We start from the raw sequence: 144,179 nt of genomic DNA on the forward strand, positions 1-144,179 counted from the left end.
CTAGCACAAACTGTGGGTACCTTTACTATGAGGAGAAGCATATGCTAAAAAAGCACACTGCCTGGCAATTGCATGCTCCTCTAGGGTGGTATCTGTGAAGTTCTGAGGTTTTCACTGCAGAAGCAGAAATTGGACACTGCTTGGGATCGCCCATTGTCAGGATACAATTTCATGTTTAAGGCAGCATTCTTTAGCCTTAGCATGGGTTAGGAAGGAATGAATTATGTGCGGAATGTGGTGGTAGTCTGGTGGTTACATGTTCATACTCTTCTCTGCTATACATGTGGTAAAAAACTACACAAAAGAAGTTAGAAAATGATCTCATAGATTCTTCTAGCCATAATAATAACTACAAAGGTAGAAGAAAGCATAGAAACAGTAAAAATACCCAGGACGCAATGGTAGCTGGGCTGGGTTTTATCAGCCAATACCTGATGACTAAAAAATGGTTTTCTTTTGTCTAGTTTATACTTGTCTGTCCTTTAAGATGGATGCTTTTAAAAAGGCGGCACAGAACATGGTTAGAGAGAGACAAAACAATTAGAGGACCCTTTTAAAAATGAAGAATCAGATTCTATAAAAGATTAGTGAGGATATGTGCAGTTAAAGGAAATTCTTGAGTATCATGAAGCTAATGAAGAGGGTAGTTGATTAAGAATTGCATTGCAGGTATGTGCTTGACCTTTGAGCAGGTACATCATCCAGGAGGGATGCCCCAAAGTGGGAAGGGCAGGTGGAGGTACCAGTTCCTCCCTTTGGCTGACTTGGGCACCTGAATACCAGCTAAAAATGCCCCTGAGCTACAGAAGTACAGCCCCCTCAGACTCACTCACCTCAGTAGGAATGCAAGACTTGTGCCCACAGTTTGAAAAGAAAATGGGATTTCAGGACACAGAAGTAACTAAAAAAAACACTACACAGATTTAGAATCACAGAATTGCAGAATCATAGAATGGTTTGGGTTGGAAGAGACCTTAAAGATCATCTCGTTCCAGCCTGCCCTGCTATGGGCAGGGACACCTTCCACTACACCAGGTTGCTCCAAGTCCCATCAAGCCTGGCCTCGAACACTCCCAGGGACTGGGCATTCACAGCTTTTCTGGGCAACCTGTTCCAGTGCCTCACTACCCTCACATGAAGAATTTCTTCCGCATATCCAACCTAAACCTGCCCTCTTTCAGTTTAAAGCTTGCTATGGGTAGGGACACCTTTCATTAGACCAGGTTGTTCAGAGCCCCATCCATTTACCTAAGCTAGACCGCGCACGGCTTCGTCGATATAGTTTAATTGAAAATCCCTCTGCCACTGTAGGAGAGGCGATACGAGCAACTTGTGGACGGAGGAGGAGGGCGGTACGGGAAGCCCGTCCGCAGGAACCGCTCCCGGCGCCGCCACCACCACATCACCTCAGCGCCGGGCGGAGCGGCGCCGCAGCCCTGGACAGGACTCCGCGATTCCAGAAGGAATCGCCAGGCTGGCGAGCTGGAGAAGCCGCAGGCAGCCCTGCCGGTAGGGATAAACAACCCTCTGTACCCTCCTCCGCTTCCTGCCGTTCCCGCGGGCGCAGCCCCGGCATCGGGGCAGGGGATCGGGGCAGTTCCCGCCGCGGCTCCGCAGGGGGCGCTCCAGCGCCGCGCCCGCCGCGGCAGCCGCGCCTGCGCAGCGCGGTGGGGTGGAGGCGGCCCCGCCGGTCTCCCTGGAGCCGCCGCCGTTGCGGGCGCAGGTCCCGGATGTAGCGGCGGGAGCGGGGCCGCGGTGGGAGCGGGCGGGGGGTGCCGCCGGGGCCTGGGAATGGGCGCGTAGGGAGGCGGGGAGGAAGGAAGGAAGGAAGGAAGGAAACGAGCGGGGAGAAGAGCCGGACGGAGACTCCCGCCCGGCGCCCGAGGCAGCCGCCCCCATCGGGGTCCCCCTCCGCCGCCTGCGGGCTGCGCGCCCTCTCCACCCGCCCCGGGGCGCCGCCGCCGGGATGAGCAGCTCGCGGAACAACCGGGTGATGGAAGGGGTCGGGGCCCGGGTGGTGCGGGGCCCGGACTGGAAGTGGGGGAAGCAGGATGGCGGCGAGGGCCATGTGGGCACCGTGCGCAGCTTCGAGAGCCCCGAGGAGGTGGTCGTGGTGTGGGACAACGGCACCGCCGCCAACTACCGCTGCTCCGGGGCCTACGACCTGCGCATCCTCGACAGCGCGCCCACCGGTGAGCGGGGAGGGAGGGAGGGCGGGCAGGGACCCCCCGGCCGCGGCGGGTCCGGGGGCAGCGCCCCGGGGTGCTTTTGGGGGGTGCTGGGGGTCCCCTCCCGGGGGCGGATGGCGCCCCTTCTTTCCCCTTTCCCGAGGTTTTGGGTGGAGGGCGGGAGTCATCCACCCTCCCCTTCCCTTCGCGTGGGTGTCCGTGTGTGTGTGCACGCGAACTTGGGACGGATCGGTAGCGTGGGGCCAAGGGGAGAGGAGAAGTTGTCCTGGGACTGCTCAATTGGGGTAGACAAAGCAGAAGTGATCTGCCACAAACAGCGGGCTCCCGGTGTTCTTGGGGGGGCGGTGGAGAGAGGCAACAGAGAGGGGGATTCATCAACGTTTGGGTTTGTTTTCGCAACCCCACCCTTCCCTTCTTGAATTTATGTTTTACAGTGCTTTTGTGAAAGGGTGACAGTCATTCTTGAGTCCAGTATAGGGGGGGATTGCAGAAGAGAAGTATAGCACCTTTTTGCTACAGATCACATTAAGTGGTTGAAACACGGTTTTGTCTTGTAGTCTGCACGTTGCCTTTTATCTGTATTGCCAGACCTGCCGTAAAATAGCCAAGGTACTGGGGGGGGGGGGGGGAGGAAAAAGCGCATTCGTTCATTCTTTTAACTATTTGACTGCTTGATATGCATGCTTTAAGTCCAGTCATTTTGAACAATGGATTTAGATCTGCACTGATACTATGCGGCAGTGTTAGTGTTGCAAGCACTGCAGGGAAATGTTCATTTTAGCACCTCTTTTTACGGTGAAAACTCACAAAGAAAAATATTTATATTGTTAAGTTTCGTCAGAAATATAACAAGGCGATTTGCGAGCTAGACAGGATTGCCTCAATGATGAAGTGATTGGACTGATTTATTGAGGTACTTGGTTGTACTGCTTTTCTAATATGTCTTTCATTTAGAACACCATGAGAGACCATCTTTGTGCCAGCCATGTGTAGTATTACAGAAAGGCAAATTATAGCAGTGGGTCGAAGCTAAAGGACTTTTGAGGAGACAGAATCATGGAATTCACCCTAATTGATTACAGAAAGTATTGCTAAGAAAAAAACCCCTACATATTGCATGGTGAACCTTTGAGATGGTTTTAATTTTTCTGTGGCTGGGCACCTTCCTCTCTCCTGGATTCATGGTTGTTTTTTTGTTTTAAAACAAGAAGTTAAGAGTAGTCTTTCCAGTTGTCAGCCCTTGTCTTGCAGACATTTATGCTTTGAAACTTTACTTGCATTTGATGTCCTGCAGAAACCAGCAGGACTGCTTCTGCTTAGAACTGAAGTGTATGCATAGATGTTGAATATGAGCCTCGAATGCTCATTGTTCTGGCTCTGCTGGATGTATTTGCCAGCAGGCGGTATCCGGTTAACTGCATCTGGAAGCCTAGACTTAATACTCAGTTTTAACTGTTCTAACCCTACTTTTGTTTGGTGGATTTTATTGTTTGTTTGGTGGTTTTTTATTTTGTTTTGTTTTTTTTTCAGTCTTTCTAATTTTCATTTCTCTTTATACTTTTGTATTAGAATTTTCACTTCTGTTTCAGGTAGGACTGTGTATATTGCTGTGTGGAAAACTCATAAACACTGCTGTTGTCAGGCTTAGAAAAATGGTATTTCTCTTCCTGAGGTTTCTGGCCAACACGTGCATAATCCTTATGGAACTGTTGCATGGCACTACCCAGGGTTGCTTTTTGCTAGAGGGAGTTACTTTTGAGGTCATGATTCCCTGGAGATAGGAAGAGTAAAAATGTGTGAAATAGTAGCAGCAAAAGAGCAAAGTTGATGGAGTTAGGATGCTGTAAATTTGGATTGAAATCTTGGTTTTACTACTGATTCACTTTGTAGTCTTGTGCAAATCACTTCCCTTCTTCACCTTTTTGTAGTGACTTATATTTTCTCCATGGTAGTCACTATCCATTGTTTGGATTAAAGGACTGACTTTGGATGATAGTTTGATACTATCTCTAGGGGCATTTACGTAAGTGGGATTAGGTGACAGGAATTTGTAATGGTAGTATTAATAATCATGCTGTTGAGCAAGGAAATATAGAATGTGGGGTGGCTTTTTGTTTGATGATACTTTGCAGGGTGTGAAATCAAGGCTCTTATAGTTTAAAATTAAAAAAAATTCTCTGGTTCACAAATTTACAATCACGACACGATTGCAAGTTTATAGAGAAATTAGATATAAAAATACAGTAGTAAAAAGCAAAATTAAATTGGCTGTTGTAGGGAGTTCATTCTATGAGGTGTTAAAAATTGGTCTGGATTGTAAGTTCTTAAAAGTGGTGCTTGCAGACAGAGTTGCTGCTTTGATGAGTTTGAGGCCTATGCAGCTGGAAACAGTAGTGATGGATCTGGAACTTACTTTGTTACAGAAGTAGTGCTTAAAGCTCATTCTATTTAAAAAAAAAACAAACTTGAGTTTGATACATGTGTTCATAAGTATGTATATGCCATAACAATGCTTCATAGACTTAAAAAATGTGCTGTTCTTGTCTTTTAATGGCTGTAGGCTATTACCAGCTTTGTGAGACTGTTAACTTCTTATAAAACTTAAATAGCCTTAGTACCAAGGTATTAGGACAGTCTTCTGAAAACTAAAAGCTCATTTATGATTTACATGAAGAATCTCTTGTAAGCTCTTTGCTCCAGATGTAGTCATCTGGGTAATGAGTGATTTGTGGTGTGAAGATATGTGGTGTTTTGGCTATGTCTGCTAAGGTAGCTATATTAGCTGCTTCTTAGTGTGGTCATATTTACATTGGCCAGCATTATTTTAAATGAGACAGAGTGATTGAGAGGTATTGGTAAACTAAGGATCTGAAAAGAAGTGAGATTTGAGTTAGAAGAAAGGAAACTTAGGTAGGTCCTCTATAGTGGGTTCCTCAATGGACAAGTGGTGGGATGTGATACATCAGCAGTGCAGTGTAGTTGCTTGATTACTTGCAAATAAACCCTGTTATTTCTGTGACTTTTGCCAAGATCTAGGAGTCTTGAGTGTCCCCTTTTTCTGGTAGTTTTGTGGAAAAGAAACAGAAAGGAGTAGTTTTTGGAGTTGTTGAACAGAAACCAGAAGGATGTAAACTCAAGCTGTATATTTAGAAGGGAAGGCAGACTTTTGCCAGAGGTAAAGGCCAGACAAGTAGCATGTTTGTAGAGAGCACACCTGGCTACATTCACATAAAATTCATGAGCATTACAGGAAATTTTTGTTTATTGTCTTTCTGAAGATTTGCTTCCAATAGAGCCTAGATCAGACTTTGTCATCCATTTCCGCTTTTATATGGTTGGTTCAAAGTAACAATGTTATTTTCTTACTGAAAATATTTCTCCAATTGTGTTTGACCAAGGGAAGCTGGCATAGGAGGTCTGGAAATGGAATTCTGATGTGGAATTATCCCTCAACTAGAATGTGCGTCAGTGCAATGCGGAAAGCATTATGTGCTGTATTCTGCTAATATTGAAAACTTGGGTGTTATGTGTTGAAGAGCTGAGTGGCTTTCTGTACTTGTATTAATGGGTTTTTGTAACCTGAAAAGTTGTATAATTCATCACGAAGTCTTACATGTTGGAGTATTTTAAAAGGCAGACCACTGTATGTGACTTAGCCTGCAGATTTATTTGTTCTTGCTTTTAGCACATCAAGTGTAATGTAACGCAAATTGTCTTAGTCAAGATTTTTTTAGTGGCTATTTGTAAATACTTACAGGAGCCCTCACAAGTTAAAAAATCTAATAGGTTCTTTAGTAGTGGTACTTGGGAGGCCTGTTTTTTTAATAAATGTATTCTTTTACCGTGCCCTTTCCCCCATGTCTCCTACACAGTAATCCTCTCCCTCCATGTGTATGTTGTGATACCCTTATCAGATAGGACACATGCTTTAGCAAGTCTGGCATTTTGTGTTTATAATAATAATTGGTCAGCTGGTTGCTTCCAAACAGTGTATTTAATAGATTAGTTATGTTTGTGGGAACACTGATTTGAGTTTGCATGCAGTTTGTCAAAATCTAACTGGTTAATCTCTAAGAATTCTTATTTTCAGTTTGCCTGGAGTCCGGCTGTAGTGTAAAAGTTGTCTGGAGTGGAAGAATGGGAAGAACAAAGCATTGCTATTTCTTTTTAAATTAGGATGTAAATGAATCAATTTTCTAAATAGTTTATGGTATCCCTTACCTGATGGTAGTGTTGTCATTATGATACAAAGGAATTTTGGCTTATTAGAGTTCTGTAGAGAGTGGTAAGTCCATTGGAAAGCAGATTTTGTTGGTTCTCAGATGTAAGTGAAGTCACTATTGGTGTCTTCTGTGCTTAACAGTAAGTGATGTGGATACCCCTTGTACATTTTATTTTACTGTTAAAATGTCCTTTTACTGGACAGCTGTATGTTGCCAGCTAATTATGTTTAGTACAAAAGAGCTATTTGTAACAAATTCAAATAGCAATTTGAGCAGCATTGCTTCTGTTTCTTTTCACATTTGCAAGAGTGAGCATGGATTTTAAAAAATTGTAGGAAAGGGCTGTAAAATTGGTGTATAAATGAGAGGTGACAGAGGAATGGTGGGCTAAGTAATCCAGGGAGGATTTGGGAATAGATGACAAAAGTGAAGATAACCATGGCAGGGTAGAAAAGGTAGAAAACTAGTATAAAATTCAAATAGTAAAAAACATTAATGACAAATGGAGATCAGGAATACTGGATTTTATGGTGTACTAAGGTTGGAGGGACCTTAGGAAATGGCAGCTATTTAAAACTAATTAGGCACGGTAAAAGTACACTTCCTGTTATCTGGTTTCTTTTGGTTTTTTTAGTGCAGATGATACAAAACCTGTTTCATTTTGAAATAGCCTACTTCGAGGAAATTTTGAAGAATAGTTAGAAGTTTAGTGTTTTCATTATCTCAGTTTAGAGAGCTAAAGTGCTGTTTTGGTGCACAGCTGGTCAGCTGCAGGGCTGCTGCTTGAATTCTGAAGTTTTTACGACACTTTAATTTATTTCAGTAGTTTAATGTAGGCACTCTTTCCTAATATAAACTTTGTAAAGTTTGCATTTCTCAACCTTTCTTAAACAGCCTTGCTTTCAAAGAGCGGAAGCAGTTTGTGACAGATACTGTTTGCATTTGGGTCAGGGTTTTAGTTTGGCTTCAGAGCCCTACACTTCATCCAGTCTCCTGGTTGTTCTTATATGTTGTGCTTTGATTTACGTCATGGGTTGGTTTGGTAGCACATAAACTGCTTTGAGTTTTGGTGAAAGTGAAGTGAAATATATGATTTCAAGGCTGATCTCGGGTAGAGCCGATCTAGTCTGAAACACTAGGATTAAAGTTTCCTTCCCTCCCTCCAAGTGCATGTACTGCTGCCATGGGGTCCTCAGTAGTGAGTTTTGGTGTGTAGATGGTTAGTGAGTAGGTGGAGACCACAGTGATGCAGGTTGTCCCCTTCCAGCCACAGCGGAGCAGGGATCCTCACTGCAGCTTGTGGGGGACCCCGTGCTGAAGCAGGTGGATGTGCCTTGAAGGAAGCTGCAGCCTGTGGAGAGCCCATGCTCGAGCAGTGTTTTCCTGAAAGACTGAAGCCTGTGGAAAGGACATGTGCTGGGGCAGGTGAAAAGTATGAGGAGCTATAGACTGACCATAACCCTCCATTCCCCATCTTCACCAAAAGGGTTTTCAAGCGCTGGAACAGGCTACCAAGGGAAGTGGTTGAGTAACCCTGCAGATATTTAAAAGACATGTCGGTGTGGTGCTTAGGGACATGGTTTAGTGGTGGACTTGGTGGTGTTAAAGTTAATGGTTGGACTCAATGATCTTAAGGGTCTTCCAACCAAAATTATTGCATAATTTTGTCTACCGTGGGGAGAAACAGGGAGACAGAGGAGTTTGGAATGAAGGAGTGCAGTTGTCTCTGTGAGGTAGGTAGAGTGTAGAGAGAAGATGTTTTAGTTTTTGTCTTCATCACCATCCTCTTTTTTTTTTTCCAATTAGCTATGAATTTAATTTTCACCAAGTCAAGTTTGTTTTGCCTGTGATGGTAATTGGTAAATGATCTCACTTTTAGCTTGACCTAAGGTTTTTCATTTTATTTTCACTCCCTGTCCTGTTGAGGAGGGAGAGTGAGAGAGCAATTGGGTGGCCATCTGACAGCCAGCCAAGGTTAACCAGACTTGTGTTCCTGTAATATCTTGTCAAACTTAAACCCAAATGCGTTCTTTCAATCTTCTTTAACACTTGCTATTGATGTAAGTCACTTTGTATAATGACTGTGAATGAGAGTTTAGCTGTCACATTTTGTGATCCAGTAGTAGCATCTTCTTTTACCCTCTTTTTTTTAAGCAGATGAAATTAAAAGTCTCTTAGTCCACTGTCACCAGAGGCATCCAAATCTACTTCTTCCTCCAGATCTCTAGAGCAATGGTTAGACATTCTGTAACAGGATTACTTGCCTGCTCCTGCTTTGCAGTTCTTTGTCATACCAGCAGTGTTGTGCAGCACCACGAAGAATGGGATTGGGAAACCAGTTCAGCTGAATATTTTTCCTCCTGACTGTTTTCCAGCCTGGTATGTTTCTTGATGCAGTTTACATCTCTGCTCTGCAAAAACCATTTACTGGCATAACAGAAAGAATGGAGCCATCATGGTCATGTGAGGCATGCACTGAAGTGTTGCTGCTGGAATCATATGTCAGGAAATGGATGAAGAAAGGCTGTATCTATCAGGGTGGTGTCTAGGGATCTGTGAGATACAGGCATGCCCCTCTAGATCAGAGACTCCAAATACATTGTTCTCTTTTAAGTACCAGGCTCTATGGCCAGTAAAATGACTTGAGTAAAATATCTTTGTATGGTTTTTTTTCTTGATCTTTCCATAGTAACTTTGGCCTCTGGCTAGAAATATTTAGTTTTTATTTAAGTTTACGTATTCTGTATTAAATGACTCATGACTCCTGATTATGATTCTTTCTTACCCTCTTTCCTGCTGTTTGGACAAACAGAAGAATCCTACAGCACCCAATTCCTTGATCCTTTCACATCCAGAATAAATGTATTCCTTGGCCAATTGTCTTCCCTGAAATTCAGCAGACATTAAAAGAAATTAATTCCAAAGATGTGTAACTTCTCTGTTTATATGTGAAATACCAATTTAGCAATCAGTTAAAAATAAAACCAAAACAATACCACCCCTCAGCCCCAAGCACCATAACTAGTTAGACTTTTAAAACAAGGTGACAAAAACACTAGCAGGATATCTCAGTCCTTTTAATGCACCTGTTCTTGAAGAGCACCAAAAAACAGTAAAATGCTTCAATACAATCCCCAGTGCAAGAGAGACATGGACGTACTGAGTGAGGTGAAGGGCTGCAACTGTGTTTGCAGCAAAGGGATCTTAAGGCATATAGTACAAGGAAAGACTGAGGAATATGATGTTTAGCCTAGAGAAGAGAAGGCTCAGGGAGATATTAAGAAGGTATATAAATACCTGGTGGAGGTTGTAAAGAGGATGAAACCAGGCTCTTTTCAGTGTTGTCAACTGACAGGGCAAGAGACAATGGGCACAAATTGAAATACAGGAACTTCCATGGAAACATAAGAAGAAATATTTTTGCTATAGAGATGATTGAACGCTGGAGTATGCTGCATTGTGAAGTCTGTTCTTGGTGGTGCTCAAAAAACTGTCTGGATATGGTCCTGGGCAGTCAACTCTAGTTTACCCTGCTTTGAGCAGCAATGATTGGAAGAGACAATCTCCAGTGGTTACTTCCAGTCTCAGCTACTATGTGATTCTGTGAAATGATCAAACAGGAAGGCATTTCCTTCAGTTTTGCCTCTCCAACTGTTAATTTTTCTTTGCTGCAGATGGTTCAACTGTAGGACATAAGTGACTAATAGATTTATAGTGAATTTGGCAGTCATTTCTGAGAACATCCCTTCTGGAGGGGACAAACCCCATTCTTTTTCCTCACTGATTTCAGACTGATCTGGGTTTTTGAAGGGGGAGTAACTGGGAAATATCTGTGTTACTCCCAACTTTTTAGTGATCATTTCTGTCTAGTGCTACTAGACTGAGTGCCAGTACTTCTTTCTTCTGTTGCTCAATTTTTTCCAAAGAGCAGCAGAATTTGATCTTTTTTGGAAATGAACTCGTGGCTGTTCACTGTATTCAGAATGCATGGATAGAAACTGTGACTGATCACTTCCACTCAGCTGTAGCTTGGCAAAGCTGTAGGAATAAGTAGTCTTGAGAACTCAGTTTTTGTGGAAGTTTGGGCAGAGCGCATGCTAGTGGGTTACATTCGATCTGTCTTTGGCACATTCCTTTAAAAAAGAACAGCATAGCAGTAAACTGCTTCAAAAATGGTAACAGATTTTCATGAAGCCAATGGCATCTATCCAAGAGAGCTTAAGTTTTTTCCTGTATAAAAAAGAATGGAGATAAGCACTTATCTTTTCCACTGTGCAAAATGTGTAAGTCAAACTGTCACCCAGTTGAACACAGTAGCCTTTGTGATATAAGGTGTGTTGATAGCCTTAATCCCAAAATAAAGTTCCAGATTGCCTGTATATTTTGATAAACACATTTGGGACCCTTTAACTTATAGCTAAAAGATTTCTTATTTTCTTTCTCTCCTTTGTATAGATGGAAGGAAACAAACATAGCTTTCTCAGCCTTTTAAGCTGAGAAAAGGTAGAATATTTCAGGAACAGACTGACAACTGGAGATATGAAGCAAAGTACACTATCTTTTCCCCTCAGTCATATAGGCTGATAGGGTATGACTAGCAGCATTTCTCTGTTGTTAACTTTTTAGTATGTAGTTTCACATTTTAATGGTGTGCAACAGAAATCTGTGTAGTGGTGTAGCGAAGTTGTTAGTCTTTTCATTTCCTTTTTCTCCCACAGGTATCAAGCATGATGGGACTATGTGTGATACTTGTCGGCAGCAACCTATCATTGGCATCCGATGGAAATGTGCTGAATGCACAAATTATGACCTGTGCACAGTTTGCTATCACGGGGACAAGCATCACCTGAGGCATCGTTTTTACAGAATTACTACACCGGGAAGTGAAAGGTAAAATGTAGCTTTTTCTTCATGAAATTAAGAAGGAACAGTTAATTCCGCTGCAGATTTGGTTACTTAAACTTGGATTAGGTAACATAGTGGCTTGAGGTTAGATTTGGTTACTGGTTGTCTGCCTTTGGGAGGGAAGGTAGCTAGGACAGATCTTGGGAGCTTGGAAAACATGGAAATTTTAGAAACAACAGAGTACAGAAAAAAGGATATGATTATTCAGTTTTGCTGAACCTCATTGTAGTCTTCCTAGTGCTTGTATGTAGCAAGCCAGTGTGAGAACAAGAAGAGAAAGGCCCGAGGAATGTCTAGATGACCTTATATTGTTTTCTCTAAGCCGTGATTTACTACCTAAAAAGTTAACTATTTGAGGGAGGAGAAAGGGGCCAAGCAGTGTTATTGAATTTGAGGGATGTCCCATGGGAAAAATGGCAAGAGACATCTAAGAACGTTTGGATGAAGGGAAGCATAAGCTCTACCTATTTTATTTTTGAGTCTGGGATATCGTGTGGGCAGCATATCAATGTAATGTGTGCTGGGTTTTGTCTCAGTTTTGTACATATTGAGAATTTTCTAAAAAGGTGCTCTGAACAAGATTTCTTTGTGTTTTTGATAACTCTTATTTTGGAAAAAAATGGCCAACGTTTTTATGTGCTCTTTGCAGTCATTGTAACAATTTAACTTTTTCCCTTTGTGCCATCTGCTGGATGTTAAAAGTTCAGCAGGAGGGTGAGAGACTTCCTGAAGCGGTCAGGAAACAATCTGAATGTCTGCTGAAAAATACTTTTGTCTGGCAACATTTTTCTGTCATGAAGTAAGAAGTCTTGTTGCATGAAAAGTGGTGGCTTTTGAGATGACAGAAAAGGCAGGAAAATGTTTGTCTCTTTGTTTCTATTATTTCTAGTTAAATACTCATACTCATGAACTGTTCTGTTTGAGTTTATCTACTTCAGTTCTGGTGAAAAGGAAGAAAGAAGTTTGCTTTAGAAAAATCACATAATATGACTGAAAAAATGGGTGCTGATATATTGACTTAAATTTGCTAAAACATGCTATGGAATGCATGTAGAAAATAAACTAAGGCAAGGAGGGAAAAGAGATACAGCTCTTAATAGCATAATTCTGAATAAAAGTGGCAGGGCAATTGTGGAACAGAAGCATTGGCCTAGGGTGCATCTGAGAGAAACAGAAGTGTGTTTATATGACTCTGCATGTTTCTTTAATGATTTTAATAATAACAGTACAGATCTATATATATGTTTACAAGGTGATTGCTGGTAATAGAAAGTCTGGAGAAGAAATTGCTATTAGAATTAAAGACTCATTATAAACATAGAATAAATCAGGTCTTGGAAGATCATGTTTTTTGTCTTGTTTGCTGCTCTTGAAGTTGAGAATTGAATGGATGCGATTCATGCACTCAAATCTGCAGGTGTGGGGTTATTTTTTGTTTTATTTTGGAGTTATTTGCTTTCAAAATGCTCTCCTTCCTAACCCCAAAGATTTGTTTTGAACTTTCTTTATTATCTTGACATTTGTGGGTTCTTCTTTTAATAACTTCAGGGTATTGTTGGAGTCTCGACGTAAATCAAAGAAAATTACAGCAAGAGGAATCTTTGCAGGTGCCAGGGTAGTACGAGGAGTTGACTGGCAATGGGAAGATCAAGATGGTGGCAATGGGCGTAGAGGAAAGGTAAAAATAAAACTGGTTTTAATGAGATGCACGTTCGCATGCTCGTGTAATGGCCTCAGCAGCCTTTCTAATTGTAAAGTAAAAACATTGTCATAAAAGTTACTATTTTAATTTGCTGGACATTTTTAAATCTTATCCTGTAATGCTCAAGCATTTAGAAAGAGGAGGGTATATATACCATAACAATTCTTTTACATTTAAATTTGCATTGTTATGATACCAGCACAAAATTTTTTTAATTACTAAATTTTTTTCATGGTGGTCTTTTAAGACTGACTTGTAAAAACATTAGGTCTTGAGCATATTTCAAGCATTATTAGAGAGCTGGTATGAAAACAGAGCTATCAAGAGTAGCCCTTTCTGGTCATCACTGCATTCAGTAGTCTTATTGCTCATTGGCCAGCAGTTTGTGTAACTCTTGCTCTTGGTTTTCAGTGCTGGCACCTGGGATTTTTGTTTTTCATATAACAATTATAGGGACTTTTCCAGTTTAAAATTAAAAACTTCTTAAGTGTTGGATCTTGATATTAGATTCCTGGCTTAGGACAATATATGAACACCTTTGATGTAGTTCTATAGTAAAAATATTTGGATTTATTGAAAATAGTATGGAATGGTAAATTGCTAATTGTAACTTGTGCATATTTTCCATTTACAACTTCCATTTACCTTGAGAACTAATCAAGGTTTGTGGTAAGAATGAACATACAACAGGCAGTGTAAAATATACTGTACTTTTATCACCACATTTAAGAATCGGATGCCCTTATGTTTTGGTGAACTGGTTTTGGGGGTTTTTTTGCTTGAATTTATTTTTAGTACACTTAAGCAGCATTTAAAAAAGAGTGAAAAGTTCCTGGATATTATGTTTAGCTCATTTTATATTGTTGCTTAGCTTATCTTATATCCTAGACATTTAGGGAAGCTTTAGGACTTTAGGAGATTTCATTTTGAATTTTATTGAAAAGAAATAATAAGTTTAAATCTCTTAAAGCAAGGGATATTTAGATGCAGCTTTTTTCATCTTGATTATTTACCCCTTCTTGTGTCAAGATACTTTGAAATCTCTGAAACTTTGCAAAATAAGAGTCATAGCCTGCATGGTCTTCTTTGTGTGCTAAACTTGTATTAGAGGGATTACTTGCAAGCTGAAAATATGTATAAATGTATATGAATATTTTTAATAAGGAAAAGTATGTGGTAGATAGTAGAAACAGCTTTTAAATAAATACAAATAAGAATGGAGGCAAATTCTGGAAACTTATATTTTATTTTTTTTAATAATGGCAGTGTTCTCAGAATTTGGTGCATGGCCTCATGATTTCAGAAATGTCAGGGAAAGACATTTTCAGTCTTCATCTTTTGTACTGTTGCTAAACATATTTGCTCTGGAAATAAAACTTTGTCTCCTAACATAGTGCACAGTTACCAGGCTAATGCAGGTTAAACTAGACAAATAGAAGCAATTAAAATAGTTTCCATCCTGTTTTTCATAGTGAAATGCTACTTCTGATAAGAACATATCACAGCATTATAATATAACTTTTTACAGTTCAGATTTTGTTCTCTGCTTATGTAATTAGATTATCTACCAAATATACAAAGAGAAAAATAGGCCTACAAAGCATATATTCAGTCTGCTCTGGGGAAGACTTGTATCAAACAGAAAACAGCTTTAGAATAAATTATATCAAATTCAGTAAAACTGCTATATCCTGAATTATTTTGAAGAGATTAACAAGGTTTTAAGTTCAGATTGTGCTTCTGAGTCTTTGTTCTAGAAACAGTTTTCTTGTTTTTCAAACTGAATAGGTAACTGAAATCCAAGATTGGAGTGCGTCGAGTCCACATAGTGCAGCATATGTTCTCTGGGACAATGGTGCTAAAAACCTTTACAGAGTCGGCTTTGAGGGCATGGTAAGTGTAAAGGAGCACAAAGGGTAAGATGCACGGTGGGGGAAGGGCAGTAAGAATAACTTGTTGTGCTTTATGGTCCTGCTTTTGTAATATGCCTTGTCAGTTTGCATGCTGTTAGTTAGGTCATTGTGAATCCAGCTGTAAGGGTCATGCATATGTATTAGTAAGAAAGTCTGATCTGGGAATTTATAAAACATGTGAATAACTACAAGTTAGGAGCTGGTTTCATCCATAGTAAATGTTTGCATCACGTACGTGTTTATCTTACTGTGTTACTATTGTGCTTAAATTAAAATTCAGAAAAGAAGAACAAGCATAGTTATGAAGTGTTTATAAAATTGATTGTTCAACTCCTGAATTCTTCAGTTGACTTCAAATTTTGGTGTGACTACTGCAAAATTTACAATTTTTGAATTACTGTCAACACTTGAAATCCTACTGAGAGCAATTTTATTTTTGTCAGTGGAAAGGTGTTGAATTAAATTACAACTTTATTTGCTTTAGCAGAATTTTTCTGTTTCATTCTGAAGCTTCTCCAACTACTTTTCCAACTCTAGAGAAGAAATGGGTCAGACTCTAGCCTAAGTACCTTCTGTTGCTGGGTTTTCTTATCCTAATGTGGGTCAAGGAAAGGTTACTTTGATTATCAACTGCTTATAATGTCTTAATTAGCGTTTTCTCTGCATATTTGTTTGATAGTGCAGAGAAAGACCATGTTAACTTAACATTGAAGTGCCATCTTGTCAGATGTGTAACAGTAATAAAATGCTAAACAATGACTAGTTACTTTTTTGAATGTAAACTGTTTGGCCTTATAGCCTCACTTAACGTTTATTTTTATAATTAAAAAGAAAATAAATACCACTTTTGCAGTAAATATGTATTTTAGTGTCATGTTTAAAAAGCGTAAACGTATTTAGTGCAGGTCAGCTTTTCTGATGCATGAAGATGCTAAGGATAAAATATAAATCAGTATTGAATTATGTGCTTCATGGTGCCCAGGAGTTCTAAAGAAAATTCCTTATATACTGGCAAAAGGTAATTTAAAGTTGTATGTAGTATTCTGTAGTATAACATTAAATCAATGTTTGATATCTTCCCTGTTATATTTGTTTGTAATACATGGAAAAGTAACACAGTTACAAAATCTATATGGAATGAGATACAAATCAGTTGTTGGGGTTTTTTGGGTTTGTGTTTTGTTTTGGTGGGGTTGGTTTTGGTTTTTTTGGGGTTGGTTTTGGGTTTTTTGGGGTTTTTTTTTGTTTTGTTTTGTGGGATTTTTTTGTTTGGGTTTTTTGGGTGTTTTTGTTGTTTTGTTTTGGTTTTGTTGTTATGGCTTCTATATTACACTGTTAAAATTTGTGGACTGCATAGTAGAAGTGCTGTGGAATCATTGAAGATTCCTTCTGGCCTCAGGAAAAAAATACATTTGAGATAAGTTATATTCTGTTTTGAAATAGTTATTCCCATAATAAAAAATACATTTTTTATTTTTAAATCAACTATATTCTGTTTCCAAGCTTTTGCCACACGTGGAAGTGTAAAGTATTTCTAGAATACTTAATTAAGTACTGAAACTGTAAATTTGAAGGGATAAGGGTAACCCTTCACACAAGTTTTGTAGAAAAACAAATATTTGGTCATTGAGTTAACAAAATAGCTTGTTAAAGTGCGTGTGAAACTACATCTATACACAGTATATTTAGGATAATATATAAAAATATATATGCATATGTACAAAAGGGATAATTTGGGGCTTTTTATGTACTGCTTACATGATTGTAATCCATTCCTACAATAATTTTATACCTGATACTTTTATCAAATGCAAATTTCACTTCAGACAGAATGGATTCTTGGATGTCTGTGACAAAGTCATTTGAATGTAATGCTAAATTTTATAACTGATTAATAACTTGCTAAGTGTACAATTCATTATGATTATTTACCCCTATTTATGTGCTATTATGTAAAGCTGACTAACAAGCTGTCAGGAAGTTCACATAAAGTTGGGGCAAACTTGTTTTGGTGCTTGGAAATTGGTTAAAAAGGTCCAGAGAATGTTGAATCCACAATACTCAAGAGTGTGTGCCCATGTAAATACAGCTGGGAAGAGACCCCAACTTGCCAATGAATAACACTTGACTCATGCTAATGGAGCTGATTAAAGAAACACAGCTCGTTATTGTAAGTCAGGGTTCTTGTTTGATAGCTGACAGGCTGCATCTGGTCCTCAAAATTAATCTATCTAGCCTGCCAGCTTTTCCTTGGGAGAGATGAGGATTGGCTGGTGGGGCAGCAGGTGCTGGCTGAAAACTTGCATTTATTTCTGGTCAGATACTTGGAGTTTTTGAGTTTGTTGTTGCTGTGCTTACATATGAAGTGGTTGAGAGAGGTGTATCTTTTTTTTTTTTTTGTGAAGTCTGGCATTTAAATCTGGGAGTTTCTGCTGCCACAGGCCACAAATTCCCAAATTGAAACCTGTGTTTATGACGCTGTTAGGTCGAGTGACATGTTTGATAACATGTAAAAAAAAGTGTGGTTGGGTAATATGGTTAGCAACGCTACTCACATTTCTTACCTATATGTACTGAGAATCTAGAGCCAAACCCAGCTGTTAACCACCTTACCTGCTTTCGATACATGTGAATGTAGCCTTTTGCAATAAAGAGATACATCATATAGAACTGGAGAGTTAATGGGAAGATTGTGGTGCAGCTTTTTGGGCTTGTGTCTAGGTTTTATTTCTTCATGTCACACAGCTGAGAACGTAAAGCTGGTAACTTCCATTGGTTTTCAGTGGAAAACAGTTCCATCAGCAGGAGTGCCCTAAATCAGTTTCATTTAGGAATCAGTTTTATGCTACCGAATTTCTTTGCCCTGTACCACTTCCCTTTATTTCTGTGATTAACCTCCCCTTCTTGTTTCTCATTATGGAGGATCATGCTTTCATCTGTGTATCCTCTGAAAGAAGCAACTGTAGTTATGATCCATCACAGTGATCTGTAAGCCATCTGTGCTGGTCTACTCTTTTCCATGAATTCTAAAATAGTTGAGTGCATAAGGGAAATTGAGAAGATTCCTTGTCCCTGTGTAATTGATACCTAATGTCTGTTCATCAGCTTTTATTTGGGTTACCCATAAAATTAATCTTTGAAATTACTCCAGAGGATTTTAAGAATTACTTGTTAACACTTTTTTTAAAAATAAAGTAAGTAACTTGGTATACTAAACGTTGCGAGTGAGTGTTATAAAATAGTAGAAATATATTTTCTGCTGCAGTTACAACTGTCAGATCTGTAGTGTCAGTCAAATCTTCAGCTCTCTAGTTTTTTTGTCTCATCCCCACTACATTGAAAATGAGGCATTTAGGAAGGAGCAACAAGGATTTTCATTATTTTACTAGTTTGATGTCCTTCTGTTGCTACTAGGTGCTGAACAAAATTGTTTTAAAACACAAAATCATGAATTTTTGGCCCTTAATGCGTGCAGCAGGTGTTTTTATTACATGTGATGTAAATTAGGTGTCAGTAAAAAAGTTAAGTGGTCAGTTGTTTTGGAATTCAGAGAAGGATACTTTTATGTATACCTTGTGTATTTACTCTCCTGTAGTCTCAACCAAGTCAAGTTTTTCATCTCGCTGAGTTGCAGAAAAGAATATTTCCATTAGGCAGAAATTTATTTACTGATCCTTTTCTGTTTTTATTTATAGTATTTACTAACAAGGAGGACTGTATCTTCCTTTAAAAAAAGTTACACATGCAAAGTTTTTATAAGTTTAAAATATGTATATTTTTGTATAATATGTATATTGATCTATACATATATATAAGTATTTCTATTTATATAGTAAAAGGTTATAGACTACTCACTCAGGATTTGTCTGAAGTCTAATTTCCTCTATAAGAAACTGATGTTATTGTTTCTGTAGCTCACACCTCCTTGTCATTTCAGTCACTGTCTACCGTCTTCTAGTTTCTCCTTTCATTGCTTCACTTTCCTCAGCTTCTTGAAACTGAGAATGATTTGAGTTCATTAAATCTGAAATACAGCATGTCTTACAAACTTTTTGCTGAAACTTATTGATTTATCCAGTCCCCTTTTGCCTTAATCTGGTGACAAAGGAGCATACACTGGGCTTTCTCCATTTGCCTCCTAAGGACTGACTCCCTTGCCAAAAGCTGTTGAGAATTGAAAGACTTAAAGTGACCTTTACTGGGTGTAGAGGTTTGCTACCTCAAACACCTGCAGCTATGTCACCATTCCTGCTGGTGTATCTGTAAGATCGGTATTAATTTCTCTCCTGATATTTGCTGCTGGTGTTAGATGCTATATCAGCACATCTAGATCAAACATTCGTCTCTTTCTTAGCAGCACACCTAGTTTTCTTATCAAGTTTGTAGTCCCCCCTCCCTGTCTTTGATGGATGGCAATCTGTATTGATTGGAATAACTTAATAGTTATTCCCGGAGTCAGCTGTCCTTCAGCATCGTTTTTCTCTTCAAGGTCGGGGATGATGGTGCTATTACACCATCTGTCAGCACTGTTGACAGTGCTGTAATGTACATTTTTTCATTCTCTGAAGTTTTTATGAAGATGAAATTGCAGTTAGTTTTTTTCATTGGTATAATTGGATAGTAAGTCCAAGTTAACTGTTATATTTTCTGGATTTCCCATTTAATTGAGCAGGTCATGGTTTCTCTGTGATCCAGTCACACAGTGCTGGAGTGCAGATTTTCAGCAAGTCATAGCATAGGTGCTGGAAGACCAAAGTTCTCCATTGTAGGCAAAACCCATTATTACCCATTGCTCACGTGTATCAGCTGTTACTACTGACCTGCAGGTCCTGCTGTACAGTGTATGGCTCCCATGCTGTTCCTTGAGTTCTTATTATAACAATTTCCTGCTTAACTGGGGCTTCCATCTGTAACTACACAAATTCCACGAAATCTGTCGTTTATTTTTCTGTTTCTTGTAAGAATCCTATTTATGATTCATTGAATGATTTCTCCACCAAGTTATTGTAGAAAAGCTGTTTTGTTCATCTCTACCATGTATTTACATTAAGCCCAGCCTCATAGTGGTTACGCTTTTTGGTGGTGTCCCTGTGAGTCTAAAACTTATATTTTAACACTATTGTTTTGGTACATTCCCTTTTGCACTTGCATGTCTTATCTCCAAATAATCTGCTATTACAGTTCATTTAGGAGGCTCAGGGAGACTCATATAACTTGTAGAAATACCAGTGGGGTTCTCTGACATGCAAAGCCTGATATGTCCAGGCTCTGGATGTGCTTTTGCTCCATCTGCACTAGGGGGGCCTCTTGCCATGCAGTCCCCAGGGTAGGATGACCAGGAGCTTACCACCACCTCTGATTTTTTACTTAAACTACTTGAACAGGAGAAAGCTTGTTTTTCTTTTCTGATAAATGTAGTAGCTGCGTTATAGAAGGAAAATTGTAGTTGCTTACCCAGCTTTTGTGGTACTGTACAACTAAGTACAGTTTACTGTTTAAAACTCCAGAATCTTGTTTGGATTTGATTGTCTTTTTAAAGACATTTGCAGGCCTTTATCATGTTGTTATTACTTTTCTTAGTAGTGCTGTTTTCCAAGGTGCTGAAGGAACTCTCTGTATATACAGTATATAAGTTAGATTTGTACTGCCTAATCTCTGTCAGAGCCTCATCTTTCTATGTGTTTTGGGTCCTCCATTTTTTGGTGAAGGCTTATGTAAACAAAGAAAAATACATGTTCCCTTTTTTGCAATACTTAGATCAGACTCTTGTTTTACTCCTTTGCAACATAACATTGACTACATCATGTAAGTGAAAGGAAGACAGATGTGAAGCTGAGGTTGAACACCAAGCTACCACTTGTTCAAAAAACTAAGTATATCATTATACTCCAGAAATAAACTGTGCGTGGGGCACAGTAAAGGCAGGGTAAAATGTGAGTGCAGGTGTGTAGATTTCTGGGTTTGTTTTTTTTCCTATAAGATTTAAGATACCTTAACCTGCTTCCTAATAATATCTGCTGCAAGACAGTAATAAGCCTTTTAATGAACATTTTGTTTCTTCTGCTAGCTTTTAGCCATCAGGCTGCTCAGTGTATTAACACTTACTGTAACTCAAGCAATCTTTCACCCTGATTTTGCCTGGCAGGGAGGAGAACCCTCTGTGCTCTATTATTAGTGCTCTGAAGAATGTGAAAGCAGCTCTTGCATGTGTACCCCTGCTCGTCTCCTTCACAGACAGCTGGTTGTTGCCTGACACGGAGGGTTTGTATTCAGTGGGTGACACCCGGTGCTCTCAGGCACATTCAATCCCTGTCTGTCCTGGGAAATGAATGAACTTGCCATCTGGGATGGTCAGCACAGCCCCTTTGTCTGCGACTGAGTTAAACCCGGCACCTGCCCACCGGGTGGCAGCATCTTGTCACAGGCCTTCTGTGCTGGGCTGAGCAAGCTCTTTCTCTGGTTTCTCAGGGGATTTGAAAAGTGTCTAAATCTCATTATTTTCATCTGGCTGTTTTCACAATTTTTCCGAAGTGGCAGTTCATTCTTTGTAGATCAGGACATAGACTGAATTTTGTATTGGTTCTGGCTGCTTAACAGTTAACAGTCACCGAGGGTAGTCTTGTGCTCATCAGTGCCTTGATGATTTGGAAGACTTCAGAGTTTTCATCTTAATGCTTTTGCAGGAGGGCAGTCTATCAATAAATCTGGAGCATGGGAAAAAGAATTGTTCAAGTATTTGCTTAGTTCTGGTTAATTATTTCATTACCACCACCTGTTCTCTACTTCCTCCCCCATCCTGTAGAATATTCTGACACGTTTTGCGAACAGTTTCCTATCTCCTTCTCAACTCATCGTGCAAGAAAATGCCCTTTGTTTAGTGAAAATTGTTATATAGGGAACAATAGCAAATGGTAGTCATTTGGATTTAAGGGTTACACAGGGAAAAGACCTAAAGGAAAGGAGAATTATAGAAACTCCTCTGGCTTTATGAATAGGAGTTGGTTATCACACTTGAAACTTCTTTCTCAGATAATATGAAGCAGTCTTTTTGGAGAATGAGCTTTAAAACTTTTCTCTTTAAAAAGATCATGTTTACCTCAGCATAGTGGGGGGGTTTGATTTGTTTTGAGTAATACTCTTGTATTCTGTGTATTCTTAATTGGAAGTTTTTCATTTTGTAGAATTTGAGTGCCAAGTTTTCTTCAAGTTAAACATGGATCTGTCAAAAAATGTTGGGAAGAATGGACAACACTGGCAAACATTAAATGATCAGTACAGGAAAAACTGTGCTCTTGAGCACTGACTGCAGATATTTGATTTATTTTTTTTTTTTTGTTTCCTTCCTTGTGTTGACAGAATTCTTTTTAAAAGGAAAGATAACTTTATAGAACAATGCAAAGGAGCTTTGTGTTATTTTATTGTCTGCCTTTGAGTTAAAAATGTCTCATCCTTTATAGCCTTTTATATTGGTAAAGATTATTTAAGTCTTGAGAATGATAGATTGGAAAGTATTTGAGATTGTGTGCACTAGTAATAAATTCATAGGACATGGTTTTTGTACACATAATTTTCAACCTTTCTTAATTAAATGTATTTCAGTTCTAGTTTCATTGACCTGTGTTAGCCTGAAGACTCAGTCAGTGAGGACTAAAGTTGTCTCAATCTCTCTCCATAGTCTGACCTGAAATGTGTCCAAGATGCAAAAGGAGGCTCTTTCTACAGAGACCATTGTCCTGTGTTAGGTAAGTTGAAGATTAATTATTAATGTATTATTAATTAATAATTTCTGAAGTGATGATAATACTCTGTTTACAAGTCTTAATCTAATGCCTTGCACAAGTTCTTGAAGTATGACCAGCAAGCACTATTGTTTTATTGACAGCATTGGTGAAAAGCAGAAAACAGTAAAGGTCTGTTTTGTTTAGAAAAATCACCAGTTGCCCAAGGTGTCGCTTAGCTATTTGCTTTCCAACAATTCATCTACTTGACAGTAAAAAGCACGGCACTTTGATCTTTGTATCTTGCTTCTGTACTTAAAATTAATTCTGTCCTTTTACTCTGATTAAAAATAGAAAAGTAGTAATAAGGCCTCACTGGTTCTTTATTGTTGTGGAAGGATAGACCCACCCTAATAAGACCTAAAATCCAATCAAGCTATCATGCAAGAGGATGTTGTATTGGTGTTAATTATGCTAAAACCATCTTAGTTCACCAGACTTTGAATACACATCTGCTTTTTGAAGTCTGATTTGACAGATAAGCTGATAGCTGGCCTGGAACTGTGTGATTAGCAGTCAATCACTTTATACTATAAAAGTATAAAGTCCCCCTTCATGCAGTCAGGTTCTCCTGACATAACCCTTCTTTGGATGTATTTGTGGAGATTCCTCCCTTGGGCTGGGGATGCCCCCCAAGGATCCTCCTCCAGGTAGAGAAAGAAAGCGATCTCCCACGAGCATTGGTATGGATGAGTTACATCAAATCTCCACTTAATAATTACTTCTTTTTACCCGCTTTAATATAACTGCTTCAGTAATTGCTTTGTTGCAGTGTGCTATGCTACTTTATGCTATATTATACTCTACTAGGAGATTTTTAGCATTTATATTGTGTAGTAAATAGTTCTAATTAAGATCTTTTGTCTGATCATTTGTAATAATAAAATATTTATTTTATATAAATATTCTCGTTTTGCCAATCATTAAAACCTGCAGGACAGAAGTTGTTCAGTCACACCTCTGTAATCACTTTAATTTAAACCGTTGACATAATCCGAAGCTAAGATTGGATTCAGCTGCACCTAGACTCCTCTCTGAGAAGGGATTTAGAAAGCAAGGGAGTCCTTTCTGCACCTTGTGACTCAACAGCAGGGCTTTTTAATAAATTTTGTCTCAACCCTCTACTCCCACGTGCGACAATCGTGGAGGTAACCTTAGGTCCTTATTCAGGCTTACTTTTAGGGTGGCACTGTATCTGTATGCATGGATATTAATCACTAAAGATAGCAGATTATTCTTTGTTAAATTCTTCTCTTCCACTATATTAAGTTTCTCTTAATGGATGACAGTGAACTCAGTTCATCCTTCTTGGCACATGATGCTCCATCTTCTCAGTCTTACTCTTTGTTATAACATCTTTTATTAGTTTTCTGAATGTAGTTCACAGATACATTCAGGCTGGGATTTTAAATGTATGTTTGCATTAAAAACTAGAAAGTTATTTTTGAAACTTCATGATATTTGAAGTAGAGTGCAACTAATACTCCAGAAGGGGCCTAATTAGTATGGAGTCATATGTATTTGGAGCAAAATACTGGAAATTGATTTTGTTCAATATGACATTGGTGACCTTGATGAGATAGAATACAATTCCAGATGATTTGCAGGTGATAGCAGGTTGACAGAGGGATGTGGTTGAGTAGAGCTTTATTCCCAAGAGCTTTGAGGAAGTGTTTAGTGAATGGAGTTCAATCAGAAGTGCGTTTTTGCACTCTGGTTGAAATAAGCCTATGTACCTGTAATTCCCAGACTGGGAAGTGAGAAGGCCTGAGTGAGCAGCCTTGCTGAGGACAACCTGGGTGTTGCACTGAATACCAAATTGAATGAGACAGGAATGTGCTGTCATTGCAAATAAGGCTATATTAGGAGTTTGGTGGGCAACAGAACAAGGAAGGTTACTATCCTCCTTTTCTCAGTGGTGATGAAACTGTGTCTAGAATTCCATGTCCTGTTTGTGTTGTTGTCTGGCCATCTCTTCCCTCCTTTCCCAGTTTTTTGAAAACATAGGGAATCTAATGGTGTCCTGCTAAAGTGGTTAAGAGACTGAGAGTGCATGAATTGCTAGGAGAAGGAGCTGGGCTTCTTGAATTTGCTAAGAAGGAGGTTAAGAGGTAATGGACTCACCACCTATGCCCGCTTGAAAGGGGATTGGAAATAATGGCACTGAAATGTCAGTGGTGGCAAATGGCATAAAACCAAATGGTTGTAGCCTTAAGGCCACCTTAAGTGACTCAGGTATCCAAGAAATTTTCCTGTTACAGTTACAGCTCTGTATTGCACCACTGGAAAAAGTTACTTGGGCAAGTTGTGGAACCTCAGTCCTTGAGAGCTTTCAGGACTCAGAAAATCAAATCTACGGCTGTTCTCAGCTGGTTATTAGTTCAACTTTGTGTGGGATATCAGACTGTGTGACCTCTAGAAATCAATTCCTCTAAATAATGCTTCAGTAATTATTTGCTGTGTTATATCTCTTCCCTTCTTAGGCTCCCCTGAGTCATCAGGGCTGTTGCTGGGATGTTTGCTGTCTAAGGTTTCTATCTAGCAAGTTCTATATCAATAGCTTTTCTGAAGAATTAGACTTTGACTTTGTCCTCTGCAGAAGTGGCTGTTTTCCATGTTGTGTGTTTTGCTGTGAAGGCAAAGGTGTACCTTTCCATCTACTGTCAAGGAGTATTCTCTTCCAAGATACAAAGAAGTCAGTCATGGTCATAGCATTTAAAATTATTGAACATGAGCATTTTTTCATGGCTGTGTTTTTTTTCTCAGCAGTTTCTTCTCCAGAAATGTGTCCCTGCTCATGATGGGAGAGTTGGAACTAGATAATCTTAGGGTCTCTTCTAATCCTAATGATTCTGTGATTCTATAATACTTTTCTTTGCATTCTGTCCTCTGGAGACTTTTAGTAGTGCAGCTAGTGCTGCCAGCATCTGGTGTGGACTTCAGGCTCTGGAATCAGTCTCCCTCTAAATAATGTTTTTGTCTTTATATGTCAGGCTTTTTGTTTGTACTTGCTTACTGTTACATACAAGGATCCTTTCTTCCTTATTACCTCTTCCTTGGAAGAGCCAAAGCAAGCAAACTTCTCTTGGAGACAGCAGTATTACTAAAGAAACTCTGCTCACCTAGTCCTTTGCCACTGATGTTGCCATTGAACTCAATTTATGTGACTTCTGCCGTTGTCTCTTCTGCTGTTCCATGGATGGCACCAGATACCATCTTTTGGTTCTGGCCATGAGGGGGTCTGCAAGTGTGTTCTCTCATTAGTTAACACAGGTTGATATGTGTGAATGTATGCCATTTCCCTCCAGCTAATGAATTTTTGCCGTGACATATCTTTTGAAAGCAAACATTGTCCAGGGAGAAGGTTTTAATTTTAAATTTGCAGGATTTTTTTTTATGTTGTCACTTCCTCAGAAAGTTAAAAATTGTCGCCATTGGTCATTTTGGACATGGTCATTTTGGACATACTCATTTAGCCAGTGCTTTTTCCTTGCTCAGGTACTGACCCAATTCAAAACTTTCTGTGGACCTTCTGCTTATCTTTCAGTCTCTGAGTGGCACTCTGTGTATGACACTCTCAAAATTATCAGAGCTTTTAGGTATCTAGATGTCTAGCACCATATGATAGCTGTTACAGTCCCAGTTAGAGCTCACAGTGTAGCATTTGCCAGTGTCGTTGATATTTGCCTTGAAAAGTCAATAAGAAGCACACAATTGCATAGCCAGAGGTTCAGAGGTTTTTTTTCCCTGTTGGCCACTACAGTTAGAGAGACTTTGGTGTGGAGTCACTATCCCTGGAAGTGTTCATAAAATGTGTGGGTATAGGACTTGAAACATGGTTTAATGGTGAACTTGACAGTGGTGCTGGTTGATAGTTGGACTTCATAATCTTAAAGGTCTTTTCCAACCTTAACAATTCCGTGAGTCTCAAAAATTAACTTTTGTTCTTTAAATTGCCTGGAAAGTTAGTGTGTTCATGTAAACATCATTTTTTTTGTGTGTGTGTTCCATTTCAGGTGAGCAAAATGGTAACAGAAACCCTGGTGGCCTGCAAATAGGTGACCTTGTAAACATCGACCTTGACTTGGAAATTGTGCAGTCATTGCAGCATGGTCACGGAGGGTGGACTGATGGCATGTTTGAAACTTTAACAACAACTGGAACAGTATGTGGCATTGATGAGGATCATGACATTGTAGTGCAATATCCAAGTGGCAACAGGTTTGTTATATAGCCTTCGTCATTGCTTCTCACAGACTTCCTTTGTCTTCAGCAATTGTGGTCACTTGGTGTCAGAAACTTTCTCTATTCCTTTTTGGTCTGTTAAGATTTCCTTCTACAATGTGTAATGAGGAAATTTATCACCTTTAAAGATGCTCTAATGGGAAAAGGAAGCTTGTTGACTCTCACTTGGTGAAAATTGAGTCCAAAATAAGAAATTATGTTCTAGACCATCTCATTTCTAAAATGTAGTGTTTTAGGCAGTAAATTCTATTTTAATTATGAAGTATCTATCCCATGGTTTCAAGCGGAATGGTAATAGCAAGTCATTGTGGGTTTTCTGGAAAATTGGTTAAGAGAACAGGTGACAAACTTCTGGGGCATCTTGTCTAATACAGAGTCACCTTGGCATGATCTATATCTAGCCTTTTATTATTCAAAGGAATGTTAGTTTATGTAAATAGAGACCAAGAACAGGAGGTCTTGATAAAGCCAAAACCACTTCCCGCAAGCAGTTTAGGTTGGAATTTTGATTAGATGCATCCATGCTAACAGGATTCAAACCCAGTTGTCCAACTGGATCTGAGTTGATATGTCCACATGATTTTGTATTGTCTCAAATTATCTTTTAAAAGCAGCTGGTAAATGGAATATCATTTCAGTTGTATGTGGAGATGGACCTGTTCAGTTCATCTAGAAGGGATTAACAGTGCGTTATTCATTCAGGATTTCCCTCAAGATATTGTTTGTTAATATTGCAGACTAATGCAAAACAATGCTGTTTTCCCAACTAAAGGGAAGCAAGTGGCTTTTCTTCTGGCAGTCGTGGCAGCAGAGCCAGTGAAAGGAGCCACTCTGTATTGTGGTCTCCTCCCTGACTTAACAGCTAGATGCCTCTAAATCACTGAAATTTATAGTAAAAATTAGGATAGTTTGATTGAAAATTGAGGTGTATCTAGGATATCCATTTAGCTGAAGAGTATTTTTATAATTGAATGTTGCAGCTTTTGACCTGGGGAGGAGGGGCCAAAATTCCATGTTCTTCCCATGTTGTTTCCTGACAGTCCAGTCCTTTGCAAGACAGCTTGGATCTTCTGCTTTTCAACCAGAGTCTTCTCTTCTCCTTGGAAAAACAGACAAACTGTATAGCTACTTGCTTGCCTTTAGGCAGGATATTTCTTAATTGCCTTTACAAATGTACATCTCTGAAGATTACCCTTGAAATATTCAATTAATGACCTACAGACCAGTTCATGGACAAAAAATGGTTAACAACAAATATACCATAGTATTCAAGTGCAGAAAGTTTGTAGGCATACAAGCAGAAACTTGTCCAACAGATAACTTTTAAGCATATATTTCACTTTATGTGTTTAAGTTCTACTTTAAACGATTCATTGTTTAGGTGGACATTTAATCCAGCTGTCCTCACCAAGGCCAATGTTGTCCGAAGTGGAGATGCTGCTCAAGGTGCAGAAGGAGGCACCTCTCAATTTCAAGTGGGCGACCTTGTTAAAGTATGTTATGACTTAGAGCGAATCAAGCTTCTTCAGAGAGGCCATGGAGAGTGGGCTGAAGCAATGCTTCCAGTAAGTAGTTGTGTGTTTACATTCATAGAATGGTTAAAGCTTGTATGGTATTTCTAGTTATGATTGGTAATAATATCTGGAGGCTGTGGGAGTCTGTGATTTTCTTCTAAGTTAGAGAAAGTGTATTTCATCAAAGGCAGTGTAAAACTTGCTCAGATGTAGCAATCTGCTCAACCTGATGACCTTAGCTGAAGGTATTAGCAACTGCACTATTAAGCAATGGACTTCATGAAATTTATATAAAACGTTCAGATTTCTAACTGTTTTACTTTTAGCATTATTTGCATTTGATGTTTTCTTTAATGTAGACCTTAGGTAAAGTTGGTCGGGTCCAGCAGATCTATTCAGACAGCGACTTAAAGGTAGAGGTTTGTGGGACATCTTGGACCTATAATCCAGCAGCTGTCTCAAAGGTGGCATCAGCAGGATCTGCTATAAGTAATGCATCAGGTGGTAAGTTTGAAGAATAAACAGGAATGTATGTATGTCAAATAATTGTGTTTAATTAAAAATCTATTAATAAGTACTAGTCCATAGTTTGTATGCAAGGTTAATAATAGACTTGGAGTTGAGCTAATTGAAGTTGTACTTCAGAAAGATACAAAAAAAGTATGCAGTCAATATGGAGATGTTTGTTGTTATTGTGATCAAGTGCTTCTGTGTGGTCACAGCGCGGGTGTGTCTTTGAAGGTTTGCTCTAAGGACTTAAAAATGTAAATGGTTGGAGAGATTAGGGAGATTACACTTAAATAGGGACCAAGGCATGAAGAGGGTATTACTGACAGTAGCAAGCAGACTCCTTGTTTAATAGGTGGTGTGAGATGGCAAGCGTAGGTGAGGAATCGGTTACAGGTGGTTACTCAGAATATTTTTTCTTTGAAATTTCTATCTTAAAATCTAGTCAGACATCCTTTGACTAATTATAGTGGTATTTTTTTGGGTCTGTGTAGTCTCATTCAGTTTTGTTGAACATGCTCTCATTCATCTAATAAAAAGGCAGAGAGACTGTCCAATGTGTTTTATGTTCTGTTGGCTGTTTCACAGATCAATTAAACCAGAGTTTTTCCTTTTTTTGGTCATAGCTGGTTGTTTTTTCCTTTTCAAATATTTGCTTTAATGCCAAGAAACCTTTCTACATAGTTTTCTAGATTTTTTTTTCTAGGGAGGCATAGATACAGTGAGTTTTCTGCAATAAAGACAAAGTCACAGTGGCCATAAAACTAGCTAGAAGAGTAATACAACTTAGTGTTTCAAATCACAGAGGACAGGATATACCTGAAGATAGAAAATATGTTATAGCAATACGTAAATTCATGTTTTACTTCATCCATTCTGTATTTTGTGGGAGACAAGCTATTTGTAGTTCAATCAGCTTTGATTTGAAATGTCTGATGTGAAAGGCTCAGCTATCTAAAGAGTATAATGGTCCAGTTCTTAGTTAGAACTCTGTGATATTTTACAGCTGCCATTTTATGGTAGTTTGTGTATTACTATGTACGTGTTGTTAGAAACATGACAAATGTGACTGGGTTTTTTTTTGTTCTTGTGGGATTATAATTGTAATCTTAGTTGTCCTTTGTTTAACAATTACAGAGAGATTGTCCCAGCTATTGAAAAAATTATTTGAAACTCAAGAATCTGGAGATCTTAATGAAGAATTGGTTAAAGCTGCTGCCAATGGAGATGTTGCTAAAGTGGAAGACTTGCTAAAGAGACCAGATGTAGATGTGAGTGGTCTGTTTTGGGAGTACCTCTTTTGGGGACCTGTAATACTAAGAGAAGTGAAGCTGTTCTGAATACTCCTTGCCAGTCAGTAGTGTGTCTGCTTAGAAGTAGTACAGTTAGTTCCAGTGTCTCTTCCCGATTGTTGACCTATGAAATGTGTGTGGGCTGTGTGAACATAGAGCTGTACATACTTTTTTGCTAGACAAACTTTGTGTTGTTTTGTCTGCCATGAATTAAAATACCTTTCAACCTCTGTCTGCCAGAGTTGGCTCAGAGAACCACTCACTCACCATTAGTGAGGGATCTTCAAATTCTTTTGTTTCAAGGGGGATAGAAAGGAGGAGAGTAGATTTGGGGGTATTTTTTTTTTTTTGTGCTGCTGTTGTGAGTTTTCATCATGTTTTATTAACTCACAAGGTAGATCATCTAATCTGTTCTCTGTGAGATTCCTTTTACCAACTTGTCTAATCACCTAGTGTTGAAGAGTCTAAAAGAAAATGCTTAATAATTACAGGACTCGATTCAGGGAATTCAGATTTTTAAGTCACAATCGGGTATTTTTCTCACTACAGCAGTAGTAATTCTTGCAGATAAGAGACTTCTTCAGCTCTGAGGACTGATTTGTAAAGATTATGCAAAACACGGTATTTTGTTCTGACTGATTTGTGTTGCCATAAATTAGACAATGAAGTTAAATGTACTGTGGAGCAGAGGACTGGTATAAATCTGAGACCTGTTCTCAAAAATCTTGCCTTTACAGTAGCCCAAAGATGAAAGTTTTTAATCCGAGTATCGTTAATGTCTTAATGTTTTAAATAAATTCGTTTTCTCTTCTTTCCTTCAATCTAAAAATGAAATAGAGAAGACCTAGGAGATCATCTGTATGTGCTAGAAAGGCAGCTAAAGATTGTTCATTTGATTCTATGATATGTATGCTGTTGCTTTAAGTTTTGTACTGCTAAACAGTCTTGTGAGTATTTGTGTGTATCTTACAACTTACCTCCAAGTACTGATACACTTCCAGGTGAACGGGCAGTGTGCTGGACACACAGCTATGCAAGCTGCTAGTCAGAACGGCCATGTCGACATTCTGAAGTTGCTTCTGAAACAGAACGTGGATGTAGAGGCAGAGGTAACCTAAATACTTCAAAATATACTTTGTGTGTCCTTAAACTTTAAACTTGGTTACATACATAGCAATTCTAGTGGACTTGCCTTCTTTTTAAATGTCGGTGAGAGTGAAACCCTGATTTTATTACTGTGATCGTGTTCCCAAATTAGACTCCTACTAACAGTATTGTGAAGGGTTGGTATCTAATTCTTTAGCATTGTGGGAAAAAGCTGTTGTCAGATGCTGCATCTTCAGATGCTTGCTGTGCTTCTTATATACAGTGTCCAGTTAGGAGAATGCTTTGAGTTCTTAACTAAGGCAAGTTTAAGCAGAAAGTAATAGCAGTATCTTTTGAGTACAAACTGACAACTCTGCTTCCAGGTTTTCAGCACCTTTTCTTTTTTAACTTCACTGAAAATTGAAGGGTTTCTCTTGTTTATGTGTTTTAGAGTTATTGTTCATGAGAATTATCTATCAGCCTACTGTGATATTTGCATTTTGAATTGATTTTGACTTATTTACATGTTGAAACATCACTGACATTGTAACCATTTCTCATTTTGTGAAGCACAAGAAGGATCTGTCAAATTTGATTTTCTAAGACTAAAAATTGAAGCCTAACAGAATGCTAAGAAACTAATTGTATGCCCAGTTATTGTTTACATAACAGAAAAATAACTTTACATGCTTGGGCATTTGGCATTATATTGTATTTGATATACAGAAGTTATAAAATGTAAAAACATAAATGAAGCAATGATGTAATTCTTTGAACTAAAATTGTTTTTGTATTCACAGATACACCATTTCTTTATAAAGATTTTTCTGCTAAGTTCTAAAGATGGCTTAGATTCAATGCAGTACATACTTACTGTGGTCTGATTTTTGTGAAGTAGCTTTATTTTAGATAGAAGTAGTGCTTTCTCTGCAGTACATAGCATATACTATTAAAATTAGACTAAACTGCTTTTCATCTGTACTATGGTATTCAGAGCTGCCATGTTAATCAAATGCTTTCTTCTTGGTATAAGGAAGGGTTAGAAGCATTAGGGAGGTAGGTAGGTAGAAGCACTGCTTAAACAGTTTCAAGACAGTATACCTGGTAATCTGCTAGCACTGGAATTGTGAAGAGTTCATGTTTGCTTCAGAAGCACCATAACACTAGCATTAAAAAAAATTGCCAGGGATTTTATTTGAATTTTCAAGCCTTTTTCGTGTAACTTTGTGTTGCTTAAGTGAAGATGGTATTCTCACTTAATTATATAATTGCTCTAGATATTATAATATTAATAATTTACATAATATTATTAGATTAATAGTTATATTTTTCAGCTGTTTATAAATATCAGCTGTTTATAAATTGTCATGCAAAGACTCAGCAGAGCTGTTGCATTAATGATTTAATAAAGTAAGGGTTTGTATCTCAAAATTGGAATATGTTAAAACTAAAATATTCAATAATTGTATGGGGTTTCATCAGTAAATGTCTCTGTGTACTTTGCAGACTGCAAATATGAAAAGACAACTTAGGATGTACCTGTGAAATCAAGTGCTCTGTAAATACAAATGTAGCAGTAAATACAAATGTTGTAGCAGTTTAGCATTACTGTCACACTCTTGATAAAGTTCATCTCATCTTGATCCTTATAACCAGATGAAAAATCCAGAGAAGTTCCCATTTCTAATCCTTTCCCCTTCCAAATGGGCAAACTTTGGCTTCTTTTGACTGTTTGTTCATGTTAGATGAGCCTGAGAAGGAATCTTGCTGTCTGAGAAGACAATTTGGTGGCATGAGTTGATTTGGAAGGCATAAAAGTATCTTTTCAAAAGCTATTGAAACTGCTACGTATTGCCCTGACCATCTTGAAAACCATATCCATGTTTTCAAAATGATAAATTTGATAATTATGTGATGTCCTCTTCCACCATTTTAAATTCTGTAACTGGTCTCATTGGTAACTTGTAATTGTGCAAATACAGTTTATGCTAAGAGCTATTAATTTTTACACTGATGTAAAATATATTAGAAATGTGTTATACATAATAAAAAGTACTTTTAAAAGATATTGTTGAAGAAGCAAATTGATAAGAGAACCTAAGCTTACTCAAGAGAGCTAGTGAGCCCTTGACCAGCTATGATTTTATCTTACAATTTTCAGTGTTTCTCTGTTTTCAAAATTAAATTCTACAAATGCATAATATTAAACTGTGCACAAATAATCAGTTAGAAATTAGTTTATGGAAGTTACTTCATTGAAACCTGTTATATAGCTTTGATTTTTACTTTTAGCTTTTGTGTGCCATCATTAATGCTGAAATCACTTGATTAATATTCTAAAATGCTTCATGTTGTACAGTCAGCTTTTATGAATGTTAAAATAACTCAAACTGACAAATTTATGACTTTCATACCTTAATCCTCAGTTTGGATGAAACTGAAACAAACTGAATTAGAGTTTCAATTATCATCGTAGAATCAGAGATTCTATTTAATTTCAGTGTCAATTACAAATTTTCTTTGGAAAAGCTGGAAGTGAAAACTAAGACACATACAATAAACCCTAATAAATATTAACTTAATTGTATGAACAAGGCAATTCATAGAATCATAGAATAGAATCATAGAATCAGACGGGTTGGAAAGGACCTCTGAGATCATCAAGTCCAACCCTTGATCCACTACCACCACGGTTACTAGACCATGGCACTAAGTGCCACGTCCAGCCTCATCTTAAAAACCTCCAGGGACGGAGAATCCACCACCTCCCTGGGCAGCCCATTCCAATGGCTGATTACCCTCTCTGTAAAGAATTCTCATGTCTTACACCATGATTTGGAATCTGTAACAGTTCCTGGGTTACAGGAAGGACTACCCTGAGTGTAATATTGTTTGGGGGTTGGATTTTGTTTGTGGATTTTTTTTGGTGGTTTTGATTTGGGTTTTTTTGGACAGTGGTTGTTTTGTAATAGAAACCCAAATGAATCAGTTTGAGTTTGATGAACACATCACACAAAGATTCAGGGCAATTGTTGTATATGGTGTAGAATATTATATGTCGTAGAATATGTATGTGTATATACAAACAGATTCTTTATCCTCTATTGTGGTTTGAGCAGTTATTTTAATTACATATTTTGATGGTGGTATGGTTGTCTAATTTTTCTTTTTAACTAAATATGTGCAATTGTTCAGTTTAAATTCACCTTCTCATTTAAATGCAAAGGAAATGTGAAATATACACACCTGAATGTTTCTACTTCAGGACAAAGACGGAGACAGGGCCGTCCACCACGCAGCCTTTGGTGATGAGGGTGCTGTGATTGAGGTGTTGCACCGAGGCAGTGCTGATCTGAATGCTCGCAACAAGCGCAGGCAGACTCCGCTCCATATTGCTGTCAACAAAGGTCATCTGCAAGTTGTGAAGACTTTACTGGACTTCGGCTGCCATCCCAGTCTCCAGGTAAAGTAAATTTTAATGTAAGTTCACGTTGCAGCTGCTGAATTTTATGATTCGCTCCATGTAGGTGAGAGAAAAATTATGGAAAGTGGAGTTGAAAGGAACAGACCTTGTAAAGTTGTCTGTTTCAAACTCTACCCCAAGGTGAGATCAACTGTTATTAGATCTATTTCTTTTCTTGATAGTTAGATTGGCACCTGATGTATTCTAGCCAGTTGATGTTAATTGGTATTTTCACATTGTAATTGTTAACTTTCCCTCCAGATTAATTCCTCCTGTATCAAAACCCACAGCTACTTGCTCCTTCTGCAAGCTACAGTTTAGCAGGTTGATGATATGGTGGAATGTTTCATTAAAAGAAACCTTTTATTTTTTTTCCCCAAATTGACGTATGATTAATAACTATTTAGCCAGATTCTTTTAAATGTTTAGCTTTTTATCTAGAAAGCCCTCATGCATAGGATCTCAAGTACCATATTTCACAGGTAGTTTCATCTATAATGAATGTGGTGGAAGCTGAAACAGAAGTGCAATGTCCTGTTGAGAAGGTAGAGTGGAAATGTGCTATGAAATAAGCAGGTATCCATGCTCTGCATGAGCTGAATGCAACTGCATCCTCTGCATTAGTAAAACTAATGAGAATGGGTAAGTTTTAAGAGGTTTGCATCAGAAAAAAAAAAGGTCTAATGGCCTGGGCAAATGCAGATATGCAATAATAACACATTACCTCCTTGTTTAGCCATGTCCACAATCAGAGATTTTTTTTTGAAGCTGTATATGCACATAAAAGAAGATGAGCAAAAACCTTCTCGAAATTAGTGTATATAGTGATTGCTTATTTATCTGTTTTCACCTGACTCTTTAAGTGCTGTCTTGATCTTGGTGAAGTTGAGCTTTATGTCCATCCAGACCCTATTTAGTATTTATTGAACAGTAAATATAATAAAGAATCTGATGTGCTGAGGCCAGTAAAGGGTGACTGCATATCACTTAATGATGTATCAGTAGTCAGAGTGGATTTTCCTGGCTTTAAATTATAGAATTTTGTTTGAATTGAAAAATTCAGTAGAATGGTGCTATGGTGCTCCATCTGGAAAATATAATTGTCACTGATAAGACTGGACTTTCAAATTCTACATGTGTGCTGAGGAACTATGATGTGCAAGTGTGAGTAGGTGATTGATTTGGTTGATGAGAGCACAGGGAATTCAGACTGAGGCATGACTGGAATTTAAATGGCCAGCATTCTACTACTCCAGTTAATTCACTGTGTAAATACTAGTCTGTAAACAGTAAATTCAGAAAATATGATCAATTAAACCAAATAAAACCTACAAAGCTACATAACTAAGTTTTGGCAAACTGGTTCACGCTGGTTCAAGTATTTCCATATTCTGGCACTTTTTCTTTGGCAGTTTTCGATTCTTACTGTAAAGATTTGTTTTCGTACTAGTGTATTGCTAAAATGTTCCGTTTCTGTGTTAGTCAGTTTGCAGCTGACTCAGTGTTGGTGACAAAAAGGCTTCCTGACTTATATGGTGTGAGAATTTTACTGGAAGCATAAATGTAGAGATTTTGCCTTTATAGCTGCAAATAAGCTTAAATGGATGTGTCTTCTCACTGTTAGTCTAGGGCATAAATTGTAATATGGGCATCAAGTCCATCTGGATGTGAGGCATAGAGAAGTCAATATCTACACCAGTGTGTTTGGTACTGTCGGATGGAAAGTGTAGTTCTGGCCGTAGTGTAACTGTAGGATTCTGCAGCCCAAGGTAGGGTTACGCACTGAAGCATTTCCAAAACTAGAGCAAGACAAGAAGTAGCTTGCTCTGAACTCTGCAGTATAACAACATTTGCAGGTCTTGAAGAGCTGGTTTGTGTTTGTGTAGTCTGTTTTCCTAGTGATAATAACCTTTTTTTTTTCATGTGGATGCATGCAAAAATTGATGTAAATTATTGCTGGTTTTAGGATTCTGAAGGTGACACTCCACTTCATGATGCAATAAGTAAAAAGCGTGATGACATCCTTGCTGTACTGTTAGAAGCTGGAGCAGATGTTACTATCACCAACAACAATGGGTTTAATGCTCTTCACCATGCTGCCCTAAGAGGAAACCCTAGGTAAAGATTTCTTTTTAAGATAATTCTTTATCATTTTTAAAAGGAAACCAAGTGCACATGAAGGTAGAACTGTGGTATTCTTTCAAACAATCTTTACATCTATGTAGTTGTATTTCTTAAATGTTAAATGCACTTAGCTGTGCATCTTTCTAATACTTGGACGCTGTTACTAGAATGAAGCTACTAGTCTGCTTAGTTTAATGCTGTATTCAGGTAACTCCAAATTCCTGGGGAATTTCCCATCATGGCTGTAAAATTCGGCCAATAAAAGTTTTGATAAGTTATGAAGTAAGATCTCAAAGATGGAATCTTGAAATAAGATTTTTAAAATTTTTTCCCTTCTTGAATATTGGAATTGGCAAAGGGATTTGAGTTTTCTAGGAATACTTATTTGTGAGTAATTATTAAGCATACCACACAGTTACAAAGTGATCTGAGGATTGTTGCATTAAATTGTACTTGACAGATAAGAAACAGTTAATTATATTTTCTTAGAAGTATGTATAGAAGGAAGTTCCTATTTTAGCTTTTATATAGCGACTCAACTGAAAAAGTTCGTTGTAAGGCATAGTTTGTTTTATGCTAGCAGCATACTATATGTCTACATTCAATCTTCAGTTAGGGTAGCTTTAAAAAACTATTGCATAGGTAGCAATGGAATAGCTGTGTTGCTGGTTTGTCATAGCTTTATACTTTTTTTTTTTTCCTAGTGAATTTTCCTATACCAACTGCTTCTTGCTAGTAAGCTAAGACTCCATTGTTAGGCGAGTCTGGGACTTAACAGCCACTTCATTGAAATGCTAAATAACCTCGGCACACCAGCTAAATTACATAAGGGAAACTCCGTCCCCCTTGTATCCACTGTTGGGGGGAAGGGAGAGATCAGGGTTTTTTCCTCTGAGGGTGGGACTTTGACTTTTGCTCGGACTCGGGGAGCCGTGTGGGGAGGAAGAGCTCTGGGTTCATTTTTTTTCGGACGGGTCATTGGCTTCTTCGAGCCCCGAGAGAGGTCCCGGTTTCACCTCTGCCCGCTACCTGGACGCCTCCTGGTTGCTGCTGAAGACCAAAGGAGTTCTCGTTCGTCTCCTGGTCTCCCTTCTTTTTTTCACTGGACGGACTGGCACTTCTGTCCCTTGCCAGCTGCCGCCTCCACAGCCCCGGGCCCGGCGTGGACTGCCTGGGGCTGGCGCTGTCTGCGGAGGGGATACAGCAGGATAGTCCTTGTATCCCACTCTGGGATACAGCAGGATAGTCCTTGTGGGGGGTGCTCGCCTTGGGGTCTCAGACCCACTGCTGCCACTGAGATCCGCCTTTTGCCGTGTGGGCCCGTCTGGGCCGGTCTGGCGGTCGGCAAAGCGCTCCCTCCCTGGGTTCCCCCCCACCTGCCCCTCCCGGAGGCGCAGCAGCGCCCCCTGGTGGCCGTGGGTGAGGCACCGCAACCCCGCCTCCCGGAGCGCCCCCTGCTGGGGGTGGTTATAACTGCAGTTGTTTTGGGGGGGTTTGGTGACGGAGCTGGTGCTTGTTCTGTTGCATTGCACACATACATATATATATATATATATGTATATATATATATTTGGTAAAGAGTTGTTATTTTCTTTTCCACACCTTTTCGACCGGAGCCTCTTAATTTCAAAGTTAGAATTACTCAGAAGGAGGAGTTTGGGTTTTCTTTCTCCTATCCTTTCCTCCTTAGCAAACATTTCTGTCTCATTAAACTGAAACGTGGTTGGTTATCACATTGTGGATAAACAGTGTTTTTCAAAGCTGTCATTCTAGCAAGACTTCAATAATGATTTATCATACAGTGATGGAGGATTCAGTATAGTTTACGCAAAAAGAAATGTGTGTTTACTTGTTTACTACTAAATTCTAGTTTTCAGTCGAATGAAGTTGGACAAATAAAGTTGTAAATTAGTATAAATTGCACCCATATTAGTGTATGGGATTAAAATCTGAGTTAATCTCTTAGAACATTGCTATCAAGGCTGATAGTTAAGAAGTAAATGTTAGTATTTATATATGCATATGGAATGGAACTCCACTTCCCAAAGTAGAAGTAGTGGTTGGAAGTGTCGATAGGACCAAGAAATGTGTTTACCACTTTCTACAGTACTCATAAAGGGTCTTCAGGAGAACATGTCAGGGACCAGGTGAAGAGAGCTTACTTTTGGCATTCAGAAGACAATTCTTTCAAGTCTGACTTGGTAACTTCTTCACTTAATGTGAATTCTTCTTATTTACATAACAGCAAGAGCACTGTTTCTTGTCTCAGCTACCTAGGTGGGGTATTTTTTATTACTTTTTTTTGTGCAGTGCTTTTCTTCAGATCTTGTGGTAGTTGGTTTGTGTGACTACAATCCAGTACGAGGTGCAGGGAAATTGTATGGGAAAAAAAATGTTCTTCATAGGTGTGAAGGTTTTTCTGTGAGTGAGTGTTTTAGGAGTGGCCAACTGCTACTTTGACGGAGGGATCCAAGTTGTAGTTCACACTGGGTCAGTTTGATGGTTGGTAGAATGTGAGGCATAGTGCAGTTTTCCCCAGAATCTTCTCTCCTTTACAAAAGTTTTTATTGGAAGTATAGGAGAATATTTCCAGTATTAGTGATTTGTACCACGTGTGAGTTCCCCCTACACATAGGGTTTCACTTGATATTTAATATTCTTTTTTGGTTGCAGTTCCATCTGAGCATTTCTGAAGCATGCAGAAAGAGAATGTTGTACACATTGTACGCAATGTACTACATCACAGAAGTAGTAGTTTCATGTAAAATATGTAATGCTCACAATGTCAGACATCAGCCTGGGAAGAAATGTCTGAAAATTAAACCAAAATAAATGTAGTTTGATTTCTCTCCCACAGCCAAAAATCATTGTAAGAGTTTAATTCATTTAGGAGTGGAGTTTTATATTCTTCAAGACTTTAGTGACACTTATTAGTTTCGTTGTTGATTCTGTAGTTCTACCACTCGCCTGTTTCTGAATGAAACCGAAGGTTTTATATTTGCCTCTGTTTTCCTAATCTGATACAGAACAATGGCTTTTACTCATCTGTTAAATGTACTAAGCACAGGCTGTTTAAAACACTGTTAAAAATAACCCCCTGAACTTCAGCTTGTAGCTGCTATGGATCACAAACAGTACATAATAAATTCTGCTTGAAGCCTTACTTAAGGACCTATTTTTCCTAATATAAGCTTTCCTGCTCCACCTAAACTGGAGTTTTTGTGGCTCCCGGATGTGGTGCTTTATATGGATACAGTGCACTAAATTCCCCATATATTCAAATATATGAAGATATTATGTTATTGTCTATTTATTTTATAAAAGTTAAACATATGTTCATATAGGTATATAAATGTGTATACATTTGTGTGTATATCTATAATTCTAAAACTTAAATACTTGCTATATATGCAAGTATCGATAAAGTCCCCATCCATCTTCCTTGTTAATGATAATAAAATAAATGCATGTTTTAAGTGCATAGATACCACAATTAAGTGAAATAGATTTCTGTAGTATTTTTTACAGTTTATGTCAAATAATATACTTGGAACCAATTTCATTTTTAGTGCAAAACCTCTTTTTGCCTGAATTCTGACATTTATGAACAGTAGGGATATAGATGTCCAAGAAGAAAAACAACCACAAATTATACTGAGAAGAGTATTCCAGTGTTTTTCATTTTTCATATCAAAGCAAATATGTTCTATTTTAAACATTTGAATATTGGATAAATATTATAAGAAAGATAGCAATTTATGTCAAATAGGTTAGATTTTACTCAGCACTTAATCTTCCAGGACAGTGCAACAGTGTTTTCCATAAGTCAAGGTATAGTGTATTTTGGAGAGCATCCTATTCTTGCTAGAATATTTTTCCTTTTCTTATTTTGTTTCTTTTTGTACCTCGTGAATTGGTACAGAAGCATAACTTCTGTTTTTCATGCTACTGTATAGTGTTGAAATGTAGAATAAATGTTACTTCGTGCTGTAGGTAGCTTTAAACTTGTGCATGAGATAGAGCTGAAAAGAAATTTTAAATGAAGTGTGGGGAAGTTAAATTTTCATTTAATACATGGTTTCTTGTTCATGATTTTTAACTGAGTCAGTCATATTAAAAGTGCATTTATTTTGGATTTTTTTCACAGTACTGTGAACCTCAAAACTTGACAGATTTTGCCTCTTCAGTGTTAATGACATTTTTTTTCAGACAGAAAAAAGGAGAATAAAATTTGAAAATACTGTAGAGATTGGATATTTTTACCATGTTATCATCTCTTGCTTATGTTTGATCTGTTCGCATACCTGTGACTTCAGATTTTTGAGCTGAAGATATGACTGTGAAGTGTAGGCGTATTTTATATCCGTTGTCCCAGTTAGTTTGATTTGCATTGTATCTTGTGAAGAGAGCTTTATTCACTCTGCAGCTAGGATCTTAAATAGAGGCTGCTCTTAGCTGACCTGACTTCAACATGTGTACAGTCAGTTCTCAGAGCAATAAATTCTGCGGGACTTTAAATTAAAAAATTAAAATCCCGGGGTAAGGTGCAGATCTCATGTATTGCCCTCCAATAGCAAGGAATATGTCATCTTTATGTTCATAAACCGACGAGTAGGAGACTGTGGTTTAAAATAGAATTGTAAGTTTTCCCTGTGGTCTTCTTACTATTTAGGAGATCCTTATTTGTTTTTAGATTTGCAGATGGTTTGAACGGGTTGGCAGTGCAATTTCTAACTGTAGCGATTTAACTGAGAGGTGGGGTTTCTCACCTCTGCTTAGTGTTAATGAGTGTCTCCAGGACTCGCATGCTCTGTTGTCATGGAGGTCCTCAAAGAGACAAGTTGTGAGGTAACGAGAGTTGTACAATTATTTTCTAAAACAGTCAAAATGTTTTTTTGCTTTTGTATTTGCAGTTCTGACAGTAAGTGTGTAGGTTAAACTTATTTGAAGCTGAGTGCAAAAAGCGTGTTTCTAAAACCTCTTATTAAAGTATTATGTCAGAAAATGCTTTGAAAGAATACTTTTGTTCAAGTTGGTTTGGAGAAAGAATATAACCTCCATGAGCAGACCTATAATTAGATGGCAGATTAGCCTGTAGCTGTTGAGGTCAGTGACAAATTTATTATCTTTAAATAGTAAATAATATGCCCGACATGTACAAGATGGCAAATACAGTTTCTACCCTGCAGAGTTTCCTCCCTCATGCAGTTAAAAAAAGGGGGGGGAGTGGAAGGAAAAGAGGGGTGCCCATAAAATAGATCTGCCCTATCAGTACTGTTCATGATGGTTTCATTTTGCTGGGCTTTTTGTTTGTTTTGTTTTGATCAGTTTTGCTGCAAAGGGCACCAGAGGAAAAATTCAAGAGACAATAAATCGTTGGAAAATGTGTTTATTTCACTGCTTACCTATCTTCTTTATAAATGTTTTAAGAGATGAATTTTCACTGAATGTAAACATAAAAACCAGCTATTTATTTACAAATACAGACTTGAAATCTTAGAATACAGAATTTGCTACACTCCTTGTTACCTTCTGTCTTCAGGCTGTCTATAATAGTTGAACTGAACTGCAGAGAGGACTACATAATTATTCTGAGCAGGCTTTGTGTCCAGTTTTAAAAATATAAGAAATCCTGTAGTGATCAATGCATAGCTACAGCTGGTTGAAGGGGACCAAATCCATTGAAGAGGTGATTTGGTTCCATTTTACCAGCTTTAGCAAAGCATTGGAGTGCAGGGAGCTTATAATTCAGTAACACGTTTTTAAGCACATGAACAGTTCACAAAGAACATGTGGCTTTCTTCTGTGTTACACAATTTGTTGTCAATGCAAATTTTTAACTCTTTCACTAATTTGGAGATGGCAAAATGAAAAGCTGTATACCAGAAAGACCTGTATAGATTTGTTCCGTCCTTGAGTATTTCCTTGAGGATCTTTGGATGAGTCTCAAATGAAAATTACGGTTTTAACTTTTTCCTATCTGCAATAATGAAATTTTAGATTAGATTAGAAACTGAAGTCTTAAAATTTCTAATCATGTAGAGCTCCTTTACTTCTTTATGTTAAACTTCACTGGGGAAGAAGGTTTCAGTTTTCCCCCCACACTCCCCCCCATTCATTTTTTGGCAGGTTCCCTTTTGCAGCTGCTTTTATGCTGTAGTTGGTTAGCACAAGTATAAATGTCAAGTGCTTTCAATTCCATTGCTATATCTCTGGTTAGTATTAACTTTTTAGGAATGATTATATAATACAGCAGGATAAATTTATTTTTTTTTTGCTCTGATAGTATATGTAAAAAAGTTCAATGCCAGAAAAATACAGCTTTTAAAGAACTGTCTGAAGTTTCATCTGATTCCTTCTAAATTAAGGTCCTTAATACGTTTGTGAGTGCTCACATAGCTTTTTTCCCCCCCCCCCATCATATATTGAATTCTTTCTGAGCTTTGACTACAATGGAAAGTAGGGGACAACCTTAGTTCAAACCATTCGCTAGTAATGAGTATGTCAAGGGTAGTCTACATCTGTTTGTTGCATAGTCTGGTGCTGGTGAGAAGATTTATGTAAATATATTCCCAACACCGTGTATCCTAATAGAAACATAGCAGGTGTGTCACTTGGACTTAAGCATCAAGATGGCTATAAAATGAGTTTCTATTTTTACCAGTTATAGAGGAACTGTTTTACAGATACAGCTGCTCAAGTGCACTTTTGGATGGCAATACAGTTTCATGTACTGGCCATATCGGGACAAAAAACGGCTGTGGAAAAAAAGCCGTGTAGCATTTGATAATGTCAGCATCTGTTATCCCTGTCAGTCACACAGTTGAAATGTTTGAGTTACAACTGTGTCAGCAGATGCCCAAAGTTCAACGTGTGCTCAGTTAAAATTGAACAGCTGATCTAAGTGATGGATGTGACATTTTAGAGTGACTGGATATGTATTCTTAGAGATATGCTAACATGAACTAGCAGGAAGCAATGTCAACATATAATTTTAACTTCTGTATCACTCTGAACTGTCATTTTGTTACAGCATAGCAGTGCAATGTTATACAAGAAAGAACACGGTATGACAAATAGTTACCAAAACCCTTTCAAAATAAATTTAAGCTGTTAAAAAAATTGGTCTCATTATATAGTGGAAGCCAAATCAATCGGTGCTGAGCACACAAACTCTTTAGGAAAAGAACTAAACGCTTAGCAATTAACCCCTCAGTGAAGCTTTTAGTAAAACCAAATTGCTTCTGTGATCGTAATCAAGTTCAGTAGCATTCCTCTATTCAGAAAAGCTACTGCAATTTGATTTGTTTCACACTAAAAACCAGGTTTTAATTTAGATGTTAAGATACTGTAACTTTCATGTCAAAATATCTGCTTGTAAGAGAAATAGCTTTAAAACACATAGATATTTTTCTTTCTTAAGCAGATGAGATAGTGGTTCAGATAAGATAATGTTTCTTCTTGTATTATATGTAGTTTCAGGTGTTAAAAATATCGGGCTATATATATTACTAGCTATTTGAGAATTATGTGAGTATTTAAAAATAATATCCCCATCTAAAAATCATACATTGCCTTTGTTTATTTTTCTTGTTTGTTTGTTTGTTTCCTTCCAAACATTTAAGTAAGCAGAGGAGTACAGTTAGAATCTTTAATCTGGGCCAAATGTGCCTATGTATGATGGACATATCCTTTTTAATAACTGCTTTTAGAAGGTTGCTGTCATGAATAGGAATGGCTCGATTGATGAACGGGGAGTTCTTTCCTCGTGTTTTTCCCTTGTTCCTGAATTTGATGTCGAGTGTCTTTAATTAGGGAGGATATGCACCAGTATATTTTAATTAATACCTCTTTTAGAACTTGAAACAGTTGTGGAACTATTTCTCATGTAGTTCTTGCAATTTTCTGGATGTTATGAAGTCATATTTTCATGGCCAATTTTCTAAAATTTGAATTTAAAATAAATACAGCTCATTTGAAAATAATGTTTAAGAAAACTTACCTTTGAGGTTGTAGTTGTCATTTGTGTTTTCATTTAGGAATCTGTCAATAGCTTTAATCCGCTGACTAGCAACTGTGGCCTAGAAATCTCTGTATTGTCACTTTGTGCTAAACCTGACACTGCACTTTGTATCGAAGAGCTCACTGAGCATAATAAGTGCTGATTTGGAGAAAATTCTGACTTAAGTCTTATTAAACTGCAGAAGTTATTATACTCAATTATTTTGGCTATTATTTTCTCTAAATCACAGCTATAATTTCTCAGCTGCTAATACTTGTCTCAGTTGCAACCTGTGGATTAAATATTCTATGGTAGATGCAAATTTAAGTACTACCATCTGAGATACACAGAACAGGCTGTGATTACTAGAACAGTGGCTTGTTTTTGATGAGATAGATTTTGAGAATCAGTCTTTTAAGTTTACTTTAGGATCTATTAAGTGAGGAATACTGCTAATGATAAATTTTGCAGCTATGCTGCAGTCTTAATTGGTGCATTTCAAGATGACGTTTCCAGCCTTGTTTTGAATTCTGTTTGCAACTAATATTCTGCTTATCAACTGTTAACAATTCTTCCTAGCCACTTTTATAGTCACTTAATTTAATGGTTTGTGATTTGTTACTAACAAGTATGAGTTATTTTGGCAATACCAGCTGACCCTTAGCAGGCCAATTTGTCACATGAATGTCATTCAAACAAGAGGGAAACCTGTTTCTTCCAGCAGCTGTTTAGTTTCCTCTTACTGGTCGTTCCTTGCCTGCCAAAAATACATACTTCTTTACATTCCATAGCATTGTATGTTCATATGGGTACATAAAGAAGTATGTGCTCTGAGCAGGTACACATAGAGTTGCTCGACTGCCTGTCTGATGAACCTGAAAAGTATTTTGCTGAATTCTCTTGCTGTCATTAGGTAAAACTCATGCTGACAATTCTTTGGAAGAATGACGTTCTGATTAACTGATGATAGAAAATAAACTTACTATGCTAACTGAACTTTGCAATGCGATTTACCTGCACAGTGTCTTATAGCTGGTTACAGTTTTCATTGTTTTGGGATGACATTGATGTTAGAAGTGCCTTTCCATATTTTTTCAGTCTCTTGCTGTTTGTCCTAAGTGATCGTGTTTAAGTGGAGAGGAGCTGAATGGCTGGTAGCTTTGCAACGTCTTTTCTTGGAATTTTTAGTTGTAGTCCAGTGTAAAAAGCTTCAACTTCGTCCCAGGTCTTCTAGCAGATTTTCATGCTGGGGTACAGTTTGCATCTTCAGTGTCCTGAAGGGAAGCATAGACTTGTCTAAAATGGCAGTTGTAAACTTATTTTCTTACCCCAAATCCCACTTCCCTGCTTTTTGCATCCTATCCGGTATTCTGCAAACTCTTTGCAGGTTTGTACTTAGTTACACTGTATTTCAAAGTGGTTTAAAAAAACAAAACAAAACAAACAAAGACCAAACACAAAAGCACATGTCACCATTGATCCTGCTTATCATAAAGATGATGACATTGAATTAAGAAAACAACCTCTAACTGCTGTGACAGGATTTGGATTGTTAGGCCGAAGGTCACATGTGAAAGCTAATACCTATTCAACACTTCTGCAAGCGTCTTTTCTCGTTTTTTAAAACTGGCACTCACCTGCTTCAGTCAAAGTCTTGTCCACACTTGAAATATTTATGACAACTAAAAAAATTAGCCCTGAACAAAGAAACCAAAAGAAACAAACTCCCAAGTTTCGTAAGATTCTGTGCGACTTGTTTTGGAATGGTAGTTAAATATTTGATGTACAGTATGGCTTTGACTTCTAAGGGACTGTCTGATATAGCTTATAGTTGCTTAATTTGTATTTCAGGAGTTGATTGGGGTTACAGTAAAGAGTAAGCTTTGTCTTTACAGCATTAGAAGGTAAACTTGAAATAAGCTCAAGAATTAGTTACTGTAATAGTCATAAGGAAAGCTGAGAGCAGAGGAAGTAAGAATTTCTGCAGCTCATGACAAAAACCTAGTGCAGCTGATAGAGAGCAAATCAGAGTGTAGCAGTAGCTAGCCCAGTACTACAAGGAGAATCAGCAATGCAGCATTAGAATCACAGCAGTCACATTCTAGTTTTTAAGTAGGTTGTTTTCATGTACATCTGAGATAAAGCACCTTGAAAATTTTGCTTAGACCTATTTGAGAACTCATCATTGCTCTACCACACTGTTTATTAGGTTTTCTTTTTAAAGTTGGTAATTTTTTTAGTTGTGCATAGGAAGATAATAATATATTTCACTGAAATTAACAACCAGTTAATGGCATTGCAATTTATTAGTTTATTTTCTTTAAAATGAATTCTACCTACCAAGCAAGTTGGGGTTTGTTTCTTTTTTTTCTTTTTTTGCTATGAAATTTGGACTAACGTTCTCTTTCAACCTGCTCTTTACACTACAAATGCTTGGTACTTTAACACACTCAAAATTAAGCTGTTCCCAGAGTAGAGGGATTAATATAACAATAAAAAAACATTCTAGTAAATAAGATACACATGCAGAAAGTCATAGGCATCCTTTAAACGTGCAGAATAATGCAGGTCTCCTGATGTTCTGTTACCTGTAAGCTTAGTATCATGCAGCATTTGCAGTTGGAAGAGAGGTAATGACCTAGAGACACATCAGCAGCAGCCATCTCATCCTGAGTGCTCTCTCACTCTATTCGCTGAATCAGCTCTTCGTTACATGGGAGGGGGAGGCAAGGGGGGGCGAATGTCGGTGCATACAGTACCTCACCACCTTAAATAGATAAAACTTAAAAGGAAAAAAAAAAGCATGAAGATGGGTGCCTAACTGGCACCTTCTGCCCTTCTTTGAATGCTAAAATATGGATGATGTTGTATAGAAATTATACCTTATGTCTGCTGGACTGAGAGTTAAGACTCCAAGGATAGATGCTAGGAAGCCAAGGGAAGGTGAACTTAGCCCACTGTCAGATGATAATAATCACAGCCAAAAAGAAAAATAAAAACTCAACAAAAGACCAAAACCAAGCCCCCAAAAGTTGGAGTTGCTTCCAAAAAAAAAATAAAAAAAAGGCACCAAAAAAATAGCGATCGTCTCCCCCCTCCCCCGGCAAATATTGGTTTCTTCTAGTTCCTTAGATATTGCACTGCATCTTTTCTTGCTTGAGGTTATGTTTCCAGGCTTAACTGTAGGCAGGTCTGTGGTGAAGCTACTTTCCATCTTCAGAGAGGTCAAGTCTGCTAGCGAGGTCAGGGCTCCCGCAGACACTACAGAAGACACTAACCGTATTTCCCACTTAGAGGGCACGAGCAAAACTGTTACGGCTTTATAGGCAGCTAAGCATTTGAAACATGCACTCCCAGGCAAACAGGCTCTCTTGTGCCTCTCTCTTCCCTGACCATATTTAGTCAACCATTGCAAAAAATAGTCTCTCAGCTGTCGATTGTCGATCCGGCAGCGAAGGGAGCCTCTATCCAGCTCTCTGCCTATTGATTGTGCAGCCTGCACTTCCACCGCCGCTTGGCCATTTGTCCCCAGGTTTTTTTAGCACTGCCAAATAAAGCTCTCTCTCGTGTTTCCAGTTAGATTTCCCAGGTTTTCACTGAGCTTGCGCTGCTACTAGTAAACCCTGATGAGGCTGTCACTATACTTAGAAACAGGGGTGGGGGGGAGGAGAGGAAGGGGGGGGGAAAGGCAGCCCTGCTAGTAAGAAGGCAAGGACTTCATGCAGATATAGAACAATAAATATCCTGTGCTGCCACAGCAGGTTGTGTAACCTGGTTTCTCGATCAGTGAAAAATACCGTGACTAACAACATGTCGATTAACTTGAGGTCTGAGCGGCCTCAATCTAAGTTTTCAGGTGGAAATCATACAGTTATTTTTATAAATAAGAAGTCGGTGTCCATTTCTAGCCCTGAATTTCCATATTCAAATCAAGTTAGAAATTATTTGAAAAAGCTTTAATTAGTAAATTCATATCTTTACGTACCATTATGTTTAATAATTCATAGTATTTTGTTTATAATGCTTATCCATAGAATTACTTCTAAAGAAAGTAAATGCACGTGTAAATTAGGTGCTACTTTCTTTGAAAAAACTGAAATGTTTTAGAAGAAAAGAATTTAAAAAGAAATCAAGGGAACTGCTCACTGCATTAATCTGACTTTCATGTTTACAAAATTGGCTTGTGGCAAGACTAATAACTGCACATTCAAAATATGAGGAGGGATTTTCATATTCATAGGGAAGTATATGCAATGTTTTCTTTAAAAAAGAATAAAATTTAGCCATTTAAATACATCAGTCAGCAATCAAAATACTTCAAGGCTTTTTCTGTGTTTTTCAGACAAAATCCTTGCTTGGGAGAAGGAAGAATGAAAAAGCTGAAAATATCTCAACCTAAAATTAAAACTAATTAAATGAAAATATCATCTCAATGAATATTGATGTAATTAGTAGTTATAAAGTTCAGTACTATAGGGTAGGGAGTGTATTGCAAAGTCCTGAGCAGACCACTGTCTTGGATTTATACTTCCCTTGGTTCCTCTTTTTGTGTTGATTTTGTCCTGTGCTTGGTAGCTGCTTACCCTGTAACCAGGGTACTACACCCTATTTCAGTGTAGTTTTCTGATAAAAGTCACATTTTTTCTTTTCTCCTTGATTTCATAATTATACACTAAAGACAAAATCATTATGCAAGGTCTAAGCTAATGCAGAATACATTTTTGTGTATTCTTTCTAAATTTATATACCTCATAGTTTCTCTAGTTTCATGTATATTGAAATTGATTTTTCAAAACCAAGAGAGGCTTGAAAATCTGTAAAATTTTCCAGAATAAAGAAACAGTCTGTCTACTTAAACTTTTACTGACTAGGCCATCGGTCAGATGTGCAATATTAAACTCTAATTTCAGGATACAGCATGCTCAGTAATACCAGTCTAAGGTATTGATCTATTCCTTGTTACTTGTTCCTGAGAGATAGGTACTTCCTTCTTTCTTCCAGTGTAACACTCTGTACTGCAAAGTGAGTGTGGTGTGAACCAGATCAGGGAACTGATTTGGCTTGAAGTTGTGTGCTGACGTGCTCTCACGGTCGTATCGTTGCCAAAAATAGCACTGTCCTGCTCCTGTGTTACTTCTTGCACTATGTTGGTACAAATATTTCTTTGGCTTCACAGTGAGCAGACTTGGAGTACTATTCTGTATGAGAAATAATCCAACAGGAAGGGGTGACCTTTTAGGTGCTGTGTTGGGACCACTTTTGGAGGGAGTTTTCTGAGCAGAGATGGTAGTAAGAGGACAAGAATGGGATTAGTTAAAAGTAGTTTTGCTTCTGTTGTGTTGTAAAATACACATCAGAGTACGTAGCCCTAAAAGAAAACTTTGCCATAGAAGCTGTCTTTAAATCTGATCTGTTTCTTCAACTGTTTGAGGAGCTAACAGGAGGTGGGTGAACAGGCTTTAGCTCAGCCAGGGTTGGGAATCAGTGGAGAGGAGTATGTGGGGGTGAAGGGTGGTGTATGTGTGTGGGGAATACTTCAAGCCAGGATTACTGTAAAATATATTATGAAACCATGTCACACTGAAACAGTGGAAGCCTGACTTGGGGGAGGAGAATGGCAGGGAAGTAGAGAAACCTGTAGTAGAAAGTGCAGTGAATCATTACAACCCCTGGTGATATGATTACTGATGAATTTATGCTGATCTAAGACTTTGCTTCTGGAAAGGGCTGTCTGCCCTCCCTGCAACTCTGGCTTCGTCATTTCCTTACCCTGCAACTTCATGATCACTAGAAGCAATATGAGTAAGTTGAATTATCTCATTGATCTGCCTGAAAGCAAACTTGCCAAATCAAGAGTCTGGCAGGTTGTTTCACTCACTAGAGAGTGGTGTGTCTGTGAAGTAGCCTTTCTAATTTTTTACACCTAAGATCTGTTCTTATGAAATACCCAGCAGACCCCAAAAGGCCAAACAAACAAACCCACCACACCACCATCCAACAAACCCTCAACCTTCCATATTTACATAATTCTGCAGTCAAATTGCAGTTGGTAGCAGAGAATCTTCTCCAGTTTTTCTTCATGTATTTTTTTAAGCAGGGTGGAAGGGTACCTTTGCAGTTAAGACTGCTAAATGTGGAATCATTTTCATACCATGAGGTGCTAGCTTCATCTTGCTTACAAGTACTTTCATCTTGTAGATTTTTCCAAATAAATCTGTTACTGTGTGTCACATTCTCAGGTAATGCTGATGAGCATCTGTAAAAATTCTGAGTAAAATACTGCATAAAAAATTTATATGTAGGTTGATAATGAATAATATACCATATGCTAGCTTCATCATAACAATGATTTTTTCTTTTTGTATAACTAATGTTGATAACTGGTGTTAAAACAAGTGCTCTGTGCAGCTAAAAATGAATTAGGGTACTGTTCAGATCTGTGATGCATTTTTTGTTGCAAATATACAATTTATGCTGTTGAATTTCCATGGCAAGAGTTGGAATGAGATGATCTTTAAGGTCTCTTCCAACCTTAACCATTCTGTGTTAAGCTATGGTTCCCAACTCTCTAAAAACATGAATTTAAAAAGAAAAAAAAAGTATTACTTGCATAGCAAGGTCAAATTAAAGATGCATGCAACAGCAGCATTTGCTGTTATTCTTCTACATCTCAAATTAAATGTAGCACTGTATTAATGGGTGTTCCTTCTACCAAATCACTTATAACTATTAAAGCCTGGACGGTCATTTTATGGGGATGAATTATGTTGGGCTGTATAAGTCACTGTACCCCCAACAATCTTTATCAGCTTCCTACTAAGCTGAAAATACTGCAGAACAACAAATACCATAACTTACCTGTTACAAAGTTTTTTTCATTAGGGATGCTTTAGTAGTAGTATATAAATAGCATAGTGGTGGCATAATTTCAGTGTTTCAATAAGAGTTTTAACCGTTTTACCAATAATCTTTGCAGCTGCTCAATCAACCATGTCATCTGTGACAGCTGAATGCATTGAAGATGATAGTCTGAAAAGTTTTCTTCAGCTGCTTTCATGTTCAGGGCTACCATTAGATTTGCTGATTTCGTGATCTTTTCAGTACAGCTACAGTGAAAGTAGCCTGTGGTCTGTTTTAGTGTATATGATATGAAATCAAGTTTTCAGGACCACATCTGTGTTGTGATCTTAAAAGCAGAGCAGTACAACCCAACTTCTTTATTACTTCGTGGAAAAAAGTGAATCAAGAATTAATGTGCAATTGGCAACATTAATTCAGCTAATGGGACCTTTTATGATGCAGTGCATACCTGTTCCAGTGAGTGCTGCTCTGAATGGTAGCCACTTAACTGTCAAAATTTTGGCAGCAGCTCTAGAAAATCCTACAGAAATGTAAAGAAACTACCTCTCAGCTAATGAAGAAGAGGGTGCAGCCACTGAGCATCAAAAAGAATTTGCTATTGTAGCATATTAATATCTTGCAGAATTTTAAGGTGTCATTCCATGAAACAGTCCTTCTATCCTACTGTCCAGTAATGTAGCATGGTCTGGAAGAGAGATATGTAGACTTTTCTTGCATAGATAGAAACAACCGAGTAGTTGCTGGCCCTCTGATGCTTTGCTGTGATAAATAAGATAAAAATCTATTCCACACAGAAGCCATTTGTTTGTTTTGATGGTCCTTCTGTTTTTCCAGTAAGACCAATTCATTTTAAAAGCACCAAAAATGTAGCAGGCATCTCATTTCTATGAAAGCAAGATACCCCCAAATATTTTTCAGTCAAACTTAAGATGAAAATTTTCCTGGTATAGACAGCAAACTAAATAGGAAAAGATTTGAAAGAGGATCTGGTAAGGCTAGCAGTTATGCAAATACTAGGATGAGTGATTTTTTCGTAGCATACAAAATATTGAGTCAATTAGTTTCTTATTTTTCTTTCCAAGATGAGAGGTGTTAAAGAAATGTCAGTAATGTTTCTGAAATATATTCATTTCTTGAGGCACCTGTTAACATGTGTGAATATACTTTAAATTTTATTTTATTTATCTCTGGATTTGGCAATTTTCTTATTTCCTTACAGAAGAAAAGGATATAAAATATCATCTGAGTTGGTTGGAACAGTTCCTTGTTTAGTGACTAGAGAACTACTTTAGAGAGAAGCTGGCTGTAATTAGATGTAATTGTTGATGCCTTCCCATAGCATTCCTCAAGTTGTAGTTGCAGTTGTAAGAAAAATTTCTTGACCTTGGGCTTTTTCTTAGGTTATTGTTGCCCCATTTTTTTCCTGGTCACTCACTGTGATCATACTGCTTCTGTCAGTTTTTTTATTCTGTCAGGTATTTTTTTATTGTGTTTTTTTAGTTGATCCACGGTGGGTACTTTAGAGATCTATGGAGTCTATAGAAACACTGAACCTGACAGGTGAAGATAAAGAGCTTACCTGACATGATGTCCTGTAGGAAGCCCCTGTAGAAAGACATGTTGTGCTGCTGGTACCATGTACTCTGTATCAGCTCAGCACTCTGAAGAGCTGGTGTGGTGGTATGCCCAGGTACAGTCCAGATATGAAGTGAACCACAGTGCTTCAGACTTACTCGCTCCCTAGGGCAACTGAACATGCAGATTTATATCCTAGGTTTGAAAATACTGCATCATTTCATTACAAAATAAATTATGTTTATTAGTGCAACTAATATTTTTCTATTTTGCCACAGCTCGTGAAGCTTTGGTAACTTGTGCTTCACTAAATTATATCCTTAATTTTGTAAATTCTTGCATAAGTGAATCTCTCAAAGAATTAATATTGCCAGTATTTGGTTTTTTCCCTCAAATATTCTAGTGGGGTTTTTTCCTAGCACGTGAGAGAGCTGTAGAAGGCGTTATGAATAGAAGCTGAGCAATGTTTCACAGTGAGCAACATACAATCTGTGAAGTGTTGTTGTCTTATTTTGCTGTGTTATAAGTAATTTGGACTGTGAGGAAGTGAGAAGCTTAGTTCTGCCAGGAAAACAAAAATTCTAAGAGATTGAGAATGGTTTTCATCTGCTCTGAGGAGGGCAAAACCTCCTGAACAGCCTGGTTATGAAATTCCTCACATATCAGTTGGTCATGGTCTCCTGTGGGCCTATGTGATCCTGTGGCCTGAAGATGGAGTTGGTTAGTTGGGGCTCCTTCAAACATTCTAATTCTGAGGAAAAAAGGCGTGTCCCTTATGCTGCAGCTGCCAGGATGGTGTATTAAATGGGAAACTGAGGGTTTATGTTGCATCCTCAGTGCAGCAGCAGGAGAATGTGCTTACGCTTAATAAGTCAGGATCTGTTAGGATAGCGTCCGAGCAATGCACTCGAAGGAGTGCACTTTCTTACTGGTACAGAAGTCTACCTCATGGACTCTTTTGCTTTCCAGGAGGGCTCATTAGGGTGAACTGTCCCTAGAACCATAGCTATTTAACTTGTTTTATAGGAAACTCATCAACTTGCTCTAAAAGAGAGTTTAGGATTGAAAGCACTTATGCAGTGTGGATGTTCAAGGTGACAGATTATTGCAATGAATTAGGAGCTCAGTTACTACTTGACAGAGCAGTCATTCCTACCTGTTGAGAATATGTTTTAGTAAAAGCTGAGAGACTCATTTTATGAGGCTATTTCTGAGGCTTATCGAAATCCCATGTTTCCAATATCAGATTGCTAATGAAGAACTGTTTAATTCAGTTATATTATCTTCCTTGAAAGCCATTGTGTGACCGAGTGGTTCCACTTGAATTACTTGAATTTTAAAAGTTTTAATTTTGTGAAGAAGCTCTGTTTCTTCTGTAGAGAACATGTAGCTTCAACAGTAGGGAAAAATCAGATGACAGAAGAGGTTTCTTGGCACAAGATTATAGCAGTTTCTAGTTTTCTGTTTGTGTTTGAGGAACTGTCATAAGGGAGCTGCATATGCTGTTTATAACAATAAGACAATAAGGGATTTAAATTTCGTTGCTTACCTATTCCAAAAGCTTAAGAAAACTGTATTTCTGAGAGAATATAAGATTGAGCAATTTGTTTATCTAGCATTGTGTTGTTAATACCCTTAACACTTCAGTCTTCGGACTTCATGGATTTTAGTCTGTATTAATCGAATTGCTTAACCTCACCCTACCCCTGACCACTAGGCACTGCCATGGGGTGTTATACTCAGCCATTATCTGTTAGGAAAATATTGCACTAGTACTCACTTTATAGTTTCAGCATTTATTTTGTCTGTGCTTAAGAGATCTTACTACATTTTTTTCCCTCAGAAACTGAGTTTTAACTGTTACAGCCCATGGCATCAGTTTATAAAGTGATGATTTTAAAGAAATCTAATGTAGTGGAACTTGGTCAATAATTACTTAAGTAAAGGATGCTATAAGGATTTTGAGAGAGAAAATTATTTTGTCAGAATTTGTTGGAATACTTTTTTAAGATAATTTTTATAGCTAGATAACATCCTTCTGGAAAGCAAACCTGATTCTCACGCTGTTTGTTTGGTTTGTTTGTGTGCTTTAATTAGAAGGAAGGGAGCATGAAATTATTGTGCTTTGGAACTGTTGATACAGCTTTTCACCCACTTTCTCTGAAAAAATACTAAAGTTATTTTAACGACTTCTACATAGTTCTGAGAATTAATGTTGTTCAACTGTTGTTGTTCAGTGTACGTTATAAGTGTATTTATGCCACCTCTGCATGTTTATTTCAGTGCCATGCGTGTACTGTTGTCCAAGTTACCACGACCATGGATTGTTGATGAGAAAAAAGATGATGGTTACACTGCCTTGCATCTGGCAGCTCTCAATAATCATGTGGAAGTGGCTGAACTTTTGGTGCATCAGGTAGGACTCTTTTCTCAGGAGGATTTAAATGTCAAGCTTTGGTTAACCATCTGATGTGAAAATAGTTTGCTGCTTTACACCTGCAGTTGCAATGCAGAACCAGTGGAGCAGGGAAGGACGTGTCGAGCTCTAAAGGTCAAACTTGCCTTTGAGATCGTTACAGTGGCCTAATGGTGCAGAGGGACTGAAAAACTTGATACCTCATTTCATTCAACAGATTAACATCTGTACAGTGAATAATTAAAGTATTTAATCACTTCTGCTCTCAAATCCTCTAACCAGGAATCATATTCAGGGTCATATTCAGTGCCCTAATGGCCTGCCTTGTCTGTAGATGAATTGCTGGGATGATAACATCCTAATGCTTTAAATGTCTTTCAGGGCAATGCTAACCTGGATATCCAGAATGTTAATCAGCAAACTGCTCTGCACCTTGCCGTTGAACGACAGCACACACAAATTGTTAGGGTAAGTATCTTTTTGCAATAAACTATATGGTTAATGGTACTTGACTAAAGCCAGTGGCAGCAGCTGTCAAGACATGGATACTTCATGAACATTTAAAAAATTGTTTGACAGTATGTAGCTGTTGCATGTTTGTGTGTTTAATTCAGAAACCTGCCAACTTGCACAGAAGGTCAGTCAGCAATATGAATGACATTTCAAGAATGCTAAATTTTTGTACAGGTGCATTATGGTTTCCCTCTGTGCAGTTGCCAGTTCCAGCACCCCTCCTTGTTGAAAAAGATAGAATGTGTTCTGCTGTTACTTATCTGATTCTGTGGTGCTGTAATGGGACCTTCAAATAGCATTTTTGATGCCTCTTGGTGCGTGTGTAATTATTCTTGCTCAGAGTTTCTGCAAGTGGTAGCTAAAGAAAAAGTCTTTTTATGACCTTAACTACTTTTCTGTGTAAGAACATTCCCTTATTCTTAACTTGGGAGAGCCATGAGCAGTAACAGTGGTACCTTATTGGAGAAAGGAATGCTATCCTTGTTCTTTTGCTTGCATGGTTGCGAAAATTTATACTTAACTTTGTTACTGGCACAGGAAATGGGAGTCCGGCACAGCTTACCCTTTTCTGACCTGTGTGCCCTGTCCATGGAAGGACCTGTGTGACTCAGTGCTTGCCTTGCTAATGTGGGCTTTTGAGGCTCAGAGAGAGCACTCACTGCTGTAGGAGATGTTCCCTATGAATGGGTACATCAACCTTGCCTTGGCCCTTGTGTGATTTTTCTGTCTTTGCAGAGAGAGTCACCTTATATGAAAAAATTGTTTTGTTATTCAGGCCTACAGAGAATTGTACCCCCTCTGCAGAGCTGTATCTGCAGTTCTGTTTAGCATTTTCTCTCTGCTGTAAGGTTTCTCCCTCTCCAAGGGCTGATGGGTGTGATCCCATTACAGTGAAACATGTGATACGGCCCTATATCTGGAACCGCTTGCTACCAAAAGAATGGTTTCCTAGAGTCAGTGTCACTTGCGTCTTGCAAGTTATTTGGCAGCTGTATTTGGTGAACTATTGTGCCCCTCTGAGACTGACATGGTACCTGGGAATACAATATTAATGTAACAGATGAGCAGGAAGGTAGGCATGTAGAACTAGCATGTGTGTTAGACTTACATGCTTATATCTGAGAATTTTTAAGTGAATGACCCTGTAGACTATCCGTACTTCAGATCTGGATTAACTCTGAGAAGTCCTAAAATAGCTCGTGCAGCCTGGCAAAGAACATGTTGGCTCCATATTTCAAAATTAATTCCTATTGGATACCTTCCAGGGCTGGGTTTGTACCCTCAGGCATCTGTGGAATAGTGGTCAAAGGTAGCGGGGTTCTTTTAAAAACCCTGCTGCCATGACAAAGGGTAGTGGTTTGTCTTTTTTTAAGTTTGTTTGTTTGGTTTTTTTTAACTTCTATAAAGACTTTGAATTTCAATGGTAGTCAAGGATTCCAGGTTGCTCTGAAAAGAGCTCATTTACAGAATTTCTTCCAGAAGAAACTAAGCAGTAAAGAACTACTGGCAGACATAAGATATGAATATGATAAAGAAATTGGGACAGAGTAAATTCATTTGGAGAGTGTAAAAAGTTGGAAGGAGACTGTTTCAAATATTAACTGGTTTTCTTGGTTTCACTTGTAGAGGAAGAGGTTGGGGAAAATGGTAAACTGCAAATAATTGCAGGCATATGCTTCCTGGAAAATGAGACTCTGAATTCTTTTTAAGCTATTTTCCTTTTAGCCTGTTCCATAGTCTGAGATTCTTTGGTTCTGAGATCCTTGCAAGGATGTGGGTTCCAAAGAGGGAGATCCCCTTCATGTATTCCTGTTTCTAGACTATGCCTTTTGTCTCTACTGCTAATCCCAGTTTTGCAGAGTATCACAAGCTCAAAACTAAAGTTAAAATCTCAGCTCCTATCTGCAGGTTTCTGAATAGGAACAGTGATGGGGTTTAATTTTTAGGGTCAGTTGTTATTTATTTGTCAGCGTGTGTTGATTTGTATTGTTTCACAGCATATTTAAGAAAGTCCTGGTGCATTGAATTATGGAAAGGCTGTATTCAAAGGCAATAGGAATAGGAGGGCCTGTGCAGCCTTATGCTTGCTTTTGTGTCACGTGACCAGGAATGTGTGTCTAAAATTAGCCTTAGAGACAAGTCTTACAGTTCATTACTTTTCAAAGTGTTCTGAGATAGTTTTTAAGGGTGTCATTGGTTTTTATGTCTCCTGCTGAATCAGGGTAAACCTAAGTACATGCCTAACTACATTGCTAATGGGAGAACACTGTAAATTAAGTTGTAAAGTTTAGCATGGTGTGAGAGTGGTGATTTTTGATTTACTTAATAGTAAAGAGTATATACATGTCTACAGTACTGCCCACTAGTTTTGTTTCTGATACATTGCTGTAATATGTTACATTGTAGACCTTGTTGAAAGAATTAAAGTCTTAGTGGAAAGAGTCCTTTAAAATTATGCCTTTTGTAGCACTCAGAGCGTAGGCAAGCTTTAGGCTTCTGCTGAAATCAGCTTGATATTGGGAACAGATAAATGCTTCAGTTGAGGGTTGAGCTTCAGGTATGAGAAATAAATTTAAATAAACTCAACTGTGAATTGTAGCAAGATAAAAAAGTAACCCTTTTGGACCTCCTAGAGCATCCTAAGCCATAATTTCCTGAAATTTGTTTTAAAAGGAATAAATTGCCTTTTTTTGTTTTAATTTGGGTTCTCTCTCGTTTCAGCTCTTGGTCCGTGCAGGTGCTAAGCTGGATATTCAGGATAAAGATGGGGATACTCCCCTGCACGAAGCCCTGAGACACCATACCCTGTCACAGCTCCGCCAACTCCAAGACATGCAAGATGTGGGCAAGGTAGATACTGCTTGGGAGCCATCAAAGAACACAGTAAATAAAACACATTTATTTATTCCTTTTTTTTTCTGTATATTTGTCTCTTTGTCTAGTTTGTCTAGTTCTGTACTGTTGAACTGTATTTGGCAATATGAGTTTACATAGACATTCTACTTTAAACTGCGGCGTAGGCAGAAATCACATTGTTATATGTGGCTTTTCACATGTAGTCATTATTTTTGTTACAGAAAAACAGGGTTATTTATTTCAAAAATATTTCTACAAATCTCTCTTCCATAGTGAACATGTATTATAGCTGCCAAAATCAAAAGTAGCTTTTTAGGAAAGAGAAATAAACAGTGTTACAGTACAGAATAAGACTGAAATAATTTTCTGTGATTCAGTGTCTTGCATGTCTTTATAGCCTTAATTGTTTACTTGCTTCTATAACTTTGTGAAAGTATATTCTGTTAGAACAAGGCCTTCTTAATTTTGTATGTTTGTTTTTATATATCTTTTTGACACACCCAAAAAGTTATGTGAACCCTATATGTAAAGGTGAAGTTTGTGGTTTACCTGAGAGGCAAAGGAGAAATAAAATTCTGGAGCAATTTGAATTGAGAAAAACAAGAATTTTTTTCTGTAGGTATTAAAGATGCACAACATAACGGTGGGTCAGATCTGCTGAATCGTTAGTTACCAGTGTCATAATATTTTTTCTAATTTTAGCTGACGGTGATGTTTTTGCATTTTATAAAGAAAATACAAATGCACCGAGTTCATTAAAAAGCCTTTGTTCAAAATAATAATTTCCCAGTACGACAAATGTTTTTCAAACTGATTACTTAATCTCACTGAAATACACTGGAATAAGCTTTGAAAGAAATGTAAAATGACTGGCATTTGTAGGAATACGCTTGTGCCCTTTTAAGCAAGAGGAGGAGAGCAATTACAACTCAGTTGTTTCCATGATCTATGGACTCTATGAAAGGTGCCCAGAATACCTTGTGTATATGAATTTAATTGTGAAAGGAACGAATGGGAGATGAATAATTTTTTTTCAGATTCAGCATTTCATAAACTGGTTTCTCTGTTGCCCAGTCTCATTAGTGGCATCCACAATGAAAATAGAGTTGTTGTGTTAACGAGAAGTGGGTTTTTTTTCCATCATCTCTTTAAACATCACCTTGGGGGGGGATTTTATGTTTTAGATAATCAAGTTCTTTTTCTAGTTTCATTTGAGAATTATCTTTGGTTTAAACCAAAGGTGTTTTTTTTATTTCTATTAACGTAATAAGAAAAAAGGGACGGGAAAGATACCACAAGAAACAAAGAAAAAAATCCCCTCTTGATTGTATCTCTGATCACCTAAAAATGTTTTAATGTTCTTTAAAAAATCATGATTAGCCACTATCTCCTATATTAGCTTGATCAAACTGTTGGTCATTTTTTTGCACTTGTTTAATTGCAGAGAAGATTTTTCCCTTAACTAAAAAATTTGTGAGGTTTAAGTGACATGGAGAAGATATATGCCCTCAGAGAAGAGGTGAAAACTTGGTTATTTTAATTTTATGTGGCAACGTGTCACTGAAATATGAAAGATGGAGTAAAGCTTGAGTAAAATATACCTGTAAACTTTTTAAGATGGTCAAACTATCTTGAAATTGTCTTGTGAAAAATAGTAAATGAGAACCGTACCTAGACCTATTTATCTTTATTTAAATAAAGGTATTGTAAAAATTCTGTAAACTAGATTTGACCAGTAAACAGTTTTAAATATTAAACCACCTTTGGCCCAAAATTGTTTGTCAAAGACAGGATCTAAACTGTGCAAATGCGTGCAGGCATCTGGACCTCTAAAACCATCCAAAGACACATTAGTAATTTGTCTTCTGTGGAATTGCAAATACAGGTGATAGATAATAAAGGATAAATGGGATTAATAATTTATTCTGGGAACCTGTAAGGTTTTCTTTTTGTAAATATGATAAATTGAAGGTTTGTTTTGGGAGGTTTTTTTATTATTCTTTATTAATTCCTTTAAGGGTTGGGAAACATGTCAGATTTTGTTAGTTATGTGGTAGCAAATCACCTATGTAAATATGTAGTACTTTTGACCTCATTTTTGCTTGGCTAAATTCTAATTAACTTTGGACTGCTGTCTTGAAGATTCCAACCTATTAAGACCTGTAAGGTGCTTCTTTGTAGTATAGTACTTCAACAAATAATTATTCTATTTTAGTTTCAGTTGAAAAAACTGAGAAAGAAAAATTTCACTTGCAGGATTTTAGGGTTTTTTTGTATTTGATAAAGTTGATCAAACAGCAGCTTCATTGAAATTCTATAATTTTTTACTTTTTACCTTGACCACTATTTAAAATACAAACCAATATTTTTTACTGGTATCATGAACTTACTTTGTAAGTGGAAATATATGGAACGAAATCTTCAACATTGATTTATTTTTTTTTTAGAGTTCCTTCTGTTGGAACAAGCTCCCCAGGGAAGTAGTCACAGCACCAAGCCTGCCACAGTTCAAGAAGTGTTTGAACAATGATCTCAGGCTCATGGTGTAATTCTTGGGGTTGTCTTGTGCAGGGCCAGGAATTGAACTTCCATGATCCTTGTGGATCTCCTCCAACTCAGGATATTCTATATTAAGTCCCCACCACTACAAAAAAAGTCATTTGAGTTCTTTATTACAGGTGCAGTGTTCCTTGGTCTAGGGTACTTTTTATCCTAAATAAATGTATTATTCCCAGGTGCATTTAATGTAATTTATTTTAATATAGATGTCTTTCAGACTTTTAAAATGCTTTTGCATGATGCCACTGTCTAAATCCTAACTTAAAACAAAAAAACTCTAATGGAAGGTGTTTACAGCTTCAAAGGTAGCTCAGTAACTGCAATTACTTAGATGATATTTATGATATTTGTTGGACTACACAGAGACTTCTCCCTCACAGGTAAATTGGCTGGAATTGGCCTGTGTTGATGCATTTCAGGGCTGGACCCTTCCAGAGGAGGCTTTCTGCTGCTGTACTGTGCACTAAGACATAATGAGGCTCGTTTTTTTGTTCATGGATTTGTTTTGTGTTGTTCTCATTTTGCGTGCGTGAAAAGTTGTAGGTTCCTGAAAAGTGTCATGGGATGCAATATTGTCTTGGTGTTTTCAAATAGTATGGCATGCAGAGGCATTTTAGGACCCAAGGTTTTCTAGACTAATGTTGATGGCTGTTCCGTGATGACTACTCTGCCAGCCTCAGAGCAAATCACTTTCACTGGGTGTTGTACTGCCTTGGCTGAATTATTGACGTGGTTCAGAGTACCTGGAGTGAAGCTAGATAAAATCTCTTCACTTCAGCCAGTGCTGTAATTGAAGTGCATAAAAATGGTCTGAATTTATAAACAAAAATTTTCTGTGATCTGAACACAGCAAAGGAATGCGTCTCCATAACTTATTGATTTTCCTGGTGTGAAGTCTTTCTAGCTGTACTGTTCTTACCTAATCATAAGGAAGAATGCAGGATGAGCATCTGGGAATTCATAAAGTGGCCTTCAAGAGTCTTGTAGCACCTCAGTGATACGTATTGATATAAGAGTTTTAGTTAGGGATAAGAGCTCTTAACTAAAAGGAATAAACATAAATTGCTTCCCTAGGAAACTGGGCGACTGTATGATGAGAAGGATAACCTTGCAATTATCAAGGCAGGGTAAAGACTTCTCATACAGTCTTCACATGCTGCAAGAAATTAACCCAAACCAACGCTTTTTCTTCATGAGTTACCTCTGAAGGATGGGATAAATATCTAGAGGGGTTTTGAAAACTGTTTTCTTCATAGTTCAGACTTCAAGATATGCAGCTGTTAGGGCTGGAGTGACAGGTATCTGGTATTTTAAGTTTATTCCTGTATGCTGTTCCGTCTAAAATAGCACTTCTAGTCCTCTAAATACTAAATGGTTGTTAATCCAACCAAAATGACTTAATTTTTAGGGGGACTTTTAGAAGACCAGCTACAGGGATAGATTGTACAAAATGAAAAATGGTGTCAAAAAGTGTACATCAGTCAGTTGGGCACTTAAATAATGGGAAAGAAGTGCATACAAAATCCTGCCTCTATCCTAACATTGAAGCCTTTATAATTCCAGATTTCAGCACTTAAAGCTCCCAGAATTGGAGCTGTCCGAGCTATGCCAAAGCTGTTCCTTTGAATGTAGGGTGGTGTAGTTTGCTGAGGAATTCTTAGTGGTGCCAGCAGTTCTGGTTTTTTGTGTAGTCTGCGTTATACTTAATGGATTTTATCTAATCAAACTTTAATACAAAAAGATGTTGGGAGCAGGCCCAGAATGCTCTGGGGCAGGTGAATCCTCTTCTTGCTGGGCTATGGTAGTGAGCCTTCTCTCTTTGTCTAGATGGCCCTGTGAACTGTGTGTAATAGGTACAGTAATACAAAAATAAAGTACTAGCTGTAAAAGGGCAAAGTAGCCTTATCTGATTAGGACAGGAAGGACAGTGTGTGAGTTTAAATCCATCTAGGCTGAGAAAGACTCAAATTCAGTTGCTTCCGTGGGCAGGTATGTTATCACTAGACTAAAAGTAAGTGTGTATTTATTTCTCTGCTCAGCTGTGTTTTCAGTCCAAATGTGGTGTTGTTGGCAGCATTTTGTCTGAACTCTGCAATTTCAGTGTACTGAAGTGTGTTCTGAATATACGCACTGGAACTTTGCCCTTTACAGTACTTACACAGGGCAACCCCTTCACATGTGAGTATAGGCGTGCAGGATGCTTCAACAGTCAAACTGTTCCTTGCTGAATTCTTATTCCTTGCTGAATTTTAGTTCCTTAAAGGAAAATTGAGTATAGCTGACTAAAAATTAAGCAATTGTACAATTGTTTTAATTTTAGTTCTAGAGATGCTTCCTTGAGCTTATAGGTTTATACATATATGTGTGTATGTGCATGTGTTCATGTCAAGTAGTTTTCCTTTAGCCAAACAATTCTTAACTGTATAGAGAGGCTTTCAAGTTGCTTACGTATTTGTTTTCTTTCAGTTAATAATGGGACTTGGCACTCAAGGAGCAGAGAAGAAGAGTGCAGCATCTATTGCCTGCTTCCTGGCAGCCAACGGAGCTGATCTCAGCATTCGTAACAAGAAGGGTCAATCTCCTCTCGATCTCTGCCCTGATCCGAGTCTCTGCAAAGCATTGGCTAAATGTCACAAAGAAAAAGTCAGGTTTGTATATTCATAAAATACAAGGTTTCTAAATCTCTGCTTTCTATAGATTAACTTATTTAAAACACCGTGCCTTTATTAGCAATAGCATTAAAACATGCAAGCTATTTTATTTACTTTCAATTAATTCTTCATTTGCTGTGATACATTAGTTGAAATTTACCCAAGTCTTACAGGACTTTCATGCATGTTAATATGGAAGGGAGGAGAATGGGAAGGTGACAATCTGCAGGTGGAGGTTCGTAGAGCTTCAGAAATAGCAGGGATGGGGGGGACTCACTGGAAGAATAATTAGGCATTTTAACAGGTTGGCCTAGGAAGTTGTCAGATCTCCACACAAATCTCATATGAGTTTTAAAGGCTGAAATGGGTGAAGCCCAGTATAATAGCCTGGTATAAATTTAGTGTTGAAGATGCTTTGAGCAGGTGGCCTACTGAGTACCTGTCAACATGAACAATTGTATGATTCTGTAAAAAGAGTATAATGGAGTGGGTCTGATGTCTTTAGGAATTATGATTTCAGAGAAACGTCATGTTACCAAGTGTATGCAGTATGAGATGATTCAGCTTGTCCCGGTTGTGTTCCCCCCGTGATTTCTTAAACGATTCTCATCCTTAATTCCTGTATGGAAATCAAAACGGTACTTTCAAAATGTCACAAAGAGTGGCTGTTTTTATTGATGTTGTCCTGGTAAGGAGTAAGGTGCTTATATTCTTTCAGAGCCTTTCTGTCTGTGTCCATCTGTCGGCCTCATCCCTTGGCTGTTCCCTCTCCTCCAGCTTTTACGGGCTGGTGAGGGCTGTGGGAGCGAGGCCCTCTGCTGGGGGAGCAGCAGCACAGCGCTCCGTCCTCAACTCGCTGACCGAGCCTGGGCTCTGTCACTTGCTGGGCATTGAAACGTGTTCAGGGTGAAGGTGTTCAGCTGTGCGGTTCTGAATCTACAGGGCATGTCTCTATCAGTAAACTCTTAGGATGAGAGGGAAGGGCGTTTCACGGCTTTTTACGTACATGCTCACAACATGCTGTTCTGTGTCCAGTTTCTCTACGATGTCTTATCTGAGCATGTGACCTTGCACTCTGGTGTCCGCTGTTCATTTGGGAAAAGGCAGTTCAGATTGCTTTATGATGATACAGTGATGCCTGAATGCGTAGGAGTATATAAACAGCCAATTGATGTGCATTTTAAATTAATTTTTTTTTTTTAGTTCTTAAAAGTTTGACTGCAAGGTTTCTTTGTAGTGGTCAGGTTGGTTCCCGAAGTCCATCTATGATCAACAATGATTCTGAAACCTTAGAAGAATGTATGGTGTGTTCAGACATGAAGAGAGATACACTGTTTGGCCCATGTGGACACATTGCCACTTGTTCTCTGTGCTCACCACGGGTGAAAAAATGCCTCATCTGTAAAGAACAAGTTCAGTCTAGGACAAAGGTAAAAACCTCCAAAATTCATTGGTTCTCTCTCTTTTTTAACGGAAAAGAAACAAAAATAGAGTGGTCCAGGAAATACATAATTTATTTTATGTGGTAGTTTGCCTTACATGTGTCTCACTGGATGGAATTAATTTTGCATTGTAGTGATATCTTGTCCCAACATTGTACATTGCTCTTTTGTGTTTCCCTGTACCTTTCCCTGCCTTGCAATGTTTTTATTGTTCAGGTCTTCAGAGTTCCTAATACAGTCACCTGAGGATACTTTATTGAAATAGATTATTTCCTTCCTCCACGGTATTTTTTTCTTCACGTTAAGATAAATCGCTGCTTTTTCTGAAGTATAATTTCCCTCAGTAATACTCAATTCTTCTGAGTTCTTTTATTCCTTAGGGCTGCTTAAAAGATCATTTGCCTGTAAACTGAGTTAATTAATATGTGCTTGTTTTTGAAGATAATAATTACTTTCAGCTTTCACCTTTTCTTTCTTAGGAATCACAAGTTTCATTATGCTGTCTTTTTTCTTCAGAGTATCAACCAGTTGTGCCCTATTTTGGAGACCTAGTCTCAGTAGTTTTTATGAAAACCCAACTCTATTTTTAAATTTTTTTCCAAACATTTGACTAGTCTGCTTCTGCACTATGTTAGGGGTTTTTTTTCTCTACTTCAGAGTAAATATAGGAGTTGTAAATATAAATTTGTATTGGTTTTACTATTCACTCTCCTATTCTTGTTTCTTATACCATTCACTATTCTGCGCTGCGTATTTTCAAAATCCAAATGTTAACATAGCGGGAGCTCTTTTTTCTCTAGACTTCCTTTATAATCAGTGAAAGGGTTCTGTCACTGGGGGATTCAGAGCAGCAAAGTAAGGCTTCTACCTCTAGTCATCCATCTAAAGAAGCTAATCTATGGAAATCAGCTTTCCCAGGTGAAGGCTAACCTTTGTGAATAACCTTCCCTTCATTTCTTTTGCAGAATTAGGTTGAGAGTGTGGAATATCTGGTTAATATTTCTCTTCTATATAAAAACTTACAGCAATATCTGTAAAAAAGGCTAAGAAATTAATGACTCAGGCCAACAGTTCTCTACAGTTCTCTATGAACTGGAAGAAGTGGTCCAGGCTAGTATGAATGGAGTGGTATGTGATGTCTGTGGTCAAACTCTATATGCCCCATCCCTAGAAGTGTTCGAGGCCAGGTTGGATGGGGCCCTGAGCAACCTGCTCTAGTGAAAGGTGTCCCTACCCATGGTAGGTGGGTTGAAATGGGATGATCTTTAAGGTCCCTTTCAACCCAGACCATTCTGTGGTTGTATGGTATATACAAGTACTCACAATAAAGGGCTAGAGAAACCCTAATCCAGAATATACCAGTACCTTATAAGTGAATTTCATAGGATCGCAGAATGGTTTGCGTTGGAAGGGGCCTTTCAAGTTAGTCATCTAACTAATATCTAACACCCTGCAATGAGCAGAGACATCTTCAACTAGATCAGGTTGCTCAGAGCCCCATCCAACCTAACCTTGAATGTTTCTAGGGGCAGGGCATCTACCACCTCTCTGGGCAATCTCATTATAAAATATTTCTTTCTTCTATCTAGTCTAAATCAACTCTCTCTTAGTTTAAAACCATTACCGGTTGTCCTTCTGCAACAGGCCCTGCTAAAAAGTTTCTACCCATCTTGCTTATAAGCTCGCTTTAAATACAGAAAGGCTTCAATAATGTCTCCCCAGAGACCTCTCTTCTCCAGACTGAATAACCCCAATTTAAGTATATATGATGGAACAAAGAACAAGAAAAAATAAAGAAATATATACTGTCCTAACTGCTTCTCTGTGCCTGTCAGTGTACTGAATGTGTAAAAATTGCTAGAAAATATATCTTCTTAGAAGTTATCACACTGACTCATTAAAGTTAGATTCTGAGGTGCTGAATTGTTTTAAAAAAACCAAACTAGATAAAGCTTCTTGAAGTCCACGTGCCTTGCAAATTAATGTAGAGAGCAGGAGATAAACTTTTCTTGTATGTGTTTGTTGTTCTTTACAGATCGAAGAATGTGTAGTATGTTCAGACAAAAAGGCAGCGGTGCTTTTCCAGCCTTGTGGTCATATGTGTGCCTGTGAGAGTAAGTAACTTGACAGAAGCCCTTTTTGAAGTAGTCATGAAACAGAATATTTTTAATTGGATTGCTGAAAGGTCATCAGTAATCTGATGTCATGTCCAATTTCCTTGATAGCCTGGTGTGATGGTTAGAATTTTGACAGTATTTGACATGCTGGTAATAATTGGAGGACAAAGTGGAGATTTTCAAAAATTGAGGAAACAAGTGCTCTTCCATCTGAGTTATTTATTACAAAAACCTACTGTATATCATTAAAACTTCTGAAGTTATTAGAATTAATTTTGTTGCTTTTCTGCAGCTTTTTGGGGCATTCAGATGTGCAAATGGTGTTTTAAAAGAATACTTTAAATAAATATTTAGTATGCTTCGTTACTAATTTACAGATTTGCACAAGGGCTGTATTTTTCTCTAAAAGACACATCATATATCTTTGCAAAAAGCGCCATTTGTGTTTCACTTTGATTTATCCTGTGTAGGAAAAAAATACCTAGGAGATTGCCAGAAATTTTCTGGTTTTGAGAATATGTGGATGAGAATGCAGCCATCACCTTGTCTCCAGGCATTTCAGGGCTTTGTTGAAGAGTGATTTGCCTGGAGAAGAGCAGTCCATATTGATGAGGACCTACATGAGAGGGAGGGTAATCATTCCCATGAGTAACTGCTTGCTTGGTCTTGCTAAAGAAGGCTGATTTCTTCCTCTGTTCTGGCTGAGGCAGCTGACGTCATTGACTGTAGTTACCCTGATCTGGCCTCTTTCACTGTCTGCAGTTGAAAGATGATGAGAAAAGTGGTTTTGATTTGTTTCCCAGAAAAGAGGACAACAAAAAGATTGATTGCTGTGGTGAAGGATTTCAGCAGTGCAATGCACATTACCAAGTCTAAGCTGTAACAGGGACAGAAAAAGGTTTAACAAATGCAGATGATTTCTTTCCAGATTTTTTTCTGGACATCTTGTTCAAACAGGATAATGGAGAGTCTCCAAATTTGTGTAGTTTATAAGACCCATTTTATTAATTTATAGTAACCTTTTGGCATTTATGAGACATAATAATTTGCCTTTTGTAGAAGAATTACAGCCTCATTTCTAGGATTATATCAAAAGATGTAGGTTTATTCTTCAGGGTAAGGAGCAGCACTTATTTGCCCCTGGACCATTAGGACAGTTAGTGAGATTCTTTGCTCTAAAGGAAAAAGTGGGTAGCGAGACATTCTTGGAAATTCCGATCTCAAATGTGTGTAATTGTACTTTTTAACTTCAGCAGTTCTAGTGGAATAGACATCCATTTGGAGAAAGAGGAACCTGTTCACGTGTAATACTTTAAAAGGAGATAAAGGGAATAGATTTACTTTGAATCCCAAACAGGATGTTGTTTATATGTGTGATTTGCAGAAAGTTTGTGCAGAAAGTAGTTTTTTCTATTATAAGCATATGTTCAGTCATTGCTGTACAGTTACTGTGATTAGACAAGCTCACATATAGAAAAGAAGAAAAATTAAGTAGCAGGATTCAGAGTTGATTTATTTCTCTGTCCTACCAGATTGTGCAAGCTTGATGAAGAAGTGTGTACAGTGTCGGGCAGTGGTTGAGCGAAGAGTGCCTTTCATAATGTGCTGCGGAGGGAAAGGTACAGAAGATACCACTGATGATATTTGTGAGTGACTCCAAAGCCCATACTCTTTCATATTCCTCCACCGACTTCTTATTCTCATTCTTCTAAATGACCTAAATACTTTCTCTCCTTTCTAAAGGAAAGTTCAATAAAAACAATGTTAACCCAGGTATCCATTTGCTGTTTGCACTACTTTCTGCAGTGGCAGCAGCAGATGTAATAATAACACTGGTCATTATACTGGAGCATTGCTTCCAGCGTTCAGAGTAAGGCCGAGAGCATGTGGTAGCTTAGCCACTTGGTAATGTCTAATGAAGCAAAAGCTGTGAATTGTCTGTAATTGTGCAAATGAGCAAATAAATGTTTGGGTTTTTTTACTTCTGGAACTCTGAAAGCATGTTAAATGTTTTGCATCTAGGTACAAGCAACTTTCCTGACAGAATGTAGAGTTTTACATCTCCTGCTTTGACTAGTTTTTAAATTTCTTGTGACTTCTTTGAATAATTTCTGTGGATTATGTGCATTTACTCTGTCTGTGTATGTGCATTTACTCTGTGGTATGCAGTATTTCAGTTGACTTTATGGGAATTGGAATATTACTTCGTTCTGGTCATAATGTTCCAAAATAGATAAATGTAAGAATAATCAGTAAAATCGTGTTTTCAATACACTGGGAATTTAAAATACTTTACAGTTTTTCTGCTTCTTATAGTAACATTGCTTCCTAGGTCAGTCAGGTATAAGAATATTAATCAGAGCTTGTTCAAAGTCTGAACAAATTACTTCCAAGACAGTTGTGCAGTTTTCAACACCAAAGTGAATCATCGGTGTAGATAAGTCTTTTCAGTGCTAAAGGATTTGACTTTTTTTTTTTTTTTAAGCATATACCCCAAAAATTTTACTTCAGGAACTACTAGCAAATAAGAGCTCCAAGACCATTAAGGGACTACAAGTATCATTATTGTGGAAATATTTGTCAAAGAAGTGTTGCCACTAAATTCAAAGAAATTCTTTATTAACTGAGCTGCAGTGATGATGTAGTGAATTCAATTAGATTACCAAAGATATTTGACTAACATTATTTCAGATAATTAAAAAATTGTAGTTATGACACTGGAAGTAATTATTCCTGTTTCATTGGATTGCTGCATAATCATGTATCTTTATTTTCTTTACGTTACAGCAAGTGGAAACATTCCAGTTTTGCAGAAAGACAAAGACAATACTAATGTCAATGCAGATGTACAGAAGCTGCAGCAACAGTTACAAGACATCAAGGAACAGGTAAAAGTGCTGAATAAAAATTTTATGGACCACTAAACTAATTGGACAAGCAAATGCATCCTCTGTTATTTAAAGCAAGATGACGTGTTAAAGTGCATCAGCTCTTAAATTTTAGCTAAATGACCAATATTTTTTTGCGTGATGTGGCTTGTATGTTCTCTATGTACAGGGTTAAAACCAAAAAAATCAAGTGACCAGGTTTGATAATCAGTCTGTTTAAGAGCATCTGTGTTGGCGTGACTAAAAAAGGGTGCTCTGTCCAGTCAGTGTATTCTCTGCCTGTTTAGTGACCTGAGTGTGTAGGTACAGCAGAAGCTGTTTTCATGGAATGGTGGTAAAAGTAGATTTTTTTCACTGTTCTGTATCTACCTGCATCTTTACTTGTTTGTTCATTAGCTGTCTTTGAACAACAGCTGGCAGTTACCTGCCATATGAGGGGTATGGTTCACATATTCTTCAAAAGATTGTGTAATTGCAAAGTTAAAACTTTGAAAGTACTATACAAAAAACTTGAATATTTGTAATTTAAATGTTATGATTTGTCATCTGTAATTATGTATAGTGTTTACAGGAGGAAATTTATACAGATTAACTACAGATTGTGTTGATTATTCGTTGGTTAAGTTACATGCAATTCAGAAACCTAATGGAAAAATTAATTTTCTACTGACCTATTTAAATGTGTTACATCTCTAAGTCTAGTTCCATTTGAAATGCTTAAAGTAGTTGTCTACATGCAGAACTTTGTTGTGTTAAATTACCGAATTGTTTCATTGCTTTTCCATCTGTAGAAAAACTTGATTTTTAGATTTTTCACTAGTAAAGGACCTGGAGTAGCTGATTATTGTATGAACTTACTCTCTTAGAACCCTAATAACGTGATTTTGGCTTCCCTATGTATAACAAAACTGGAAGAGACTTTTCATGGATACAGGAAACAGGAGTGTTCTAACTTGCTTTTTCCCCTTGTAAGGCTTACAGCAGTCAGTAATACTTCAGTGATGGCAGCATCACATCTCATCCTGGTAGTTGTGGCTTTCAGCTGTTCGTGCATGTGAAAGCTAAGGCTATAGTGTTTAGTTTGCCAGTTTTACAGCCCATATCTCTAAATGCCTTAAATTTGGGAGCTGATGTGCTCAGTGGAATGTCTATGAAGAGCTGTTCCTGTCATATGGTGACTGGGCCAGCACCCTAGTAATAGAAATTCAAAACAGATTCCTGTGTAGCTTTCCTCTTTTAAAGAACATGCAGATGGAAAATTGTCATTTGAAAAATGCATGTCTGTCTTAACAGTAACACCTGGAATGTCTAGATATCTCTGATATCTTACATCTACTGTTTAGCTTCTGCTTTACTTTTTAGCATTGAATGGAAAGAATATGGTTACTTCTTTGGCATTTGAAAGGATATGTGTAAATGGTGCAGATGAATGTAGAAATGCAAGTAATCTATTTTCTTCAGAGGTATGTTTTTCTGGTTAATTTTAGGAGTTTATAAAAGATTTCTCTTTGGGTATGCTAATACTCTTAGGCACAGGAAAAGAAAACTATATTACAGGTTTTTTTTCTTGATTAGATGTGATCTCAGGGGTTTTTTTTTCAGTTTTCCTTAGGTGCTCTTTTATTCTATACAATTTTGTCTTACTTTTGAGATTTGCTAGCCAGAAGCCAGAATTGTTCAATGCCTCTGACTAGAATGAGGTGGTTCTGGTCATTCTTGTGTGCATCTTGGCTTGAGACTCTTCCATATTTTCCTTAGTGTCTTTTCTGCTTAGTCTTGTGATCAGGCAAGTTGAATATCATATTTGCCAGTAGCAAGTTGGATTTGATAAAAATTCATCATGTCATTTTTTAAATTTGTGTTTAAAGTGATGCACAGCAGTCCACTATAACTGTGTATTCTTTTGATTTATGCTGTAACAATTCAGTGTTAAATTGATATTTTTCTACTTAAAATTAATTTGTTCTCTTTCAGCAGGTATAATCCTTTGTTTCAACTCATACCTTCAATGATAATCTAATATGTTAGTGCAGCAAGCTTTTAAAACCATTTCTGGTGGCAAGCAGAAGTGATGCTGATGTCAACAGAATCTCCCACATCTGATGACCACACCATTCTTCAGGGATTCCCTGAATGTGAACCCTTTTGACTGTAATTGCAATACCTTCACTCCATTTCATACATGATCATCATCATCTGTCTAATATCTTATGTATGTTCCTTCACCATACTTACATCACTTTCTTCCTCCTTAAAAATAAATTTATTTTGTCACTGTGCACCTGTATATTGTTGGAAAAACTGTTTTTAGTAAGGAGGAATTGATACTTCAAACAGTTTAAAACACCTTGTTAGTGGTAAAAAATTTTTTTGAATTGCAAAGCCAATTGAGGTGACTATGAGCACTTTTTCAGAGTCCTTACCCAAAGAAGTAGTTATCATTGAGAACAGGCATAATGCCTTTTTTATAGTCCTTTTTTATTTCTTTTTCTTCAAAAGATAGTAGTCAAATCTTTCATGCAGAGACTTTTCTAACAAACTAGTAGTACAATAGAAACAGATACTACTTATTCTGTAGAAGTACTTATAAACTCCTAGTTAAGTAAGAAATTCTCCTTGGAAGCTGGAAAGCTCAGTTATCTGGGCTTCTATCTCACTGGGAAACTGCTGAGCTAATCAAGAAAACCCTGTGTAGCAAACAGGAAGATTCACTGTCCTGCCAGCTGTGTTCTCCTACTGTGTAAAAGTAACTTAACATTTAAGTTAGTATCATGTTGAGAAATTAAACAGCTAATGTATTTTATATTCTCTGCTTTCATACTAAACAGTAGAAATTTGGCAATTTGCTAATACTGCATGCAATTGCAGAAAATATCTGTAAGATGAATATGTTAGGATTTCTGTGCTTCACTGATTGAAACAGTTAAAAGTAATGGTGTTGAAACAGATTTTAATTTTTATTATTTCTGAGTCCCTTGATCAATGTTTTCATTTTTAAATGCTGTTGTGTCATTTGGAGAGAAACAGACCCTTTTAACTTTAGTAATTCTGACATTATATTTAGACACAAAGGCAGTTAGCTAAAACATAAAGGCTACGAGTTGTTGGTTTTTTTCCCAAAAAGATAAGATTAGTGTTTGCTTTGTCAGTCCTTTGTCAAAGGACATCATGCCAATGCTGTCAGGTTATAGACACTTATCACAGAACAGCTCTGTGTTCATTGCCTTGGAAATAGCTGTTTCACTGATACTTGAAGTCTGTGAGTTACTGAAGGAAGAATACTCTTAATTGTCCTCTTGGGATGTGTAATGATTTGAACCAGGTTTTCCCCCTGGAGCAAAGTGACAGGGGGCTAGGACTAGAGAATTAGAATTTTGAGGATCTCAAACCATGACAGGATGTCAAGCTGGTGACTTAGTGTGAAAGGAAAAATGAGTGGGACTGATTGACAGACACTCAGTATTGGGCAAATTTTTTGTTTAAGAGTGTTTTGTTTTAGTACTGTGGAAATCTGGCAAAGCTGGAGAACACTCCCCCTTCAGGATTTTTTTAAACATAAATTGACATAAGGTTTTATACTCCTGCTACTCCATTATACTGGTATCCTGAAGATTAAAATAGGCATTTGACCAGACTCCATGCCAATTTAAACTTTGTATAAGCAGAATGATGGTGATTTGGTTTTTTTTTGGTCTTCAACTAAGCTATGTACCTTAGGAAGTAATAAAGGCTAGAAGTGGCACTCAGTGCCATGGTTTAATTGACAAGGTACTGATAGGTCTTAAGTTGAACTTTATGATCTCAGAGGTCTTTTCCAACCTACCTGATTCTGTGAATACCTGTTAATTCCACAGAAACTGTGCTTTAAAGGTTATACTGAATAGGGTCCCTAATATGGATTTCTCTCTTTAGATGAACAAATTGAAGTAAACACCCAATGATGAGTATGTAAACAAGTCACAGGTGCAAGACGGTGATAAAATGAATTTGTATTTGAAATATGAACCCTCTCAGTATTTCATATTATGTACAAGATCAACATTTATATTTGTTAGATATGTATAGTGTGTCTCAGATCTGAGGTTTGACTTGGTGGACTATAGAATGGTCTTAACAATTATCATCTGTTGTAACATCTATTCATTTACTAACCTTTGATCAACTGTTATAAATGAAATCCTAATGTGGCTGCAATATGTTTATGGTGAAGGAACATGCCTTACCAAAATTTCTGCATATGACAAAAGGTGAAGGACACTGTTCCTTAGTGGCTTGGTACAAAATTAATTTTGCTGTTGAATAACCTTTAGAGATTTTGGGCATTGGCTGTCACTTTAATGTTCAGCAATTAAAACTGATTTTAAAAGTTTGCTGTGCTACTGTTATGACTGAAGGTCAGATATTTATTAAACTGTTCTTCATTTGAAACTTGAGGTGTTCTTTTGGTTGAAAATCTAGATAACTTCCACAAACAAAGTATTGAATATTTACATAGATTATTGATTATGCAGCATTTTTATTGCTTCTACATGTGTTCAGTGCTTGATGTTTTAAGGTAAGTATACGAATGGCCAGATAACCTGAGAAGAAATTTGTAAATCATTACCCAAGCATTGCATTTGTAAAACTGTTTGTTGTGTTTGCTCCCTGGAAGATTACATGACATATAGGAGACTGTTTTTGAAGAATCCTCAAGTTTGCAACATTAAGACAATGATATTGAAAATTTGATGTCAGCCTTCTACTGGATTGTCTTACTTAAAGGGGTCATATTTGGAAAAAAACTGCATAGTTGTTTGTGTAGGAAAAGCCCACATATTTTAAATCAATATCAAGTAAAAATGGGATTAAAAAAAGCCCAAACTAATTTAGGTTAGCAGCTGGGTTATGCTATGGCAATTATCTTTTATGCTTAAGATGATTTTGTATTTGTTGTTATATGCAACATATAAATTGTTGACATTTTCAATACTGTATAACTGCTGCCATTGACTGTGTAATCTGTCAAAATCTTTTACAGACTATGTGTCCTGTCTGTTTGGACCGCCTAAAGAATATGATCTTTCTCTGTGGCCATGGAACGTGTCAGCTTTGTGGAGACCGAATGAGTGAATGCCCTATATGCCGCAAGGCGATTGAGCGAAGGATTCTTTTGTATTAGATAGTGGAACCAGTGTCTTTTATTAGGTTGTGAAATATTAAGGTCATTTTGATGGTTTAAATCTCTGTAAGTTTAAAAGGCAGTAAAGGGTTCTAGTGAAAACATTTCTAATACTGTAGCACAGGTTCATTACATGGTAATTGTTTAAAGACTGTGAACACACCAAATAAAAGAACAGTATTTGAACAGTCAGCTTTTACCTTTACTCTTCTAAAACATCTAAGCCAGAAGCTAATTTAAAGCAGTCATTTTTTTCATTTTCTTTTTGTCTTCTTCCCCTTATAGTTTAAAGGGACATTCTTGTTTTGGTTTTGTTCATGTGTACCATATACGTATCAGATGTCAGGTGATGTAAGGGATTTTTTTTTTTTGTATTGTCAGTTACTACCAAACATAAATATTTAGGATTTTTTTGGCTTTATGCTTTTCTGGAGACTGTTGACACGTTTCCTGTGATAGTTCTGATTCACATTAATTTCCATCTTGAAATATACAGTCATGAAAAATCAATACAAATTATATACACACTAGTAATAAATATACCATTCCCATAAGATGAGACCTCAGAATACAATAAGGTAATTCTAACTTTATCATGCCCTTTGTTGCTGAGGATGGCCTGGGAAGGAAATAGTAAAAAGAAAATCTGTTTTAGAAACATTAGGTTCCCAAAACTGCACTTTAGTCTAACAGGTTCAAGCTAGCTAACTTAAATAGTGAACATTGTAATTCTGCTAGTCACATGACTTTGTACAGAATTTCTTTTAACCTGACTGGAAAGGAAAATGTTTGAGCAGTGGGTAGTTATCCATTTCGGGTGAGTGCGTTTGATCAGTTGTAGAGGAACATATACATGTGGAGCCTTTTAAAAATTGTGGGTATATAAATAAGGAAAAATTAGAGGTTTTGCAACATTTCCTCTCTTTTTAAGTGGGTTTTATCATCTCCAGGCAAACAGGGTCAAGAGCAAAAGAGAAGATTTAATACTGCTTATTCATCTGAGTTGGGTGTTAACACCAGAACTTATCTGTGAGCATTACTGGGTAATACTGCAAATGAAGATATTGCTGACAGAACAGTGAATTTTGTGAGCCTTACTTAGGTGAGCTGAATTTGGCTAAAGGAGTTTGCTGCCACTGATGTGACAAAGAGCTGTTCCTGACCCCAAAAATTCTAATGTCAGGAACTGTAGACTGTTAACATTTTGATAACAAATACATCCTTTCATCATTCGTGATGGTAGAAAATATGCTAATTTGAGGATCTCTTGTAGCTAAAAGGAATGTGTACCTACTCCTAAGTGATTCAACAGTTTTGTGAGTGCAAAGTTCATGTAGCCCTTTGCCATTGTGCAGACTTCATTTGGATGTGCTCTTGCAGGACAGTAAAGAAATCCATGCTGAAGTCATTTAGGTGCCTTACTTGCAGCTAAGATTAACTTATCACTTAATTCTCATTGCATATGTCAAAAATGTGGACAAAGAGATAGTTCAGGGAAAGATCCAAGTAAGGATAAAGGCATAAAATTGTGGTCTCTTCAGATAAATGAATCTTTCTTTTGAAGCTTATGTTGCTATGCCTGAATTGTGCAAACGTTGGCAAAAGTCTCAGAAGAATGGTACTAATAAACTATAAAGACAGACAAACCTTTAAGCAATAAGATTTAAACACTGAATAGAGTTTTCCAGGAATCAGCTACAGTGATATATTGGAAAAATGTATGTAGAGTAGCTTTTAACATTGCAAAGTGATGTAATACACAGCCTTTCTATAGCCATCTTTAATCCTGCTCCAACATTGCAAATGTTACTCATTCTTTTCAGTGTTTTTTCATTGGACAGAATCACAATCTGGAGTCATTATAGTAGTCTGGTGTATTTTGTACATTAGTAGTCATCTCTTCTCAGATAATCTGTGTATCTGTATTCTTGGCAAAATGAAATAGCCTTCCCTTTTTGCTTCTTGGGTTCCCATCCTAAAGTACTAGAATCTCAAGGAGCTTTGGAAAGTCTCTGATATAAGGCTTTTTTTTCAGTTCAGCATTTTGCTATCTCCACTTGAACTCTGAGTGCGCCTGAGTTTTCATGGCAATTTTCATTTGACCAATGTGCATGTCACTAAGTTTGAGGGTGGTTTTGGTTTTTTGGGTGGTGGTGGTGGGTTTTTTTAGGGGGGGGAGAGGGCAGTTTTCTTTTGCTTTGATTTGGGGTTTTTTTGGTAGCATGTTTGACAGCTGAACTTTCTATAGTAGGCTTCAGTTTCCTGTCAGGCTTCCCTTGGAAATACTTCTATAATAGGATATATGCCATTTGACAGTCGATTCTGAATTTTAGCCTGTAGCGCATCAGATCTGTACCTTGGTTTCCTCTGTCTCTGGTAGACATATTTTGAAAACTGTGTCCTCTTAATTCTTCATGGGGACCTCTATAAACTGCTGTAGCACAAAGGCAGGGTGGATTTATTCTTGATAGGGCAACTGAAACTTCATTATAGCAATTGGCATTTTCTTAACTCTTTTTTAGTGGAACAAGCCAGAATTACTTGAAAGTATTCCAGCTTATCATGAATTGAAAAATTCAGCTGAGTAAGAACTGATCTAAAGCATCCTGGGTAGGAAACTGTATTTGGATGTTAAATATTAGTTGACTGCAGAAGGCACATACCGTAACATAGATAGGTGAGTTCTCTGTTGGGCTTGTATTTTTCAACAGAGAAGCTGTTGAAACACTCTCAGTACTTGAATGCCATCACAGTCCTATGGAAACAGAGACAATGAAGGTATTGCTTGAGGAGCAGACTTAGTCTTCTGTACTGGAATTACAGTGGATGTATGTGACTGCATAGGAGTTTGTGATTGGACTCATTTGGCAATGTTGTGTGCCAGTTGAAATTGAAGTATGTCAACTTGATGCTATTATGGTGCTACGAGAAACAGCTGAATTAGGAAAACTAGGTAAGTTAACCAACAGTTACATAATAGTTCAACTAACAGTCAAACTATTAGTATAGGCCTCTTATTGACTGGTGGAAGAGCTGTATCTTGTCTTAAGGAAGGCTACACCATGTTTGCCTTTCAAAAACCTAATGAGGACAAATGTTTGCAAATCCAGTATTGTTTCTTGAAATAGGTATTTATATTCACACATTGGATTCTGATGTAGAAGGTGAGCTGGTGTTGTTGAGGAACCTAGTGAGTTTGTTCTCTCTCTTTAGTCTGGTATCATCTGTACAATGTGCGTAGACTAAAAGTGGGTAACACATAGTAGAAGGATGAAAAACAGAAGTTCAGTTGGAAGCCAAAGGGTGTTACAACAAGTAGGAGAGCTGAGGATATATCACTGTGCCTCTGTCTTCAGCAAAAGATTAACATGTAAATCTCACCGGAGCAAAGTGATAATGAGAAAAATCAGTAAGGTGTTTAATATACTGTAAAATCATAAAATGCGAGAGTTGCAAGGTTTGTTTATTATGATTATCCCCCAGTATTTAATAGCAATTTCGAAATTAAATGGAATGAAATATCTTGATTTGTTTCTTGAAACAAGAAGGCACCTAATAATACGTATTGTTCAGATGTGAGGTATGCAGAGATGTTTAAGTAAAATACTTTCTTTTCCTTTTAGTAAAATAAATAAATACTGTGACATCAGTACACAGTGATTTAAAGTATAAAGACAACCGAAGAGTCTAACAGAATACTCTAAATAGTTGTAGCATGTTAACTTTTATATAACTATGTTTTGACTTTTTTTCCCTCCCAAACCTTCTTATTACTTACTGCACCCCAAGCTCATATAGCACTTCTCAAAATTTTGGCTCTTAGTACAGTCTCTTTTTCCTGAAATGGATACTGAAAACTACACTGGCAAAATAGTAAACAAGTTACTTTGTAAATGTCTAAGTTCCATTAGAAGGTGGTGTTCTTAGTTTGGACTGGGTGTGGATATAGCAGATTTGCACAAGTACTTGTGCCTTGTTAGCATAGTCTTACAATTGGTATTTTAGCCTCTTTTAAAGATGTGAAATGGTCTTTCAAAAATAATCTAAGTACTTATTGTGTAGATATTTTATAGAGATTAAGGTTTATGTATGTGTAATTATCTTTAGCAGTATTAATTGCAGTTTGTGTAAACACTAAATTGTTTGAAGAAGCTGCTTTAAGCTAGTGATCTGAGCTTCCTCTACAAAATTAAATGTACCAGAAATTTATTTTACTCTTCCAGTAGCAGCTGATGAACCGAAGAACCTATCCTGTTCTTTGTGCTGCATGGGTCAACTTTTCACTTAAAAATCCCCAACAACACTTACAGCCTAACCTTTAGCAGTGCTACCTCCTTTCTGTCAAAGTGCTGAATTCTTCTCTAGCTGTTCTTTGTCTTCGGGAAGGGATGGGGAATGCATCAGTTTTGTTTTGCTTTGTTTTGATGTATGAATACATTTTCAAGGTTTTTTACTGACTGTATAAATTACGTACAATAGCAGTGTGTGATTTGCCACAATGTACATTGTATAGCTTTCTTGCATAAGTTGCTGGAATTCTTACTGTTGTCTTTTTGTGCATTTCATAACTTTTTTGTGTTGACAAAGCAGAACTGTTATCTCCAGAAGTTTTAGTATGTGTCATTTTTATAGCTAACCCTGTGGTAAATACGCAAGTTCTGACTCAGGGCTTTTTAACAACTTAAACACGTTCACAATATTCTTCAGCACATCTTGGAGAATAGTAGAGATTTAATGACTGTATAGTGCCTTGATAGAACTATTGAATGGGCATCAGCCATAGAGTCTTTACAGGATGCAAGTATCTTTTGATTTCAGTTAATGAGTTGATGTTAATATAATTGTAATACCCCTGCCATGGGTTTATAAACTTGTATATACTTTCTGTAAAGGAAAATCATCAAATTTAGGTATTGTTAAGCTTTCTGAAACCTATTTGATTGTTGCACTGGTCATGGGGGCCTGAAGAGCATAATATTGGAATTTACAGAAGCAGCTTTTATGTCAAAGATGTGATAAAATGTTCTGAATGTGACATTTTTAGTGTGAGAGGTCATTGTCTCAACGAACGTGTAAAATACCTGCTTTACTCTGATCCAGTAAGTCTTCTATAAGAGAGAGGAAAAACTGACAACAAATCAGTATGTTTGCATGCCATTTCATAGTTAGAAAACTGTTTTGGTCTCATTTTGAGCTTTTAGGAAATACTTTCTTTGTCCCAAGCTTAGTGTCTTTATGAATGCAAACTGTTAATGTTAGAAAACAGGTTTTGCTGAACCGCAGGAACATTTTTGCTTTTGTTAAAATCAACTTTGTATTTTCAGGAAATTGTAGATTTTGTCATGACTGTTCATTGGAGAATTTTAAGGTTGCCTGTAACGATTTCTGTATGCAGATAGCATTATATAATATATAATTGCTTCCTTTAAAACTGTTTAGCAAGGTCTAAGTTTTTCAGAGGAAATGCTGATGGTTAATAAAACTTGTCATATAAGATGTATACTGACTCTTTCAAAAGCTTTGACTTGAAAGTGTAATTGGACCGAATTAATACTGATTTTTGTGCACACAGCAGTGGGAAAGGAGTGGTGGCTCATTTGTCTTCCTCCTTCTTGGTTGTAGTGATGTTAGATGTCACCATGGAATTAGAAAATTGTATGCTTGAAAGAATGTTTGTGAACTCAGTTACTTGTTGGCATACAGTATTTAAAAGTGCATCAGACTTTATTGAGAAAGTTTGCAATCCAAACTTTTAAAAAAATTTGCTGCTTCTTTATCTCTGAAGAGTTTATAGAAGCATCAGAAGTGCTACGTGCCTTTGAATCTCCCATACACTCAAACGTTGTTAAAGCAGCACAGTAGAATTGTGAAGGGTGGATTATGTTGTAACAACAAAAAGGTTGATTTAAAATTTTTATGTGTGACATATGTGCAAATTTTTCTGTAAATATGCAGTTCATAGTACTGACTAGAGCTGCTGTTAAGTGTATGTTAAATTCTGTGTTTATGTGTAATTGAATGGCCTTTCCAGATCTGGCTACGTGAATGTGATCATTTAAACATCTGCCAGATACAGTAACTTCCATATTCTGAGACAACAGATGCTGCATCATAGTTTATACTTCTAGGATTCAATTTAATGGATGCATTTGAAAGTGTATGTAATCAAAGGCATCAAAACCAACCTAACTTAAATGACTTAGTGTTTTAATTTATCATAGTGTACAGGTGAAAAAATGAACTGACAGAATAAAAACTTTGTTGCTCTCTTTCTCAGTTTCTTTTCATTTTTCAAGATTTCTTCAACCTTAGTTTATATGACAGGTACATATGAAAAGATAGTATTTTTAGATACCTTTGAAAGAACTTTATTTTTAAATAATTAATGCAAATTGTTAAAATATGTTTTCAGCAGCCACTTGTTCTTTGCTTTGGGATTTACAAGCTGCTCACATACTTCTCCATACCTATTCATTGAATGTGATGGGAACAGTGTTGGCACTGGGTTAAGACTTGGTCTCTGTGGTCTGTAGGGTTTCAGCCCCTGCTGTTGGTTGCAGTGGAAGCTGCTGGTTTTGCCAATGTTTGATATTGATGGGTTTAGATTTTGAGAAAGCTACTTCATACTGTACAATATAAATAATAATTATCCAATTATAATGTAAGTACTGTGTAATATAATTAATCTCTGTATAATGTGCTTTCCTGTTCTAACTCATTCCAGCTATATCCCGTATGCAGCTGTGTGTGACAGGGGTAGTGAAAGTCCATGGAGATTTCCTTTGGATTTAACATTTAATGAAATGCAGAGGGTAGTTCCTCATGGGTGCACTCTGTTTTATTTAGGGAAGAAAGGTTAGCAGTAGTATTTGAATAAGAAGCAATAACCTTCCTTTTCAGACTTGTTTTTCCACCATATGGAAAGATAATTTCAGTTGTCAGAAACAAAATTGTTGAAGATCTTGTGCTTTGTGCAACCCTGTTCATGGCAACACAGTAGCATGCATTGGAAAGCTTTTACTTTTAAGAATGAATCGAATCAGCTTTTCTTGATTCTTACTAGAAGGTTTTGGCTAAAAATACTTTAGGAGTCTAAATACTTTGTTCCTTTCTTAGGAATGAGAGTAGTATGTCCTTGCTTTCCAGGAGATAATAAGTTTTTTGGTTTTTTAAAAAGTAGTCTTTAGGAAGTGATACTGTGATAGATTAAAATAGTTTAAGTTACATTAAAAATTGAGAGCTGTGCCTACTGGTAATGTATAAATTTTAGTCTTCAACAGTACAAGACTTTAAAAGTCAGTGCAGTATCTATTATGGTTAGGATTTGTTGACGCTTACTTGAATGCCCTAAAGAAGCTAGTAAAAACCATGAATTTCTGCAAAATTGCCTAAAATCAGGAGAATACACTTGTGACACTATAACACCGTTTCACTTTTTTCTTAAAAATAAATGTGTGGGAGGAGACAAACTTAATTCTGAGCTGATTTCCCCAGTGACGCTTGTGCATCCTAAGATGTATGAGTATTTCTCCCACAAGGGGTCAGTAGCACCCTCCGTTTGAGACAAGTTTTTATTACAATTTCAGCACAAAGTAAACAAGGGATAAGGATAATGATGATTGCATTAATAAGTGGGTGGACCAGACCTCACTTGTCCCCTTCTTCAAGCAGCCTAAGTATGATTAGCTTATTTGCTGACTTCAGTAAGCACCATATTCTATCCTCTGACTCTCATGTGACATGAACATTGCTACTATTGATTAGGGCAAAGTTCCAGTGGAGTGTTTGCCTTTAGCTCTAGTTGAAAGTATTCATTTAGTCTAGCTTTTTTTTCCAAAGCATGCAGTGGAAGCAGAAAAGTTATATGAGAGAGCTCATCCAGCAGGCAGGAGAAAAGAATTCTTGTATGAGTGTCCAACATATTCTTAATGATAACCACACTCTCCCTAGATGGCTAGAGCTGATTAATATTTTCCACCCTATAGTAACACAGCTTATAGTTAAATATGCTTTGAAGCCTATCAGTCTGCTCAGTGGAAGGAATGTCCAGCTTCTCAAGGCTTCCCTGAGTATGCAAGTTACTTGAAGGCAGAAGTTTGAGGTAACTCGTTATCTTTCTACCAAGAGGCTGAACAGACAGACAGCTCTTTCTTTCAACAAAAATTTCCAGGCCTTGTACTGATGTTTCACAAATAGGAATCTGAGGTGGTCAGTGTTGTTCAGGTTGGCACAGGTTCTTATACTTTCTGAGGTAACAAGGGGCCTTCCTTAACACTGTGTTTGCGAGTTGTTATTCTCTGTTTCTCGTCTATTGTGGGGTTTGCATTTCATGTCCTCAGAGCTTCTGTCCCCACTGCTCAAATCCTCCATTTCAATTCTTTCTATATCTGTATTTTTGATAGCAGAACTGTGTCCCTTCCTTCTTGGTGTATCCCTTCTGAATGTCATTCTGTCCTCCTTTACGCTGGGGTTGACACAGTGCTTTGGCATAAGCACAGTGGGGACCTATCCTTGTATCTGACTCCATTCTTAATGTCATGTACTGATAGGAGGAATTCCTGAACTTGGTCATAAGAAAATTTCACATTAATTTATTGATATACCTTATTTCTCTTTATTGGCAGTATAAGAAAGAGGTTTTGGCCACCACCAGAGGAAAGGGTGGGGACACTTCTTTTGGTCTAGTTACAATTGTCCTCAGCCACATGAGGAAATTCAGAAACAAATGTTTCAGGGTTGTTTGGTTTTGGCGTTGTCTTTTTTTTCCCATAGGCTTCCTGAAATTTTCATTTTTGCTGTATCTTGGACTCAGTTTTTGGTGACAACTTAGGGAACATTTCAGAGAAAGTCCCTCTAAATGGAAGTTACTGTCTTCTAGTCACGTGCATCTTGCCCACTTACACTGACCTGAGGAAGTTCTGGGTCTGGTTTGAGGCTTCTTGCTGCCTCCATAAAGAAGGGAAAAAATTCTGCCTCTTTGAATTAAATTAATCTGAAACCACATTCCAAGTAATACTTTTCTACTAAGATTCCATAATCCCTTCTGTGCATATACCTTACATTTTTAAGGTCTCATGATATTCTATATGAAAGCTATATAAAATAAATAGCAGTTATACAGTATTTCCCAATGGGCATGTCATATAGTTTGTGGGCTTTGAAGTACAATGCTATTATTCTTCCTTTCTTCTTTTGTCTTTGTGAAAGACCTGTAAAATAAAGACTACCTCAGGTCTATCTAGACCAGGCTGCTTTTCCTAACACAAAGGCCTTGGGTTGTTGGAGCCTTACAATTCAAAGCATCATGGTCAAGGGTTTTGACTGTATTTTTCTGTTCTATAGCATATGGCACTTAAAGCACCTAATTAATATTAGTCTGGGGTTTTAGTCAGGTGATTTTGATTCTATGTAAGGCTGAGGAAGCCTTCATGTCATTATTGTCCTTTGAAATATTCTCCCACCGCTTCATGTGGAGGACATAGTCTGGAAGCACTTCACACCTTTTTGTTGGGATAGAAAAGTGTATTAGTGTAAGGGCATGGGGAAACCTAAAGCTGAAATAGATCCAGTTCTTCTAAATTTTTTCAGATGGCAAATTGACTGGGAGAAGAGTGATCTACTAAAGCTAAGGAATTCTAAATTCTTCTGTTCCCTCTCCTGACACCTTGTAGGATGGATACATTGAACCCTGCTGTAATTAACCCTGCCGCCTCTTGCATTTTGTAGGTCCCACAACCCTGGCTATGTCCCTCCACCTCAAATCTCCCTGGAGTAATATGTTCTGTAGTTAAACTGGAACTATTCCACACGTGGAGGAGGAAGGGCATGGGAGTTAAAAGCCGGTCCCTGATGCATAAGTTAGGGATCTGCTGTTCTGTTTGACACAGCTCTCTTCCTGTGACACACACAGAGGATGTAACGGGGTAAGTGATCTTGACTTGGATTTACTGTGAACTATGGCTGTCTGCACACAGGCAGCAGCATAAAAAAGCTGCTGCAAATCAACTACTCACTAATGAGCTGTGTGAGGTGCTTGCCCTGCAGCAGGCAGAAGTTGGGAGCCACTTATATTTTAAAGTGTTGCAGCCAAGTAGGGTTGAGTGGGCCAAGCCCTCTGGGCACCTACCTGTCCTGAGCTGACATTGCTTTATTAGTAAGTGGCATGGAAATGAATTAGATATGAAAAGCATATCTTCATTAACAAGATTGGGATACCAGACATTTAATTTTAGGCTTTATCTGCTATCTGAATCAAATGTTGACGCCAAGGTTTGGCAAGCAGTTGTTGAGCACTCCAGGAAAAGTTAGTCATTGGCTGATTTCATAGTTTTGCTTTTGCAGGAGTTCTCGACTTTGAGGACATAGTCAAATAGTCTTCAGGAAAGAAAAAAAGCATCTAGACAGTATTTCAGAAGAGAAGTATCCTTTTTTTTTTTTTTTTTTTTCAGCTCACTGTACCGGATGGGAACTGTGCCTAGTTTTTAATTTCTCTTGCCAATTTTCATTTAGCCAAAAATGCTGCCATATTTGCTACTTGCTCTCTGGATTAGCCAAAGTCAAAATATATCCCATGTGTCTGTCCCATCTCTTGCTGACCACCGCAGTACCTCTCCCCAGAACATCCTTCCACAGGGTGCGAGTATGCACTTTTGGGGTTATAGGAGAGCTTTTCAGGACAAGGAGAGGAATTTAATGTTCATTTGGTCTGATCTTTTTCTTTCTGAACATCTTCAAATATCAAATGTAGAGATGCCTTCCTTTTTTCTAAATGGCCTGGAATTTTTAGAAGAAATAAATGGTATCATTGCTTTGTCTGGAATTCTTGGATTTGGCATGTCCTTTCCTAAAAAATTAAGCCTGATTGTTTTATCAGGTACAGGTGTTTAACCATTAAAGTAGCTAGCTCTGCTTATAGGAATATTAATAGAGGTGAGCTGGATCTGGTAGATTTTTCTAGGGAGCCATAGGTAAGGGCTTAGCACATCCTAGGTTAAGCTTTTCCCTGTCATGGCCAAATGTTAACTTGGACAATGCTGTGTGACCTGCTCTGTCTGAAGGGTAGATATAGCTTAAGGCATCTTGATGGTACAGTAGTAGCTAGCACTGACAGCAGAAGTGCAGTGCATCCATGATAACATAAGATTTTTCAAGAGTTGGTGCATCTGGCTTTTCTGGAAGGGTAGCCTAAGGTGAGGTTGGTAGGTACCACACAGAACCTGGACATAGCCCACTGCATGGTGCTCAGTACACTTAGTTCAAAACTCTAGAACAAGATTGCTAAGCAGCAATGTGTATCCTTGGATTGGTTGTCAGTGGATTGGAAATGAGTATCTAAAAGGCACCAGCTTTCCATGTTCAAGTGACAATGTCCCTCCTTGTACTTTATTAATTTAATTCCTCCTGATACGGAAAGAATGAAGGGAAGTTAACAAGCCTAGCTTATTTTGCTGCAAACTCTGTATATGCAGCATTGAAGATCTCTGTAGATAGCTTTGGGTATGGATAGGAAAAAAAAAGGTGGGGGGAAGGGGGGAGAGGAGAGAGAGATCTTTAATGATGTGTTATGTTATTGATGGAATTTCTAACCTGGAGGAGAACTGCCTGCCTCAGAGCTGTGGGTAGTGTTACCCACAGTAACTGCTTGCTTCTGCATAATTCATTTTTATTTTTTTTCTTCAGGAAAGATAAGCTGGTGATTCTATGAAGCGTGGTGACTAGCTGGGAAGAGCAGCGTGGTTCTGCTGAGCACAGCTGCCAAAACTGGAGCAAGCCAAGGGAGAGTGGTTCTTTTGTCAGGGACAGAAATGTAGTCTGACACAGCTTTCTTATCAAAGGGAAGGATTTTTCACTTCAGGAGGAAGTTTGGCTGGGAAGGCATTGGATAACATTTTTTTTTTCCAGCTCAGCGGGAAGTCCTGTATAAATGTGTTTTCCATTAATGTAATAGTTCTGCGTCTAACTCTCTGGAGAGAACATTAGTGGCTGTAGATGCGGAAAATAACATAAAGTTGACTAAAATATTTTTAATCTGAGTAAGTCAGCAAACACACCTTGCGTGCTCACAGCCAAGAGCCGTTTGTTCTTGGCTCGTGCCATGGAGCAGGCAAAAATAATTCTCTTTTTTTTCTAGTTTTTTTTATTCTAAGTATTTCTGAAATTTCCCTTGATCCTTTCCAAGCCATTGCGTTGTAGTTAAATTAAAACCTAGCCTTTTCTTCTGGTGAATATCTTGTATAACAGGAGTGATTTGTTTGTGTTTCAGCCTAAACTTGGATAATTTTGTTTAAACATAAGAAACCTACGTATGATATAGAGAAATTTGTGTAACAGAGTTGAAGAAACAAGTCATCTTCTAATTGAGGCCATTAGATTGTGATTGGTTAGATTTAATTTCCTTGGTTTTCCCTTGAGTCTTTACTCAAGTCACTTAGTTCTGTGTTTCCCCTCCTTATGAAGTGTGAAACAAGACATTACTGCTTGGGGGTACTAAAAGAAATCTGATGGTGTATGCAGGGAAGCCTGCAAAAGCACTAATCAGTTCCTGAGTAGCTAAAATGCCTCCCCTGCCAGCCAGTCACACAGTGGTGTACCAGTTCAGGTTAGTGTTATCCTGATGAAAAACTGAACCCTGGTACTAGTGCTACTTCACAGTCTTGCCAAAGAGCAAATAGGTGTAAAATGAACTAATGTCTTCCACCACCCAAGCAATGGGAGTTATTAATTAACTAGTAATTATATACAAATATATATTTTATTATACTTAACAAGTAACCGTTGGACCATTATTTCCTTATTAAAGCTATTAATGAAAAAGAGCTGTATTGAATACAGGTACTGAATTATTAAGTGAACTGACAAAATGCCAGGTTTTGGGTGGCAACATTTTTCTGAGGTTCTGTCTGTTCATGATCTTGCCAGTGTGCTGAATCATTTTAGTAAGTACTCTCTAAAACTCGACCTCCCACAGCCAGTGGGTGTCACTGCAAGCATTGAAGTGACAGAACAATTTTGGGTAGAAAGAATAAAAGTTCAAGTGTATGTTTTATTTTTTTAAGTTAGAAATAAATGCAGGAGAACAGTTAAATGCCTACTTGCTAACTTTGCAATTTGCCAAAATGTTTCTTGGAGACACTTAAAAAGGATTTGAAATGCTTGATTTATTTATTTTTTTTTTAATAAGTATCCCAGATGGTCAGGGCCAGGTCTTCTGACAGAAGTCATGTCACTGCCAACCTCCATAACCAAGTTGGCCCCAAGTACCAACTTGCTTCCTAATACTGAATGTTATGCACCTCATAGATGATGCTGGGTTAAAAAAACCCCAAACTGAACACCAAAGAACCCCCAAAAGCCTTTCCTTGAATCCTTTAAAACCACTTATATGGCATTCTTGGTGTTTGCAGACCAAAGTGCTAAAGGTGACTCTGATTCAAAGTGCCCAGCTTCCCCAGACAGCTGGCCATCCCCAAAACCAAACTGGTTCTAAAACAAGGGCCCTTCCAGGCCGATGCCACGAGGAGATGTGCGTATACCCTCCTGGCCAGCCCTCCACCATCCACTGCAGCACAAACAGAGCAGCCGTGCAAGCTTTGGATTGTTTACATGATATACATTACCTAGCGGAGCCTGCACTTTGGGAAGGGCCTCTCTCGCACAGGTCGTTGCTAAGGCCGGCGTTGTCTGCCCATGTTATCGTGAGGATGACAGTTTAAACAGGCCTTATCACTGTGTATTCAATCAAGGTTTATGAGGGCTGATAAAGATGTCACCTAGTTGCTTTGTGTGTTCATTAAAACCCTATTCCCATGTAGGACTTTGCTGTGTTACATTCTTTTTTTCTGTCTTTCTTTCTTTAGCGATCTTTAGGTATCTTCTGAAGAAAGGGGTATGTGTTGGAAGGGAAGGCATCGTGCTTACTTGAATAGTTCTAATACTTCTACAGGGAAGAATTAAAACCAAACCCGCCAAAATTAGTAGCTCGGTTGACACAACCCTATCTGTATTTAATATCTTACATTGTCATAATCACTTATTTAATAGTTCAGTAAACTTTCCTAAGTTTAGCTTACACACAGCAGTAAAGCAACTTGTGTGCTCTTACCTGCTGTGTTATGTTGCTGCTGAAGGTGCTCGGGAGGGGCTTGGTGTTACTCAGTTATGATATAGTAGATTGAGCTCCCATTGCAGCTTTTCCTGATAGTTGAAGCACATTTGCAACACAGAAATCATTGATTTATTTTTCTGGTTGTATGTCAGAGCTGAAGAAATGATTGCAGTAAATAGGTAGTCATATAAAATGTATCCATAATTTTCAGATTATCTGTCTGTGAACAGTAACAGAAAGTAGGCAAAGATTAAGTCTGTCTTGTCCTGTAAACTTCTTAATTTTGTTGTGGTTTTTTTTCTTCAGCCCATGTCCTTTCCCTAACTATAGTTTAAAATACATACATTTTCCTAATGGTATCTGATGCCATGTCCAATTCTGACAAGCTTCAGAAAAATCTCGTTTCTATGGGGAGCAGAAGTTGCTCAGTTGCATTTTTGTTGGTTAAGTAAAATTTGTTTTAAAGCAAAACAGATATACAAAACCATAATGAAATATGATTAGTTGCAGCTGCTTGAAGTATTATAAAAGAGAGAAATGTTAGAGGCATCTATTGGCTGAAAAGATTTGAAAATATGTAACAGACTCAAGACCCTAGTTCAGGCAAAACTCAATGGAGATTAAGCGTGTGTTTAGGCTCTTTTGAAAAATAGGAAGAAACTGAATATTCAATTGATTCCTTAGATCCCCAGGTCATAGTAAATTCCTGTTATTTACACTCTAGCATATTGGCTCTCTGCATCCTATAAACTTTGTGAATACTGATGGCTGTTGGCATTTTAGAAATTATTCTTTCACTCAGTTTACAATTTTGCTGCTGCTGGCAAGCATTGGACTATCAAAGGCTTTAATGCTGTGCATGTGCATTTCATAATAGAATGTTATTCTATGAGGATAATAACACTTACTAGAGATCAGTAATAAAATGAAAAACAGAGCCTCTCCACCATCACTTGTTAACACTTGTAATGATTGTTTGCCTATTAACACTAATTGGTTATATGCTTCCATTTTAGCCCTGTGCTGGCTGGCGTAAGCATGAGGCACTTGTGTATACATAGTACTTATGAATAGCTGTGCTGGCCTACTGATCTCTGCAATAAAAGTTACTGCAGCATGATCTGGTCTGCTTTTTGTGAAATGTTTTATATCAGAACCAGTTGTTGACCTCTGTCTTATCAATTCGCTCTATCTATTTGCCTTTAAACAGTAGTCACAATACTCTCTAGAATATTTGCCTGGTGCACTGGTGTCCATTTAGCCTTGACCGTGGAATACTCTCTGGTCATCCCGCAGTACAGTATTTTTTGAAGCTTACCTTAAAGCTAGAATTCGTTCTCAAGCTTTCCTTTTGCTTAAAACAGTTGATTCTGGGCACTCAAAAACCATAATGGATTTGCCTTTTGGTAGTCTTCTAGTTAAGATGGAAAATTTCAAGGTTCCAGCCAGTCACTGAGTTCTGGAAACCCCATTCATTTGGTGAGCAGTTTTGGCAAGGTGTGGAAGGGGAATCTGAAGTATTGGAAGCCTTTGGAAGGGTTTCCAGTTTCTGTGCCCAAGTCCCACCCCAGATACATGTGCTTATGTGCTAAATTTCAAGAACATGGTTGCTATCCAAAAACTCAATTGCCTTTGAATGTATATTGATTTCGGTTTCCTCATTTAAATCCAAAAGGTTTATGACAACAGAATATTAGGCTGAAAACCTGGTGATAATCCAGTATAGAAAAATAAAGTGGTTTAAATATTAACAGTACCAAGAGATCCCTGATATGTTTCTAGCTAGCTGAATGGAAAAGCATTTTTAGCAGAGTAATTGACTTTTTCCTTTTACTGTTGTTTGGACCAGGCAATATATTCAGTTGTATTCACACAGCACTCATTTTGGCTATGCCTGGTAGTTGTTCCACCTATACTATCAAACCTTGAACGTTGAGCTGAAAAAAACTACACTTCACTACAGTGTTTGGCATCAGCAGCTGTCTTCACAGACCTTAGGCTGCCATCGCCAGCCTTTCAAGGAGGTTCAGGAGGTATCAGAGGGTTGTGGTCACTTTTCTGCTTCCATATTGAGAGAGGAAATTTGGCAAATCAGAAAAAAGAGAGGCCCTGTTGTGGGAATAGCCATGAATAATCTTGTGTGCCAACACCACTACCCTCCCAGAGCATGCTGCTGCCTTGTGAAGGGAGGTGGTGCGTGCAACACCGATAAAGCACAGTGATGGTGCCAGGGGTGCCATTGCTTTGCTGTGGTGTGTTGTGTGGTAGCCATGGCACCTGGTGATAGATGAATGTCTGCAGGCTGTTGCTATGTTGGGGTATGATTAGGTATTTATTGCTAACAGTCACGCTAGTCCAGTCTAAAAGATGACTGAGGCCTCTGCAGATCTGTTGAGAAAATTTAATTGTGAGTTGTGGCATCCGTATATAGGTCAGCGTTTACAGACACTTGAATGCTCACCAGTGGTCAGCCTAGTTAGTCCAGCTCCTATGGAGAGGTTAGTAACTCCATGCACTGGGAGATTGCCAGCCTCTATCCATGAGGGTGAGGTAATCGATTTTCTCAGTGGAGTAAGAAGAGGAAGATATTTTATCTCCTTCTGTCATTCTAGAGCAATTGCTTACAGTATTATGTGATTTGTTCTTTCCTGCCCGCCAGAATTATTCAGGGATATACAGTGAATGTAAGTTTAGGGAATAGGCTTGTTTCTTCTTAAGATATCTTTTGCAGATCTTCAAAGCAGACCTCAAAGACTGATGATTGAAAACCATTACTCTTGAGAGTAGATTGGCTAAATCCAATCAAAGAATTTATCCCACAGGTATTTGTGTACCTCCCTCAAATTCATAGAAATGTCAATAGCGCTGATTAATTAACTAGAAACTTTTCATTTTTTCTAATTAGTGAAATTACAGTGCCACAAAGTTCTGTTGTTGTAACCCTTATCCATCTTCCCTGCAATGTTGCTTCTACTTGTGCTAATCTAAATGTAAATCATAAGCCCTGTGGGACAGGGTCTGTCCCTTGCACTCTCTCCCTTCCTTTTCTATGTTTTTAATTTAATTTATTTTTATTTTATGTTTGTGCACAATCCTCAGAGCAGAATTCCTATCACTTGCCTTACGGGCACCTTGATGATTCCTAAATTCATGTACTTAATCGAGACCACTCGTGGCCTCTCTGATTCATGGTTGAAAAGAGTATCTGTAATAAGCCAGCAGCACAGAATGTATTTTAAGATCTAACAGCATGTCCCACTGGAGCCTCCTCATTTCCCCCATGACCAGGGAAAATGAATTGCCTGTGTGAGATGCCTGATCAACAAACTAGAACTGTTTGGGAAACGAAAAAGAAATGTATGGGTGGAAGGAGTTACAAAAAGCCAGAGAACACCCTGCAGTTTCTTCTCCCCCTCTTACAAATGGAGATCCTGCTCCTGCACAGCTGTGGTGGTGGAGCCCGGGCTGGGAGAAGGCTTTGGGATGTGTAGGCCCCCAGCCATAGAGGGGTTTATGGGTCAAAATCAATACCTGTATGTTAGTCCATGTAAATAAATCATATGCCTGTAAAATACATGGTGTAGTTTGCTGCTGGGTCCTAGGGGAGAAGGAAAATAATTTAGCACAGCTGGATGCTTGTTCGTCTTCCAAACTGTTTTTATGGTTTAAAAGAATAGCTTCCTAAATCGCCGTCTCATGGAGAAGTGGGGTGTGGGGCTGCACCAGAGCACAAATGTACTGGAGTGACTTTAATTAAAAAATCTGCTCTCTCACCTTCCAAAACATCCCTGTTCCCTCTAATGAAGGAATTTTTACCTAATCCGAGTGAGCAGCTGTTGTCTGCCAAATGGCCAGTCTGTGCTCCTGGCGGAGTTTGCTGAGGTGAGCGTTCCCCCTCTCCCATGCTGCAAACAGCTCTGTGTGAAACCGATTCCCTCAACTTGAACTCCAGTGAGGAGTCCCTGCAACACGTGGAGACTGAACTAGTCTTTGCAGCAATAAATGCTCATTTGCAAGGCTCCCAAAGACTCTGTAAGCACCCAGCACAACCAAAGTTGAGGATCCGTTGGAGATACTGGAATGCCAAGAAGTGCTGTGTTGGTGCTAACCTCTGTGCTTAATGAACCAAGTGGTTCACCACTACCTTTGTCAGTGAAAAAAACAGGCTTTTGTGAGCCAGGGGGAAGCTGTATGAATTACTTGAGGGACTTCTAAGACTACAAGTGTGGAATCAGTGCTAATTACAGAGATGCTTCCTCCAAAGGTTTTGTTACTTTGGTGCCTCCAATCCTGGTTGCTCCAGGGAGCAACCTGCCATAGGCTGGGTGCTGCAGCCCATGTCCTTAGAAACTACAGTGAGTGGGCTGTAAATATCTGTGCATTCAGCTCAGCTCTTTGAGGAAAAGTGGAAAACCAGTTCTGGTGTTTGATCTGCAGGGCTAGCAGACAAAAGATGCAGGATTGCCAGCCAGCCGAACAAAATGTTATGTGAGCAGCAATGGTGGCAAAGTTATGGTTTCTCCTTGATTTCTGGTCTAGAAAATGCTTTGGTAGATTCTGGCAGTGGGGAGTTGAAAGGAAATGGTGTGGCCCAGGGTACATGGAGAACGTGGGCCCTTGTCAGATATATGTCCCCTTTTAAAAATGCAGATTGATAAATAAACACTTAAACAATAGGGCTCTGCTAATCCTTTTACAAAGGGTAAATTGCTAATCTAACTCCCCAGCCAGGATGGCTGCTTCACCTTAACAATAGCTGCATTTATACCTTATGTTTTACTTGTAAACTGACATGTAGTGAATTGGAAAGGATTTGGGCTCACCTGCTTGGTGGGGGAGGGCGGCTAATCCCTTCATGCCCTTCACACTCGGTGAGCAATGCTGCCATTTGATCACGCTGAAGCAAAAAGGCCAGCCAAATTTTCAGCCAGTTTAGGCTCGGTTGTGCTTGTGCTTTAACAATGCTGCCAGTGTCTCCGGTAAGGGCAGAGAGAAAGGTCTATTCATGGCACAGCAAGTACCCGAGGGCCTGATCTTTGGAGGCACTGGGCACCCGCAGCAAAGGATGCTGAGCTCGCTGACGTTCAGCAGCCCCAGTTTTCCTCACATTGCAGGCGTGTTGAGTCCTTGCTAGTGAATACTGGCAGCAGAGCACGTGCCCATCTTCAGTGGCCCACTCCTGGGTGACGAGGCCATCGTGGAAAACCAGCAGGAATGGAGAAGGGGCTGAACTCCCTGGTCCACCACATTGCCATGACAGGAGACTGGGACCTTGAAACACAGACTGTGTGGCAGGTTACCAGAGAGCTGGGTTGGTGCCAATGAGTTGATTGATCAGCTGTGTGAGTCTTTGCCTTGCCTGGCATTCATGCAGATGTTACTAGTTTAATAGAATTGCTTGTGGTAATAGTGGGTGAGTGACTTGGAATTTTGTCCTCATCTGCTGCAGCTTCTTGTTCTTTTTTACCTGTTTTTTTTTTCCCCTTTTCTTTTATATTGGTCTCCAGCATTAGATCTGATCCAAAGATGGAAATAAGATTTTTCTTGCTGTATTTGGTCAGTAAGGTGTCTCCAAACCCATGAGCCTGTTCAGGAATGAAGGAAACATAGACAATTCATAGCTGTAGAGTCACAAATTCAGGGCAATTTGGTGCAGAAGGATGATTGAACGAAATATTTCAGTAGATAAGACCTGTGGGGTGCTCTCTTTCATGTAGCCAGCTTTATATGAGGATAGAAGAGAAAAATTAGGATGTTCTGTATTTTTTCATCCCTGAAGGAAATATATTTGTAATCTCCCAATGTCATGTGAGATTAACATCAACTTCTGTGTTTTTCAAGAGAAATTGTATCAAGCATCTGGCAAAGCAGTTCATATCGCTTGTATTTAAGGGATTCTTTGGAGAGGGAGGCAAAAGCGATCATGGGCCAAATGTGCCAGAAAGACTGTGTCAAAGACCTGGAGGATCTTCTCCTCACTACCAGGCGAGGAGTGTTAATGCAGCATCAGCTCAAAGTAGAGTCTACCCAAGTAAAGGATGCTGTAGGTTTTATATCTGTTAGCCCATTAAATTAAAGACTGTAGGAAATGGGTTATTAGAACTTTAAACCTACTAACTCATAAAGACCTGCAAGTTTGATTATGTTCAATGCAGATTTTTACTCCGATAGCTCAAATTAAGAGTGCCTGTTCCTTTTGCTTTAGTTAATGAAGGCAGAGCTATCACATGGAACACCAATAGAAGATTTATAGGAAGAAGTTTTTCCATTTCCATTTCTGTCTCACAAAGCTAAGGAAAACTCACACGTTAAATTATTGGTCATGATTTTTGTTTGAACTTTGACTCGAACTATTGAATTTGGGAATTCAGTGTGTTGTTAATGAACAAGAAATCTAAGAACCTTTAATTAAGAAGGCGGCGTTAGGGGATTTTAATGCCTACCCCCTTGTCAATCCAGCCTCAAATACTAAAAAATATTCACTACAGACTTTGAGGGAAAGAATTATTAAATACATGCAGGCAAGTGACCAAAAGAACAAAAAAAAAAGAGCAGTAAGTATTCATGACAGACTAGTGGGTCTGTTTCCTTTTGTAATAGATATTTTTTTATAGATATAAAATACACATATTTTCATCTTTCATAACTTTATTAAAATTTTGTAAAATTTTCGTTCGTGTTATAAAGTTTGGATTCTGCTAAAATTATTATTTAACATGGGTAAGGAACTGGCTACTAAAACAACAACAATGACTTACCTAGGAGAAAGAAATAAGAGATTTTAGGGAGTTTTCTTGGCAGAGTTCCATAAAATTAAAGCTGGCAACTAAGTTGCACTAATATTTTCACCAAGTCTCAATGTAGGAGTATACTGATGATCTGGAGTTGGGAAGCATTTTCCATGGAGTGGAATTTGGATCTTCACAAGGAGAATGAAATAACCACAGTAGCAAAAGTTGTGTGAAATGTAATACTGCAGAAGATAAGATCTCACAGTATTTAGGGAGAAATAATAAATGTTTTGGCAATGAACTGGAGTTGAAGGTTCAGAGGAGGTGAAAGCTGGGGTGCTGTAGTGAGTCACAGGAAGTTTAAGTTGGATGGGGTGCCAATGCAACCCTTTCCAAGGAAGATGGGAGCATTGTAGCCCTAGTGCTGAACCAGGTGCTGGGTAGAGAGGACTCGTGTGAACTGCTGCATATGGCTCTGGGCAGTTGCCTTCATAGGAAGAATTGGAAACAAGAAACAGTCCACGCTGAAAGTAAGTGCAGCATATGGCTAGTAGAACAACCAGGAGGCTGGAAAAACTGTCTTGTGAGAAGCTAAACCAGCTTCACTCACAAGGTGTACAGAAGGGGAAAGGTGCAAAGAGGAGGAACTGGAACTGAAGAACATTGAGTCTAAGAAAACATTAGTGTAAGTAAGTATAAGGAGTGTACATGACCATAAAATAGAGAGAGCCATGAAGTGTAGATTTACAAGTATAGGCTGCAGATTTAGGAGGAAATTCCCACCATTTGAGCAATGAGGTTCTGGATGAGCCTTCCAGGATGAGTAGCTTAGACAACCTGATGAATGTTTAAAGTGTTTAGTACATATATTATCAGATTAGTGAAGGCAGCAGGCAGGGCAATATTCATTACAACACTGGCCTAGTTTGAGGGATCCTTAGGAAAGAAGAGCAGCAGCAGTCCTGAGCCAAACAAATTGTGCTGGAAAGACAGAAAAGATGTGGAGGCTTTAGGTCAGATAACACTTGACTGATGTCTTCTCTGCCAGTAGAGTGGTATTAAGAAGCTCAGAATAAATGTATTCAAGTCTATTAGATGGTAAGTGCTTAACCTGGTGGTAGAGAAGAGACTCTTGTGGGAAGTGATGAAGGAAGAACACAGAGTTTGTTTCTGTATTATTTCTATATTATTTTATATGCACACACACATATATATATGTAGTTTTCATGAAAAGCCTTGATATGTCTGGACTAGGAAGGTACTCCTGCTTCAGTATGCTGCGTCTTGTAGCCATCCTTGCTTGTGGTAGGCAGGGGCAGGAATGAGCTCTTTGAGCTGATGAGAGCAACAGCCCCTGTGCAGTCTTCTGGGAGGTGCAAATCTCTGTGTGGAGTAAGGTGACCAAGCAATGGTTGAGCCCATGCTTCCAGCTCTGAGACTCACAGTCTGCCCAGCTAAGTCCCCTTTTGGACTGGAAGCACAACTGTGTTGAAACCTGCTGTGAGACCCTAAAGACTCTTGCTAATAAAGCAATTGGACAAAGGTCAAACCCAGAAAGGGAGAAAAAAAAAGACCCAACAACAAGAAACTAAAACCTGTGGGAACAATCATGGAAGTAGAGGAAGGAAGAATGTTTCCTGGAAAATAAAGAACCTCGCTGAACTTTAAATCTAGCCCAGACACCCAGAGTCAGCCCTGCTATGTTAGAAAAGCTTAATCCAGCAAAACCAGGGAAGGAAACAAAAAGCAGTTAAAATGCTGGAGGAGTAAATGATAACAAGTTGCCCTTGTGTCGTAGTCCTTCTCATCCTTACTGTTCTGCACACCACAGAGGGATGCATCCCTACGCCCAGGCTGCTTTGCTTCTAGATAGGAAAAGAGAGGGGAAATGGGTGCAGGGAGCTCAACTGTGTTGTTCTGGATCATCCAGAAGGGGAGGAATGTCACTCTGGACATGCAGCTGAAACTGGCATTCAAAATGCTGCACAGGAGAACCCCCACTCTGCAATCCTAAGCACACACTGCACAAAAGTTAAAAGCAATCACAAGAGAATTTTAATGCCATATTAAATGTTGATTCACGTATGGCTGGAGCCACAGTGACCTGAAGGGCTGATGTCTGATCCAGCTCGGAAGTGACAAATTGATCTGTAACTTATGCTGGTTTCCATGCGTGGTAAAAGTCATCTGATAGGGACCAGCAGTGAAGGGTGTGACTTGGAGCCAGAGCCTGGAGTGGGTGTGCTCCTGGCAGCTTGAGTCACTGATTGCTTTTGGGGATAGCCCTCTGCACCGGAATGTTATCATCACCTACCCTGCCGAAGCAGACCCCAGTAGCATGGATGGTTGTTAACTGCCTGGAGTTAGGGGCATTGTGTTCAGTTTCTTCTGCTTGAGAAAGGAGCAGCTGAAGGGCTTTAGCAAAGAATTGCTCCCAGTCTGGTCCACACCAATGGTAAATAGCTTTTGCCTCTGATCACAAATGGCATCAAAAAAGACTACCTTATTGCCTTTTTTTACTGCTGTCGTTTGGTTTAGATCATTCAAAAAATAAGGACTATTTCTTAGGAAATAGATGGAATTTTAAATATATATCAGATGTTTAGGCCAGATGCTTATTGAGTCAATGAATCATTCGCAACTGAGAAATATTTGCTCTTTCCACATGTTACTGACATCAGGAGTGCTTTTGTTATGGAGCATATGGAGGAACAAGTCACTCTCTGAGCAATGGAGTGAACTGAATCAGATTTTCATCAGCTTTTGCTGGAGAGGATTCTTCAAGCTTCGACTGTTCTATGAGTGAACCATGCTGGTCTCTCCAGATCGATCTCTCTCTCTCTCTCTCTCTCTTCCATTCTCTCTCCTTTGTTCTTCCCTCTATGGAGTTGTATATTTTCTCAAACTCTGTTGAACTTGTTAACTTTGAGTTCAATTTGTCAAATTTGGCTTGCCCAAGGTTCAGTTACATAGGATGCAGAGCTAAATACAAAATGGTCTACATCTTGCAGCCAATTTGTGATCATTTACATAAATAAAGGGGAATGTCTTGAAGTGTGTGAACATTGATGAGAATTGGGACGTCTGTGTCATCTCCTCACCAGGAACATTTCTCGTGAGCATCCAATAATCACTGTCTGCCATGTTTTCCCATAACTCTCAATCAAGGACAACATCTACAGAAACAGTGAGTTATATTATAAAATATCTTCAGGTAGACTGTTGTACTTCATGAGTATATTATTATTGTCCTAGCCAGGGCTGCAGAGGAAAAGAACAGTTTTGGAAATACTTAGATAACAGTCCTTGTTGCAAATTAATGTTGGATATTGGGACAGTAAAAAGTCTTAAAATAAACCATGTGTGGAGTAATGGGTTATCCACATAGGTTTGAAATGCCATCGTTCCCCTGAGATGCAAATATACTTATGTGCTGCATCCTAGATGGAATATAATTATACTCTTTTATTTCTGATTTACTTGTTGATTAGTATTGTATATTATATATATATAGTCTATATATGTATATTGTGTGTGTATATATATATATATATGGTTATATATTGATGGGCTTTGGGAGTCATTAGGGTCACTGCTCTATTGTGTCACCTACTTAATTGAAATTAGCTGTACAGTTTTGGCCAAAATACGAGTTTGGATTATCAAGAATCCAACAGCCTTTAGGACTGTGGCAAGGAAGAGAGTAACAAGGGTTGCATTTATCTAACTTGCTTATTTAGTTCTGTGCGTAGTTCCTTGATGCTATTTGGGCAGTAGGTCATATCAGCATTTCCCCAGAGCTATCTGCCCAACAGGAAATCATGAAAGTATTAGACATGTGCCAGCTGAAAATCCCCTTGCTGAAATGCTGTGGATTTTGCTATGTTTCTGCAGCAAGTGCTCTTCTCTGAGCTCATGCATTAAGAAACCTCCCAGACTGGAGCTAGACCAGAAATGAGAAGCTAGACAATGTGGCAAAGTTGACGTTTTGAAACGATTTCCACTTATTTAAACAAGTCTATTACCTGTTTGAATACCTGGAAGTACTCCAGCACTTCAACAGTTTATAATTTTCTCTTGTCTAATTCCCCTGGTTTATTTTCCCAGACCTAGTAGCTGCTGTCTTGAAATGTTCTCACTAAGAAGGCAGAGAGGTCCCTGTTTTCACACTGTCTTTGTCCCTGCAATTGCAGGACTTGGTATTATGGTGCTGCTGCATTACACCTCCATCCTAAAAGTCTAGTATGAAGATTCAGATCTGCGGGATAGTAACGAAGGCTCTGGGCTGGTGGTGAGCAGTGGTAAGGGTCCTCATCTTGAGGAAAGGCTTTAAAACCTGATTACAGTGGCTGGTTCTCAGCATAAGGGAGTGCAAGAGCTGAGCTGCCTTCCTGGGACAGCGGAATAAGGAACTGTTCAAGGAGTCTCCGGACTTTTAGAATGGATAAAACCCAAGGCTTTCTTAAGCAGTGGCTGGACACACTATGGCTTTGGTCACAGGGGAAGTCACCAAGGTGTGTTGTGTTTAAGAGGATTTAAAAGCAGCTTCATATATGCACACAAGTGCTCTGTGGCATAAGCAGCAATATTCATCTAATACATTAAAAAAAGAAACCAAAACCCACTGCAAGGGTTGACAGTTCCCCTTCCTTTGGGCTAGAAACCAATTTCTTATTGTACTTTTAATTTTTCTCTCAATAAAAAAAGCGGCCAGGTGCAATGTCAGAAAGTAGTCCCTGTCAAGCAAAGGCATTGGCCAGTTTCCATGGGACTTTATTAAGTAATAGAGTACCACAGCAAAATATGACAGAAGTCCAGCATTACTGACCGCAAATAAATAAACCACCAGACTTTGACCACAGGGAGAAACTGGAGTTATTTTGCACACAAATCTCTGGCTCTTGAAGAGGCTGGGGGAAGGGGAATACAGTCCCTTTCATAACGTTAACCAGACCTGCTTCCTAGTCAGCGCTGAGCCTGCCATTTTCTGTTTGGAGCTTTTTTCCTGAAAGTGGGAAGTGGGAATTCCAGCTGCAGGTATCTAATCTGCAATCGAGCACAGCAGGAAACACTTTCTTTCCAGCCTTCAGTATTTAGGGTTTGCTCTCTTTTCCCTTTTGCTCAGTTGCTGCCTAAATTTCCCATACCTTTAGAGCAAATCTTAGCAACAGAATCCTGCACCTTGTCTTTCCCAATCTTTCTGAATTAATTAAATTACTTTTGACATGCTTTCTTCCTCAATTCACTTTACTAGTGATGTCTCTCTTATCTCCTACCAGGTGGAAATGACTTTGCCTTTTTTTTTTAATTTTCTTGGGGTTTGGGGGTTTTTTGTTTGGGAAGAAGGAATCAAGTGTGCCTGGGGGCAGATGTTTCCAAAGAAACCAGTGGTTTGGATTAGCTCTTTGCTAATATACCAGGGCTGGCATTTTGCAAAAGATTATTCAGCTGCTCACATGATGGGGGCAGAGGTGCTTCAGTGAACTCTGGTGAAATTAAAAACCTAAATCACTACCTGCTTTTGAATGAAGACTGTAGGAGAATGGCTGGATTATACTGTTGGAAGTCTTAATTCCCACCCTGCCTTCCACCTCCATGTCAAACTGATTTCTGGTGGATTTTGCACCTACATATATTCTATAATTTGTGTTCTTGAGTTTACCCTGCAATGGCAGAGAAAGTCTCATATGTGCCTTAGGAACACTTTTCTATTGCATTTTAGGTTGTCATTCCTCATCTCAGCATGTTCTTTCATCTGATTTTTGTGAATAAGGAGACACTTTCAGATAGAGGAGCATCTTCCACTTTGAACACAGCTCCATTCAGGAGATACTGGCAGATCAATACAGCTATTTTCTTTCCCTTTCTGTTGATTATACGATGATATAAACCCAATCTCATTCATGCTTCTGATGTGCTTGCCTGCCACACTTTTCTTGTCCCTGCTTTCACAGTCCTTGAAGAATAACAGGTCACCATTTGTCACTGTAAATGTAGCCTCTGTGGATCCCTGTTCCTTAATGTCCATCTACATTCCTGCTCTTTATTTACAATAAAATATCCATAACACATAAAGGAGTTGAGCATTTCTGGCAAATAGAGTCTTTATCACATGCCCTTAACCCTTATCGGAGGCTGAGGGAAGTTTCTTGATGCATGAGGTGTGTGGAAGGAGTTAAATGATTGTGAAATAGATGGAGACCTTACAGCGTAACCAGAAAACAGTTCCTGACAATATCAGAGTTTGCTTTTCATGCTAAAGACTCTATTCCCTTTTCTTTCTAAGCCACTCAGCTATGGCTCTTGAACTTCTCTTCCTGACCAGTCATTGTAGAACTCGTAAAGGTTTGTAGAGGCCACACTGGAGAAGAAATCCTGTTCTGTTTGAAAACCACTTTTATTTGCATTTTCTTTTGAATGGTATGTAGAAAATTAGTCAGTCATGTGTGAGGAGAAAAGCTAACATCCCTTGTAACTAAGCAGTTAAATGCTCTATATACCTGGGCAAACAGGTTGTAGAAGCTTCAATTAACCACCTTTGACTGTATAGTAACTTCAAGTTTTCAACTTTCATGGCCACTTGTTGGTGTTTGCAGAGCATTCCTATTGCATATGGTAACCTTTAGTCCAGCACAGACCTCCAGGAATAAGTGCAAAATTTCTGTCAATCCCCTATGGGGTGTATGGTTAATATTACACTATGGCTCAGGTCTTGTTTGTTTGTTTGTTTTCGCTGTGAGTACATTTGAGTTCATCAGCTTTCACTTATCAGCTTTAGGGATGCCTAAAAGACTGTGTTGATGCTAAAATACAAAGCATCTCATTTGCAAGACAGTCACACATAGGATTCTCATTATTTTGGATGCTGCACAAACATTTTAAAAGGAATGTTTTCTGCCTTCCTGCCCTACGATGTGCTCACCATCTAAAGAAAGGCAACAGCAAAAGAGGCAGGACACAGAGGCACAAAGTAATCCTGCAGTGACTTGGGAAAGATGACACAACTGACAACTGATGGGACTAGGACTAGGACCCAGAAGTCCTCGTCTGTATTGCCTCTCTTGCCCACTATGTTCCCAGGGTGGATTGTTGTTTTAAATATGTTTATGAAACATCTGCATGTATAAAAGAAAAAATCATAAACCAGTTGTAGTTTTCTGCTTTTCTGTTCTGTCAGAAACATTGTTTTAGGACCACGGAAGAGGGACAGAAAGATCTGTTAAGCAACATCCCACAAGAAATATAAATCTCCTGAGAAAATAATGCAGCCTCTTCATTCTATCTGATTTCTGAAAGGCTTTCGTCCCTTGTAGGACAGTATATGCTTGGTGTCCCAACATATTCCCAAGGAGAAATGCTGTGCTGAGCAGGCAGCGGAGCCCAGCTGGGATCCTGGCAGAGCATGAGAGGAGGGGTGAAAGACAGCGGGTGTCCTAGCTGGCTTGCTAGTGTTTTGACACTGTCACTTCTTTTCCTGCTGCTTAAAGGAGACAAGGGCAGCTGTAGGGGAATTTAAGGTTCTCTCTCATGTCCTCAGCCTTGAAGGGGAGTGTTGCCATACCCGTGCCTCCTTATTTAAATTGTTGACTTCACATCACGTTTCGCCTTAGTGTCTGACAACTGTTTTTGCTGTTCAATGTGGCTTGAATACAGCATGGGGTCGCTCGGACAGCCAGTGCTATACAAGACCCAGACTAGGCATAGTCTTTCATCCAGGATAGAACATCAGTTCAGAATAGGATGGACCCAGGAAAGTTGGGGACAAAGTGATCACAGTGGCAGGGGAATGCAAAGGGCTCCAACTTGTGCCTCAGAGGGAAAGTGCTCAGATGGCCAAAGCTGCTGATGATGTCTGCTCTGCCCATTTCCCTGAGGTGCTGCTTCAAGCAGGGGCAGAGACAGAGCTGTATCTCAGTCAAAGCAATTCACAGCTTGCTGTACTGGAGCAGCCCTCCTTTTGTCAGCTGCTGGAGCCAACAGGAGTGTTGCTGGGATGGGAGAGCTCATATTCTTCTACTGTTGCCCTGGTGGGGGGGCCCAGCAACCTCTGGGACAGGGGAGGTGACAGATGATTGTGCTCTGAAGTGCAATCCGTCTGCTCAAATACTTGGACAGGACCTTCTGTCTGCAGGTCTCTCAGCTCCCTGAGAACAATAGTGACCTAATCTCCAGGGAGTTTCCACCCACCTGGTACATTTTGTCCCTGCCTGACACAAGTGGGAGCTCTGGGCACCTTAGACAGTAAAGCCACATGCTTTCAAAGTTATGCACCCAAACAGCGGATGACCCAAATCTAAAAACCTCTTTCGAAAATCTGAATTCTAACAACACTCCCCACAGCTACAGCGAACCAGTGGGAAAGTTACTCTGCTCAGTGGTGCCTCAAAACAGGTGGTTACATGCAGTTAGAAGAAAATTCAGTCCCTCCACTGCCACACTGCAACAATTTTAGCATTGAAAAATTGATTGGTTTGAAAAATACATGTCCAAACATGTTTCCTGCATCATTCAAGGGTGTCAGCTCTTCAAGTGCAGATTGAAGAACTGTTGGGAGAGGTACTGTAAAAATCAGGCCATCATCTTTCCCTCTCCTCCCCTCCAGGAACTATTCAGGTTAGGATAAAAGCTGAGTCCAGATTACCTTTTCTGGGACATTTTTCTGTGAAGACGTAGATATGAAATGGGATAAATGTTGGCAAAGTATATAATCCGAGAGATTGTTAAAGGGGACTGAGTGTGGGGAAGTGAAGGAAGACAAACTGTCAGTGACTGATGAATTTTTTTGTAATTTCTAAGTCACGAGGAACACAAAGGTCTGCCTGATTGTGGCCATGTGCTAATTTAAAACATTAAGATGAATGGTTAAAAAAATGTGTGCCTAAAACTAAACCCTTTAAAATCTATAGTTAAGCATTTAAGTAGAGAGATTGCTGAAGTCTAGGGCAGGAGAACCCTTTGCTGCAGTGCATTTGTTGGAATTTTGCTGGACTTTTGCAAAAGCCCTGAGCATCCAGCAGCTCCTGCTGAAGTCCCAGTTAAAATATATTTCCATTTCCTTAAAGTGCTGAATTATGGACTTAAGAACCCAACTCCAGGCACCATTTTTTTCTGTGTGAAAGATCTGGTTACAAGTATAATATAATAAATTGTGCTAAAATAGATTTATGGCTTTTTTTCCTTTTTTGCTTGTGAATAGATGGAAAAAATAATTTTTTTTTTTTAAGTTTCTCAGCCAGTAGGGATTGTACTGGGAATTGTGCTAGGAGCTCTTGCCTCCCAAGCTATTCTCTGAACAAGGCTGTTTTCCCTGAACCAGCTGAGCTGGTGGGCCTGATCAAGCCTGGGCACTTCTGGCTCAGAGCACGCACTGAGGATGCACAGGAGCCTGATGCTCTGTGCCAGCAGGAAGTGGTGACGAGCCATCCCAGCCCTTTGAGATGAAGGAAATTTTTGAAATCTCCCTCCTCACATCCTTTTCTTTTCAGTTTTCAATCTTTCCCATCCAAACTATGCCCGGAGTGCCTCAGCTTTGCCCGCAATGAATACCATTTGAGAAAAAAAAGACAAAATACAGAAAAAAGCCCATGGCCATGGCAGAACTGTGAAATCTTAAAGCAACTTCTCTGACAGTAAAAATTCTGCAACTTCAGAAAGCAGCTCTGGTCCCTCTGGCTGGAGAGCCATGTTTTGCTATTCCTAATCAATAGCAAGTAGACACAGTAGGTGCCAAAGTGCTTCTTCTTCCGAGGTATCCTCCCACTCCTCGCTTTCTCCTGAATGCCACTTTGTCCCACCTTTTGTCACCATCTGTACATGGTTAGCTGGAGAATGTTTATTATATAATTTCGTTAACTTTGGAGCTGCGAGCCTTCTCGTTTGATGTGCCCTCCTGTTAATGCAAAGCACACCATTACTAGTTAATGATCATGAACTGTCATCACAGTCACTTTGAAAAGGTGACAGTGATGAATGGAGCCGGTGGCTCCCAGGGAGGTTGATCACTGAATGGACAGTAAAGTTTATTTAAGCCTTGGCCTGATAATGGCTCTGCATATTTCAGATGGGTTTTTTCCACTCAGTTCTGGGATAGCAGACATTCCCGAAATGATGCGTCCTGCTGCCGCCCCCTCCCCACCCCCCTCGTCCTGCTCTCCCATGTAAGAAAAAAATCTCCCCCTGTTTTTGCATCTGCTGCCCTAAGTGCTTCCTGCTCCATACTGCAGTTCTCCAGTCAATAGAGACGAAACCCCTGTGCAAAATTTCCTCCAAGCTTTGAAGAAAGGAAAAGCCCCTCTCGGAGCCGTTTCCCGAGTGAATGCCTACAGCTGCTCTGCAGGCTGGGGAAGGGGCTCACACTCCAATTTAATGGGGCTTTTCTATCAGGATTGCAGCCGCTTGCCTACCATGAGGTTGTGGGGACGGGACTAAAAATAAAATCTGCATCTCACTGGGCATTTCTAATGGGGGCTGGCAGCCAACACTGGCAGGCCTTGGAGCTGGGAGTCAACCCGGTGCTTTCGGGCTGGGAGGCTCCAGGTCCCAAGATAAACAAATCTGCTGGTGAGAGTGACCAGTGTTAGGTCAGGCTAAGGGTCGCTCGAAGGTCAAGCTGCCCTGCAGCTTGGATATTTTGGTTGTGTATTTACCTTCCCAAAATGCATGGTGCGCTGGAAGGCTCCCCGCTCCGGGTCGTGGAGCTGGGATCAATCTGCCAGTCGGTCCTGGGAGGGGATATCCCTGGGATGTCCCTAGGGAAAGACCCCCAGGAGAGCGGGGTCTTGGTGGTGTTACTGAGGAGAGGGAGGGAGAGGGCCTCTGAAGGGCCACAGGTCTTGGGGTAGGCAAGGTCTCTATGAGCAGGCAGAAGGTTCACAGGGTGATTTATGTCAGCACAGCCGCTTGGCTTTCATTTTAATATATGCTGTGTGAGAAACACTAGTGGTAGAAAACAGACACTGTTTTCTCAAGCAATGTAAAACCTGGAGCTTCATCACCTGACAGGAGTCCAGGCTGCCAGATTGCACTGCCAGAGCCTCACACATGGAGCAATCAGGTCTGGCTTAAGGAGGTGAAGACTCTTGCAAACCTGAAGATACAGAGAAAAAATCCAAGACACTCCCCATTTTTCTCTTTCTGGCTTTTGAATCTTTAGAAGATCTATCTGTCAAGGTTACTGTACAGTCAGGAAGGTTAGAAATGTATTTTTCATTTTCCTTAGGCATAAAAGTAGAGACTTCTTTTAAAAGACTCTCCTAAAAGTTTCAGGGAAGACATACCAGGTCACATTTCAGGACCTCACCCTTGTCAGAAGGATGAGAAGGAGCCTGTCATCCAACAGTAGCTTCTGGATGACCTGCTGGTGTATAGTACTTGTATAGCGTGATCAAAACCAGGAGGTGTGAGGTCTCAGCTGCACGAGAAAATCATATTAATTTACATAAGTAATGATTTATCTAAAGTTTAAGCACTATCAAGCTTTACTGTCAAAGCAAAATAAGGACACTGCCACAAGGGAGCCACATTAACCAGCCTGTTTATAAACTGACATGGCTTTTTCTGGTAGACAAGTCTATAAACCACTTGCTGGTATCTCAAATGGCAAGTTATCATGCACATTTAGGGGGTAACAATGGGCTTTTAGGAAAAATAAATCAATGGGTGGAATTAATAGTCGCTTTCATTGTCAAAATAAATGTTTTAAGTGAGCCGCAGAAAGGGAGGCAAATTATTCTCATGAAGTTCTGAGGTTTGGGGAAGATGCCAGGGAGCTGCTGGTGGCAGGGGGCTGTCAAGCCCAGGCAGCGTGGATGTTTGCAGCAGTATTCCAAAGCAGAGTCATGTCCTTTGGAGAAAGAGCTCCTCGTGGTTGGTGCGAGGCGAAGGGAGGGCAGGAGGCCGAGCATCAACAGGAGCACTGAGCTTCACCGCCTGGAGACGCCTTTTTCTGACCTTCCCAGCACAGGGACAGGGAAGAAGGAAAGGCATCCTCATCTCCCTGCTGCCTCTCCCACCCCACGCACCGCGGGGAGGTGACTGTCCTTATAAATTTGGGTTGAGACATTTTACCCCAGCGTCTGCAAACATTTAGACACAGAACTGCTGCTGTTAACTGCCAGCCCATTGTCTGCCGGTGACAGTTTTCTCTGAAAGTCACTTACCGGGGGGTGAATGTTGATTGAGCAAATGAACACAAAGCGGCCGAAGCCGCTGGCTGCGAATTGTGCTGCTGTTAGTTTAAACAACTGGAATAGAAATGCCATTATCCGGGTGAGTTGAGAGGGACGGGTAGAATATTCACAGAGAGAAAAATTTGCCGGCAGTGACTAGCACAGTGAGATGGATGGAGTGTTTGGCCTTGATTGAGATGTCACCCTGGGTCTAGCTTATTGTACCCATGCTCCCTCCTTCCACTGGGATTCAATCTGAGGCTTCTCCCTCCCTCCCAGTCTTCATTGCTCTGCAGCATTGAACCTGTGCTGCTTCTTACCAGCAGAGCCCTGCCAAACCACACACAGCCAGTGGATCTGCTCCAGTCCTGGCCTGTACATTTCCAACCATCTATGTTCTGTCTGTTTATTCCCTGCTCCATTCTGTGTGTTGGTTTATGCACTCTATGGCTGGTGTGCAGGCTAGCACAGCTGGCTGGTCAGAGGAGCTTGCTGGGCTCTAGCAAAGCTGGGATAGAAGTTCCAGTTCAAATGTGGCTGGAGGGAGGGCATTCTCTCACTGGTGTGGTAACACCAAAAAGACTGCCTTCAGGGTGGAGATCAAAGGGTCTCTGCTCCATGCAAACTACTCAGTGAACTCCTTTGGCTGATGGAAGGGCCTTGAGGATGATGGGGGAAGAGTATCCAATGCCCATGTCGCAGCTTGGACTCTGACAGGGCACAGGGAACCATAAGGTAAGAGGAATCTCCAAGGTCTGACTCACTATGCCATTACTGTTACACACTTCATATGAGAGTGGCGTTGCCTTAGCTGTGTTTGCTACATCCTTTTCCCAAGGTCTTTTCCAGCCTCTGCTACCACATCACTGCCACGTGTGAAGCAGCATCCTTGGGCATAGAAGTTTGCCCCCACAAAGTGTAGTGGGGCACAGCTCACAGAGAATGGCAGTGCCCAGATTGGGCAAACTCTTTGACTAACAAATTCTAAGAGAGGAATGAAAGCCCTGAGCCTTCAAAGAGGTGAAAAAACACTGAGCCAAATGAAAGATGTGGATGTTGTCTGATCCAACAGCAGTGAAATGAACATTTAAGAGAGATGAAACACATGATAAATTAACATTTGTGTTAAATGGGATCTGGTCTGATTCCCATGGCTGGGTCGTTTGTGAGTGTGAGGCATCACAGCTGCAGATAGAGGCAAGCAGGACACATTATTCAGATTATTTTCTCACTTGAATTTGCTCAGGAGATGGGGGATCTTCTTGCTTTGCAGCCTCATGGGAGTAGCAATGTTAATTTCCTGGTGTCTGAGTTTCACAGGGAGCAGGATATTTGATTATGGGAGGCAGACATTGATGGCTGATGTTATTAGTGCTCTTTTCCCAAGTTGGTGTGAATGCAGTAAAGCAAATACTGTATAAAAGTGAAAGTCTTCGGTGCTTCCTACCTGGAGGGCACATCAGTTTGACTTGCTATGGGAAAAAGGTAGCACCCCACATTTTGTACCAGCTCTGTACCAGCAGTAACAGGAGCTGCTGAGCTACTTGTGGAGGCAAGAAGTGAATCATATCTCAGGCACAGTAAGGTGTAGCCACCAAGACCCTGAAGCCCTGGTTTGAATTAATTACTCCCACCACACTCTTTGCTCTGCCATGCACAGACCCACACCAAAACCCTCTCATGGCCAGGTTTTCAGTGAGCAGTCAGGGTACTGGGGTAAGGGACAGGGAGCTGGCAATATTTGTGTTCCCCTCCATGAGCGCTGTTGGGCAACCTCATCTTCTGAGAAGAGCAGGTCTGCTCACCACGGTGGGGTGGGGAGGAGAAATTCTTCATGCTGGGATAACAGATACCACCAGGGACACCTAGTAAGCCCCCTGGGGTGCTCAGGGAGACTGCCATTTGCTTCAGCAGCACAGCACATCCACAGGGCACAGCCTGCTGAGGCTTTGTGTGAGTCTAGGTAAAATACTACTGATTGTTAACACCTCCCTGCCAAGTATCAGCACTAACCCTGAAACCAGGGGGTTGCCAGTCTTCAGGAGGCTGTGCTGCCCCCTCTGCCTGCTCTGAGCCTGGTGTTCCCTGCAGCACAGTCTCAATGCCCAGCTGATGGAAGGGATTCTGGCCCTCTGCCTTGCACTGAAGTTTCAGACCAAAGTGATCTTTCCAGCACCAACGTTGTCTCTTGTGGCTGGTACAATGAGGTGTCAGGGTAGCAGAGCCTGCCTGAGTGGGAATGATAGTCTATGTGCTTTGGGTGGTGGGTCTGGATGTGGAAGGCATCAGTATAGGGCAGCTTAGGGAGCACCCAGTCTGAGCTGTCACCCACACACAAAGGATCAAAAAAAGGAAAGAAGATTCCATGTCACCAGCAACATCTATGCCAATAAATTAAATGAGGCCAGGATGTAGCTGTTCTGTATCACTGAATTGTTAGCGCTGCATCTGCATGGTTTTGGCCCATGCCAGTTACCACTTCTCTGGACTTCTGCTGTTAAGTCACTCTCCATAATCTTTGAAAAATCATGGAGAACAGGAGAGGTGGCCGGTGATTAAAGAAAAGCTAATATTACCCCCATCTTCAAAAAGAGCAAGAAGGAGGATCCAGGAAATTAACAACCAGTCAGCCTCACCTCCATCTCTGGAAATGTGATGGAATAGATTGTTCTGGAGGTCATCATCAAGCATGTAGAATAAAAGAAGGTCATCACAAGTAGTGAGCATGGATTCACCAAGGGGAAATCACACTTGACCATCTGATTGGTCATGCCATCTATGATGGCATGGCAGGATAGGTTAACAAGGATATTGTTTACCTGGTCAGGAATAACCCCAAATTTCAGTATACATTGGGGGCTGACCTATCAGAGAGCAGCTCTGCTGAGAAGGACCTGGAAATCTTGGTGGATGACAAATTGACCATTAGCTGGCAGTGTGCCCTTGCTGCCAGGATGGCCAGTGGGTTCCTGGGGTGCATCGGGAAGAGTGTGGACAGCTGGTCGAGGGAGGGTGATCCTCTCCCTCTCCTTGACCCTAGTGAGGTCACATTCATAGTGCTGTGTCCAACTGAGTGCTGAGCCAGTTCTGGGCTCCTCAGTACAAGAAAGACAAGGAGCTACTGGAGAGGGTCCAGCCAAGGGCCACCGAGATGATGAAGGGTCTGGAGTATCTCTCTTATGAGGAGAGACTGAGGGAGCTGGGCCTGTCTAGTCTAAAGAAGAGAAGACTGAGAGGGGATCTCATTAATACATATAAATATCTCAAAGGCAGGTGACAAGAGGATGGTGCCAGACTCTTTTCAGTGGTGCCCAGCAATACAGCAAGGAACAATGGTCATAAACTAAAACACAGGATGTTACACCTCAACATGAGGAAGATCTTTACATGGCAGTGCATTGGAACAGGTTGCCTGGGGAGGTTATGGAGTCTCTCTCTCCAGAGACATTCAAAACCCACCTGGATGCATTGCTGTGTTGCCTGCTCTAGGTGACCCTGCCTTGGCAGGCAGGTTGAACTGGATGTTCTCCAGAGGTCCCTTCCAACCCCAACTGTGACTCTGTGATTAGAGTGTTTAAGGTATGTGCAGCAGCTGTGACAACTGAGCACATTGGTTGTGGCAAATCTGTTTTTAGAGGTATGAGAACTGGCCACATGGCTGTTAGTGGCACTGGGCTGGCAAGCTTTGGGACCAGGGGACAGCCCTGAAGCATTTTATTTACTTAGAGAGATGTAACTATCCTTTACTTCCCTGCTGCAGTGTGCACTCAGCACTAGGCTGAGCTTGGTCCCCAGGGTGATCCTGCAGCAGGTAGGCAGCACAGCTTGGAAGAGAGCCCTGGCTTCAGGGAAACTCTTTTGGGGCTCTACACCCTCTGGTTTTGCACTCTGTTGTGTATTACCCCTTTGCTGCTCCATCTTTTTCCCAGAGCAGTCCTTCTCTCTCTGCACTGCCTGCTGCAGTGCCTCTGCACTGCCCTTGTACTGGGAGCTGGTGCTCAAACCTTCCAGTGCCTGTGCTCCCCTCTCCCGCATCCCCACACTTCATCCTTCTCCTGACCGACTGTCCACACCTACTCTTGTATCACCTCTTTATGAAAACACATCCCCTGCACTGCTTTTCTGCTTATGAGAGCCACACACAGAGTCACGTCGTCACACGCATCGGCTGGCATGACCACACTGACACTGCCCAGGCAGGGGGACGGGCAGAGGACACATGCTGACATGGAGGTGTTACCCTGTCGCTGTCCACACTGAGACAGACAACACAAAGGGAGCTTAATGCTGTTTTCGTGGCAAGGTCTTCATTTACACCTCAGCTGGTATAAATGAAGCCAGGTTTTAGCAGTCAATTGAATCCTTTTACTTCTGGTGTGAAAGAATGTGTGCTCGATGGCTGGGACTGCCCCACACAGACCCATCCTCAGTCTCCTCCTTTTCTTCTGGAGGTAAAAAGTTCAGCTGGACTCGGTGTGTAGGAAGGTTTTCAGCATACCCAGCTCGCCGGGGAAAACACTCAGTGTGCAGCAAAGCATCCTCAGGCACAGGGATACCAGCGTGCCTGCCCTGGGCTGGGCGGGTGTGGGCTATACATAGCTCAGGTCCTGGACTGGCAAACAAAGGGAGCCTGTAAGGCTGCTGGGATTTGCGGTTATCAGCGGCCACGGCAGGAAACGTCCCACACCACAATAACCCCAACTCCACCTTATGTCAGCAAGCCCCACAAACAGAAAGACCCAGCCGCGGGCTTTTGCTCAGGCTGGTACTGTACACCGGAGCTGGCTTACATGGTGAACGAGCGGAAAAACAACATGACTGGCCTGTTCTGATGGCAAGCAGATAAACCGCCGCTCCACTCAGACGGGTATTGTTTCCTTCCCACAGGCCTCCTTGCTGCCACCACCGAGCACACGATAAAGCTCTGGCTTTTTATAGGGCTTCTGTTTGAGTTTGTGCTGATTTCAATGAAGTCATTCAAAGTGAACATGTTTGGTGAATTGTTAATTCAAGTGTCCTGGAACACAGCAGTTAGGAAAAATGTAAAGATTATTATTAACCAGCTAATTCTGGGCAAAAATTCCCACCACTGCTTGCACTAGAGTTAGAGTTTCTTCAGCTTTCCACAGCAGTAAGCTTCGGAGCCAGTGCTGGCAAGGAACAGAGGGAATATGAGCAGATGTCAAGAGCTGTATTTTTTTGTTCTAAGGCCACAATTTTGGTCAAACTCTACCAATATTGCTGTTTTCCTGTCTGCCACCCTAGGTCATTTCTCTAGCCTGGATTCCAGCCGAAAAGAAACCAAACATTCACATAGGCTCTGTCAGGTACTTCATCCCAGCACATCTACATATGGCTAGAGACAGGAAAGACCTTTTAGACCTGAATCCTCATGTTTCTCATTCCTTAAAGTACTGATGATGAATTCAGATATTTTGTTTAATACATGACGCGTTAAGGCAGCACCATGGAATCGCTGTCCTGGGCCACCTGCTTATATTCTCTCCCCGTGCCGCAGCACCCAGCTGACAGCCACACATACGGGCAGGCTCAGGCAGGAGAGGAAGGTGGGAAAATGTCTAGTGCGCTTGGGCAGGAGTTTGAGTTTTTAGTTGGATGGTTTAACACATCAACTTTTGGGAAAAAACATAGTGCAGGTACTCTAACTGCTGACAGCCCATTTCCTTGCATTGCAGGAGTGTGGGCATTTGCCTTAATCGGTGTTTCCTACACTATTTGAAGGCTGAATGCTCTTTCAGGAAAAATAAATGGATGACAGGCTCTTTGCAACACAAGCAGGTATTATTAAATGTTCCTCTCCCATGTGAAGCTCATCCATAGCTCCTTCCCTCAGTATGTCCTCCATACCCTTGTCCCTCACACACCGGAAAACAGTGTCTTCCTTTAAATACTTCCAGAGAAGCTGAAGTGAATTCTGTCACTACCATGGTAACATCTGGCCCATATGTACCTAGAATGATGTGGCTTTCTAATTCTTCAGACCAGTCTGGGTTTTCATCTGTCATGTACTGCACATGCTGTTGTATTTTTTTTTCCAGCTCAGGTAACTCTCTGAAGCTGGTCCATATTTTTTTGGACTGGATTATCTGCATCACCTTTTTATGTTTCCTCTGTTTGTGAATTGATTTGTTTCTGCTCTATTCCTTCTTGCCACGTTCACCATGCTCACTGTAATTCTACCCACGCTAAATCTTCATCTCCTGTGAAGAGATAAATTTTGCTTGACTGAAATATGCTATAGGGACATGGGAGAATCTCCCGTGTCCTTGTAAGTCACGTGTTTCTCCTCTTTTCCAAAGCCAAACAATACAATACAACTGGAAAAGTCACAACAGCCAGGGCTCTGATGTGGTACAAAGTCTCTGCTCTGTTGACACAGTCAGCAGCAGTGCTTGTTGACATCCAGAGTGCCCAAAGGTTTGGTTTGCTGTTGCTGCTCCTGCTGCCACTGCTCGGAGGGGGGAGGCAAACAAGCTTCACTGCTGCAGGAATATGCAAAACCCAAGTAAGAAACAGTCCCTGGCCTGAGAAGCTTGCAGAGGGTGAAAGGGAGAGGAGGCACAGGGAAGATGGGCGCTAGAGCAAGGAGTAATTAAATCCAGGTTCCTGCTCATGAAGGACTTTCCAGGGCTCCAAGATGCCCACCAAATTAGACATCAACTCTAAATAGATTTTATAGCCCCTTTTACTTGGTCAGCGAATATTCTGATCGTTATGACTTTTATTTTATTTTATTCTTTGTGTTTCTATTGGTTTTTTGTTTGTTTGTTTGAGTTTTGGTGTTTGGTTGGTTGGTTGTTTTTTTTTCTTTTTCTTTATTTTCCCCTGCAGTACTAAGTCAATAAGCAGGTAATTTCAAGCTGTCTCCTGTTGTAAGGTCTTTCTTTGGATACACTGTGATCCTCCCAAGGGAAGGCTTTTGTCTGGTGTCATCTGAAGCTCTCAGGCTGGCATATGAAGCTTGTGAAAGATGCCAAGAGTCTTTTCCTTAAGAGACTAATAAAATTAAACACTGTGGCAATTTCTGTGGTCAGGGCAACATCTGCTTCCTCTGACATATCACAAGTGTGGAATATACCAGGCCAGAAGGGACAGAACTGGGAAAGAAAAAACCCTAAAAAATTAAAAAGAAAATACCCTTCAGCAGCTATAGTGCATCAGTGGTATGTTCTGGCACCAAGGCTGGCTCGGTGTGGGCGTGTGCGTGCCTATGTGCCAGGAATGCTGCCCTGGCTGGTGCTGAGCTCCCAGAAGCTGCATGTCATCCCTGTGGACCCAGTTGCTGCCTCACATACTTGCCACCATGTGGGGTCTCCCCATGATGGTGGAGCAGAAGGAACCCCAGCCAAGGAGAGACTCCTTATGCCTTGGGTTCTCTATGGTCATACCAACCTCACGTGTGTGTGTGGCAGGACCCAAAGCACAGGGACTGTGACTAGCAACACAGAAATCTGGGATTATGTTTGTTATGGCCCTATGGGCGTATATATGCTGATATAAGTGCATTCAGGCTCCAGTCTTCTGTTGGATTAACTCCATAAAGTAAATTTGGATTCTCTGGCTATTTCTGTATCTCTTGCACTTTTGTCGCCCTTCATAGGAGGCACACCATGACTTCAATCCTCCTGCATCTCCAATCCTTCCCCCTGCCACAGGAAAGAAACATTAGGGAAAGTTTTCAGTCAGGTTCTCGTCCTCCTCCTTGTTAAATTTAGCATAAGCTTGTTAAGTGCCACCAGGAACAGCAATTAGGGAGCTGTGCGTTTTGGTTCATGATTATCTGCAAGGTCAGAGAGAAGTACAGGCTGTGTTAGTGAAGGTTCTTCAGTTCTCATACAGTTTAAACACAGAGGCATATGTTAAAAATAAGAAAAAAAGCAAGATGTGTCAGTTGGTCCTGACTCTCAAAAACCTAAGCCCCATTCTAACTGTCCCCTGTCCTCCCAAATTTCTCCTTCCATTTGCAATACTGGTAAAACAGAATCAGCTACACTTAATGGAAGTTGACTTTGTTGAAAGCTAGGAAAGTCAACGAACAATGTGACACTGTGCAGGACTCACAAAATATGGATCTCTCCGGGGATCTTCAAGCTAATGGCATCCCTCTTGATAGAGAATGAGGCCAGGGGATTTTCATGCTAAGAGTGTTTTACTATCCTTTGTTCTTTTTTCCCCTCTTCTTCTTTTTCATCTTTTCCTCTCCCTTTCTCCTGTCACCCACCCAGCATCACATCCCCTTTGCTTTCAGTCCTTTCCCAAGCTCTGCATGCACTGCTGTGTGTGCTCTCCCAACTTTTCTCTTCAAGTTCCCTCCTTTTCCATACCAGATCGCCTTCACTCTGACTGCCTAGGCTCCCTTTGGTCTTTTGGTCTCCCTCCTGCCCTCACCCTGGTCCCTCTGTCCCTTATGCCAGGTCTGCAGCACTGCTGGGGGACATCCCAGTGAGTGCTCCCTCTTTTACTGCCGTACTGGTGGCACCACATGTAGGAAGCATGGCAAGAACAAACATTTTCTACAGCGTGAGAAGGGGGAGCAGGATGGAGCACCAGTGACATTACTCAGCACCCCTGGGGATGGCAAGCACCTGCCTCAGGATCAGCCTGGCTTTGACTTACCATGGGCAGCCCTCCAGCCTTTGTGCCACCTCATTCCCTCTATCTCCCTCTCCCTTTCTCTCTTCCCCTGCCTCATTCCGCGTCACTTCCATTGCAACCAGAATACACTTGCTCTTTCTTTTCTTTAATGAGCCCAGTCTGAAAAGTGTCTGAGCGGTATTTTTAGCAGAAAGTTTGGCAGCCTGGCAGTCCTGGGCGTTTTGCCACCTTGAGTGAAAAATGTGCATCAGCCCGATAAGAATTACAATAGGGTGCTCAGGGGCCGCGAGTGGGGAGTGCCCTGATGGCTGACTTACCTGCTCCGTGGGGCAAGGGAGAGTGGCTGTGGGGCTGCCCTTGCCTGGACTCGCCCTCCATCCTGCACCCTGCCGTGCATCCCTCACTGGCCTTTAATACATGATTGAAGGTATAAAAGGAGGGAGGGGTCCCAGGGGAAGCCATGAGGGGTAAGTATAAGAAAGACATCGTATGGCTGGAAGAGGGGTATTTTCTGGCCACAATATTGCTGTGGGTGGTGTGAACACAGCACCTTGCACCAAAAAGTTGCCTTGACGAATGTAGCAGCCAATATCGTAGCCTTAGGGCCTCTCTGTTCCCTCTCCTTCATCTCTTTGGCAGTGCTGGGGGCTGAGGCGGTGGCCCCCTCACAGGCACAGGGCAAGCTCTGGGAGCAGGCACTATTTGTCCCAGTGTTGTGGCTGGCACAGCTTGCTTGGATCTGTTGTTCCCTGACGTGTCAGGCAAAATATTTGCAAGTGGGAAAAGCCTGCCGTGGTGACTTCCAGCTGCAATCAATACGGTGCTGTGCTGCGGGTTTCTCATTTGAAAAATAAATATCACATCTGGCTTATGTTTTTTTAATATTTAGCTTCTCCCTTGCAGTTCAAGGGTCTATATCTTCTGTGGAGAAATGGCAACAAAGTAATTAAATGTCCTGTGAAATGTATGCAAAAATGCCACTTTTTACAAGTGGAGCATTTTGGGAAAGAGGGAGATCATATAAGCCAATGCACCTAGTTTGCTTATCTAGCCTCCTCATCATCCTAGACAACTCTATAGTTGAGGAAGGGAGAGAAACTCCCTCAGGAAATATTTTTGAGGGTAACACAGATGCTCTAAATACTCTTCAAATAGGCCTATCTTTCCTATTAATGCCCCAGGGGAGTAGCTGGCTGGTCAGTCAGGGACCCTCAGCTGCGACAACCTCTTCCAATCCACACCACTCTGAGCAGACCTGCACAGACCAGTCCAGGCAAGTGCGATTTCCATCTCCAGACAAATGGCTTCTTAGTCCTTCTGTGGAAAGTGGAATAATTTCAAAGGGAGCCAGGCCTGAAGGCTAGTGGTGAGGATGTTTGTTTGGCACTGGGTAGGCATGGGTGACTGCCTGCCTGCAGGTGAGGGATCCTATGCCTGGAGCACAGAAATGGATGGAGGGATTGGAAGGGATCTCCAGAAGCATCTCTCTGCCCAAGAAGGGATCAACTGTACACACACTGTTGTGAAAGGTGTTCTTAGGTTACTCTTAAGGGTCCCCCTTACCATTATTAAGGTTTTTCTCCCCGTCAATTAAGAACAGGGGAGCAGACATTTCCCATCTTCATCTGTGAGCTGTTCTGTGTAGCTGAGGATTGTTACTGCATCCCCCTCAGTTGTTTGTTTCTGACCCAGGCTGCCCAGTTCTTTCAGCCTTCCCACGCAGGTTGCGTTTCCCAGACCTCTGCTGTTTCTGGAGTCTCTCCAAAGGGTCCATATCTTTCCTGAAATACATTGCCCAAAAGTGGCCACCCTATAACAGCAGTAGCATACCATGGCTGCACTGAACAAAAGGGCCATTTCTTTGTATGGGCAATGTTGCTTGTTATTCCCTTCCGATGTGATGTTTGCTTTGTTGTTTTTGGTTTTGGTAATAGTGTGATTTAGAGTCTTTTATGCTGAACTGCTTCTTAATCAGCCATTTTTCCTTGGTTATTTCTGTCTAGTTGAAGATCCTTGCACTCTTCTCCACTGAGTTTTGTCACATCCTTTTTTCTAAATCGTCAAAACAATGTCCCTTTTCCCCCTTTTTTTCCCTTTTCTTAAATTTTAAAGTCTGATTCTCTCTCCCAAATGCCTGCCTCTGCCAGATTTGCTGCTGCACTCTGTGTTCTCTTATGCTCTGACAAATGATGCCAGGTAGAGCTGGTACAAGCCTTGTGTACCCACCTCTCTGTATCTTTCCCCTTTTTGACAATGAACCACAAACAGCTGCTCCTTGGACCACGTTATCCAACCAGTTTTGTGTCAAAGCTGTATTTTTCTGGTTTCCTTGAAAACATATGAGACAGCAGCCACACCACCTCCAGACTGTGCTCAGAAGAGAAGGTGCTGCTGGCAAGACAGATGAGAGGACACCCTGGCACAGACAGCTGTTTGGGGGTTTTGTGGCTCAGCTTGTCCATGTCATAAGAAGTCAAGTGCATCCCAGAGGTCTGAAGGGCATAATGGCACCTGGGCAGAAAAATGAAGCCCCAACCTTTGTACTTAGGTGCCTCTGGGACTGTGAAGGTTTGGTTTAGGCACCTATGCCTGTTTGCTGACACCAGCTCTCACAGTGCAGCTCTCCCTGTTAGGCCAAAGGGCACAAACACAGATCAAACTGAAATGTTTCAGTCAATCATATCCATGTGCTTGGAGATGGCACACTGTAAGAAAAAGGCTCCCAGCGTCCATGAACTGGCACTTTTGTTTTGTAAAACTTCTCTGTCCGGGAAGATATTGGATACTGGGAACTTTTATCCCAACTTACTGAAGAGAACAAATACCTGAGTGCTGGAAAGGGCTGCAGCCTACAAGACCACAACTCTTGAGCAGCTGCTGGATTTAAGTTACCAAGAGTGGCTTGTATTAAAAGCCAGGGGGTTGCTCCACGAGCCAGGAGTTTGAGATACTGTGAAACCTGCATCTCGCCTTCCCCTCACCCCTTCCTGGCATTAAAACCTTGAAGAGCTGCAGCACACACAACAAAGGAGAAAGCAATAGGAGAGCCGCAAGGTCACACATCTGCTGCTTTCCACACTTTCTTATCTCTGACATCACGGGCCTCAAGGTCTTTCTTCTCATTAAAACAGCTGAATAATTGCAAACTGTACACAAACTGACTAAACCTGTGGCCTTCTGCCTTAGTCATAATATGGGATGTCTGGCTAGGGAGGATGTTTCTTGGCAAGGCAGGGTGAAGGGGCTGAAGAAATAAGCATCTCTGTGCGAACGCAGCAGGAAGCTTTGCCACTGTCCCTTAGTCTGACAAACTGCAGGACATCCAGCCAGAGGAGCATGGCATCATCAATGGTGCTACTGAAAGCACCACGACGTGAACCCATCCCACCCTCAGGAAATGCAGGACCAGAACCAGACTGACTTTGTGGAGGGCTAACTTGCAATGATCCCACTAGTGCTGCCTCTGCTTGAGGTTTACTTCATTAGCAGTGGAGAAGTAATAGGCCAGGGATGGAAAGGGGAACTGTGGACTGAGAGAACTGTGGAAAACCAAAGGACAAGGCATATTATGGATGAAGAGGCCTTAAAAAACAACAGCAGAAAAGGGGGGGAAAGCACTCTAAATCAACAAGTCTTTTGTACAGCTTGGATTTGTTCAAGCAATGTCAGCCTAAACTGACCTCAGGCCACTCTGTATCTTGTATCTCTTCATGTCTCCATCTTTTGGACAAACTCTTCTCGGGTCTGACCATTGCAGGCACTCTTGCTGATGTCTCTGTGGCTGCTGGACCTCAAACAACTGCTGCTGGGATTTCTGAAAACCACACCTGCGACCCCCACCCTGCTAGTCCTGGTGAAATTCATTAATGGCAAGTCATTTGTCATCACTTCATGTAGGATGCAAAAGATCTATTTTTGGTGGTCGTACATGCCTCCCTGCTTGGTGATTAGTGTTTAGCACCTGGGAATGCAACAATCCAGAAAAGCTAAGGGATTAGTAAGTGGATGGGGGTGGTCTGCCCTGTGAAAAATTGTATGTGCACTGAAGTAAGTGGCTAAAGATGCTTTTGAGGTTCCAAACATTTTCCTACAGAAATAGAAATGATTGTGAAAGATGAAAAAATTGTGTAACACATGGCTACTGACAGGAGCAGCTAAACACAAGTGTTAGTGGGTTTAGTCCTTCCTATGTTATTTGTGACGGCTGTGAGGCACCAGAGCGCAGTTCTATTGGTTTCCCACCTCATGCTGTCCACGCAGTTCCTCCCTGCATTTCCTCCCTCTTCTGAGCCTGGCAGCTTGCTGGCATTCTGCTCATGCTTCACTAGGAAGAATGTAGGTCTTAGTTCTCACAGTACCTTTTTTTTTTTTTCAAATTTGGCTTCAACTTCCAGCTCTTTATTTTGTGTCTTTCCCTACCAAAACTAAGTGGGTTTTACTACATGATGCCATGTCTTTCTGAATGAATTCGTGCCATCAGCAAGGCAACTCAGCCTTCTCTTAAAAAGCTGAACACTGACTGAGAAATGTTGCCTTTGATCTGTATTTTCCCACATATTCTCCACTTTTTTTGGTGTTTTTGGAAGTGTAGACACCAGACCAAGAGCCATAATCCACTAGCACTGTTTCCGCTCCCCTGCCCCTTCTTGGGTAAGACCCCATTACACCCTTACCATCCTACCAGAAGCATTAGGCCAGAGGTAGAGCTCCTTCTTGTAACAAGAATTCTCCAGGTGCATTATGGGTTTATTTTCTTTTCTTTCACTAGGTCTTGACTGGTGCTGGAATGAGATTGCCAAGTTTCAAGCTGATCAAGTTTTTCTTGGAAATAAGCTGTCTAACAAATTTTCTCTTTGTGACAGGTTCTTAGATCAACATGCTGCTTATCTGATAAAACACTTATCAGAGACAACTTGTGGCACGTTGCCCTGGTACCATGGTGCAGTCTCTCTACTCAATTGCTTGAAGACGGTAGAAGATGCAAACAGTAAACAGCAAATGCTGCCCGTGCGTAGGTGTCTTCAGAGTATCATTGCACAGTTTGGACAACCACCCTGTCAAATATGCACTGAAAAACAAGCAAAACTTGGCCAGAATTAATGGTCCTCTGGAATAATGATATGCTGTGGTAGTACTGTGAAGCATCCTGACACTCAGAGCTGGACTACTGTGGCAAAATTTATGGTTTCTCCTAGACAGAGATAGTTTATTCATGGATTACCAAGTCTTTTAAGTGATCTTCTTCTGGGCCCTACCTCTTGGCTAATGCTCACAGGCAAAGTAAAAAGAGAATAAAAAGTATGCAAACTAGCGACAGTGATGCTTGGTATAACTTCGGGATATATTAAATCCTGAGTGGAATAGTTACTCCTTCTGAAATTTCCAAACATTTCATACAAAAAGAACTCCCATTCTGATGGGACTGAATACATTGAAACAAATCACTAAGTCTTCTGTATTTCAAGCAGAAGATGAAATTAAAATCTGTTATTTCAGTATTTTGCTCCAAGTAGCTCTAGGTTCTATTCAACTACTGAATCATCATCTTTGGTAAAGTGAAGTTTCCTGGAATTATCCCAACAAAGCTCTCCAAAATATCTGTTCTGTAATTTAAAATAAAGTAGCAATTGAGGTTTATACTTTGGTACAAAATTTTATAATGGTAAAATAATCTGCAGAATAGAAATGATCATTTCTAGCCACTACTAATGAGAAGGAACAATAATTAAAATCTGTAAGAGCTGATATTCTGTTACACGCAGAATATCCCTTAGATAACCCTATGGCTAATGTGTATCTGCTGATATGGGTACAGACACATCTCTTGTACATAAGTATAACTTCAAACCTATGGAGGCAAAACCACCATGATGTGACACCTCTTAGTCTCCTTCTCTTTTTTCCTTCTCACATTCCTCCAAACTCAAAAGCTGGAAAAATACAGCCAGAGCCAGCATGAGAATGTCAGGGATAAATAACTCCAGGAGTACAAACTCAGTGGTAGGTCTTACCTGATGATCAAGGTGGGACTCCCATAAAAGTTTGAAAGGTGTGCCCCATGCTCAGACCATCCATATTTGCCAAAATTTCCTCAGTGGCTGGCCTAAAGCACTCAACCTGAATGCACTGCCCTGCCACCCCCAGACAGTTCTTCCTCGCAGCTGAGCATGCTGGGGTTGTTTAGCCTGGAGAAAAGAAGGCTCAGGGGGGATCTTATCACCCTACAACTACCTGAAAAGTGGTTGTAGCAAGGCAGGAGTCAGCCTCTCCTCCCAGGTTACAAGCGATAGGACAAGAGGACAATATAGCCTCAAGCTGTGCCAGGGGAGGTTCAGGTTGGCTATCAGGAGGAATTTCTTCACAGAAAGTGTTGTTAAACTTTGAAATGGACTGCCCAGGGAGATGGTGGAGTCGCCATCCCTGGAGGTGTTCATGAAACAACTGGGCGTGGCACTTGGTGCTGTGATCTAATTGACAAGGTGGTGTTCCAGCAAAGGTTGGACTCTATGGCCTCAGAGGTCTTTTCCAACCTAATTGATTCTGCAATTCTGTGATATGTTCCTGATTCCAGGATTCACCTATGTGCTCCGTGGGCATTAACTGGTACAGTATTTGCATTCTTCCAAAGAGAACTGAACCCTAAACGGTAACTATAAATATGGTTCTTATTTAACTGGTCCAACCTCTACTAACCATATGCTGCATTTTATACCGATTTAAACTGAGAAAGTAACTCTGGGCGCATTTGGACCATGCTACTAACCCACTCCAGGGCTAGGCACATTTAGCAGGGGTTTGCACCTTGGCCCAAGGTGGCTTGGATTCCTCCTGGAGTCAAGTAGTTCATATCAGTCAGCTGCGGAATCTCTGCTCTGCAGTCTCCTGGCCTTTGGGGTCTAAGTTTGGAAGTCACTACACCTCGTATGTAGAATCATCTGTGTCTAAGAAGTTTCAATACAGGCTATGTGGAGGCCTTTCCATGCAGGAGAGTTTTTTTCAGAGCAAAATATTCCTGATGAACTCCTCAGCTTCCAGAACAGCAGATCCCTTGATATATTCATGTAATCTGCTTTAGAGCTGACCCCTAAGTTTTCTGTGTACAGTGTCTCATCTACAAGATGAGAGGAGCCTTAATTATGTATGTCTTTAATTATTTATTTATTCAGAGCACACGCTCATTCACATTGTATTCACTGAGCTTTGGTCAAATCCCAAGCCATTGTCTGCCTGCACACAAGTATTTACCTAAAGGTATGGGTTTAAACTGATTAACTCACACTGGAGCGAGCGCCTATGTAGGCACTGATATTGGCTTAATACCTTACTCAGAAGTACTCCGAAGTTGGCTAAGGTCTTGTACAGATCCTCTTCTTTGCGAGTAAAGTGTTTGCACAGTGGCAGGACTCGGCTTTACTGGATTGTACAGTGGCTGAGTTGAACTGATACCAGGCTGACTGAGGTGCATGAAAGCAGCGTGTCTGGAAGTGGGCTGCTGGAGATCTGGAGATGGAGGACCTCAACTGCATTCCTGGTAGTGGAGACTGACTTTGTTCTTTCAAAGCTTCCAGCAACATAATGGTATTTTAGATCAATGTGAGCAAGAGCTGCCTGTACCTTCACCTAGTGTGATGTGTCCTTGCCCTGTCCTGAAGCAAACTCATTTGCTTTGCAAAGCATTCACAGATACCTGAAAGTGGAAAGGGATACAAACCCACCCCTTCTGACCCAACTCCATTGCTAATGAAGCACACACACATTTTCTGCCACTGGGGTTGCCTTCTCTCTTGGGTGGATTGGGGCTGCCTCCTGAGTAGTTTCATCCCCCCCATCCAGGAGAAAGACCAGAGCAGTAGAAGAAGCACTCGACTTTATCAGCCCCATTTCTTCCTTCAGCTTACCAGCAAACGAACTCCCAGTTGGCTTTGTTTGACTTCTGGGGCTTATTGGATTTGTTGCTTCCTTTCTTCATTTTCATATTAAAGGCTAAGGTTGGCTGTGATCCTGCTACTGCAGCCTCCAGCTCCTAAGCTGATACTACCAGCTCTAATTGCTCAGCTGCCTGATGTAATCGCCAGTACCTATATTGCGTGTGTGGCTGCAGGCACTTCATATTTTCTCCCCAGCCAGATGAAAAAAAAAAAAAAAGAAGAAGAAAAAAAAAAGAGTGAATTGGCTGTAGGTCTGTCAATAGTGACTAATCAGGTGCTGTGCAATTAATTATGAAGGGGTGTCATTTTAAAACAATTCTGAGGTGGGAAGGAACAGGCCTGGGCCCTTTACCTGCTGGCACTGTTTGTGTTGCTAAGCCAATCCATGCTGCGTCCTCTATTTCATTTACCTTTTAAACTATTGCCCCCGCATAAGTAAACACTTTCTATAAAGTGTGTGTGTGTGCATGCATGTGTGTAAGTGGGTGGAGGGTGATCTGGGAAGCTCTCCACCCTAGAAAAGAAATTAATGATGGAGAGGAAAAAAAAAAGAGCAGCATAATTTGGCAGTAATTTCTGAAGAACAGCAGAAGATAATAGCAGGTGGATGAAACAGGAATAGCATGAAACAGTCTGGGGCTGAGTTCCAGTAACCAGAATTGCTATGAGATATGGAGATGGAGGTGAGAGATGTTGCTGCAGTGCAAGTGCAAGTCCACCCTGAGCAAGGAGACTGGGCTACCCATGCTGGGCTCCCCAGCAGCCACCCGCTAACAAGGGCTGCTGGTGTCAAGGGGGCAAATCCCTGTCCCACCTAAACTGGCTCTCTCAGGCTCTGCTCCCAGCAGTGGCCAACACATCTCCCACCCACTCCCCGGGGAATGCAGCTGCCAAGACCAGGATGACTCTCCTCCTCTTCACCCTGCTGGTAAAATTAAATTGTCCCTTGCAAAGCAAAAGTCATTCTTCAAAGAGGATGGCAAAGGAACTGTTACTGTCCAGTGCCATGCTTAGGGCATTGACTGGTGAGGAAAGAAATGCATTCATGGAAATGACAATGTCTTTTTTCAATAGCTTAGTAGAAACAGAGTGACAGTTTTAAATGACTAATGTCAGTCCATTTTGTGAGCTGTCACTCACGTGTCTAGTGCTTGGAGTGACAGAAGACGTGGGCTGGGAAGGCAGAGGATGCTGAGGGAAAGCCTCTGATGGGACCACCTCCTTGAAGATGCTGACAGTAAGAGATTTTCTGGAATGGGGCAAGGGGCAAGTGTCATGGTGTCTAATAGGAAAAATTAGAAATACCCGTTCAAATTGTTTACCTTTCTAATACAAAAGCTCCAAAACACCCTTTGGTCAAAAACTCTGCCTGCAACACTTGCAGTTCTGTTCCATGGGCAAAAAAAAAAAGGTATATTCCTGTATGAGTGTGTGAGGGTGTATAATTACTAACATTGCTTTTTATTATAATAAATGTAGCATTAGATGGATTATTCTGGATAACAATTTATTTACTAGCAAATGTATTTTAGGAGCAAAATGCCAAGACACCAGAAGTTCTGTTTTGAACTTTTCAAAATCAATTGTGTTGACTTTGTTCCCCAAAATTAGTGTTCTTCACTTTATTTGTCAACATTTTAAGTGAAAAAAAAAATCATTATAAGTAGAGGAAAACATTTGATCAAAATGCAGATGTATTTCATCTAGTTAGAAGACTTGTAAAACCTTATTCAAAGTTATTTTCACAGTTTTGCGTGTATCTCAGGATCACTGCTGGCACAGTCCTCCTTTTCCCTAGTCTTCAAAAAAGCTCATTGCACTGGCTTTGTTATGAGTGAAACATTTAGTACCCTTAACCTCAGTTTCTGTCAGCATTTTGATGATGGCAGCTACTGGATCCTGGCCACAGCAATTCCTTGCTGTAATGAAATGTGGTGGATGAAGCTATGTTTGTGTCAGAGGACTTTGAGATACGATGTGAGGAGGCTCAGTTTGTTGGGGCTATACAAGGTAGGGGTTGCCAGCCTGGTTTAGATCAGGAATCTGTTCAATCCTGTGTCCTGGTTTTGAAGCCTCAGCAAGTCTTGTACCAAGAGGGGAAATACATTGTCCAGAGAAAGGGCTTTACCCTGAATCATCCTGGACCCAAGTCAGTCCGTGTAGAAGGGCACCCGTGGCACCATGCAATGGCTTACACGGGGTTACACAGCAAACCAGAATTAACAGATGTAAAAGTGGAGGTTACAACATGAACATACACTCAGATACTGGTGTAATGAACGTAGTATAAATATTTAGATGTATTCCTACATTTAATTCTTAGACTCATCATTCTTATGTCAAATGGTTTACAAAAGGCAAAACTATATTTCAGTTACAGGCATGGCTTCATAACTCTTCAAGTTAATTAAGGCATCCAAATGTGCTTCATGACTGTCGCCTCTGCTCTGTAAACAGCACAAACCTATAGATAATTAGAAGCTTTTCATATCAGTGACAGTAATGGCAGTTTAGGCATCCACAGCACATCTGTAGCTGAGTCTCCAGCCTAGGAGAAAAGCAGCAGCTATGAGTGTTGTTCGTACATCTCCTATAAACAGACTGTTGCTTGTGTCTTGTGTGCAGACATCACGTACAGGAAGAATTAATCGTGGTTTGGGATCTCTTTATATCACTTTAGTGTGAGTGACCTGATCTCAAAGTGTTGTTGTTTAGGTCACACCAACGCAGTGCTCAGGTGTTCCTGGTGCCCAGTTTGTGACTGCTTCTTCAGCCTGGAGCTGCTCCATGCAGTGGGGACAAGGACAGTGAATTTCCCCAGGCTCAGTTGCTGGCATGGCACAGAAGTGCACCATTCCTGGGGAGGGTCCCCATGCTGATGCAGATGCTGGTGGTGCCCATTGTTGTGCTGATGAGTGTCCAGGGGCACAGGGATGCCTCTGCTGGCCACGGCCACGGTGTCAGTGTCAGAGTGAGGGGTCTGTGGGTCCAACCTTCCCAATATAGCTGTTGTACTGTGCAGCTGGCATTGGCATCATTTATTGTTCTGTTTCTTTCTCTGTTTGGTGCTTTTATGCAAAAACTGCATAACTGATTGCACGGGCAAGGGAGGAGAGGGGTGGCCTATTCCCAGTTGGGCTGTCACCTTGCAAAGGCAACAGGGTGAGCAGGCGCCTGAGTGCCACCCACAGAAGAGGGGGGATCAGACGGGATCTCCCAGAGGGCCTGAGGCTGGGCTGTCTGTGGTGGTCCCACAGCCTCACTGGCAACTGGGATCTGCTTGGTACTAGGTGGGGAATCCCCCTTTGCCAGGGGAATCCCTACCTGGCCACTTCATAGTGTTTTTAAGGACAGCAAGAAACCTTATCACATCTCCACATCAGCCCCAGATGCTTTACATTCCAGCGATGCTCCACAAATGTTCCGAACCCCACAGCATCTCTCCCAAGAGGGCTCACTTCTCACCACCTCAAGAGCTGTCAGCTTCCTGCATGCACCCAAGCCAAGGGGAAGGGAATGGCCCTGTGGCCCTGCTCTCAAGGATGTTCCTGCAGAGTTGACAGTGGGTGACACAGCCCTGCCCCTCACCTGTGTCAGCGGGACCGTGTGTGGCATCAGGTGCTGTGTGTGCAGGAAGGCTGGACTGCATGCAGCCAAAGTTCAGGCAAACAGTGGAGAGGAGAAATAATTTCCAACCCAGCGGCGCTGAGGCCACTTTGGCCACCTTTGGGTTCCACCTTGAACCATAGCCAGAGCACAGGGTGCCACTGGCACTGGTGTCTGTGCATCAGCAGGCTTGCAATGGGGTATGGCTCTTGGGGAGCGCTCTGCTCCCAGAAGAGGAAATAATAATAAACACCTCCCAGAACATCTTCCACAGTGCTAACGCCTGTCAGTCCCAAGCCAAACCCCGGTGCTTCCCCATCTCCTTGCTGTGTGGAGCATCAGCATGCCTTGTCCTCCATCTCTCTCCCTCTATCTCCCATGTCTGTGCTGTTTCGGGGCTTCTTTCTCTTTAAGAGGAAACTCAGCGGAAGCCTAGCTATTCAATATTGTTTCATATTATTTTGTTGTGAAACAATTTAATTTGTTTATGGCTCTAAAGGTCAGATTTGATTGTTGCCCAAATTTCTAAAGAATGCATCAGGCTGAATAGGACTTTGTGGCATGATCAACTGGAGAAAGAGAAGGGGACTAGTGGAAATATTTAACTGGAACAGCAAGACAAACTTACCTTCAGCTCAGGTTTAAAAGCCTAGTCAATCATTACACATTTTTTATTATTTACCTGGTACAAAATCCCCCTGGGAGAAGAAGTAGAAAAACTCACAGGCCAGAATCTTTCAAATTTTTAGTAGCTTGCTTAGCATTTTTTCCCCCTGTCTCAGGACAGCTGGAGTGATATGGGTTGTGTTGGTGCCTGTGGATAGATGAGAAATAAAGTGGAAGCACATTGTGGTTGTAGCTCCGAGCAGGGATGTTTGTAACAGTGGAGAGACCAGGGCCGGCCAGGGACTTAGAGAAGGAAGGTAATTCTCACAGAGTCATCAGAAGACAAAGGTTGCATTTACACCTGGCCAGAAGGTTTAATCATCTACTATTTTCAAACATTGCAGGCTCACAATCTGTTGTGTCTGAGATCATAAAACATATCACAAACTGGAGACAAGAGACCTGGGGCTTGACTGACCAGAGCTTATCTTTTCTTTTTCTTCCTTCTTATTTTTCACTCAATTTTCTACCTTTTTGGGAAAAAAAAAAAAAGAAAAAAAAAAGAAAAGGTGCTTTGAAAGTTAATTGCTTTGATCAGAAAGTTCTTGATGCAAAAAAATTCTGAAAACCAAGGATTAATGGGCAATTTTCATTCTTCTCTGTCTCACTGTATCAAGAGTGTTTGGGAGACAGGTCACCTACTTGCTAAAGTCTCCCTCCTAGGCTTGCAGGGAAAAGAAATCGTGGAAAAGGGACCAAAAAGAGAGGAGTATTCAAAGAGGAGTAGGTAGAAACCTCTCACAGGTTAGTTTTCCTGATCCTACCACAAAAATAACTAATATTCAACCACCTGAAACACTGAGTGTAGGTGGCTTTCATCTGTCTTTGGGGGAAGGGTTGAATTATGGTAAAATTGAATCTGGCTGTGATGGGAGGGTTTCTGGGTAATGTAAGGCATATTTTTGCAGTTTGAGACTGTAGTTGGTTTTCTCCTGTACCTGTGAGATTGGTAAGGAGGTCTATCAAGCAAGACCAGGAACTCCTATGACAGCTTGGGGGAACATCACTTCTGCTTCTTTCACCCCATTGCCTCTGCAGGGTCATTGGTCTTTAGTGTCTGCCCATGGGCAGGCTGCGGAGAGGAGCTAGGACTGACTGAGGGTGGTGTTTCTTACCTGTTATTCCTGATGGTTTATAGGAGAAAGGGTGGAGGAGCCATGTCCCAGCTCAGGCTCAAAAGGGTTGTGCCTGCCTCAGGGAGGGACCCAGGAAGAGATGATGTTGCTTTGCACCTTGTTTAGGTGTTACAGCGTGAATTCATCAAAGGACTTAGTACTGGGAGGAAGAACTGGCCCTGTTCAGCTGAAGGGTTGCCATTTCTGATTTCAAAGGGGGATGAATTTAACCCTTTGACTTCAGTGGGGTTTGAGCTCCTGGTTGGAGTTAAGCGCGTGCTGTTTCTGGGTTGGGACCTTCCTCTCTCTATTTGGAAGGGAAATAAACATATTCAGTCGATTTGCAATATAATCATCATCTACATGATGATGCCTCTGTGTCTTTTATGACTGCCAGCTCTGTAACTTCCCCCTTTCAAAAAAACAGAGATGGAGCAACAAGAGCTTCCCCAAGAGAAGTTCATTAAACAAAGCAGGCTGGAGAGCCGTCTGCCCCTGGCACTGCTGGGAGCCCTCAGGGTGTCCCTCTCCTGGCTAGGGCTGCCTGCCACCTGATGAGAGTGGCATCTTTCATGTTGTCTAGGGCAGCAGTCATACCCAATTGCATAATCAAGGTCACTGGAAAATTACACAAAACTTTGCCCAGGTCTGTTGGGGAAAAAAAAAAAAGTAAAGCACTTGCAAAAAAAAAGCCCAAGCACCCAAACTTCTGCTCATGCTGCCAGCTTGCTACTCTGTGTGAATGGCATGTACAGTGCCAAGCTGCCGCCTTATACTTTCCTGGAAACCTCGATGACAAAATAATATTATCCACATAAAGGCAATTGAAAATTTTCTCTGGTAGCCACATGAAATCAGCCCTGTGGTTTTCCCTGTCTCTCCTTCAGCTACAGTTTCAAGTAGATAACAATGATGTTATACAAGAAGTAATAGTCTCATGCTTTGCATTGCTGAGTGCTGCCCTTCTGAGGATTTTAAGTCTCAGGACAGTGAGTTTGGTTTCACATGCCCTTAGGAGCTATCAAGTCTTTCCAAGGTTGCTTTACAGAAATAGAAAACAGTCAACTTGAAAATCTGTATATGAAAATAAAGAGAAGAAATTTCAGAATTTTTCTTCAGAAAAAAGAATTCTTGGAGAATTTTCTATTATTCCTCTGACATTTTTATACTTTGAATTGTGAGAAAAAGAAAGTCATGGAGAAAGTCTTCTTCAAGAAGAAGAACTTGTAGAGTGAAAGAAGCCAGGGCTAGAAAGTGAAGCAAGGAAAAAGTCCTGAAAAATTGAAACATTTTCTTTTTTTGTAAGAGAAAACTGAAAAAGGAGCCTCTGAATGCCTTGATGGGCAGGTTCTGGGTGGCAGGGAGGGTACAGGTCCAGCCCTGTTTTCCCAGCTGGACTAACCAGGGCCATGTTTCCCAGCTGCCCCCGAGCATTACTGCCCCCTGCTTATTCAGTGGGGACATCCTCACATCAGGACAGGGCTTTCTGCAACACCCAGCTCTCTGTATTGCTTTGTTGGAGAGGGTACCCCGTACACTGCTGGTTTTACATGCTGCAAAGGTCCAGGTGGTGGTGTGCAAGGCATCAAATCGACCCTTTGAAAATCTCATACCTTTAACCCTGAATTTACATTTCTGACTAGCCCCTCTTGCAGCCAAGTAATTTCTGGGTAATTTGAGCATGTCTCCTTCCAATTTCTGCCCTGTAAAAGCTCTTCTTCTTAAAGCCTTTCCCAACTTCCTGGGCGTGGTTTGATAACTGTCGGTATTTCTGGTCATGAGAATATTGTTGGCAGAACTTTTAAGCTTCTCTTTCCATAGACCCTGGTAAACTAATAGTTCAAAATCTCCATTGCTTCATAATTCCTAGAGTTCAGGTGGGCTAGAAACAAAGCCATCTTTCTCCCCAGAGTGGAAGGGCTCTCTCTTTCCATTCTTCACATCATACATGGAAAAATGGGTTGTGTCTGTGTTCTTAACTTTAGAAGCTTGGAAGTTTAATGAACACTTTTCCCCATTTTCATTTGCAAGGAAGCTGTTAATAAACACTCCCATCACTTTCCTAGACAATGTTACGTCACCTAAAAGACAAATTGACCCCTTTAATCACATCCTTATACCAGAGGATTTAAGTGCAGTATAGGAGTTGAAGTGAGGGCATGGTTCATCCTACTGAGTTTGCTTTTTGCTTTTGTTTTGCTTTTTAAATTGACATGGTGGATATAAATCCTTATGCTCAGGACACTGAAATTAATAGGGTTGTACTGCTTATATAATCTCTGATGGACACTTTGTTGTGTGTTCAGGTTTTTTAAATTGCCATCATCTAATTGCATGCTGCAGAAAAAAAAAGATCCATCTGAGAGAGCTCCAAAATGCCTGTGGGCACCTTCCCACAGCTGGCAGGTGAGAAGTCAGGTATTCCACTTGATGTCAGCTACCAGTGCTTCTGTCCTCAAAACAGAGTCACTTTCCAGTTTATTAAGGAATAAAACCTCCATTACGATGTAGTAGGTCAGTCTCTCCAAGAACTTATTGTTACTCACTCAAGAACTTGATCCAAGTTAAAGCTAGGAGTGGAAAGCAGATAGGAGCTAGCATATGGAGATCTTCTTCTCTTTTTATTAAGAGAAACTGCAGCAGGCCCAAGGAAGTGCCTTGCTTAGCATTTGTTTCCTTCAAGGGCTGTTTCTTGTGGTTTAGGTCTTGAAGGCTTTCCTCTGCCCTCATGAGAAGGGGTGGTTTTGGTGGTGGGTAGCTGGGAGCTACACAGAGCCAGCCATGCCCCCCTGTTCCCCTTCCAGCCACAGAGTGCCTTTTCGGTGGGAATTTGCAGGAATATGGCAAAACCCCCACCTGGCCCACTGGGGTAGTGGGGCGGCCCTGGGGCCATGGGCAGGGCAGGGGCCTAGAAAGCCAAAAAATTCAGGAACTCTGCTTGTTTGGCTGCTTTGTGTGGAGATATAACAGTACCAGCTGGGATATACCCCTCTCACACATACCTCAAGCGTTTACTGTCACCCTCACAACATTTCCTGGATTAGCAGAATGGCTCTTCAGCTATAATTTTTGTTGAAATATCTTGCTTCAGACCTAGAGAGCACCAATGAAGGCCTGAAATCTGTAAATCAGCTGCCCTTTGGAAAACAAATCATTGTGGTGGAGTTTTGCCAAGCTGATTTTCTGTGCTCATTCATTTTTAGTTTTCACTTTATGATCTGATTTAAACTGAATACGCTCCAACTGTACCAGTTGCACCCAAGATATGAGCCTGATTTACACTTTGAAAATGCGAACTGCTCCCTGGATGCATTTCCAGGAGAAAGAAATGCTACAAACAGGTTGTTTGGCAGCACCCATAGACCCCATAGTCCAGAGCTTGCAGGTTGCCTCTGCTTACCTGCTTGAGCTGGTGGGATATTATTACTGAAGGAAAAGCTGTGATCTTCCCATGAGATACAGTAAAAGTGGCGTCTTCCAGGGAGAAAATTACTTGACAGCTCCAACTATGATTGCCCAGTGGCAAACTAGAAGATTAGAAGATACGGTGGAATAAGAGTCTACAAAGGTAAAGAGGCACCTGGAAGAAGGGGTAACAGAGGAGACATGATGGAGAGGTGACATTAACATCTACAGTCAGTGAAATGGCAGAGGTGGAGAGACAGCATCTATGGTTTGTGAGAAGAATGGGAAGAAAACAACGGAAAATTTGATAATTATTTAATTGCCCATGTAGAACTCACCTCAACAAAACTGTGCCTTCACCCAGGACATCTACAGGGCCAGTGTGGGATCATGTGGTTATTATAATGATGTTATATTTTCATGTTAAAAAATACCTCTAATTTCTAAGAACACACAATTATTTACATATATCATAAAGCTTATTTTTAAAGAAGAGCTTTTCTTCAAAGGGAAAATGAGCTGCCTTGTTACTAATATTGCAGTGTCCTTGTTTGCCAAACTTGGTGAACAAACAGTATCACCATAGAGGGAATAGTCTTATGTATGGAAATACGAAATCCAGGACTGATATATGTGCATGACTGAAAAAAAAAGAAGCTGGGTTTGTAAAATTCTCTGATTTCACATTCGTCCAGTCATAGGATTAAGGAGACTTAAAACAGACAAAAAAAATTCACATAAGAACAATTGTTATAGCTTCTATTAGAATGGTATCGTTGATATCCTCTTTAAAATGGTTTATATTGCCAAAAGCAGAATGAAGAAGCCTTTGAGTAAAATCGCATTGAGTCACCTGTGCTAAGACTGTGTAAAGTGCTTGGAAGGGCCACTGCTGGAGTTAATGGGGCCCTGTGTATTCCAGCTTCAGTGAAATTCCAGGTACATTTCTCCAACGGTGAATAGCAAGAATGGATCCCCTTTGCAAGCTCTTTTATGTGGATAACAGTTCGTAATGGCAATTATTCCACTTGTTAATCTGAGTAATAATCACATTGGCCCATCTCTGATGTTCCTACTAGTACTGCAGTTCCCATTCATGCAGTCAGAAGCAGAGGTGATCACAATCCCCAATTTGGGTATGTCCTTCCTCCAGGTGGATCCCTGGAGAGATTGTTATCTGCATTTCAATGCCTCTTTCCTCCTTGCAGCTGTAAGCATCTTGAGCCACATCTTCCTAGCTTCTTCCTTGCCTTTACTGTTTCCAAGAAGTCATCCTGCTGAGATATCCAGGAACTGAATGTGGTGCCAGGAGTGTTGTGAGTTCCCCAATAAGACGAGGGACTGCATTTTGCAAGGGAACGGTTGTGCAAGGACGGGCAAGACAGATGGCTGAACTTGCAGAACGAGTTTCAGCCATAAATGCTCTGAACACCATAAACGTTCCGAGGCTTTTCTTTTTTTCTTTTTGAAAACTGAAATATATTTGGGAAGTACTTGTTCAAACTACAGACTCAGTCAAATATTAACAAGTGGAAACTGGGGGGGGGGGAAGATACTTTGAAGCGCTCAAGCATGTGTGGGTTCTTGCTGTATTTACCTAACTATAATCACTGGGGCCACACTTGCGACAGGCTAAAATGTTGCTGTGAATAGAAAGTATACCATAAGGGTTCTCAAATATGAAAGTGGGGCTGGAACAAAGAGCAGGCACCAGACAGACTTCCCCTGTTAACGATTACTGGCCTGTCGCCCTGGTGCCAGCAGTCTCAGAAATCCCGTCAGGAGCAGGCAGCAGTATCTCGCCCAATGTGATGGCGCTGCTTTGAAACCCTGCCCACAGCCTCGCCGTATTCCTCGCTACTGCCTTACTGTGGGGGAATGAACTTTATCGCTTCGATTTTGAGAGTGTTTGCTTTAAAGATGATTTACCACACTTGACAATTACCAAATTTCCTAAATTCAGCCTGAGGCATTGTTGTTGTTGTGTATCTTGTGCCATGCAAAGCAGTACCTTGGCCGCAGCTTGCAGAAGGTTGCAATCTCTCAGTGTGCAGGAGGTTGCTCTCAACACATGCTGAAGGTCCTCCAATGATGAAAGTCCTTCAGTGCTGCTCCAACCCTCTACAGTCCTGCGGCTTGGCATGTCAGTGGAGACATGAAAACCTTCTGACTGAAGGGTGGAAGAAAACAAAGCTGTAACCCAATCTTGCAGAAACGTCAGTACACCATTGCGTTAGAACTCTTCTTGCTGTCTTTGTGTGAAGGACATGAGCCGCAGGGCTGGTGTAGCAGGGACAAACACACAGATGAAAATCCTCCAGATGGAGATTTTAAGGTTTTTTTTAATTTCTTTTTTTTCTTTTTAAACCGTATTTTGATCCTGTTAATCAAGGACTTATTGTTTCATTTATATTTTGTTGGGAGAACTACCAAAACCTTTATATTAGAATATTTGACAACAATGTCAACAACATTTCCCTGGACTGCTGCTTAATGTGCTTTTATTATTTATTTTCCATGCGTTAATTCTTTTAATATGTTCTTATTAAAGTCTTCCATGTTTCAGTAATATTGTCATTGTGTTTCTTTTGAAGGAGGCAAGTGTGTGTACTGAAAGATTAGATTATCCTGTTTAAAAAAAAAAGAGAGAAAAGGGGAAAATGTCTTCAAAATGAAGTACATCAAAAGTAAAAGTAGGTGACAAATGTTAATATTTGCAAAGTGCTTCTGCTTTGATCCTGCATTTCTATTTTTTTAAGAGTTTGACAAATGTGTCCTGTGGTTTGGCTCAAACCTCTTTGCCTAGTGCTTTACTTGACCCACAATCCATTTGATCTTCCACTTGTTTTTCCTTCTGTCCAGGAGGCCTCTGGACTTGATAAAGGCTAGTTCTTATCTTCCATTTGCTGCTGTTGAGAGGCATCATTTTTTATTTTTGATTGGATTAGGTTATTGTGCCTGTTTGCTTAAACAGATTCTAAAGAGATATTCATTTTGCTGTTATTGTCTGGTATGGTTCCCTTCCCATTTCCATGCCAGTAACAGCTATAGCAGATCAAAATCAGGTTTGGCTGATTGATTCTGGCACTAGATGAGAGGAAGACATGGATGCTGAAGTGGCTGACTTGGATGGCAGGCTGCCACTTCATTTCTATAGTACAATTTCCAGGCATGCTTCATCCAGTACCTGAGCTTACAAGTATTTAGTATATCAGACACTTTCAGGGGCTCTGGGAAGGATTCCCCCGTATAAGGATCCTGTCGAGGTCTTTGTTTTTCCCAAAGCTTCTGAGCATTGCTTCGGGTTCCCTCACCTGCAACCCAGTAGTTAAAGCTGGAGATTGACAACTGGCCACAGATAACTAAAATGCAAGTGCTTCTACAGCCCCCAAACACCCATCTTAGTCTACCCACTGTGATTCCAACTGCAGTATTGCCTGTAATGTGTCAGATCTTCCGCTTTCACTATGCTGCTTGCACGATCCCACTATTGCCCAGCTCAGTAAGAACCATCCCATTATGCAACAGCCTGGGCAATCTGGAATATGCTCCTACAAATACTCATGTTGGCCATAAAAGTTGACATTTGACTTTATAGTCTGTTTTATACCATCAGTTCCCTTGTCTCCAATCAGAGCCCCTCCTCCCAAGAAACCATAAACCACAATTGAGGGAAATTTTGAGCTGCCATTTCATCCAAGTAGCCATAGGATCCCCTATGGACCACTCCTCCAGCTCCAGGCATGGGAGCACCTCTCCATGCCTCATCCCCAGGAGCCTCCCACTGTCTTTAAAGAAACGGAGAACAAAGAATAAACTGGAGTAGATGATGCCCTCTTACGACTCAGCATCCCCCTGCAATCGAATGTGTCCCCATCATAGTGTTGCTGCAGGATTTTGGGTGCTGACAGTGAGGTCAGTGTTATTTATGCTGGAGCAGCATTTATGCTGCTCCCAGGTTTCAGGACAGAGTACATCTGTCAGGGCTTCCATGTGCTGTGCATTTGTTTTCTGGAGACATGTTTAGGGTATCATTTGCATTGCAGATATGTCTACTCTGCATTGCACTCAACTTCTGCCCCCAGAAAAAGGTGAGATCAGTTCCTCTACCATTGCAAGAGGCATGTATGTTTTGAGTAAGTGTGAATATGAGGAAAGAAGGGAAGCTCATTTTTAGGAGCAACACTTACAGTGCTTTGGTTAACTGCAGTGGTTAGGCAGGAGGTTATAACAGTTAAAAGACCTTTGCAGCTATATTTCTTGTCTTTAATGGGATATGACACCTGCCAGCTCTCCATCTGTTTCTTTCTTCCGCAGAATACATGCCATCAAGTGAGTGAAGAAGAAAAGGTATGCAGCAGAGCAGATCAGGGTTCAGGTTTTCATGGGTACAACTGTCTGTCAATTAAAAAAAAAAAAAGCAAAAAAAACCCACATAAAAAATTCTGAGAATGAGGAAAACTGTGATGATGGCACTCAGAGATTCAGAAAGAGCCTAGCTAGGTAAACACTTCAACATCATAGTGGCCTCCTTTGTGTTTGTCTCTCCCTTTCCATTCCCTCATTTTTCATGCAGAGCTATTTCCTTTTGCTCTTACAAGTACATGAATCCTTCTCCTGTCACCTTTGTATCTTCTAACACTTTACCCATAATAAGGCACTCTGACTTCGAGGGGTGGCAAAATACTTTTCTTCTGGTGAGAACTATTTTGTTTTCTTTAAAAAAAAATTTTAAAAAAGGCACCAGGATTTTGCACCTTTCTTATTTCAGGGAATATCTGCAGCCAGATCAGCTATTCCTTTCCAAAACTGTTTTCACAGGCATTTCCTGAAGACAGTCTATCAGATATAATGCTGACTTTAGCCTTTTCTTTGTCCTCTGCACAGAGCTTTCGCAGTTTCTTTCTGGGTTTTACTGAAAGCACTTTTGCCCGTGCATAAGGAGATTCAGTGCCACTGTCAAAGAAGCTGTGCGTGTCTCTGCTGCACAGATGTCTAAACTCACTTTATGAATTATAGCCAAACTAAGTTAAACAACTAATCACAATCAAGGAATTAATTAGATGATTTTTTTTTCTAAAAAGGCAGTCTTTGCAAGGATTCTTCAGCTTGAGGGATGCCTCTGATGGACAAAGGCTGCTGTCATGTCATTTATTTCACCTCTCAGTCTGCAGGAGTCCAAGTGGAAAGTAGAAATAACTAATACTTGGGGCTGTGCTTGGATCCTCTCCACTGGCTTGCCAGCCTCAGAATGCCAGAAATATTGTCAATCTACCTCTGAACAGGTCCAGTCAATCTTTAACTATTCAGTTGCTTCTGAGGCTGGAAGTCTGCAGCTTTTCCATAATGGTTATCAGCAACTGAATGCAAGATACACTAAGTTACTCCTTAAGTACAGTGTTTTTTTGTGGGGAATAAAACACCCAACAAAATGGCCCAAACCATGCAAAATGGAGGATGTAGAATAACATATAATCATATTAAATATTTTTTAAAAAATACAGTTTCTCACCTCCCCGTATGCTTTCTCCACACACTGTTATCTGACTATACAAATTTCCTCACATTTCCTGAGGTTAAGACAAGGCATAACCTTCATGCCTGGACACTGGTGCGCTCAGGAGTAACTGCCTGATTTGCATGAAGGTATCATTGCTAAAGGGAAGGGTGTACATGGGGTGGAGAGTCCTAAAAGGCAACCCCACCAAGGAGCTCCTCTTTTTCTTGGACAAATGACCTGCTTCATTGCATGTCCGAATGCTGAAGCTAATGGGAAACACATCTTGTAGAAAATGAGAAATTTTGAGTAATATCTAAGCATCTGCGTCCCAAGGGAGGAAATAATCCCACTTACTTGAAAGTTAGATGTTCTGTTTCAGCTAATTGTCCTGATTAATTGATGGCCATAGAGATTTATTTGCAAGGAGTGATATAACCTAGTTTAGTCTGGACACTTATGCTAGGCAGAAAAGGACAGTGAGGAAGGCAGTGAGAAGAAGAATATCTGACATCTCCCTGAAGAGCACTCCAGAGGGCTGCACATGCCTGTACTACTGCTTCTACTTAGAACTGGTACTTTGTTATCACCTCTGACTTTTTTACCTGCTGCAACCAAACTGGCATCCCAATAGTTCAAATTCTCTGTTATCTGCCCAGAGTCTATTGTGGTGCTGGTTTCATAGTTCTGGTTATAATGTCAGTATAAGTAAGTTCTGTAAGTGTACATGTGGGTTGATTGGACAAGGACTAACTATTTGGTGTTTGAGAAGCTGTCCTGTGTCTCTGCATGGTTATTTTTTACCTCTGGGTCTCCTCTTTCAGTCCAAGCATGGCCCTGCTTGGTGAGGGGTTTCCCAGCATCGTCCCTCAGACAATGCCTGACCCACGAGGGGCAATGCCAGCTGTGGCTATCACAGAAGACCCCTGAAGTTGCTCTCATGTGCCGTGGCTCTTCTTGGCACTGTGCAACATGGGGAAAGTCTGTCTTTTGCTTTTGTACTTGTAGAAGTGTGAGTGGCTTTTTGCCTTGGCACAAGCAGAGCCAAGAAACCTCCAGGGAGGGTGGAACAGAAAGAAGAAAAGTATGCATAGCAGATTGTAGAATGGAAACTTTTATAAGCTGAGGTAGTTCGACGTTGTTATAACACCTGTCAAGGGTAGGAAATAATACCTTGACCCTTCCCTGGTGCTGCTCAGTCAGGTGCTGATACAGTGATGGATGTTACTTACACAGGGATAAGGGGGAGGAAGGAGGAGGGGCTCATTCTTTCCAGAGAAATAAGTCAGGTAAAAGGGACAGATTTAGCCGGTTTGGAAATGCTGGGCAAGAGCAGGAAAGGATAAGCATGTCAGAAATCTTGTTAAGAGGAGGTAAATGAATATAGCTTAAAAATAAGTAAGTAAGTAAAGTTAATTTAAAAACCCAGACTTGAACCAAGCTTACATTGAAACTTGGAGTTTGAATGTGCATAGATACCTTACATGAACTATTTTCCATTTTAATGGAAATGCTGTGTCTGACCAGAATTAGCTTGCAAGGTGTAGCGCCATTAAATGTTCAAGCAAGATTTGTAGCCTGCCTCAAGATAGGAAATACTGGAAATCACATGAGAACTTGTGATTTTTAGTTTCAAACACAAGAGATTTGATCTTGATCCAGCAAGACAAGTAGCTGTGTCTGACTTTTAAGAGTGTGAGTAACTCCTTTATTTTGTGCGACTAATGCAGAGGATCAGTGTTACAAGGTAGAGAGATACGCTGCAAAATTCTTCTTTTATGAGATCTTCTTAAGTATCCAGATGTTGGTGAAACATCCAGAATGAGGTGAATGCCACCATCTTGTCAAGTTTGTCCTCATCTCAAGGTGCCTGGGTTCACCCTTTTGCCCAATAAGATGTCACTAATATAAGTTATGCAAGTAAAACTAGCAATTTTACTTTAATATCAACCTCTTATGAATAGCATGTTATTGCCTTCCTACAATTAATTGGTAACCATTGGTACTATCTGAACCTTGTGCATTATTTGAGGTACCTGCATGTTAGTGTTAATCATTGACTGATCAAGGAAAATCTTAAAAAGGATGGGGAAAGGGATGATCTTCTGCCTGCCCCTTCTGATATTAGAGTTTATCTTTCTGCTTGATGCCAAAAACAGCAGGTTTGCTTTTTGTTGTTCTTTTCTGCAGATGACTGACATAGGAAGGGTCCATCACCAGCTTGGCCAGCTTTTATGCTCTTACCTTTCCCAGAATTTGCCAAAGTGGTGGCATACAGGGCAGGAAGCCTGCTCTTGTTTTCGCAGAGTGGAGCCATGGGATGTTATACTTCTCTGAGCCCCAGCCTTCCTCCTTGCTCCCTCATCTTCCCTTTGCTGCCTCCTGTTGCATTTGGAGCCAAGAAGCTCAAATTACCTTAATTTCCCCAGTTTGAGTTGTATCACTTTCCTCTTCCAGTTGACTACCTCCTCAGAAATGGGCAAGCCGGTTCTGCCAAAGACCAAGTGGTGGAGGCTGTGAGGGTCCTGGGTAATCCGTGTCTTTTATTCAAGGCTTCCATAACTCCCTCAGGAAATGGCCTTTATTTTGATCATTAGTGCAGCCATAGCCAACACCCAATTTGCCATAGATCTTTCTGCTTTGTGCATGAGAGCTCTGGGAGTTTGATATTCCTCCTTGCTTGCCTCTCCCATGATCTTAAACAACAACATAACATTTCAAGAAATAAAATGAGGTTTTTCTTTTTTCCCCAAATAAATGGTCTTCCATGAAATGTATCTGAAAATTTCCAGGAGCCCTCTTGATTTTAATCCATGACAAACCCTATAGACCCAGTGTTTTTGTATTGAGAGCGACTGAGGAGATCCTGTCTGCTTTGCTACTTTCTTGCCTTACCCCACATCCTCCATTTTCCCTCTTGTATTATTACCTTAAACAATGTCTTTTTGGAAAGCATACTCTTTCTAAAGGTGCTTTGTTAAAAAGCAAAACAAAAACACAAAACCAACAGCAAATAACAAACTTCCCCAAAATTCCCACAGAAACAAATAAGACAGCTTTGAAATTGGAAAGCACTGGCACACGGTGCCACTAAGCCCAGATGTTACAGCCCCGGGAAACCACAGTTGCCCTCCAGTTGTTCTGCTGACCTATTTTTCACCTTCCATTTGATGTTCTTCCATTGAGCCCCAAGGTTTCCAGGTTCAAACACCAACATCCACAGAGACCCGCTAATTGGCAACAAAAGACCGGAGTGTGTACAGAAATAATGTTCCCTCTGCTTCCTCCCCATGTCGTGTATCTGAAAGGGCTCCCAAGGAAGGTGGCTATAATGAGAAAGGTGCATTAGGCACTATATGCTGATAAGTGTGTAGACAAAGGAAAACTGAGAAAGGCCCCGTTGAACTGGAGCAATTGGTATGCACAAGGATGAGTTTTTTTTTCCCCAGACCAGGAGCTGCTTTTCCTTGTCCCTCAGCTCTCATGACCTTTCTGGGAAGAGAAAAAGTAGGTGCCCCATGTACATAGTTCCACATACCCTTAGCTAACCCTCAAACTGTTTTGCAGGCAGAGGACAGCTGAGCTCTCCTGTTCCAGCAAAGACCCTGAAACTACATCTTTCTCTGCATTTTGACTCTCAGATAATTACTTTGTGGTGGGTGCCATCAAAGTAACCATGCCATGAGAATGTGTCCTCTTTGCGCTGCTCAGTGTTCATGAAGGACAGACAGATGGGGACCAAGGGGGGAAAGAAAAATGTAGTCCTTTCTCATTTCTTTTTAAAACTATACATGACTCTTAATGTTACAGTCTCACCAAGTATTTGGAGACTGTGTTTATTGTCTTATCTTTGGAAGGACCTTAGGCCTACTGGATTTATTATATCATTGTTTCTAGAGGAATTTCTGTATTTTAAACTACCCTCTGGGCCCAGGGCTGTATCGTGTTCAGACCCTTTCATTGTGTTCTGGTTATTATTAATATGTATTAATTTTTTTTAATGTCCTGCCACATCTTTGTTGTTGATATCACAGAACTGATTTCTCCTGTCAGATACTCCTGGGTAAAGCAGCTCATGTGAGTATCTTGCAGCACATACAATTTGTGTGGAGGCAATTGTATGTGACCTTCTTTGCATTGTCCTACCAATGACCCCTGCTGTAATCAGGCAGAAATCATGTCCCTGAAGAGTGGGAGGTATTACTGCTTCCATGCTGGCCTGTTCCTGGGCCCCTGCCGCACAGACATTGTCAACAGTAACAAATTGCTCTGAGTTATGTGCAGCAGTTTAGTGATGTGGACCAGTTATTTATTAGAGAGGGAGCTGAGACATCAGCAAAGGGCCAAAGTGTGAATAAAAGA

At 40.1% G+C, this 144,179-nt stretch overlaps 1 protein-coding gene and 1 long non-coding RNA gene across 6 annotated transcripts; one reads left to right on the plus strand and one right to left on the minus strand.

Annotated features, from left to right (window-relative positions):
• The first annotated feature begins 1,954 nt into the window (after nucleotides 1-1,954).
• Nucleotides 1,955-82,254, plus strand: MIB1 (MIB E3 ubiquitin protein ligase 1). 5 transcript variants are annotated; one of them, XR_007901420.1, is made up of 23 exons: nucleotides 1,955-2,192; nucleotides 11,131-11,302; nucleotides 12,866-12,995; nucleotides 14,808-14,912; nucleotides 22,608-22,674; nucleotides 26,727-26,931; nucleotides 28,337-28,520; nucleotides 28,829-28,973; nucleotides 30,114-30,247; nucleotides 31,270-31,377; nucleotides 34,620-34,817; nucleotides 35,300-35,362; nucleotides 36,784-36,935; nucleotides 55,663-55,795; nucleotides 56,177-56,263; nucleotides 59,030-59,191; nucleotides 64,190-64,371; nucleotides 65,612-65,804; nucleotides 67,852-67,930; nucleotides 69,466-69,579; nucleotides 70,721-70,821; nucleotides 75,842-80,892; nucleotides 80,953-82,254. XR_007901420.1 is itself a non-coding variant. In XM_051774846.1 (22 exons), the coding sequence occupies exons 1-22, from the start codon at nucleotides 1,967-1,969 to the stop codon at nucleotides 75,980-75,982; spliced, it is 3,081 nt and encodes a 1,026-aa protein (XP_051630806.1). In that variant the 5' UTR covers nucleotides 1,955-1,966; the 3' UTR covers nucleotides 75,983-82,254. The 5 variants fall into 5 exon arrangements, 4 of the variants coding, with proteins under 4 accessions (XP_051630806.1, XP_051630815.1, XP_051630819.1 ...); XM_051774846.1 differs by having other exon boundaries at nucleotides 75,842-82,254; XM_051774855.1 differs by having other exon boundaries at nucleotides 69,466-69,552; nucleotides 75,842-82,254.
• Nucleotides 42,315-48,547, minus strand: LOC127465167 (uncharacterized). Its single transcript, XR_007901901.1, has 3 exons — nucleotides 47,826-48,547; nucleotides 47,532-47,725; nucleotides 42,315-46,217 (listed from the first exon to the last, which is right to left on the minus strand). It is a non-coding gene; the product is annotated as an uncharacterized LOC127465167 (long non-coding RNA).
• Nucleotides 82,255-144,179: the final 61,925 nt, after the last annotated feature.

Source organism: Manacus candei, unplaced genomic scaffold (assembly GCF_025592945.1).
Source record: "Manacus candei isolate 608988 ecotype Guabito, Panama unplaced genomic scaffold, ASM2559294v1 h1tg000008l, whole genome shotgun sequence".
NCBI lineage: Eukaryota > Metazoa > Chordata > Aves > Passeriformes > Pipridae > Manacus > Manacus candei.

Coding starts and splice junctions, on each gene's coding strand:
- MIB1 (XM_051774846.1), top strand. CDS start 1,967: ATGAGCAGCTCGCGGAACAACCGGGTGATGGAAGGGGTCGGGGCCCGG. Junction 12,996..14,807: donor GCAATGGGCGTAGAGGAAAG/GTAAAAATAAAA, acceptor CAAACTGAATAG/GTAACTGAAATCCAAGATTG. Junction 26,932..28,336: donor CAATATCCAAGTGGCAACAG/GTTTGTTATATA, acceptor TTCATTGTTTAG/GTGGACATTTAATCCAGCTG.